The 142,019-nt window shown below is 44.7% G+C and overlaps 4 protein-coding genes across 10 annotated transcripts; 2 read left to right on the forward strand and 2 right to left on the reverse strand.

The window, feature by feature from the left end:
• Positions 1-6,952: 6,952 nt before the first annotated feature.
• Positions 6,953-41,522, reverse strand: RHCG (Rh family C glycoprotein). Of its 4 annotated transcripts, none has more exons than XR_014519138.1 (11): positions 41,004-41,444; positions 26,059-26,245; positions 25,234-25,384; positions 22,281-22,428; positions 21,281-21,447; positions 15,858-15,995; positions 13,408-13,544; positions 11,661-12,344; positions 10,169-11,179; positions 9,029-9,122; positions 6,953-8,069 (listed from the first exon to the last, which is right to left on the reverse strand). XR_014519138.1 is itself a non-coding variant. In XM_083475353.1 (11 exons), the coding sequence occupies exons 1-10, from the start codon at positions 41,194-41,196 to the stop codon at positions 9,051-9,053; spliced, it is 1,392 nt and encodes a 463-aa protein (XP_083331479.1). In that variant the 5' UTR covers positions 41,197-41,522; the 3' UTR covers positions 6,953-8,069; positions 9,029-9,050. The 4 variants fall into 4 exon arrangements, 3 of the variants coding, with proteins under 3 accessions (XP_083331479.1, XP_083331481.1, XP_083331480.1); XM_083475353.1 differs by having other exon boundaries at positions 10,169-10,242; positions 12,220-12,344; positions 41,004-41,522; XM_083475355.1 differs by lacking the exon at positions 41,004-41,444 and adding an exon at positions 36,655-36,757 and having other exon boundaries at positions 10,169-10,242; positions 12,220-12,344; positions 26,059-26,370.
• Positions 41,466-87,142, forward strand: TICRR (TOPBP1 interacting checkpoint and replication regulator). Of its 3 annotated transcripts, XM_083475288.1 has the most exons (23): positions 41,466-41,581; positions 41,733-41,832; positions 63,562-63,847; positions 65,127-65,368; positions 65,905-66,130; positions 67,076-67,214; positions 68,478-68,620; positions 68,825-69,034; positions 70,220-70,353; positions 71,481-71,581; positions 72,101-72,194; positions 73,273-73,352; positions 77,707-77,946; positions 78,233-78,329; positions 78,611-78,674; positions 79,619-79,765; positions 80,872-80,962; positions 81,100-81,161; positions 81,585-81,725; positions 82,965-83,110; positions 83,321-85,448; positions 86,307-86,426; positions 86,751-87,142. In XM_083475288.1, the coding sequence occupies exons 3-23, from the start codon at positions 63,595-63,597 to the stop codon at positions 86,864-86,866; spliced, it is 4,974 nt and encodes a 1,657-aa protein (XP_083331414.1). In that variant the 5' UTR covers positions 41,466-41,581; positions 41,733-41,832; positions 63,562-63,594; the 3' UTR covers positions 86,867-87,142. The 3 variants fall into 3 exon arrangements, with proteins under 3 accessions (XP_083331414.1, XP_083331415.1, XP_083331413.1); XM_083475289.1 differs by lacking the exons at positions 41,466-41,581; positions 41,733-41,832 and adding an exon at positions 53,777-54,007; XM_083475287.1 differs by lacking the exons at positions 41,466-41,581; positions 41,733-41,832 and adding an exon at positions 60,964-62,775.
• Positions 87,143-87,413: 271 nt separating this feature from the next.
• On the reverse strand, positions 87,414-115,163 carry KIF7 (kinesin family member 7). 2 transcript variants are annotated; one of them, XM_083475305.1, is made up of 19 exons: positions 114,671-115,163; positions 112,944-113,332; positions 111,605-111,805; positions 110,673-111,090; positions 109,611-110,148; positions 108,968-109,111; positions 107,920-108,117; positions 101,555-101,748; positions 99,034-99,146; positions 97,926-98,078; positions 96,477-96,679; positions 96,142-96,339; positions 94,882-95,007; positions 94,069-94,245; positions 92,496-92,711; positions 91,604-91,810; positions 89,876-90,074; positions 89,615-89,761; positions 87,414-88,173 (listed from the first exon to the last, which is right to left on the reverse strand). In XM_083475305.1, the coding sequence occupies exons 2-19, from the start codon at positions 113,269-113,271 to the stop codon at positions 87,797-87,799; spliced, it is 4,137 nt and encodes a 1,378-aa protein (XP_083331431.1). In that variant the 5' UTR covers positions 113,272-113,332; positions 114,671-115,163; the 3' UTR covers positions 87,414-87,796. The 2 variants fall into 2 exon arrangements, with proteins under 2 accessions (XP_083331431.1, XP_083331432.1); XM_083475306.1 differs by having other exon boundaries at positions 114,614-114,672.
• A 4,570-nt stretch (positions 115,164-119,733) lies between these two features.
• LOC310693401 (ras-related and estrogen-regulated growth inhibitor-like protein) lies at positions 119,734-127,802 on the forward strand. Its single transcript, XM_083475377.1, has 4 exons — positions 119,734-119,971; positions 121,680-121,733; positions 123,353-123,429; positions 124,878-127,802. The coding sequence occupies exons 1-4, from the start codon at positions 119,833-119,835 to the stop codon at positions 125,301-125,303; spliced, it is 696 nt and encodes a 231-aa protein (XP_083331503.1). The 5' UTR covers positions 119,734-119,832; the 3' UTR covers positions 125,304-127,802.
• The last annotated feature ends 14,217 nt before the right edge of the window (positions 127,803-142,019 follow it).

Here is a 142,019-nt window from a genome sequence, read left to right on the forward strand (position 1 = left end):
TTCTTGGCCTGCCGCTCTCAGGGGATTAGCTGCTAGGCTGGGCCCGAGAGCCTCCTTGAACGTGGCTTGCTTCAGCCACCCTCCACACCCCCCCATGGGAACCTGTCTCAGGCCAGCTTCGGTCAATGGCTTCATCCCTTTGCATTCAATTTGTACCTCCTAATCCCCCACAAAGACTTAGGCCCCAAGGTTTCAATGGCTCCTTTTCCCACATGCCTTTGGTGTTCCCCCCGTCCCCTCCCCGCATGCACTTTGCCCTCCAAAACAGGATAGACTTTTGCTCTGTACAACCCTCAACGGGGAGGATACTTGCTATTCCACTTAGGCTCATGACTGGCATTTGCTAGGGAAGAGGGGGAAGGTTGATGGGGGAGCGCCAAAAGGAGACTGAAGCCTCAACAAATGGAACTCCACGGTCAGCTCGGCCCGAAAACACCTTGACTATTGAGGGATAAATTCCTTCCCTCACCAGGGTCAAGGGAACACCTTCATGGCAAGAACTAGCGGAGGCTGACTTCATAAGTACGCACATTCATCAAATGTTTCCTGTGACTTGAGAGCCTGGGCATTTCCCACCCTCGACGAAATATTAAAATGGCTTCTCTTAGACCCAGCGGCTCCCAAATTCTTTGCTGGGTCACACTGGTCAGTTATGCGAGGAGCTGCTGACAAAGCAGCCATGTGTCCAGCTTTACAGGGGACGGTCCTCTGGCAGCTTGGGATGGGTGCCTCTGTCACGCTTTACAACCTTAAGTTTAGCTCTCCACATTTGCACATCAGCTTGTGAATCACAGTCGTACCTTGGTTCTCAAACAGAATGCGTTCCAGAAGTCCGTTCGACTCCTGGAACCATTCAAAAACCAAGGCGTGGCTTCTGATTGGTTGCAGGAGCATCCTGTAGCCAATCGGAAGCCGTGCTGGACATTCGGCATCTGAAAATTGTTCAAAAGCCGGAACACTCACTTCCAGTTTTCTATCATTCAGGAGCCAAAACATACGAGTAATAAGGCATTTTGGCAACCAAGGTATGACTGTATTTAAAAACAAGTCCTTGTGAAAATGGATCAACCTTTTAGTACAAATTTCTCCCGACATACACATTTTTGTATGTTATTTTCACTAATCTATGCATTTCTATGCACACTTTACCCCCAACATACCTTTTTTTGTGCACATCACAGTGGTACCCTGGTTTTTTAACTTAATCCACTCTGGGAGTCCATTTGACTCCCAAAACCATTCAAAAACCAAGACACGGCTTCCGATTGGCTGCAGGAGCTTCCTGCAATCAAGCGGAAGCTGTGTTGGGTGTTCGGCTTCCGAAGAACATTCGCAAACCGTAACACTTACTTCCAGGTTTGTGGCATTTGGGAGCTGATTTGTTTGGTGACTAAGCCATTCGGGAAGAAAGGTTTGACTGTACTTTGCCAGAGACCTGCATTGCAGAATTTGTAGAAATACAAAAATGTATGGGTGGCCGTGTTTTGGTTTGTGTATTGTTTTGTAAAGTGCAAATTAGGTGATTTGCCTTTAAATGTAAAACTGAAATATATTTCTACCTTACTGGCATGGCCACCTAGTTCAGGGATGGGCAGAAGGTAGATCAGGATCTGCAAGCAGATCTCAGAGTGATTTGAAGTTGATCAGCAAGGATTTGTGAATCCCCCTTGTTGAACAACAGCAAGAATGACGCGTGTCTTGTATTGGAAGTTCAAGTCAAGTTTCAGGATAGAAACCAGAAGAAGGGAGGGTGACCAGCTGGGAACAGGGCTTAAAGTTGCCCTTTAGCAGGGAGCAGACTGGATTGCAGACCGAGCAGGTATAAAGGTCCATTGGTTGCAATCTTCCCCACTAAGGTGTGATGTGCTGCAGCTTTATTTGAATTATCATTATTACTTCTATATGGATGCATATAAATTAGCATGTGCAAATTATAAATCTGTGCCCTCCTTTGTTTCTAATACACATTCTTCAATGCTGTTATCACAACTATGTACATTTAAAAGCACACTTTCCCCTCTCGTACACATTTTTGTACACATCATTTGGTTGAAGAACTGCATTGTGAAAAGTGAGAACTTCAAAGGATAGGGTCACCTCGGCTCATGCATTGTTTGAGGACGTGTGAGTTAGGGAGTTTTGCATTAAAATGCAAGCTGAACCAAATTGCTCCCCCATTCCTAGCTGGGAATTATATTTTTGAATGCTTTCTTCTTTCAAAAATAATAATAATACTTCCATGTAAGCCTGAAAATTAGCACAGCAGAACCTTCTCCCTACCCCCCCCCTTTTTTTTTTACTTCCAGGAAATTTTACACATCAAAAATGGCATTTTGCACCTGCCATCTGAATTAGCACACAGTCCCCTCTGTTCCCTCAGGATTCTGCAGCCTCGTTTGACGGCACTTGCAGGCTAGATAAGAGACTCTTCATTAGCGTCTTGTCTGTGTCTGATCTCACTTTGCCCAGGTCTGACATGCAGCTGCCCAGATTGTGGATCAGAACAGAAAATAGTAGTGCTTTTTTGTCTTTCTCTCTCTCTTACACACACACACACGAGCGAGAGAGAGAGAGAGAGAGAGAGAGAGAGAGAGAGAGAGAGCATGTGCAAAGGCATGATGGGTTCATAATAAACCTCTGCTCTAATGTCTCCCCTTTGGTGAGAAACAACTCAGCAACATTGTTAAACCAACGTGGCTTGTCCAACCTTTTGACCACTGACCTCTCCTGGCCTTTGAGTAGGCCAGCTGATAAAATCCTTTAAAAGCAAACAGGGCATAATGTTGTTCGTGTGGGGACAGGAAGCAGAGGAGAGGCAGGTTTGAACCAAATTTACATTCTAAACCCTGTAAAGGGCGGCGGTCAAATTACAGATGGAAATGAGGCAGAAAGAGCGGAAAGGGAAATAGAGTTCATTGTGAAAACAGCACTGCTGTATTAGGAAGATGTTGGGAACCTGTGGCCTTCAGGATGTTGCTGGACTACCACTCCCATCATCTCTGACCTTTGGCCATGCTAGCCAGGGCTGATGGGAGTTGGAGTTCAACAATATTCTGGAGCGCAAGTCCCCCGTCATTGCTTTGTTGGAGCCACTGTCAAAGAAACAGCGACATGTGAAAAAAAATGGGATGTCCCAGTTATCCTGAACAGTTGAGGGGTATGCAGTAAGTGCTAGTAAACACCAGTCCTACTCAGAGTAGACCCATTGAAATTAAAGGCCCCGGTAGCACTATATATCCCAAGCAGTATCATACCACTTTAAACAGTCATGGCTTCCCCCAAAGAATCTTGGGAACTGTATTTTGTAAAGAGTGCTGAAATTTGTTAAGAAGACCCTATTCTATGGGGAAAGGGATTGGTTGTTAAACCTCTCTGATAACTGTAGCTCTCTGAGGGGAACAGGGGTCTCTTAACAAATCTCAGCACCATTAACACACTGCAGTTCCTGGAATATTGGGGGGGGGGTGCCCTGACTGCTAAAAGTGGTATAATAGGGCTTTAAATATGTGCATATATGGCTTAACACTCTATTTTCTCTGTGTTAGTTTCCTCGCTGATACAGTGGTACCTCGGGTTACATGCGCTTCAGGTTACATACGCTTCAGGTTACAGACTCCGCTAACCCAGAAATATTACCTCGGGTTAAGAACTTTGCTTCAGGAGGAGAACAGAACAGAAATCGTGCATGGGCGGCACGGTGGCAGCAGGAGGCCCCATTAGCTAAAGTGGCACCTCAGGTTAAGAAAAGTTTCAGGTTAAGAACGGACATCCGGAATGAATTAAGTACTTAACATGAGGTACCACTGTAGTGAGCACGCACAGGGGTTCATGAGCTCCCTGGTGTGGAGGGGCATTCATCCTCCAGAGATGACAGAAGTAAAGTCCCCAATTAGCCGGAGGCACATTTCCTAACTGAAAAAATCACTAGGCACTGATTTTCTCCTCAATTCAGTAAGCAAAGCTGAGAACTCATCCACACATCCCTTTCTAGGCACAGATCTGCGCTTAAAAGCTCAGTGTCCTGTCCAAGCCCCAGAGCTTTCGCCATGAAAACCTGCTCTTTAGCGCTCAATCGGAGCAAATGTCAACTCGGGTTTTTGCTGTTTGCTCCAACTGAGCTTTAAAGAGCAGGTTTTTCATGGAGAAAGTTCTGGAGGAAACAAAAAGGCACCTGGACACAGAACTTTAAAGCACTGACCATACCGGGAAAGAGTGGAGGAAAGATACCCTTTTGTGTAAGGTTGAGCCAATATTCCCTCTCCAGTTACCCAAAGTATGGTCCCCACCTGCAAAAGAAACAGGAACCAACTTTTGTTCCTGGGGAAGTGGAGGCATTCATTTTGATCTGTGTGGAGAAGGTGGTTGCTTCTTCTGAGGAAGTCCAGCCTGTGTAAATAGTCTCACTCTGCTTCCCACTGTCCACACTTCCCAGAATGCCTCTGGGAAAGATGTGACATTGCTTTTTTATTGCGCAGCTTTGGCCAATGCACACTTTCTTTTTGCAAGCGGCTTCTCCTGATAAATGCACTCTTGTAAACATCACTTGGTTGGAGAACAGCATCGCAAAATTCAGGTAAGACTTAGGAGCCAAGCGACCAACTTTGATACCTGAGGGCAAGCAGTTCAGCAAGCAAACCATCCCTTGATTCTATTCCCTTATAACTACACTTCCCAGGAGTCTTTGGGGGAAGCTATGACTTTCTAAGGGGTCGCAGGTGGCGCTGTGGGTTAAACCACAGAGACTAGGGCTTGCCGATCAGGTCGGCGGTTCGAATCCCCATGACAGGGTGAGCTCCCGTTGCTCGGTCCCTGCTCCTGCCAAGCTAGCAGTTCGAAAGCATGTCAAAGTGCAAGTAGATAAATAGCTACTGCTCCTGTGGGAAGGTAAACGGCATTTCCATGCGCTGCTCTGGTTCGCCAGAAGCGGCTTAGTCATGCTGGCCACATGACCCGGAAGCTGTACACTGGCTCCCTCAGCCAATAAAATCAGATGAGCGCCGCAACCCCAGAGTCAGTCACGACTGGACCTAATGGTCAGGGGTCCCTTTACCTTTACAACTTTCTAAAGTGGCATGATATGGCTTTTAAATGTATAGTGCAGACAGGGCCTTACGGCATCTCGTCCATGCTATAGCTGCCATGCAGCCAAAATTAACTGCGAGCCAGGGATGTAGGCAGTTTCTTGACTGTTGCACCCTTAAAGAAAAGTTACCTCAGATCAACTAAAGCCAGACCGTCCTGGCTGATCACAGCATGCCGGATCACCTTCATCTCCAATTCCCATGCCGTGCGGTGGGAACTTGTCGCCTTTGCCGCCACCTCCCCTCCCCATCCTCACAAAGCAAACTGTCCAATTAGAACAGGGTCTCTTTGCTTCCATCTTTGCCGACAGTTAATTAAGATGCGGTTGCTGGCAGCAGTTGACAAATCCCAGGACCGTGTTGTAAAGAGAGGTGTGTGTGTGTGTGTGTGTGTGGCTTTATCCAGCAGGAGAAATGAGGGTGTTGTATCCTAAGGGGACATGCACAGCTGACGTTCAACTCCCTCTCTCTCCCCTCAGGTGTGAGAAGTACATGCGGACGCAGCAAAGAACAGCCACTTTCCCCTCTCTCTTTTGCATCTGGTCTCCTTTCCCACTCCACTTCTTATAAGCATCGCCTCCCGTGCCTGTTTCCTTGCTCCAAACACTCCCTTGTCTGTTGCCCCAAATCCACCTTACTGGAAACAGCCTGTGAAATAAGTCTATGTAGCGATAACTGAAGTCGCATTACTAAAACACTTCTGATTCCTCTATCTCAAGATCATCCTCACTATTTTGCCAGGACGGCAACAGTTTCTCTCAAGTATAACGTATACTTTGCAGGCTTGTGATCACCTACCACCAAGGTGTTGTTAGGGCTGGACTAGTGGGTGCCAGTCTGGGGCCCCGTCCATCCCAGAGGGACCCACCCAGGCCAGGGAGCTCCCAAAATCCAAGCAGCACCATGGCCAAGTGGCCTTTATTTTTCTTTTGAGTGTTATGCTTCCTTCAGCAGCACAGAGCTCTGGTGCTGGCTTCCAACTCGGCAGCCGTTCCTGAGACACCTGGCATTGTTTAGTCATCAATGATTTTCCTCCTCCCTCCCAATCCCTTTTCCTTTTGTGTTATGTCTGTTATATTTAAACCTGATGGAAGGAGCTGTCTTAAAAGAATCATCTCTGCAAGCTGCTCTGGGTGCCTCTTTTTGTAGCTAAAGAGCAGGGTAGCAATGTGTGATATCCAATACAGACCCATTGAAATTAGGAACTTGCATTCATTAATTTCAGTGGGAACACTCTGAATAGGACTAGCATTGGCTTAGAAACAAATATAGTTCAATGAACTCCATGCTCTCTCTAACATACTGTGCTAAAGTTTCCCCAGTGTGACACTCCCTGCCTTTCTATAGAGCTTGGAACCAGGAAAAAACATTCCAGTGGTTCTCTCCATGCCATCAGGTTTCTCCTGTGTCCACTACATCTATGTTCTTAGTTTACAGTAAAGCACTCCATTTCCCCCCATCTTGGCTCAGAGGCTTCAAGAATTAGTAAATAAACAGCTATACATTGTCCCCTTTTCCAAAGGTCTCTGGCAGATGAATTCCATCCTGCGGCTCTATGCAGGGATTCAAGCAAGGTTCTCTCCCAACCATAAGGACATAAGGAGAACCCGCTGGATCAGGCCAATGGCCTATCTAGTTCAGCATCCTAGCAGGACCCAAGCGCATAAAAACCTCTCTGCTCCTGTGGCTTCCAGCAACTGGCATTCAGAAGCATTTATGCCTCTGACTGCGCGTTGGCAGCCCTATTTGGAGAAGCCATTGGGAACTGAACCTGCAACCATCTGCGCGCAAGGCAGATGCTGTGCCACCGAGCTAAAGGTAGTGCCTTTGCTGGTTATTAGAAGGAAAAGAAGGAAAAACAAATTTGAGGGTACAGTCTAGCATTAAGCGCTTTTAATATCCACTGATTCCAACAGGAGGGATTTCGACAGCACGCGTTTCAAGTCTCCCCTTCTCCAGCTGCGTTATCACAGATCTTTCAGCACGCTAATCACATGCTGGCTTTCGGAGCCTTGAGCATTTTGGTCTTCCTGACCCTAGACGCTGCCACCATGAGTGGGTCCACCGCGCACTTAGAGATGAGAGGGCATTCGAAAGCTCTCTTCCAGATTGCCTCTGGCTCAAAAGCTTCCTAGGGGGCGGGGGATGGAAGCAGAGAATCTCAGACCAATCTGAGGAATATGAAGGGGCCGAAACACAGCATTGCAAGCTCTTCTCAGATCAGCTCCAGCTTGGGAATTTCCCAGAAAAAGGGGCGGGGGGGGGAATCAGAGGGGACATTCCCAAACCCATCTGATAGTTCGGGAAAATGCATTATTTTTAGGATAGCTACATATTCCATTCATTTTTCAAGCTTTGCTGCATGACGATGCAGAATGCCTGGATGATGAGGGAGGGAGAGAAGGAAAGGGCAATCTTCTTCCCCTCTTCTTTCTTCTGCTCATACCATTTCAGCTCTAGGTACCTTTAGATGGGGCTAGTCAGGGGAGCTGTTGTGGAAAAGCAGGGGAGGCCAGTAATTCTCCGGCTAAGATTTCAAACTGAGACGGTGAATACATTTGGGGCTTGCAAAGCTGACTTCTTCTTTTTAGGTGATCTTTCACATTGCTCTGCAGCTCGTATCCAAGTCCTGAACTTGGGGGAACTTTGCTGCCACTTCTAGCCACATGATATTATAGATTTCCACTTGTCTTTGCATGGTAGCAGGAGGATGTAAACACTCTTTCTTCCAGGCTAACCTCACGATGGTGCAAGATGCAGGAAGAGAAATAATAATAATAATAAGGGCACAATCTATTCCATGAAGAATCTTTGCATCCAGACAAATGATGGTAGCAAATGTTACAGCTTCCAGAAAACCACAACCTTCTTGTGTACTTGAGAGTGTAGGAGATTAAACAAAACAAAACAAAACAAAACAAAACAAAAACCACTCAAGGAATTCCAAAAGGAGAAGCTGATTATACTGATCTGGTTGTCTGCATTGTCCTATAAGAAAAGAAAATGAGAGGCTCATGTGTAAAGACAGGGGAGAAATTCCATTAAGTTTGCATTTATCATTCTCTCTTTCCAAAACAATACAAAAACAGAAACACAGCCATCCTTTGAAATTATCTGAATTTTTCAAGGTAGATCTCAAAGTAATGTGTACAGAAAGGCATAAAAATGCTGGTCATTGGCAACAAGGGTTTAATTTGATTTGCATATACTAGGGTGAAGTATGCATGGAAATGCATTATATTAGGAAAAACTAGTGGGTTTTTTCTGGGGGGACACAGGTGTACGCATACCCCTAAACATTTTGTGAATCGAAAGTTTGGCCTCATTGAGGGGCAGTATTTCAATATGACTAGGAAAATGAGAGTACCCCCAAACTTTTTTTTTTAAGGAAAAAAGCACTGTGGGAAACTGATTTGCAAAAATGAGTCCATTAGGCAAAAAAAGTGTGCATTAGGAGAAATTCATGCAGTTATAAAGAACTAATTAAAACCTTTTTAAAACAATTAAAACCAACGATAAGCTAAAAAGTCAGACTAGAACACACGTCAATGTTCTCCATGCCTGGACACACTTGCCTAAAGAAAAATGGTTTTTAGCAGTCACCAAAGACAGCACGTTGAAGGCACTTCCGAAGTGCAGGTTCTGTCACACTAAAATATCAGTTTACTACAAATGAGGGGAAAGCATTATGTGGCATTTGTAATGGTGTCAGTTCTGCAGATTGAAGGGGCTGAGTGAATATATATGGGTAAGGTGAACTTTCATGTAAACTGGCCCCAAACTGTTAGGCGAGATCCTAGTTGAGATTGTGTGTGCAAGGTGGAACTAGGTGAGATTGTGTACAGGTTATGTATACTAGGAGAGACCTGGATGAAAACACACTCAAGTCTCGAAAAATCTGAAATTGTCAAGATTCATTTGTCCCAAAAACAGGGGTCCCATTTTACCATTGGCATCGACTCCAGTGGATTAAGGGTCTGTCACAGGCTTCGCGTTTGAGTCGTTCATACAATACAGGCTGCTCTCTTCATCCCCAGGTACCTGATAAGGTGAAAACATCTGTTAGGTCCCAACTTATTTATTTATCATGGTTATCTGTAGCTTTTATGGCCCTGGAGAAAGGAGAGACCCGGAAGACGCACAAAGAGGGAAAACAAAACAAAACTGTTACACAATGAAGCCCTCATGTGACAGGGAACAGCACCATCTTGTGGCTTAAAGAGGCTTGCTTTACTTTCCTCACCATAGAGTCCACACAAGCCTTAGATGTCTTGGACTACAACTCCCATCAGTCCCACTCAGCATAACCGAGGGTGATGGGAGTTGTAGTCCTAAAAATATCTGGAGGGCAAAAGCTTGTCAAAAGTCTGGTCCAAACCAATGTGGTCGGCCTAGAACTGTAGTTGTTATTAGTATGGATAAGAATGGATAATATGAACAACAATCTACATATTTATTCAGTTTTGTTTACTGGATAACCTGCAATATGGACTGAGTTTGGTCATATTTTTGGTAAAGGGAGAATTTTGTATCGGAGCAAATTTATTTAGTTCTTATCCCACTGTTTAACCACAAATGGCTCCCAGAGTGGCTTACATATAATGAAAGCAAGACAGTCCCTACCACAACACACAAAGAAAAAGGAACAGGGAGGGAAGAGGAAAATTAAAATTAAAATTCAGGCACCAATTTCCAAACAGTTGTTCTTATAATAACCAGCGGGCCCAGTTTAGGGGCAGTGGTTTAGCAGGAGCACGTGCTAAATCTGCCTGTTGCATAATCTAGCATGGCTCCAGATAAGATTTGACTTGCATTACATCAAAGACGGGCCTCCAGATTTTGTTGGACTACAAATTCCATTATCCCTGGTTACTGGCCAGGTTGGCTGGGACTGATGGGCGTTTGAATCCAGCAACATCTGGAGAGTTACAGCTTTCCCCAGCCTGGGCTAGATGCCCTATGTTCCAAATACTCAGCAAGACAAAAGATTATTCCATACTTTAGAGTTGTGGATCAAGTCAGCTGAATCAAACTCTGCAAAGACAGGATCCTTCAGGTGCCTGAACCTAGAGGTCTAAATCACTTACTTCCCAGTAAACATTATCCTCAAAGCAGTTTTCATCTGTGGGGTCTCCAAAGAAAGGCAGTTTCAAAATGCCACCTGAACGAAAGATAACAGAGTACGGAGTTTATTCTATTATGTTTATTTTTTATTTAATTTATTTACCGCTTAGGTGCCAAAATGGCTTCTAAGTGGTTAACAACTGTGTAATTAAAACACACAGATTGTGAAAACAGCTTTAATTAAAAAATAAAAGAAAGCCCCAGTTAAAAAGCATGGCAATGGAAGCAGTTAGAAATAATTAAAGCAATATGACACGCACCTCAGGGCAATATGGTTTTTCATTAGGCCCCTGGCTGCAGTTTAGTGGGGCAGGCCAACTAGGAACGCTTCAGGATTTGCAGTTACCTGGATTTGGTGGTGTAGTTTTTCAATTAATGTTTAAAAACATAGAAAACATACTAGGGGGATAGATAGAACTGAATATATGAGTGGAAATAAAATGTATTTTATTAGGGGATATATTGCTTGCCAAATGTGTCTATCTGTCAAAACTGCAAAAAAAAAGTGATCATGAGATGAGAAACTCCTCAAGAAACTGATTTTGGGCCCAAGACTGTTTGGTGTGTGACAGGTAACAGTAAACTAAATTATTGGAAACATTGCAAATAGGTTTTTTTAATAAAAAAATCATACCCCAACATGCCACAAGATGGCAGTAGTGAAACACCACAAAGAACCATGAGGCTAAAATTGTAGGCAGTTGCTGGGGAAAAACGGCAAAGAACTCACTCAGGATGATGGCGCGGGCTGGACTTTCAATACCAAGAAAGCAGAAGGACATTTGTCATTGTAGGCCCAGATCAAAGCCTGATCTGACTTAACACAACCTGGGCTCCTTGGGTCAGTCATATAAAACAAAGACCATAAAACACCGGTCCTGAAAGGCCTACATTGGCTCCCAATACTTTTCTGAGCACAATTCAAAGTGTTGGTGCTGACCTTTAAAGCCCTAAATGCCCTCGGCTCAGTATGCCTGAAGAAACTGTTAGGATATTTCCGTTCCACCTTAAAAGGGAGCAGGATGTTTGTGTCACAGCCTGCGTATTTCCTGTTCACAGGATGTTTATGTTTGCTATTGCTTTCGTTTTCTCTCTCTGTCGAAGACACTGACGCAGAACAGTCATGTCTTTCTTTGTTCTGATCAACGCTGAATAAAAGCTTGTAAATAATGCTCTCCTGGGTGCAACTTTTGCTGTGCATTATCTGCTGATAAGAGTGTGCATGAGCCCTGGAATGTGGCAAGGTATTTCCAGGAAACTTGTGTCGCTAATAGCTCATACTGCGTGACTACGGGAGGTCGATGGATCGTCCGGCAGCCGGCTTGGGGGCCATGATAGACTTTGTATTAACTGTGTATTGACAATTGTACTTTTTTCTGACTGACGGTCGAATAAAAGGTTGATGATGATGATGACTTTATCTCCCTGGCAGTATCCCAACAAAAACGTCTCCACCCCCATCATCCAGCCTGGACATTGAGGAGGTCCAGCTCTGAGGGCCTTTTGGCGGTTCCCTCATTGCGAGAAGTGAAGCTACAGGGAACCAGGCAGAGGGCCTTCTCGGTAGTGGCACCCACCCTGTGGAACACCCTCCCATCAGATGTCAAGGAAATAAACAACTATCTGACTTTTATAAGACATCTGAAGGCAGCCCTGTTTAGGGAGGTTTTTAATGTTTGGTGTTTTATTGTGTTTTTAATATTCTGCTGGGAGCCGCCCAGGGTGGCTGGGGAGTAAATAATAATAATAATAATAATAATAATAATAATAATAATAATACAGGTGGCATTCCTGTTTGGCAGGTCAGAAAGGGCCAAAAAGACTAATGCGACACACAGCCTGAATTCTGAGTCAAAATGGAAAGGCATATTTGGACTCAGTCATGACTGGCATTCTCCAGAGTCTTAGGCAGAGACGTCCTTCCCATCTTTCGCTTCCTGATTCTTCTCACTGGAGATGTCAAGAATTGAACCCTGGGGCCGTCAGCATGCAAAACTGTGGTTCTACCACGCACCTACGATGGCCCCTCCTGCTAAGGCCATGCCCAACGATACAGCGATGCCAGCTGCCTGGAAGCCGCCTTGGACGCTGGGCGTTCTGTGGCTGAAGTCTCCCGTGAAGTCAAAAGCACGGATGAGCCTGTGTGGAAGGAAAGCAACAGGGGAAAGAAAGGGGGGTCAGGCTTTCCCACGTGTTCAGTGAGAGCAACCCAAAGTCCTTTCAGAAGCGTCACTGTTTTGCCAAAGCAAAGGCCATACTTTCCTCAGAATTGTGCGCTTTTCTTTAATACACAACGATACGGTTACACTTCAATCAGGGCTTGGAAATCCCAGGCCCGGGGCCAAATGTGGGCCCTTTGGCCTTTTTGCCTGGCCCTTGTGCCACGCCCCATTCCAGCCCTGTTTTGCGCCCAGAATGTTTTGACTTGGCTGAAATGCACCCTTGAACTCTGATAATAATAATAATAATAATAATAATAATAATAATAATAATAATAATATAATAATAATAATAATAATAATAATAATAATAATAATAATAATAATAATAATAATAATTTTTATACCCCGCCCTCCCCAGACAAGACTGGGCTCAGGGCGGCTAACACCAGGCATAAAAACAATTGATTAAAATACAACTTTAAAACAAGATTAAAATACAACATTAAAATGCAGCCTCATTTCAGTAGAAACTCAAATCAAAAACTTTTGGGGGGATGAAAACGTCAAGTCTTCACCAAGGCCAACTATCCAAACCGGTCCTGTGTGAGCCAGAAAAAAGCCAGGGAAGTCGCCAAATAGGAGTTCCATCACAGAAGGAGAAAGGAAAAGGGAAAGAGGTGGAGGGATCAAGTTGATTCCAAGTCAAAGGCCAGGCGGAACAACTGAACAATAATGCCTCTTTGCATCTAAGGAGGGGGGAATAGGAGAGGTGAGTGTGCGTCGAAAAGTAACCTGCTGTACTAGGGTGAAATTTGCATTTGTTACCCCGCCCACATTTGCCTCTGGCCCCGCCCACCACTAGGAAGATTACCCTGAATAGAATGTGGCTCTTGAGTTGAAAAAGGTCTTCCAGCTTCTGCTAAGTAACAGGCATTAAAATAAAAATTAAAATGCAGGTGAATTGCCGCCATAGAGTCAAGTTCTATATCTCCTTCATCCCCCACCCCAAACAAAACTCACCACCCTTCAGAGATGCTCACCCTTCCTTCCCGTAGACTCCTTCAGTCGCAGCGGCAGCCGTAACGGCCCCCACAATTCCTCCAATCAGTCCTGGCATCCCGTGTAGGTTGTGGATACCGCATGTGTCTTGAATTCGCAGCTTGGACTCCAGGAAAGGCTGGCAGGCATGAGGGGAGAACAAGGCATTTAGAAGCAGAACCCGAAACACAGTGTTGCAATGCGGGGTGCTACTGTTCAGCCATGACCCACTTCTAGAATACTCCATTCCATGGCCACCGCCACACACTGGTTTTCTGTTCCCAAATAGTCAGCCAGTCACTGCTCAGTCAGCTGTTTCAAGGTTCCCTCTCCCTCAGGATGCTTGTCTTTTTTTAAAAAATAATAATAATACAGTGGTACCTCGGGTTACAGACGCTTCAGGTTACAGACTCCACTAACCCAGAAATAGGAACGCGGGTGGTTAAACCACAGACCCTAGGACTTGGCAATCAGAAGGTCGGCGGTTCAAATCCCTGTGATGGGGTGAGCTCCGGTTGCTCGGTCCCTGCTCCTGCCCACCTATTAGTTCGAAAGCACGGCAAAGTGCAAGTAGATAAATAGGTACCGCTCTGACGGGAAGGTAAACGGTGTTTCCATGCACTGCTCTGGTTCGCCAGAAGCGGCTTAGTCATGCTGGCCACATGACCCGGAAGATGTACGCCGGCTCCCTTGACCAATAAAGCAAGATGAGCGCCGCAACCCCATAGTCGGTCACGACTGGACCTAATGGTCAGGGGTCCCTTTACCTTTACCTTAACCCAGAAACAGTACCTCGGGTTAAGAACTTTGCTTCAGGATGAGAACAGAAATTGCACTGTGGTGGCATAGCAGCAGTGGGAGGCCCCATTAGTTAAAGTGGTGCTTCAGGTTAAGAACAGACCTCCGGAAAAAATTAAGTACGTAACCAGAGGTACCACTGTAATGTTGTGCTTCAGCAAACCTCAAGGGTCCCTCAAGCCTACCAGTACCACCTGCTTGTGGTGAAGATGCTGTTCTGGCTACATAGGGAGCCGTACCTGTCGTTCCCCCCCCCCCAGCTGTTATTGGACTGCAGCTCCCATCATCCTTCACCATTGGTCATTCTGGCCAGGACTGATGGGAGATGTAGTCCAACGACATCTGGGTTCTCCGTGCCTAGTGCAGGGTAGAGGTTAGGCACAAGGAAACCCAGCTTCAGATCTCCACTTGGCGAAGTAGCTCACCGCGGGACTTGGGATCTCTCAGCCTAACCAACTTCGCAGGCTTGTTGTGAGAATCAAATAGGGCGGGGGGAGATCCATGTATTCTGCCTTGAGCTCCAAGAAAGGAAGCCAAGATATAAACATAGTGGAGGGAGAAATAGGCCCCATCTGATTGGTCCTAGAACAATAGGATTCAGAATGCAGGAGTCTGATTGGTCCTAGAACAATGCAGCAGTATGATTGGTCCTCAGGAGCCACCCAATCCAGCTCCAGATGGAAGTGAATCCACAACCTGATTGACCTATAGGAGAATCCCGGAATTAGCCAATCACGTGCAGCCCATTGTGTAAATAATGTATATAAAGCAGATATTTTGGGGGAACTTTCATTCCTCCTCACCACTATGAGCTGAATAAAGAGCATGAAATTCACTCTCGATTCCGAGTATATTTCACATGCATTGCCGAGGACTCTGGTACATATTATAGATCTACGGAGGGCAGAATATTGGAGATTCCCAATCCACAAGTACAGTTGAAAAGCTGCCATAAATCATGTAGGACCAAAGGATCGTGTCACTTGTGGGACATTTCACAATATAGTGGCATATTCGGAAGTGCAGGGTCCTTTCATGATAGTCACAGCTATGCCCCTCAATGCCACACCCCTTCTACAATTAATATTTGAAATTTGAAATACTTTATTGTCACTTGTACAACTTGTATACAGCGAGATTACACGAGCACCCCCCCCCTCAGCTCTCTTAGTCTTAATTCCCCTTGTTTACTGACACCCACCCACCAAACCCGAAAGTCAGTTGCCCTGTTGTTATCTTTTCATTCAGCAGCCTAACAGCCCATGGATAGAAGCTGTTCTTTACCCTGTTGGTGCGACTAATCATGCTTCTATATCTTCTGCCTGAAGGCAGGAGATCAAGAAAGTGCCGGCCACACAAGCTTCTAAACATATAAAATAATCTGAAAATTGTGCAATAATAATAAGGGGTGCATTGCAACATTGGAGCCGATTTGTAGGGGCCGAGGTAGTTTTCCCCCAATGCATTTTTGAGGGGGCCAGGCCCCCTCAATTTTCAGAGGACATTTGGCTCCGCCTTAGCTATTCGAGAAATTGTATTGCACCCCCTCAACCAGCTGGAGAAGCTGGCGCTTCCTCATTGCAATGATCAATGCAGATCTCCATGTGCTGCCTTGAAGCTAGATCTAATATTTTCTAAAAAGAGGTGCCCTTACCGTGAAGTAGACAAACCCAATGGTAGACACAATGCCACAGATAAACCCAACAATGAGGGAGCCATATGCGGTGAGCATCATTTCTGCTGCAGTGCCCACAGCAACACCCCCTGCCAGGGTGGCATTCTGGATGTGGACCTGCACAAAACAGCAAATTCAGAATTCAACAACAACAACAACAGTTTTATTATTTATACCCTGACCGTCTAGCTGTGTTCATGGAAGAACCTTAAGGACCACCATTTACAGCACAAGGCTTCCTGTTTACTGAGGTGCAGTTAGGCCAGGGGTGGTGCCCTTCACACATTTTGGACTCCAACTCCCACCATCCCTGAAGGTTGTCCACTGCTGGCTGGGGCTGATGGGAGCTGGAGTCCAGCGACATCTGGAAGACCATGGGTTCCCCATCCCTGTTTTACAAAGGATGGAAGTGAAACTCACATCCCTTGTCTCTCACATGCTGGTCCATACAATCTTAGGCTGTGTACATTTATACTTCTGAAGTACAATCAGAGCACCTTTTACCCCTCAGCGAATCCTGGGCCCTTTACTTTACCCCTAGCAGCTACAATTCCTGGCAATTGCTAAAAGGCCCGGAATTCTTTGAGGGAAGGAACGTGCTTTAAAATAGGCATAGCCAAACTCGGCCCTCCAGATGTTTTGGGACTACAACTCCCATCACCCCTAGCTAACAGGCCCAGTGGTCAGGGATGATGGGAATTGTAGTCCCAAAACATCTGGAGGGCCAAGTTTGGCTTTAAAGTGTGCGTACTTTGCCTTATTCTCCTTCTGTCGTCACCCTTTCTGGAGTCCTGTGGTGATGTCCTCTTCCATCACTCTTCTATAAACTGTTGGAAGCCAACCAAACCTTTCCAGCTCATTTGTCAGGCCTCTGCCCTTCTCCTTTCATGGCATCTACCTCCTCTTGTCAGTTGCCCCTGCTGTTTGCTAGCACTTTGCTCCTGGACATTTGCAGGTTATCTTCAACTCATTTTGACTCAAAACAGACCCCCCTTAAATTAATGGGCCTACGTTAGGCCATTAATTTCAATGGGTCTACCCTGACTAAAATTTAATTAGCTATTACCCTATGTTTACCTATGATTGCACATATTGTTTGTTTTGCACTCATTGCAGCTGAGACTGGAGCCTTCGCAGTCCATGGATCTTTGACAGGTGTTCAGACTAGATGATCCTCAGGGTCCCTTCTATCTTTACAAGTCTATGATAACGGTTTCATTTTATATTTTAATTTCTTTTATATAACTTGATTTCTTACGTTTGTTTTTATGTTTTTAAAAATCGCCACTTTAGATCGCATTTTGTAAATCCCTGGGAGGTATCCCTGTTCTAGTAAGTGACACATAAATCTTGTTAAATAGAATAAATAAATAAGCTGAGGTGTGCCCAGACTGTCAGTAGGAGGTGGGTTCAAGTGCACACTGAGAAACTGAGCTTTGTGCAGTTAAAGTGGATTAAAGTGCTTTGGTGACCTCAAGAAAATCACTTAACGGCAACAACAACAACTTTTGTGGTTAGGAAAGTGTTGGGGGAATGCGTTGAAAAGTGTATGATGAACCAATGATTCACAGGATGTAAACACTGCAGAAGCAAATCAGGATGAATGGTCATTGTCATATATAGCCTACCAGGAAATGAATAAGAATGAAAGCTCAGTCAGCACCAGATATGATAATCTAACCCCATGAGCTTTCTTCAAGCAAATCAGGATGGCTGCTCAATGAGCATGTCATGCAGATAAGTAGCAGAATTCCAAGCCTTGCATCAGGGCTAGCCAACTCCCATCAGACCCAGCCAGTATAGTCAAGGATTGGGGATGATGGAGGTTGCAGTTGGAACAATATCTGGAGGGGTACCTCCTTGGCTACCCAAGGAAGGTGAGAAGGGCTGTAGCTCAAAGGCAGAGCACATGTTGGTTCTCCAACTTTGTAGAGTTCAGTTCCCTATCAGGCATTAGAATCAAAGTCACAGAATCAAATAATTGTAGAGTTGGAAGGGACCAATATGCTGCCCCTACCGCTTATGGCTGTGGGATGTAGTCCATTGGAGCAGTCAAATACAACATCCCTTGTTTGCCTAGAGTGGACACAGACAGGAGGATGTTGAACCAGCCAGCTGAACTTCCTGTCCCACCTAGTCTGGAGCATCCTCTCCCTGCATGTTACCAGGTAGGTGGGTGTGACCCTGGCAGACCCCACAAAAGGTCCAGTCATGCAGCTATCCTCCTCTTTTGATGCCTTTTCTTCTCTTGGACTGCCAGCAGCACATGGTCCCATCCTTACAAGGATGTAAGCCACACTGTATCTGTAACTATAAGCTAAAGCCTGCCTTCAGGGATCCAACTGTGAACTGAATGTGAGTAAACCTCTTATTACTTTTAAAAGAAGCTTCTTCTGTCTTTATTCTTTTTAGGAGGGATAAAAGGGGACTCACCAGGAACAGAACCCAAACTGAACAATGCCAGATTGGATTGCTTAAGTAAAGAGGTTCAAACGACTCTGCCAACTAACTTCCTGCTATATATTGGGGAATGTCGCTCTGCTGCTGACTCACAAGCATGCGTTAGGAAGGATACTATGAAATCAATAAATCCTCTTGTAATAATAATAATAATAATAATAATAATAATAATAATAAATTTTATTTATATCCCGCCCTCCCCAGCCGAAGCCGGGCTCAGGGCGGCTAACAACACTAAAATAGTGCAACATTATAAAAACATTATAAAAATTAATTAAAATCAAAATTGATGGCAACCATAAACTAAAGTTTTGTAAAGATTGCCAAAGGAGGGAGTCAGGCTGCGCCCTGACCAAAGGCCTGGTGGAACAGCTCTGCTTGCAGGCCCTGCAGAAAGATGTCAAGTCCTGCAGGGCCCTTGTCACTTGTGACAGAGCGTTCCACCAGGTTGGAGCCGCAGCCGAAAAAGCCCTGGCTCTAGTTGAGGCCAGCCTAACCTCTCTGTGGCCTGGGACCTTCAAGATGTTTTTATTTGAAGACCGTAAGTTCCTCTGTGGGGCATACCAGGAAAGACGGTCCCGTAGGTACGAGGGTCCTAGGCCGTATAGGGCTTTGAAGGTTAAAACCAGCACCTTAAACCTGATCCTGTACTCCACCGGGAGCCAGTGCAGCTGGTATAGCACTGGATGAATGTGATCTCGCAGCGAAGACCCCGTAAGGAGTCTCGCTGCGCCATTCTGCACCCGCTGAAGTTTCTGGGTCAGTCTCAAGGGCAGCCCCACGTAGAGCGAGTTACAATGATCCAGTCTGGAGGTGACCGTCGCATGGATCACAGTGGCTAGGTCAGGGCGAGAGAGGTAAGGAGCCAACTGCTTAGCTTGGCGGAGATGAAAAAATGCCGCCTTTGTTATAGCTGCAATCTGCGCCTCCATGGAGAGGGAGGTATCAAAGATTACACCCAAACTCTTAATGGACAGTGCTGGCACTAATTGCACCCCCACAAGAGATGGGAGTTGCCCCCCCAATCCCATATTGTCCCGTCCCAGCCAGAGGACCTCTGTCTTCGAAGGATTTAATTTCAACCGGCTCCCACGTAACCATCCAGCCACAGCTTCCAAGCATCTGATCAGTGTGTCTGGGGCCGAGTCAGGATGGCCATCCATCAACAGATAGAGTTGGGTGTCATCAGCATACTGATGGCAGCCCAGCCCAAAACTCCGGACAAGCTGGGCGGGGGGGGGGGGCGCATAAAGATGTTAAAAAGCATCAGGGAGAGTATCGCACCCTGGGGCACTCCACACACCAAGGAGTGGTGGGATGACAATTCCCCCCCAAGTGCCACCCTCTGTCCCCAACCAGAGAGAAACGAGCGCAGCCATTGAAGGACTGTGCCCTGGATCCCCACGTCGGCAAGGCGGTGGTCCAGGAGTTCGTGATCGACCATGTCGAAGGCTCCTGACAGGTCTAGAAGAATCAGCAGCCCCGACCCGCTTCGATCCAGCTGCCTGCGGAGATCATCTGTTAGGGCGACCAGAGCCGTCTCGGTCCCATGACCAGCACGGAAGCCAGACTGGAATGGATCCAGAGCCACTGTTTCATCCAGAAACCTACCAAGCTGTTCAGCAACCGCTCTCTCAATCACCTTACCCAGGAATGGAAGATTCGAAACCGGGCAGTAATTGGATAGATCTAAGGGATCTAATGATGTTTTCTTTAAAAGCGGGTGCACCACTGCCTCCTTCAGTTCCCCTGGGAATGTCCCGGTGCCAAGGGACAAATTGATGATGTCCCCCAGGGGGGCCCGCACCTCGTCTGGACACGCTCTAATCAGCCAGGACGGGCACGGGTCGAGAGGACGAGTGGTGGGCTTTCCAGCTCGGAGGAGTCTGTCCACATCGGCTGGGGATATCCGGTCGAAGTGGTCCAATACTGGACCCGAGAACAGTCGAGGGGCCTCCAGTTCCTTTATTGTATCCAGATTGGCAGGGAGGTCATGGCGGAGCAACAGGACCTTCTCCGCAAAAGCTCGCAAATGCCTCACAGCTGTGTGTCATAGCATCTACAACATTCCCACAATAGCATCCATGAAAGGTCTCAATAAATATTTTTCAATAAATATGAGAGGTTGTTTGCTCTTCCTGCTCAGTTCCTGCTCAGCCCCTCCTAGGCTGAACACACCTCCTCAGACATATCCAGATTTCATTGGATACCAGAATTAGGCACCTACCTGCCCTCACTTCCTTTCTGAAAAGAGGAGACATGCAAAGAGGTTCTCTCTGTGTACAAACGTGGTAGTGACTGGTGCCCATGGGATTTGTTCCACCAGCTTCAAAAGCTTGGTGATCTTGCCCTACATCTGCACTCAAATAATTTCAGGATTAGAAAGACCTCTCTCTGAATCCTGGGAGAGTTGTTGACAGTCTGAGCAGACAATAGTGGACTATAGACAGTCTCAGTATAATGGTGTTTCCTGCATTCAGTAGGCTATACTCTTATCAAGGGAAAGTGACACTCCTCCTCTTGCTCTCCAGAACCCAATTCTGTCTACTTGGTTCCACTGATTATCCTTCCGTTCTTTATTTTCCACTGGTGCCAGCTGCACGGCTGAAGAGATAAGCCTTCTCAGTTAAAAGGCACACTGAATAGTGGCTTGCCTCTTCAACATTTAGCGGAAAACGTTAACATTTTTTCCTCCCTTGCTCTTCCATAATGTCCATTGGCGGTCCTTGGAAAAGTGGTTTGAAACCACTACACCCAAGAATTTTGGAAACCTTTAATTTCTCTGCAACTCCCCCCAAAATAAATGCTTGCTAGAGGCGTGTGTGGATGTGTATCTCCCTACAGTTCCTATGAGCCCACAAAACACAAGGAGCAAAGAAGGGAGTGTGCTTATGTACCCCATGCTAGTGGTGGCAATGTGAAGATCGTCAGTCTTTGCTCACCATGTTCAGCTTGCCTTTCTTCTGCAACAAGCTCGAGAAGGCCACAGTCGTGAGGACACAGGCTGCCAGAGAGCAATAGGTGTTGATGGCAGCTCGGTGTTGGGCATCTCCATGATCAGAAATGGCAGAGTTGAAACTGGGCCAGTACATCCATAGAAATAAGGTGCCTGGAGGAGGAGGAGGAGGGAAGAACTAACTTGCAACATCAGATCAACAGAAGCATCTAGATCAGTGGTTCTCAACCTTTTCAGTATGTCAACCCACAAATCCAATTTTACTTGGGTTCATGACCCATTCATTCATTGTAACATGAATTTGGGGCTGTAGTTCTTCTTTGCCACCAGCGAGTGGTCCCCAAGAGTTAAAATATAAGGCTCAAGCCCTGCCAGTAACCATTATCAGGAAACCTGGCAGACAGGATTTCTGCTGTAGACCGATTCCTGTGATGTACGGTATTTCTGCTGTAGACCACCTCCTTTTATGATGTACGTATGATGTTTTGGGGGTTGGTCTTGGGCTACAGGGTGGGAAATTTCAAAAGTCTATATAAGGGCTTGCACACCATTGTTCAAGGTTCTCCCTCCAGCATGTGGGGAGTGGGGACCCTGTTGCAACAGTTAATAAAAATCAGGCTTACTAGCTGCTTTGCTTCTCAATACCCTCTGGTTGGCCTCTGTTATTTTCTCCTACTGATAGGGAACCCACTTAAGGACTCTATACGGGCTCTTGGATACCCCATAAGGGAAAAGGAGCAGGTTTTTTTTCTATAACACACCGCTGATGTAGAACAGGCTGACACTGAGCCTTGTGAGCTGACAAAGAAGCACGCTGTCATCTGCAGACCATTTCATTGTTCAATCTGTCTCTGAGCTACTTTGGCAGGATTAAGGATGGAGAGAAGGGACATTCTTCTCATTAGCAACTGGGGCCGATCTTCCCTAAGCCTGGCCACCCTGCAAGCTGAAGGCGGAAAGCATCAAAAACCAAAGGCAAATCTTACCAATCATAGAGAAGAGATCTGAGTGGTAGACAGAACCCTGCTTATCTTTGGTCTGCTCCAAGTTGGGCCGATACAAAATGGCAGTCACCACTAGTCCAAAGTAAGCGCCAAATGTGTGAATGGTCATGGATCCACCAGCATCTTTAACCTGCAGTGATGGGAGAGAACAGGGGTCAGTCTTGGGAAGGAACGGGAGAGTCTCCATGACTGTCCCACAAGCAGCTAGACCACAATGAGAAAATCCCCTCACAGAGCAACAATTCTCAGAGCGGTTTTACAATCCAATCCCTCTTCACAGAGAACTCTGGGAATTATAGTTCTGTGAGGGGAATAAGGGCCCCCTAACAACTCTCAGAACCCTTACCAAACTACAGCTCCCAGGATTATTTGGGAGAATCCACGACTGTTAAAAGTGTTTTAAATGTGTGGTGTTTTAAATGCATGCCCTCCAACTTGTTCCGGTCGAAAACTGGGGTGTGCATCTTCCAGGCTGTGCTCCCAGACCAGTCATGTGACCAGTGCAAGAGTACACAGCCAAAAAAACCTTACAATTTGGGGCTCCGTGATCTCATGAGATACCGCGATCTCACGTGTTTTCAGGTGCCATGCTCTCACGCGAGAGCATAGAGCCCCAAAATGGGATGTTCCCATTTAATCGGGGCAGTTGAGTGGTATGTAAAACATATGGTGTGAATGTGGCGAATCTTGGCAACAGTGGAAGCTTTCCTCCAATGTAGTCAAGGCACCCTTCCAAAGCTCAGGACCACAGGCTTAAAGCTCCCCAACACCCCCCTTTTCATGCCAGAGTCCAGATCTAGATTGAGGGAGGCCTGTGCTCACTCACCCTTTAAAACAGGGGTAGGCAACTTAAGGCCTGGGGGCTGGATCTCGCCCAATAGCCTTCTAAATCCAGCCCGCAGACGGTCCGGGAATCAGTGTGTTTTTACATGAGTAGAATGTGTCCTTTTATTTAAAATGCATCTCTGGGTTGTGGGAACTGCCTGGTGTTTTTACATGAGTAGAATGTGTGCTTTTATTTAAAATGCACCTCTGGGTTAGTTGTGGGGCATAGGAATTTGTTCATCCCCCCCTCCAAATATAGTCCGGCCCACCACATGGTCTGAGGGAAGGTGGAAAAGGTTGCTGGCTCCTGCTTTAAAACAACTACTATTTGTGCAATTGCTAATCCCATGAGTGGTGTTCTGTCCAGTTTGGTTCTGAGCTTGGCACACCAAAACAGCGTTTTCGAACTGATAAAAGAAGAATGCTATGCGGGAAAATATAGGAAACTAATCTGGCTTTCCGTTTATGGAGTGAATTCATTGTAATATTATTTGGTGCAACTGACATGAATTTGGCAAACAAGTAATATTTCCCAGCGTTTGCAACATTGGTGAGTGAAGCCCAAGGCTGTCCTTGCATCCCACACAGTGACAAAAAAAATATCTATTTTTGAGCTTGCCTCCCTCAGGGCACAGTCCAATTCCTCTATCTGATGGTCTGAGGAATGTCTTCCTCTGGGGGCCTTTACACACCATTGCCCTACTTGTGCAATCACATTCCACAAGGCCAGGACTAACTCCAGGTTTTTGTGTGCTTTGGATAAGAGACCTGCGCTGGGCAGGTCTTAAAGCTTAAAGCTCCCCAACACCCCCCCCTTTTTTTGCCAGAGTCCTGATTTAGATTGGGGAAGGCCTGTGCCGACTCACCCTTTAAAACAACTGCTATTTGGGCAATTGCTAATCCCATGAGTGCCGTTCTGTTCAGTTTGGTTCTGTCCCTCAAGCAGTTTTCCTTTCATCCCTCCCCTTCCCACACAGGTAGGAATTCACTCTGCACTATACATTTAAAGCAGTATCATACACAGTCATAGCTTCCCCCAAAGAATCCTGGGAAATGTTGCTGGTTAAGAGGGCTGAGAGTTGGAAGGAAATCCCCTATTGTCAGGATGCTGTCAGTGGCTCCCGGCTGGTTGCCCAGGAAAGTATAAAAACAAGGAAACGTTTCAGACAGTCCTTTTTTATTCCATACTTTACAGAACCCAGCCTCTTGGATAACGGCGTGGTCCTGAGTAAATCTCCACTCCCCTTCTCTCCCACTTCTTCATTCGTCATCTCTTCTACGGGTGCTGATAAATTCCCTCTGTCTTTGAGCTCTTTGCTCTCCTACTTCTAAGTCTCGCCAGGTTCTGGGAGATGGTGGGTCTGGAATGCTTTCCAGTGATAACATGTCAGCCAGCTGCTGCTCCGGCCCTGCCTGCTCCTCCACTCCCCTGATTTCCCAACTTTCTCCTTCATTTGCCTCTGAGCAGCAACCTCCCTCACCCGCTTGTTGTAAAGCTGTACTGTCTTCCTCTTCCTCCTCCCTGGAAGGGTCAGGATGGGGAGGCAGTCTCCACCATTCATCCTCTGCCCAGACCCTGACACCTATTCTCCTTACAGAGCAGCAGAGGACTTTGGGCTTTCAGATTTCAGGGGCGCCCTATGCAATACCAAAATTTGGTGCCTCCCCCCTGGCCTCTCACCTTCCTTTGTTTGTCATTGTTACAATGTCCCTGCAGCACCCTCTAGGCTTGGCGCCCAGTGTGGGCAAACCAGTCGCACTGCCCTAAATCCACTTGTGTGTAGAGCTATATTTCCCAAAGTTTCCTGGGAAGGAGAATTAATTGTGAAACCACTTGGGCACTAGTAAGTATCTGTGGACTCAGCTACATTGGCAAAGAAAAAGTGCCTCGTATGTGCTATATATGCATTATAACACTGTGACACCAGGTGGCGCTGTGGAGTTCCATTTTTGCCAACCCGATTTCTTATACAAAGTTTACGGCGCGTTTAACTGAAACACTTCTTGGATGTGTCTAGATCCAGCCTGTGTGTGTGTGTGTGTGTGTGTGTGAGAGAGAGAGAGAGAGAGAGAGAGAGAGAGAGAGAGAGAGAAAGTTAAATAGCCTTACATGGAGCAGGTCCAGTAGGATGTATTCATTAACGGAGAAGAGAGTCACTTGAAACAATGTCATGATCAGCAGCTGCACAGGACTGATTTTGCCCAGGACGGCGCCAAAGGCGATGCAGACAGAACCCACACAGAAATCTGCACCAATCATGCTGAGAGGAAGAGGAAGAGGAAGGTTAGAAATGAAGCACATTTATGTATATACAGTGGTACCTCAGGTATTTCTGACATAACTGACCCAGAGATATAGTAAACAACAACTGGGCTATTGTCTTGATCCAACTGGCTCATCTTATATTCTTCTGCCTATTCAGACTCTTAATGCCATATTTTAATGCTCTACGCATTCATTTTGTCCTATTAACAATTCTGTGAAACTCAAAAGTTTCCATATCTTTCTGATTCCCTATAGGGCAAATGGATTCTGTCTCACTCGCCAGCCCTCCTTCCCTGTTCGTATCTTTACATTTAAATACAGTGGTACCTTGGGTTGAGAACTTAATTCGTTCTGGAGGTCTGTTCTTAACCTGAAACTGTTCTTAACCTGAGGTACCACTTTAGCTAATGGGGCCTCCTGCTGCTGCCGTGCCTCCGCTGCTGATTACTGTTCTCATCTTGAAGCAAAGTTCTTAACCCGAGGTACTATTTCTGGGTTAGTGGAGTCTGTAACCTGAAGCGTCTATAACCTGAAGCGTCTGTAACCCGAGGTACCACTGTACAACAAACTGGTTCTTTTCACCAGTGTATCACACTAACCTTATAGTCCAACCAAGAAATATGGGTTCCCCACCCTCACCCCAGCCAGGTTCCATATGGGCAGACTTACCTTTCCACTCCAATGAGTATCTTCCCGTTCTCAAAGGTATGAAACCAGCCCTGAACTAGGAGAGCCCACTGGATCCCAAAGGCGGCAAGGAGGAAGTTGAATGCGACAGCCCCAAAACCATAGCGTTGAAGAAATGTCATGAGGAACCCAAAGCCCACGAAAATCATCACATGAACATCTTGGAAAGCTGCATTAAAGAAAGAAATTTCATTGACGTTGGTTCAAAAACGTGTGTTCAATAGAATAAGAAAACAAGAAGAACATAATGTTTAGAGAAGATTGGAAAACGTTTATTGAATACATGGGAAATAACTGTGTACAGCTGAAAACGCTGTCAGCGTTAAGATAAATTCAACAGTGTAAATAAATTATGATGGATGTAATAATGGAATACTGAATGGTATAGTTTCTGTAAAATATGCAGGGATTGTAACATGAACCATGGAATGAGAAGAAGGGAAGTTAGTGATATCTTAAGGATGTAAAAGAGACACAGTGGTGCTGTGGGTTACACCACAGAGCCTAGGACTTGCTGATCAGAAGGTCGGTAGTTCGAATCCCTGTGATGGGGTGAGCTCCCGTTGCTTGGTCCCTGCTCCTGCCAACCTAGCAGTTTGAAAGCACATCAAAGTGCAAGTAGATAAATAGGTACCGCTCTGGTGGGAAGGTAAACGGTGTTTCCGTGTGCTGCTCTGGTTTGCCAGAAGCAGCTTAGTCATACTGGCCACATGACCCAGAAGCTGTACGCCAGCTCCCTCGGCCAATAAAATGAGATGAGCGCCACAACCCCAGAGTCGGCCACGACTGGACCTAATGGTCAGGGGTCCCTTTACCCTATACCTTTAAGGATGAAAAATGAGTAAATTGTAAAACAGAAAAATTAATAAAAATTATATATAAAAACAAAAATGTGTGCTCACCCCAACCCTCATCTCACTTTATCTGCATATCTAGCAACCACACTCGCTTCCTGTTTCATTTCAATTCACTTTTAATTCCCACACCACCTTTCAATATTACTATGCACAAGGCGCTTTACAGCAACAGAATATGCAACAAAGAACACACACCAGATGATAATCTGATCCAATACAAAAAGTCATTATAAAACATAACTTTAAAATGGAACGGCTTAAATCAAACTAAGTAATATTCAATAATCTATTAGAATATAACAGTACACAATAAAATCAATTCTCAAAATACCTGCAAAAAATAATTAAACAGAAATTCACTCTTAACAATCACAGTAAATAATTGCTAAACTATGATCAATAAAAATAACTGCAAGTCGTGATGCATAAAATACCACAGTACCTACAAAACCATGTAAAAGGATCAAGTTGAGTAACAAAGATGCACAACTTATAAAACTATTTAAAAAAAATAATCCCAAAACCTAAAAATCCCTAAAAATCCCTAAATGCTGCTGAGGACTATCACACATAAGTGGCATCGAATGATGCCTTAAGAATACAAAAACATAAGTAGAGCTCTGGTGGATCAATGGAATATACTTAGGAAACTGCATCATACAAAGTCAGATCATTGGCCAATCTAGCATACTATTGTCCAATGACAATGACTTTCAGGAAGGAGCCTTTTCCTAGTCTACCTGGAGATGCTGGGGACTGAACCTAGGACCTCCTGCAAGCAAAACAGATGCTCAACCACTGAATTATAGCCTTTCCTGATTAGTATCAGACCAGGGGACCATCTAATTCTGTTGGTTTTAAAATTTTGTTTGTTGTTTCGGTTAGAGGGGAAATACTTTAGATATATTAAAAAGGAGGATTCCCTGGGTGCCTAAATCAAGGTTTGGGGCAAGTACTCTTTGATGAGAGAGCACCAGCAGAGATTTAAAAGCACAAACATGCAGCAAAGTAAAGCAAGGAAATATAGGCTATTAGACTTTTAAAATATCCCCTTCTAAGTTGCCTCCAAAGCCCCCCATTTCCCTTAGCATAGAAAGAGACCACAAGTTTGGGAAGTTAAAAAATGATTTACTTACCAACTTTTCAAAGGTCAGATTCATGTGTTTTTCCATACAGCAGCAAGAAAAGACAGGCGGTATAACTTAGGCTGCTGAATGGTAAATGTTTCTAAATTATTTGTATAGAAACACAAAGATGGCTTGCTTAAGCCATGCGGTCTAAGCTTGGACCTCCTCACTAGTCAGATTTACAGAGTGGAAGAGAGAGAACAGAGTTTGGTAACCTTTTCTCCCAAGGTGAAGGGGTTTGACCCAGTTAAGCTGGGCAGGACAGCTTATCCTATGGTAATCTTATAATTATACAATAATAATAACTAGCAATGTATTGCAATGACCAATGCAGACCCCATGTGTTGCTTTGCAGCTAGATCTATTGCTGTGCACATATGCGGCAAATGATTTGGTATGCTCCAGCATCTTCTTTCAGAATGACTTAAGTTGGGTTTTCCATGAAATTCCATTGTATGTAGCAGAACTTGCATATCATTCTCTTGAAACTGAAGCAGCTGGAGTTTCGTTCCTAAATGCTTAGGTTTGGGACATACAGAACAACTTTGGGCTCATCAAGACTTCGTTCAGCTCCGAGGGCCTTCTGGCGGTTGCCTCACTGCGAGAAGTAAAATTACAGTGAACCAGGCAGAGGGTCTTCTCAGTGGTGGCACCTGCCGTGTGGAACACTCTCCCACCAGATGTCAAAGAAATAAACAACTATCTGACTTTTAGAAGACATCTGAAGGCAGCCCTGTTTAGGGAAGCTTTTAATGTTCAATGTTTTATCGTGTTTTTAATATTCTGTTTAAAAAACACCACGTTTTTAATATTCTGATGGGACGCGGGTGGCGCTGTGGGTTAAACCACAGAGCCTAGGACTTGCCGATCAGAAAGTCGGCGGTTCGAATCCCTGCGACGGGGTGAGCTCCCGTCACTCGGTCCCTGCTCCTGTCAACCTAGCAGTTCGAAAGCATGTCAAAGTGCAAGTAGATAAATAGGTACCGCTCACGGTGTTTCCGTGCTCTGCTCTGGTTCACTAGAAGTGGCTTAGTCATGCTGGCCACATGACCCGGAAGCTGTACGCCGGCTCCCTCGGCCAATAAAGCGAGATGAGCGCCGCAATCCCAGAGTTGGCCACGACTAGACCTAATGGTCAGGGGTCCCTTTATCTTTATCTTAATAGTCTGTTGGGAGCTGCCCAGAGTGGCTGGGGAAACCCAGTCAGATGGGTGGGGTATAAATTATTATTATTATTATTATTATTATTATTATTATTATGTGAAAGCCAGCAGATTTGTGAAACCCCAAACTATGGACTTCTCATTCAGAAACCACTAGAAGAGACCGGAAACATCCTGTTATTTGATGTTGCCACTGACATATTCTTTTTTCGTGTTTGTGTGTGACAAAATTATTAAAACGTATCACACACTGATATACTGGCCATTTGCACTACACAAGGTACACAGCGCACAGCAATTTCCCACCCACCCCCTTGGGCTTCTGCAACTCTGTCTGCATTGCAAAACAAGTCTATACATTTCCAGCCACTTGCCATCCATCATGTCCTCGAGATAGAAATCAGCTCCAGTGATGTAAAATGACACTCAGCAATTATCAGTGGTCCAGGAGGTCCTTAGGCTGCTGAATAAGACCAAGATGAGGGTTATGTTTCCTCCATCATTTGGCCTGGGAATTCCCACTATACACAAACAAGTAAACTTGCATGAATCAGCCCATATTCTGCCCTCATGCATTTAAAGGGCATATGCACTGTGGCGTATATACAGTGGTAACTCGGATTACGGTAAGTACCGGTACTTAATTCATTCCAGAGGTCCGTTCTTAACCTGAAACTGTTCTTAACCTGAAGCACCACTTTAGCTAATGGGGCCTCCTGCTGCTGCCGCGCCGCTGGAGCGCGATTTCTGTTCTCATCCTGAAGCAAAGTTCTTAACCTGAAACACTATTTCTGGGTTAGTGGAGTCTGTAACCTGAAGCGTACGTAACCCGAGGTACCACTGTACTAGCATTTCGAATCTGGCCCATCCCTAAGAAATGGAACATGAATCACTGGGCTAAGCATACAGTGGTGCCCCGCAAGACGAATGCCTCGCAAGACGGAAAACTCGCTAGACGAAAGAGTTTTCCGTTTTGGAGGTGCTTCGCAAAACGAATCTCCTATGGGCTTGCTTCACAAGACGACAATGTATTGCGAGTTCCTGCTGGTTTTTCCCCCCTTTCCCCCCCTTTTTCTAAGCCGCTAAGCCGCTTATCAGCTGATCCGGTCAGCAGATAAGCCGCTAAAAGCCGCTAAAAGCCGCTAATAGCGCTAATAGCGCTAATCCGCTAATCCTTCAATGGGCTTGCTTCGCAAGACGAAAAAAACTGCTAGACGAAGAGAATCTCAGAACGGATTCTTTTCATCTTGCGAGGCACCACTGTATTCCTGTTCAGAATGGAAAGAAGCAGAAGTCCCAGCAAAGGAAGAATGGATACAAAAACTTATGGAATATTCAGAAATGGCGAAACTCACCAGAAGAATAAGAAATCAAGATAGCAAACTTTTTTAAATAAAAGAATGGAAATGGTTTATTGATTATTTACAGATGAACTGCAAACAGATAAAAGTATTGGCAGTAATCCTGTAATAGCCTGCAGTTTCGTAAGAATTTATATTTAAAGTAGATAATTAAATGAGCAAATTAAACGAATTTGGATATGCAGAAGATATTAAAAAAAATAATTTAAGGAACCGCAGAAAGAGCAGGGAGGAAGTCAAACTTTGAAATGTTAAAATGATTGTAAAATTTATGAAATGTATAAATTTGAAAGGTATAAATAATTTTTTTTAAAAAGGGAATGGGTGCACAGCTGGCAAACCAACTGAAAAAGGTAAAAAGCACACACTCTGTGCCCCCAAGATCATCTGTGCTTCCTCTTCCATGAAGGATTTAATGGTGGGAATTGGTAAGAGGATATATTAATCATATTTAATCCTCTAGAGACCTGATACCAGACAGGCTGGATCTACCAATGTATTTAGAGAAGCCTGGTCAAAGTTAACCTGCAGAGGTGAAAAGGATGGTAGCAGGACTGAGCAAGATTGAATTCCCCAAGAGCATGGGTAGGCAAACTAAGGCCCGGGGGCCGGATCCAGCCCAGTCGCCTTCTAAATCCGGCCCGTGGATGGTCCAGGAATCAGCATGTTTTTACATGAGTAGAATGTGTCCTTTTATTTAAAATGCATCTCTGGGTTATTTGTGGGGCATAGGAATTCATTTTGTTGGTTTTTTTTTCAAAATATAGTCTGGTCCTCCACAAGGTCTGAGGGACATTGAACCGGCCCCCTGCTGAAAAAGTTTGCTGACCCCTGCTCAAGAGGATAAAAACTTTCTAAAAGAATGGGGAAAATTTACAAGTTATCTAGGAGACCACTTTAAGCTGATGGAAGCAAGAGCAGGATTTTGACACACTTGTAGTGTAAAAAATATTATGGACAATATGGTTCGATATAAAAACTGGACTACAGACTAATGTGCAGTTGTAGATGTTTTAAAACAAGACCCCATGGACAGGATGGGGGAAAGAAGTGAGATTCGGAGAATCTCCACATATTGTACTACTTTATTGATGTGTGTTTATTTGTATTTTTTATTTGTAAAATTAATAAAATGTTTTGTTTTGTTTTTTTAAAAAGAATTCCCCATTCATGAGCTGATGGGCAGTGGGCGCCAACCAGCTTTCTTCAGGTCAGTGGTGTAGCGTGGGTTGTCAGCACCCGGGGCAAGGCAAGTAATTTGCGCCCCCTAACCCATGGATTTGCACCCCCTAACCCTAACCCCCAGATGTTGCGCCCGGTGCGGCCGGCCCCCCCTGCACCCCCCACGCCACGCCACTGCTTCAGGTACATGAAAGGTTTCCACACAGGGAGCTCTCTCATACACCCAGACCCAACAGCACTGGACTCCCTACAGGGTGGTACAGTCCTTTCTGAAGGGATTGGCTGTTACTTGATGTAACATTTGAAGCCAACATCTGGGATAGTTCCCTCAACAGAGCTTGAGACTCTTAATCTCAGGGTTGTGGGTTCAAGCCCACGTTGGGCAAAAGATTCCTGCATAACAAGGGGTTGGATTAGATGACCCTGGTGTTCGCTTCCAACTCTACAATCCTATGAATCTATGAACAGTCATGGCACCCCCTCTTCCTGGAGAGTGGAAAACATCCTGGGATTGCTTTGGAAACTCGTGTGATTTAGAGGCAAAGTTAAAATGTGTCAGTTAAATTACAAGTTAGTACAATAAGTACAGAAAGAATAAAGTAAGCGTTGTCTGGTTTCCTAGTAGAATACAAAGGAATGTTAATCCTATGCAAAAGTGGAGGAGGAAAAAGATAAAATTGCACGTCAAAGGGAAACAGGATTGTCCAGTTCGGATTGTATCCCTTAACCGACACAAATGAAGAAGTTTGGCAGCTGAGTCAATCATAACCAACATGTTCTATCCCTAATATAATATATTCATGTCGACTCCCAGAAGGAGAAAATGTTGTAACGCTACTACTGCCACCAGTAGAGGAAGTTTAATGATTAAACAGTGTCTGGCTTAATCCAGGCTTTCTACTGATGTGAGGGTGAGACTGAGCAGCTAAGCTTTCCAGGGACTGAGGGAACTAGCCGAGATTCTCATCTCAAACTCGTGTTTAATGAAGTGAGGTGTTTTGTTTATGAAACCCAAGTGAAGAGCGTGTGATTTTCCCCAAGCACATCGCGTCAGAACTCTGTTAATATCAATGCCACTGTAAAAGTCTTGGGTGAGTGGGAGCATTTGGGAGAGGCTGCATAATAGAGAAGAAACAAAACACCCAGGCTTTGCCATACTCCCAAAGTGGTGGCAGTTCGTGAATGAGGAAGACATCCAGTGACATCACACCCAGCTGAAATTAAGTAAGGTTACCATCTGCACCATACGTTTAAAGCAGTAGTATACCACTTTAAGCAGTCATAGCTTCTCACAGGGAATCCTGGGAAAGGTAGTTTGTTCAAGGGTGCTGAGAGTTGCAGTCCTCGAGAGTGGTTTAACAATCACTCCCCCTTCCCAGGGAACTCTGGGAAATGTAGGCCATTTCCTTCAAGGGTACAGTACTTGGAACTGCAGCTCTTTGAAGGGTAATCCACAGTTCCCAGGGTTCTTTAGGGGAAGCTATGTGTTTTCAGTGCATGGTGTGGAATGCGTGTGACCTCGAAAAACAGCGTGCCTCTGAGCAGATGCTTAGACTTGCAATTTGTTTTCACTACCAGAACTGAAGTAAGCTTACGGTCCATTCACACAAAATTCCACTCCTGGTTACAGTGGTACCTCGGGTTACGTACACTTCAGGTTACATTCGCTTCAGGTTACAGACTCCGCTAACCCAGAAATATTACCTCGGGTTAAGAACTTTGCTTCAGGATGAGAACAGAAATCGTGCTCTAGTGGCGCAGCGGCAGCGGGAGGCCCCATTAGCTAAAGTGGTGCTTCAGGTTAAGTACAATTTCAGGTTAAGAACGGACCTCTGGAACAAATTAAGTACTTAACGCGAGGTACCACTGTGTCTTTCTTCCGTTCAGCAGCCTACTTTAGGTGGAAAAAGTCAGCTTGTTGTTGCTACTGTTAAACAACTGGGAGTCAGAAATCCTGGCTCAGGAAAAGCTAACATGCTGCTCTACAGATGTTGTGTGGACTATAATTCCCATCAGACACAGCCAGCATGGTGAATGATCAGGGGTGATGGGAGTTCCAGTCCACAACAGCTCGAAGGCGCCACATTGCCCACCACTGTCTTTGCCAATCTCCTTCAAATTAGCCAGGGATCCCAGTTGACTTTAAAGCCAACTAGTTGGCCCAACCAAAAGATCTAATGACTCCTTTTCAGTCCCTTCATATTCTGTGGAATCCACAGGGTTGCAAAGACCAACAACAATACTAGTCAGTGCTATAAAAAAGAGGTACCATGAACTACTGCATATAATGCATGTTTGCATGTATTTGAGAAAGGGTGGTAGTAATTCTTTCCTTGAAACCTGAGAAACAGCGCACAGTTTCTCCCCAATCCTGTGACTGCTTTTCTCCTCCAGCCTATACTGCTTGAAGTGAGTCAGGCTTCACCATCTCTCTGTTTGGCACCTATCCAAATCGGGCAAAACAACACACATCCTGATACACCCATTAACCTCCATCCCCACATGGTTGTATACAGGGAAGAACCAGGCACAAGAACCAAGACAGGTAAGATGAGAAGGAATAGAGAGGATGGGCTGCTCAGGGGCAATGGGCACAGAATGGGGAAAGCGCTCCAAACATTACAAAGAGGGATGGGAGAGGAATTTGCTTTCCTTTGCAATTTAAGGTGAAACTACCCAATTCATGGTGGGACGCGGGTGGCCTAGGGCTTGCTGATCAGAAGGTCGGCGGTTCGAATCCCCACGACGGGGTGAGATCCCATTGCTTGGTCCCTGCTCCTGCCAACCTAGCAGTTTGAAAGCACAAAGTGCAAGTAGCACAGTGTTTCCGTGCACTTCTCTAGTTCGCCAGAAGCGACTTAGTCATGCTGGCCACATGACCCGGAAGCTGTATGCTGGCTCCCTCAGCCAATAAAGCGAGATGAGCGCCACGACCCCCAGAGTCATCTGTGATTGGACCTAATGGTCAGGGGTCCCTTTACCTTTACCCAATTCACACCTCTTGAACCGATAAAGGTAAAGGTAAAGGGACCCCTGACCATTAGGTCCAGTTGTGGCCGACTCTGGGGTTGCGGCGCTCATCTCGCTTTATTGGCTGAGGGAGCCGGCGTTTGTCCGCAGACAGCTTCCAGGTCATGTGGCCAGCATGACTATGCCACTTCTGGTGAACCAGAGCAGCACACGGAAATGCCGTTTACCTTCCCGCCGGAGCGGTGCTTTCGAACTGCTAGGTTGGCAGGAGCAGGGACCGAGCAAAGGGAGCTCACCCTGTCGTGGGGATTCGAACTGCCGACCTTCTGATCAGCAAGTCCTAGGCTCTGTGGTTTAACCCACAGCGCCACCGCGTCCCTCCTTGAACTGATACATGAATGTAAAAGACATTTATCCTTTGTAAGGTCCACTTTTCAGAATTCTGCAGTGCAATTCTCCAACCAAGCTGCATATATTAGAGAGAGGTGTGCATACAAATGCATATATTAGTAAAAAAAACAAAAACCATGCACATTCTGCTTGCCCAAATGAGTATGTTAGTCAAAACTGCCTGCAAAAACATATCATTAGGAGAAATTAGTGCTAGAACGTTGACAAATTTTCATTAGCATTTCTTAATAATTGCAAACTGCTATGGAAATGTAGATAACTTGAGTTTAAGATTTGAAAAAATTGAGAAACTTAAATGGACAGTTTCTCCGATAATGGAGTTGTTCAACACATGTGGAGAATAGCTGCATTGCCTAAGATTTATCTTGAGGCTTGCTAATGGTGGCCAGTTTTTCTCTGCTCTTTTCTTCACTATTCTCCCAAGGGACCAGGGTATTCCTTTTGGCATTGGCAAAAGAAACAAAGACTTGCTGACATTTAGGTTTGACATTTCCTTTCCCCCATAGCCTTTGGTTCAAGTGGAAATCTTGTTTTGCTGACCCCAGTCTGATCAAATTCAGTATTCATTTCCATGTACATTTACCTGAAGGGAAGCCCCTTGAACTCAGTGAGCCTGACAGTGCAATCCTATTCATGTCAAAGCAAGACCCATTGATTTACTCTCTGGTAAGAGATTCAGAGTTCTGTGGAACTCAGAAGCTTACTCATTTGTTGATCACTTATTGAAATTTTTCTTCGCACAAGTATTGCACTGTTGTGGATTTCTACCCCACCCAGCCTCTTACCCATTACATATGGCAATGTTAAGGCACCCAGGCTGTAGTACATGAATAGGAAACCTGTGGCCTTTCAGATGTTGTTGGACTTCAACTCCCAGCATCCTTGGCCAGCGTGACCAATGGCCAGGTAATGATGGGAGTTGTAGTTCATCAACATCTGAAAAACCACCCTGGTCTTTCCTCTTAGTGCTTAAACTGGTGAAACCATCATTCTCTCCCCACATGGATTTCTAAGAGCTGTGGTCCTGTGTGAGTTGCATACAGATTTATAAGAGAATTCTCAGCATCCCCACCAAGCTACAGTTCACAGGATTTATTTTTATTTTTTTAGAGCCATGCCTGCTAAGCTGATACAAAACCAATATAAATTACTTAATCTGGTCTGTGACCATTTAATAAAATTTGATTTGAATATAAATTAGAAATGCAGATGTTCCTGAATTCTCCATTAGAGTGTAATCAATACAGATCACAAATTTAAAGCCCAAGGCTGGCCCCAAAAAAATCTTGGGAACTGTAGTTTACCCCACACAGAGCTATAGTCTACAGTTTCCAGGGAACTACAGTTCCCAGGATTCTTTGGGGAGAGTCACATGCTTTAAATTTATGGCATGGATGTGTCGATTGCACATTAAACCAATTCACACATTTGGCGGCTGCTGAAGCAGAGATCTGGATCCCACTCCAAACTCCTAGCTTGTCCATTTTCCAATTTGCGTGAAACTTACTTAATAAGTGGCTGTTGGAAGATTTCTGCCTTAGGCTGCTACTGTTTTAGCTCTCTCGAGGTGGGTTGTTAGTCTTTTGCAGCAATAGACAACAAAGACCTGGGGCACCTTAAAAGATGAACCAATTTATTATCGCATAAGCTTTCGTGGACTCAAGGCCACTTTGTAAGATGTGCAAAGTGAAATCTTAGTTGGCAGGGAGAAAACTGGGAGTTGGGCGACAATGAGATACAACCCCACTTCAACAAATCAGTTGTAACTAAAGCACAAATCTATGTTGAAAAGGCACACCCTTCAGTGTAGCAGATTGGTGATCACATACTCAGCATTGCTAAGATGATTGTATCAACACCTGTATTGCGGCAGGAACCAATACAGATAACCATTGATAACAACAGATATCCTGGCATTGGTCAACTAATTAGGCTCACAAAGACAATCAAGAACGCATCTTTCCTTAACAGTTAGCTGATTTCTGATTTTAAAAATTTTATATGGTTCTATCGTATGATTTTATGCATAATTGTTGTAACCCACTCTGCTATTTTTTTTTTATGAACCGTGGGATACAATTTTTAAATACAAATAACAATGCAAAGGAGTATACGTAGGGTGGTTTTTAAAAACCTTTACCTCAATGAATTGTAATTCTGTTTATAGGTAGGTAGCTATGTTGGTTTGCTGTAGTCAAAACAAAATAAAAAAATCCTTCCAGTAGCACCTTAGAGACCAACTAAGTTTGTTATTGGCATGAGCTTTCGTGTACTGGAAGGAATTTTTGTAATTCTGTTGTTTCACATTGAAACAATATTCGCACTGAACACAGGTACATGCCGGTTCTACACATGTGCAAGTGTTTGTGAGAAAGAGTGTACATTTATTGATTTGCACAGCTTGTGTACACAGGTACTCAGACCATATACTTTGTGAATATTACATGTGAATAACTGCGCATGTGTACAGCTCAGGGTCGGTGTACCCAGGCAGAGGGATTGCAACCCATTGAATATGAACACCCCTATTGTATTCTTGCTTTGTGATCCTTTTATTTCTGAATAGCAACCTTGACGTCAGTTACAGAGTGTCCTGGGAGTTTGAAAGATTCTCCCACTGGTTCATGAATAGTGCAATCTCATTACATGAATGTAACATTTTTTCCTTTGTTTCAGCTTGTTAGCTGTTTTCACATTTTGGCTGGGGGGATGGGGAGGAATGTCGAGATTTGTGCCCGCTGATTCTTCTACATAGAGACTGGCACATCTGTCCTATGTAGAATACTGATGGGCATTGCTACTAGATGACGGCACAAGGGAGAGAAAGAAATCAGCATCCCAAAACCCCTTTGCCAGGGAAGTTTTTAATGTTTGACATTTTATCATGTTTTAATATTCCGTTGGAAGCTGCCCAGATTACTACTACTACTACTATTATTATTATTATTATTATTATTATTATTATTACAGTTGCCACTAGGATTGTTTAAGCAGAAGAACTTGTGGAGGCCCATTGTGGTGTCCTAAACAGAGTATTCACTTGAACTGAGAAGGAAGCGTGTTTTGCCATGAAAGGTCATTGCATAACCTTTGGACAGAAACTGCCACCTCAGCTCAACATTCCTCATAGGATTCCCATTTAGACATAATGGTAAAGCCAGTGAATGGTACAATCAGTGAGGGGTCTGAATGAGGAGAGTTTTGAGGGCCATAGATAAAGGCCTAGAGGTCCACATCTGGTCCTCAGGCTTGAGGTTCTTCACTGTTGTCCATAGAGGTTCTTACTTGGCTCAGGCTCCATCCACACTCAACATTGAAAGCCCATGACTTCCCCCAAAGAATAATAACTGAATTTTTAAAGGGGGCTGGGAAATGGTAAGCAAACCACAGTTCCCAGGATTCTCAGGGGGCAGCCATGACTGTTGAAGTGCTATAAATGTGCTTTAAATGTAGTGTGGATGTGACCTCATCCTCTTAACTTGGTTTTATTTAGTTAGTTGGTTGCATTTATATCTGAGGGAACGTCTCCACCCCCATTGTTCAGCCTGGACACTGAGGTCCAGCTCCGAGGGCCTTCTGATGGTTCCCTCATTGCAAGAAGTGAGGTTACAGGGAACCAGGCAGAGGGCCTTCTCAGTAGTGGTGCCCACCCTGTGGAACGCCCTTCTACCAGATGTCAAGGAAATAAACAACTATCTGACTTTTAGAAGACATCTGAAGGCAGCCCTGTTTAGGGAAGTTTTTAATGTTTGATGTTTGATCGTGTTTTTAATACTCTGTTGGGAGCCTCCCAGAGTGGCTGGGGAAACCCTACCACATGAGCAGGGTATAAATAATAAATTATTATTATTATTATTATTATTATTATTATTATTATTATTATTATCATTATCATTATCATTATCATTATCATTATCATTATCATTATCATCATCATCAGTGCTTTTTTCTGGGGGTACGCAGGGGTACACAAACCCCTAAACATTTTGTGAATCTAACTTTGTCCTCATTGAGAGACAGTATTTCAATATGAGTAGGAAAAGGAGAGTACCCCTAAACATTTTTTAAGGGGAAAAAAAAGCACTGATGATGATGATGATATCCCACTTTTTTCTCCCAGAAGCTCACAAGGTGGGGTACATGGTTTTCCCCTTCCTCACTGAATCCACACAACAACCCTGTTAAGTAAGTTAAGCTGAGAGGCAAGGTGAGCTTCCTGGCAAAGTTAGGCTTTGAATCCTGGTCTCTCAGGTCTGGTCCTAGTTCAACATCTCTTCCCTAAGCAGGGTCATCTATTCCTTTCTCAAGCTGCCCTTGCCCTCCAATATGCACACTTAGCTGCAGTGATGCCTGTAGGGCAGGAGTCTAGCCCCCACTTCAGCAGAAGGAGCAGAAGGACCCTCAAAAGTCAGTTGGGTGGGCTTACCATGGTCTCCCATCCAAAGAGCACTATCCCATAAGAACACCAAGTCCACAGTTCTACCTAACCTAACCATACCAATTGTTCAACCGAATAAGCTCAAGGATGGTCACTGGCTCAGAATGCTTCCGTAAATCAGGTGTGAGGGTAGCTCAGTCTGTAAAGCATGAGGCTCTTAATTTCAAGGTTGTTGGTTTGAGCCCCACGTTAGGCAAAAAGAGTCCTACATTGCAGGGGGTTGGACTAGATGCCCCACGTGGCCCCTTCCAACTCTACAATTCTGTGAACCTTTGGCCCTCCAGATGTTGCTGAACTACATCTCCCATCAGCCCCAGCAAGCATGGCCAATGCCCAAGGGATGATGGGAGTTGCAGTTCAGCAACATCAGAGGGAGAGAACTAAAGGTTCCTCACACCTGCAGGAAAGGCTTTGCTCTCTGCATTTCACTATATCAATACTCCTTTGTGCAAAACTGCATTAAAGTTACGTTTTTGCTGCTAGAAATAGTTTATTTCTGTATCAGAATGCCCGAGCACACTGCCCACCACTTCCCCTAAGTGAGGAGGAAACTAGTCTTGTCTAAAGCTAGGACTGGCCCAGAATTCTTTTTGGCCTGAAGCAGAACAGAAAACAGAAAACCTCTCCCCAAGTCACGGTATACAGTATTTTGGCACCTGAGGAAAACCCCTGCCTCAAAATAGAATAAAAAATAGATACTTGATCATTGTTGCCCTTTCACAGCATCTAAGATCAGCTGCCTGAAACAGCCACGGCACTTTGTCCAATGGTAGGGCTGGCTGTATATGACCAGAACACTGAAATTAAACTGATCTGGGACTGAAATCATTCCTCTGTGATAACTTGCCTCACCAATGCAGGATCATGATTCCCGATTAACCCCTTTCCTTTGGGTGCTTGCCAACACCCAGTGTGCAGTGGTTGGGGTCCCAAGGTCTACATATAGATGGTGCCCCACGGATGGGGTCCAATGGCAGAAATAAAGAACCACTGGGCTCCTCTGGATCACCTGTTTACTGAGCAGCTATCCTGATTCCCTTGCGCAAAGCTTACACAGAGGCTAGTTTATACCTGGTGTTTCTTGTGCATTGATTTTGATTTGTTTGCAGGAATTTTATACAACAATGAGCATTCATCCTGATTTTCTTGCAAGGGTTTTATGCAGCTTTCTGCTAAACCATTTGTGCACCCCTCACTTTCGAACACTGTCAACTCTCCCGTCACTTTCCTAACTGCAAACAGTCTGTTTCTTTTCTTTAAAAAGTGCCTTTGTTGCACCAGAGTGACAGAATGCTTTGATCCTCATCAGTCACCCAAACCTAAATTTCCTGGTATGCAGTAAGAACCCATCCTTCAAAATTCCCGACAATCTGGAAAGGCCCCCGTAACGTTAATGGCCAAATGTCAACATTACTTACACGGGTATCTGAAGTAGAAGTCATTCTCGGCGTCGCTCGTGATGTTCTTCTCCTGCTTCGCCTTCTCCCAGCCAGCTATATCGGATTCTGCGTTGAAGCGCACGAAGACGCCAAAAAGGATGATCATGGCAAGCTCCCAGAGGAGGCAAACCAGCGGCAGACGCCAGCGCATGTCGGTGTTCCTCGCCATCATAGTCCTCACAATCAGTTTGTCATTTGCCTGCTTGTTTGGTGAAGGGGGAAGAGGAGCTGTGTGTGAGCTGGCAAGTGCGAAGTTACAGTCCCAACTGCTGGAGGAAGTTCATTCATTTTATGTCATCTGGGGAGATGTGGGTGTGACCGTGCGGCTGTCAGTCATCACTTCAGACACTCAAGGACACTGGCAACCAGTCCCATTTCAGAGCTTCCTTAATAGATCAGGGCACTCTCTCATATAACCAGCCACAAACAAAGGGGCGAGGCACATGTGTCGGGCCGCCTTAAGAAACTGAGTGCATTCTGTGTGCTCAGCATCACAGATGAATAGATTCAGCATCACGGCTGGATGGATTCCATGATTAGCATCACAGCATCCTAAGGTGGGAGCGGCTAGAGGTTGATAAGCCAGGGTTATCTGTGGGGTACACACAGTGGCTGAGTTTGTGCTGGTGTGGGGAGGCAGCCGCAGTGCCATCACAGCTAAGAAAATGACCACTCTATGTATCTCATCTACATTTGCACTCTGCTTAGGAACCTGTTGCACTGCGTTCTCATGTGGACTCACTGTTTCAGTTTGCGAGTTGGATCAAGACCGTGAGTGTAGGAGGAGTGACAATCTTTCCCTCCCCAGGTGAGCGATGGGGAAGAGACTTAGCAGGTGAGAGAGTCGGGAGGGAAGGCTGACATTCAAGGGATGTAAGTTAACTGTGGTGAATCTATGCGGACTGGTTTTTTGAAACGGAGATCCCCCCCCCCTTTTGGCCTTATATACTGCTGTTTTATTTCTGCGCTAAGCTTGATCCTCGCACCTGTTTAGTTTCAAGCTGTTAAAACAGTCTATTGATTTGTACAAAGTTGCTTGCACAGGTTGATTTTTTAATGATATATTTAAAGACTGACATTATGAGTAATGGGTTATTTGTAATGGTTCCTAATTAAATAATTATGGGTTATTTGTAATGGTTCCTAACATGGTTTCTGAATTGTGGTTGTCCTTTGTGCGGTGTAGTGTGAGCTGCTTCGGGCACACGTGTGTGCGTGTGTGTTTGTGTGCGTGTGTATTGACAGCATACATTTAAAGCACTACGACACCACTTTAAATGTATGGTGTGAAAGAACCAAGGCCAGAGCAGGGAATGATTTAGAGAAGCAGTGGGTAGCCTCCCCTGTGTATCTGTATTTTGGGTCCACAGGATCCTTCATTGATTTCATTCTTTCATCTCCTGCGCTACACTAAGAGCTATTTACTTATTACATTTCTGACCTTTCAAGATGGTGTACATGGTTTCCCCCTCCCCTACCAGTCATCAGCACAACGACCCTGTGAGGTAGGCTAGGTTAAAGAAAAGTGTTCAGTTCAAATATCCCCCAATGATTTTATGGCTGGGTATGGAGATATGGATTTTGCTTTCTCCCGGGCCTAGTCTGAAACTCTAGCTGTTACACAGGAGTTTTCTTGTGGCATATAAAATGCAGAACTAGCACCTTATTATATATTACTCTCTAATTCTAGATGGGTGGAAGCTGGCTGTAGTTGTTAAGTGTAGCATGGGGAAATATACTCTGCATATGCTCAGAGGAATTCTCTTCTAATGCAGCTTTTAAACTCCTAGGACTTGATCCTGTCATTAAAAGCCACCATTTTATTTTATTTTATTTTATTTTATATATATAATTTTTATTAATGTTTTTTGTTTTACAATATAGAATACTCATTTAAACATCAAAATATCAATGACTTCTTCTCTTTCCATAGTTCATTTTACATATCATAAATCCCTGCATATTTTACATAAACTAAACCATTCAGTATTCCATTACAGTGGTACCTCGGGTTACATACGCTTCAGGTTACAGACTCCGCTAACCCAGAAATAGTACCTCGGGTTAAGAACTTTGCTTCAGGATGAGAACAGAAATCATGCTCCGGTGGTGCGGAAGCAGCAGGAGGCCCCATTACCTAAAGTGGTGCTTCAGGTTAAGAACAGTTTCAGGTTAAGAACGGACCTCCGGAACAAACCTCCAAGTACTTAACCCGAAGTACCACTGTATTATGTCCATCAAAACTTATTTACACTGTTGAATTTATCTTAATGCCGCCAGCGTTTTCAAGTGTACACAATCCCCCCCCCCAATATTCAATAAACATTTTCCAATCTTCTCTAAATGTATGTTCTTCTTCTTCTCTTATTCTATATGTTAAGTCCACAAGCTGTGCATATTCCATCATTTTAAAACCTTACCTCTTGCTGCTCTCAGCAACGAAGCTGAACGTTTGAAGATTCAGGACAGATTAGAGAAAGTACTTCTTCATGCAGTGCATAGTTGAACTGTGGAACTCTGTCCCACTGGAGGCAGTGATGACCACTAACTTAAAGGTAAAGGGACCCCTGACCATTAGGTCCAGTCACAGACGACTCTGGGGTTGTGGCGCTCATCTCGCTTTATTGGCCGAGGGAGCCGGCGTTTGTCTGCAGACAGCTTCCAGGTCATGTGCCCTGCATGACTAAGTCGCTTCTGGCGAACCAGAGCAGCGCCTGGAAATGCTGTTTACCTTCCCGCCAGAGCGGTACCTATTTATCTACTTGAACTTTTGACGTGCTTTCGAACTGCTAGGGTGGCAAGAGCTGGGACCGAGCAATGGGAGCTCACCCCGTCGCGGGGATTCGAACCGCCAACCTTCTGATCGGCAAGTCCTAGGCTCTGTGGTTCAACCCACAGCGCCACCCGCATCCCCACCACTAACTTAGATGGCTTTAAAAGAGAATGAGTCAGATTCATGAAGGTCATGACCCATGATGGCTATGCTTGGTCTTCCCCAGGAGGGGAGCTTGAGTCCTCCATGCTGGTTTCCCACAGGCATCTGGTTAGCGTCTATGAGAACAAGATGCTGGACTAGATGGGCCATTCAGCAGGCTCTTCTTATCTTCTTCTGGCCTCTTGGTTTTCCTCCAACTCACAGCAGGCCTTGCTGCCCTTCCCTTTCACCTCTTCCCTCCTCCCGTTTTCTTTCCTAACCTCCTAAGGAACACAGAAGGCTATTCCAGAATTGCCTGCAGCTGTCTCTATGGGGATGGCATGTAAACCGTCTGGCTTGGTCACTGGGTGTAAAAAAAACCCCCACTGCCACTGGGGCACTGCGGTGTACATTGTTAGCCGTTATCTAACTTATACTCATCATTAGAACTGCTAATGCAGGTTTTTAAGTTGCCGTTCACCTGGGGCCAAGTTGTAATTGACTCCTGGGCAGTCGTTCTCAAGTAGCAAGTTGCACAGTGCTGTTTTGCTTTATATTTTTGTTACTTATTTTATTTTATTTTAAATGCATTATCTGCCCTTTACCACCAGGTCCCAGGGCAAGTTACAACAGTTTAAGATTAAGAACAGTTAAAACAAATTACAGTAACAGGGAAAAGTGCACCCCAACCCCCCCACATCTCAGGTATCAAAGGCCAAAGTAAAGAGATATGCCCTCAGCATTTGCCAAAAGCAGCAAAAAAGGTAAAAATGTAAAGGACCTCTTGACAGTTAAGTCCAGTCAAAGCCGACTGTGGGGTGCGGAGCTCGTCTCGCTTTCAGGCCGAGGTAGCTGGTGTTTGTCCACAGACAGCTTTCTGGGTCATGTGGCCAGCATGACTAAACTGCTTCTGGCACAATGGGATACTGTGACGGAAACCAGAGTGCACAGAAATGCCGTTTACCTTCCCACCAGAGCGGTACCTATTTATCTACTTGCATTGGTGTGCTTTCAAACTGTTAGGTTGTCAGGAGCTGGGACTAAGCAACGGGAGCTCACCCCGTCGTGGGATTCAAACCGCCGACCTTCTGATCGGCAAGCCCAAGAGGCTCGGTGGTTTAGACCACAGCGCCACCCCTGCAAGTGTCCTGGAAAAACTGGGACAGCCCCCCCCCCCTTGAGAGCACGGTGGCCCCAAAGAAAGTGCTTTTTCAGGGCCACAATCCTGTACTTTTTCGGGGCCGCCTGTCTCCTTACTTACATCCAGTCCAGGGATCCAGTCCTCTTTAGACATAGCATTGCCAATGTCATTCTAGATCTCTGCAGAGGCTAAAGTAGAAGTATTTGCCTCTTCCTGTCATTGGCTCTGACTCTACCCTTGGGGTTTTTGTCTCTCTCCCCCCACCCCATGAGTCTCTATGGGCACCAGACTTCATTCATCCCATTTGGGACTTATGTAGCTCTGGGAGTGATCTTGCTCTGCCTCTGTTTTGCATCGGTCACCATCCAGCGGTGGCCGATCAGAATTGTAACCCAAAACATCTGTAGGGTGGCAGAGATTGAGTTAAGCAAATACTTTTTTTCCACTGGAAAGAAAGCAAAGAGTCTTTCTTTCCTTGTTTGCACCCATTCTGGGAACCAAATAACGTCTTTTCCACTGCAGCAATAGACTCTCTCACCTTGCCTTATTTTCCACCATTTCTCACCTTATCGGTCTTTGGGATCAGAACTTTGTGGGCAGTCTTCCAAACCATGAAGTTGCCTGCATGGTCCAGTGGTTCTCCTCTAGTCTAAACACAACCTCTCTCCCATTTCTCACCCCACTGTGAGGATCACAGTTGGCTGCTAAAAATCATGGCCCAACTGCACTGGCTGCCAATTAGTTTCCGGGTCCAATTCACAGGGCTGGTTTTCACCTACAAAGCCTTAAATGGCTATACTTCAAGGACTGCCTCTCCTCATGTGAACAGACCTGGACCCTGCAATCATCATTCACATGTGCCCTCTCCACAAGAGGTCTGGAGGGTGGCAACACGAGAACAGGCTTTTCCGCAGCAACTCCCCGTTTGTGGAATGCTCTCCCCAAGGAGGTTCGGCTGGCGCCTTCATTATACACCTTATGTGCCAGACAAAAATGCACCTCTTATTTTAAATGTGTTTATGGGAGTGGGTGGAGGGAGAGGGTTATTGGTCTGTGGTTGCTGTTGTTTTGTTCTTTTTATCATCTTTTAATTTTATGTTGTGAATTGCCCTGAGATCTGCGGAGGATGGGTGGTATACACATTTAATAAATAATAATATTTCCGGTCATCAGCTAAGGCACAGAAGGGGAACCCATCTGGATATTTGTCGGACTACAACTCCCATCGTCCCAGGCCATTGGTCATGATGGGAGTTGGAGTCCAACAATGTCTGGAGGGCCACAGGTTCACCGCCATTACTTGCAACACTATCTTCAGATGCTTTGTTTTCTTCCCAACAACCTATGGGGAAACCCAGCCAGATGGGAGGAGGAGGAGGAGGAGGAGGAGAAGGAGGAGGAGGAGGAGGAGGAGGAGGAGGAGGAGAAGGAGGAGGAGGAGGAGGAGGAGGAGGAGGAGGAGGAGGAGGAGGAGAAGAAGAAGAAGAAGAAGAAGAAGAAGAAGAAGAAGAAGAAGAAGAAGAAGAAGAAGAAGTAGTAGTCACAATATGTTTGCACAGGCTTGCGGGGTGGTTAGACAATGTCAGCCATTTTATCAAGCATTCCCTCTTGTTTCCTTACAGGGTAGTTATACAATGCCGTGTCAAGCAGGTGTATCCCACATTTCCCCTGTCACTTTCCTTATTGCAAAAAGTCTTGATGTGTGGAGTGGGGGAAAGCATGTTTGCTGTGCATGTTGTGGAAGCATCCTACAACCCCCTATCTTTCCCGGTTGTCAGCCATTGTCAGCTAGCGTTGATGAGAGTTGGATTACAACAACATCCAGAAGGCCACAGGGTCCTCCATCCCTAATCTAAGGGAACAACAAATGCTGCTGGAAATGGTTGAAACAGAACAGCTGAAATTTGAAATGGTTACAAGGAGATCCTGGTAGAATGAATGGAAGTCTGGGCAACATGAAAGGACAGTCATCTAAGGGACAAGTGGTTTGTTTTTCCTGTACGCCGTGTTTTGAAACACATCTTGACATTGTTTTCATTTGAAAGCATTGTATCACCAAGGAATGGGACAATGCAAATGCCAATCAAGGTGTGGTTAAAGGAAAAGATGTTGCTCACTGCTTCACTTGTAAGGAAGAGGAAAAAACCCAGGGCTGTCTCTAGACCACATGGTGCCCCGGGCAAGGATAGCCTTTGGCACTCCCTTCTCTTTGTTCAACTTTTGAATAGCTTCTTTTTCATTTCCTTGGCATCCCAGTTCATCTGCTTTTGCAGATGATTGGCGTGCAGGACTTTCCCCTGTCATCAACCACTATCAAGTTCAGGGCCGGATTTAGGTTTGATGAGGCCCTAAGCCAGGGGTCAGCAAACTTTTTCAGCAGGGGGCCAGTCCACTATCCCTCAGACCTTGTGGGGGGCCGGATTATATTTGGGGCGGGGGGATGAATGAATTCCTATGCCCCACAAATAACCCAGAGATGCATTTTAAATAAAAGCACACATTCTACTCATGTAAAAACACCAGGCAGGCCCCACAAATAACCCAGAGATGCATTTTAAATAAAAGGGCACATTCTATTCATGTAAAAACATGCTAATTCCCAGACCGTCCGCGGGTTGGATCTAGAAGGCGATTTAGAAGCCCCCCCCCCCCCCCCCGGGGCCTTAATTTGCCTACCCATGCCCTAAACTACTGAAGGTTATGGGGCCCTTTATATGTCCAGCTGTCCTTTGTCAACAACAAATTGTCACTGTTATTTGTGTTGAATATATGCTATATGGTAATTTATGGACCTAATAGCTATCTAAAGCCATTTGCACATAACAAATAGGAGCCTACACAACACAAAACACTGTTGCTGTATGTAGATTTTATTTTATTTGTTTTTTATCTTATATTTTGGAAATGTGCATCCAGGTTTTTCTTCCTTTAAATTTTTTGGGGGCCCCCAAGAGAGTGGGGCCCTAAGCTATAGCTTGTTTAGCTTATACGTAAATCTGGCACTGATCAAGTTGTATCCCTGGATATGAGTATAATCTCTCTCTCTCTCTCTCTCTCTCTCTCTCACTCTCACTCTCACTCACTCTCTCACACACATACACCTTTATTCTTGAATGGACACATGTCAACCTTTCCACGAATTAAAAGCAAGTTTGTGGGCAGCAGGTCATAAAAGGATCTTCTCTGTGGTGGCCCCTGAAATGTGGAATGATCTCCTTTCCAAGGTTTTTCCTCACCCTGTTGTACACGTTCCATTGCGTACCCTCCAACATTCCTCAGATGAAAATAGGGACATTTCTCAGTCTCCCCCAACTGACACTTCTCAACCGTCTCCCCATTTTTCCTATCTGAAGAAGGGTAAGTGTCACCACCGCAACACCAATGGGGCGAAACACACAGGCCCTCCACCGTCCTGAGAAATCCCATTTTAAAAAATATTTTATTCTTCAGTAGATTTGCAAAAAGAAAAGCATACACCAATAAATATTTTTTTTAGAAAGGGGCAATAATATTTTTTTAAGAAAGATTAGACACAGAGACACAAAGCACTTTTTCAAAAAATCAAGACTCCTTGAGCGCCACTCCACTCCCCCTTTCTTCCTGCCCTCTGCCTGTCCCTCAGAGCTGGTGTATTACATGGGGCTGGGTCTCAGTGACCACTGTTAGAATTCCTGCTCCATGACTGCAGTCATGGGATTTTTGTCTATCACATGACGGTATATGTTTTGAAGTGACAGAGACAGAATGTTTGTGTTACTGTGTTCCATGAAGTGGGACTAATGTCCTTTGTTCTTTTCTTTTTGCTGTCTGATGCTAGAGAGAGAGGGAGCCATGTTGCAGTGCTCCGTGTGTGTTTATATGTAAATAAAGTAGATTAGCCAAAATGCTGAGTTGCTGAGGTCTGTTACACATGATGTGCATACTCTGCGGATCCCTAAGTGTGCCGGTGTCGGTTGGCATCGGCCACTGTGCTGTTCGGGCGGAAGAAAGCTTTTGAAGCTCCCAAATGATTAACCAGGAGGGACCATGCCAGTCGGGCATGTGTCTCTGCCAGGGTCCTACTCAAGTGTAGGCCGAACTCCTGACAACCACAGCCTCTCCTCTGCCTCTCCTGCTCTCCAGCAACAACTACAAGCTGCCCAAGGAAGCAGGCCGGCAGCAGCAGCCATGGAGAGGCAATGGGATGTTTTTTCACAGTTGGCACTGCCACCACCGCCATTGCTCGGGAGAAGCGCCGGCTCATCCTCCCCCCGAGCTCGGCAGCGGTGGAACTGGCAGGGGATAAAATCAGAAGCTGGGGTGGCTTTCATAATTCCGGAACTGTCCCTGGAAAATCTGGACACTTGGAGGGTATGGCAGGGCACCTCACACCCAGGAGTGAACTGCATCTGTCTACCAGCTCCATCTGGTATGCAGGTTGAGACCCTACCTGCCCATGGACTGTCTCGCCAGAGTGGTGCATGCTCTAGTTATCTCCTGCTTGGACTACTGCAATGCACTCTATGTGGGGCTACCTTTGAAGGTGACCTGGAAACTACAATTAACCCAGAGTGCAGCAGCTAGACTGGTGAGTGTGAGTGGCCGCTGAGACCATATAACACCAGTCCTGAAAGACCTACATTGGCTCCCAGTATGTTTCCAAGCACAATTCAAAGTGTTGGTGCTGACTTTTAAATCCCTAAACCACCTCAGCCCTGTATACCTGGAGGAGCATCTCCACCCCCATTGTTCAGCCCAGACACTGAGGTCCAGTGCCGAGGGCCTTCTGGTGGTTCCCTTCCTGCGAGAAGTGAGGTTACAGGGAACCAGGCAGCAGGCCTTCTTGGTAGTGGTGCCCGCCCTGTGGAACGCCCTCCCACCAGATGTCAAGGAAATAAACAACTACCTGACTTTTAGAAGACATCTGAAGGCAGCCCTGTTTAGGGAAGTTTTTAATGTTTGAAGTTTTATTCTGTTTTCAGTCCTCTGTTGGGAGCTGCCCAGAGTGGCTGGGGAAACCCAGCCAGATGGGCGGGGTAATAATAATAATAATAATAATAATAATAATAATAATAAGGCCCTCAGACTAGGCAAAACTCCTCACTGCCACAGCTTCTCACCCTCCTCAAGTGTTTTTGTCTGACTGGAACACGTCCTTGAACTCTCGCTTGCCTGGGTGGAGACTATTGAAGGGCTTGGTGTGGTGTGGTGGTTAGCAGCGGTAGCCAGTGTGGTGTAGTGGTTAAGAGCGGTGGACTCGTAATCTGGTGAACCGGGTTCGCTTCCCCGCTCCTCCACATGCAGCTGCTGGGTGACCTTGGGCCAGTCACACTTCTCTGAAGCCTCTCAGCCCCACTCACCTCACAGAGTGTTTGTTGCGGGGGAGGAAGGGAAAGGAGAATGTTAGCCGCTTAGGATAGTGATAAAGTGGGATATCAAATCCAAACTCTTCTTCTTCTTGGGAGTGTGTGTAGAAAGCAGCCTACTGCACAAGGGTAAGATGGACATTCGTTGCTCCACCCAACACTGGCATGAAGCCCTCAGGCTGAAAAAGATCCCCCATTCCTGGGTTAAGCTAAAGTCTCCTCGGTCAAGGTGGGTTTTGAGCTGAAGTCTGAAGGAAGGGTGAGTTGACAGGTCAGGGCTGGGCAACATCTTGCCCTCCAGATGTTCCTGAACTCCAACTCCAACCATTCCTGGTGATTGGCCATGTTTGCTGGGGCTGATGGGAGTTGTGGTTCAGGAACATCTGGAGGGCCAATGGTTCCCGCACCTGGCGTAGGTGTTCTGGAAGGGACAAAAGGGAAAAATAAACACTGCCCTATCAAGAGAGCAAAGTAGCAACTCATGGGGGTAGAGTGAAGAGCTTTTGACATGGGATCTGTTCATAGAGTTGGAAGGGGCTATGAGGGTCATCTAGTCCAACCCCCTGCAATGCAGAATCTTTTGCCCAATGTGGGGCTTGAACCCTCAACCCTGAGATTAAGACTCAACCCTGAGATTAAGACTAAGAACCCTCAACCCTGAGATTACCGACTAAGCTATCCTTTAATGGTTTTGACTTCTGCTTCTTAATCTGAACTGTTTTCAGTCTGCTCTTAGCCTTATGATGGTGCTTTTAGTAATTTTGGGTCATTTGTTCTGGGTTATTTGGTTATTTGTTTCAATGTTTGCTAGTAAAGCTGCATTTGCTTATAAAGAAAGCAAGGAGGAAACGTGCAAAGTAAAATGATAGGCTTCATAGTGTTTGTGCAGTCTTTAAACAAAACTTAGAAATGTGACTTCTATTAAAAAAACAAACAACCATGCTTATAAATGATAACTTCCAGAGTTCTTCCCACTGTGTAAAAATGATATAAAAAGTAGAGTATAAAAAGTAGCAACAGTGCAAGGGAGATATGACCATTTCCACCCACCTCTGTCCTCTGATAAGGCAAGTAAAGGAGGTCACTCTGGTATCAATTTCAGTTTCAGGAGAATGGGATGTTGTTTGATGGTTTGAATACAATGGCACATCAGTTCAGGGAGCGCAAATGTTGCAGGTTTCCATTCGCTTCAGGCAATGCCAAGAAAGGTTTCAAGAGCATATCAGTCTTACAGCTTGTAGCATTACATTCTCGATTGCCAGCCTTTGGCAAACCCCCCGAAATTAAATGTACGATTTTGATTTTTCTCCATGGCAAAATGATGCTCCATCACTGACATCCTCAACAAGGAGTTTTTCTGCAGAAAGAATACTTTTCATTGTGTTTATATCCTACATTTTCCTCCAAGGAGCTGAAGGTATTGTACATGGTTCCTTATGCATTTTATTTAATGAGACTCAGCTAATTCAATGAGACATAACACAGCCTGAGGACTAAGCTTCATGAATGATAACAGTCTGAGAAATCACACTCCCTGTTCTCTAGACTTCCCAGCATAATTGTGCTTATTGGGGAAGATGGCCTACAAAAAAATGTGTATGTTATGTGTTATTCACAATAAAGTGCTGATGAATTTTCAGAAAGTGTTAAAAACAACACAAGGGAACATTCTTTCATATGTGGTGGACCTGTAAAAGGGTAAAAGAGCATTGGGGGGAAATCCATAATGAATTGAAAAAAATGTTTTAAAGTACTTTCTCCCCCAAAAACGGAGTCCATTGGGTTGGGTATAATTCAGATGGAAATTCCCAGGTGTCAAAAAAGGTTATTTGTGTACGCCACTACTGCCGCTTGTGTTTTGTTAGCCCCAAAATGGAAAATGAGTGAGGTCCCAACTAAAAAAGAATGGCAACTTAAATTGATGGAATATCTGCAGCTTGCGGACCTAACGTATAGAATAAGAGAACAAGAAAGACATACGTTTAAAGAAGACTGGAAAACATTTGTTGAATATATGGGGGGAAATCGTGTACACATGGAAACACTGGCAGCATTAAGATAAATTCAACAGTGTAAATAGGTTTTGATGGATGTAATAATGGAATACTGAATGGTTTAGTTTATGTAAAATATGCAGGAATTTATGATATGTAAAATGAAACATGGAAAGAGAAGAAGGGACGTCACTGATATTTTAAGATTGTTTAATTGAATATTTTAAATTGTAAAACAGAAAACACACACACACGTAAACTGCAAACTGATGTGGAAATGCAGAGAACTGAACTTAAGATTGGAAAAATGAGAAACCGTAATTTAGAGCTGATAACGTCAAAGCCTTGGGGTTGGAAGCTGATCTGATTGGGTCACCCATCCCTACTTGACAGCTTAGATACTTGCTAATGCTGGACTCCTTGGTGACAAGAGCGCTCAAAAAGGTGACGCTGGCAGTAAGCTGCATTGCTGACGAAGGAGTGAAGGAAGGAGACTGCAAAGAGCAAGGGAGGAACGAAAGAGCCACAGCAACTTGCCTGGAGCAGGACAACCCAGTTGGATCAGCTTCCAACCCCAAGGCTTTGACGTTATCAGCTCTTAACCTGGCGGTTGTCAACCAACAGATTTTTATGGATCCTATCTTTCCATCAGAAGTCAGTTAGAAAACTCCGCTAGGCTCTTTGTTGTTTTCTGTTCTCTTGCCACTGCTGATAAGGCAGGTTGTGACTTCACCTTTCCTACATGTCCCTTTCAGGTCGCTTCAACAGGTACATTCTGGCATGGGCCATTCAAACACCTATAAGAACACAGGAAGTCTTGCACCATGGCTGCCCATTGGTCCATCTAAGTCAATCAACCAAATATTTATTACGGTCATAGAACAGCATAAGTAGGGTGGGGTACAATCATGTGTAAAATGTTTTGGAAAGCTAAAAAGTATTAAAACAGAAGGTATATCTAAAAGGAGAGATGCGGGTGGCGCTGTGGGTTAAACCACAGAGCCTAGGGCTTGCCGATCAGAAGGTCGGCGGTTTGAATCCCCGTGACCAGGTGAGCTCCCATTGTTCGGTCCCTGCTCCTGCCAACCTAGCAGTTCAAAAGCACGTCAAAGTGCAAGTAGATAAATAGGTACCACTCCGGTGGGAAGGTAAACAGTGTTTCCGTGCGCTGTTCTGGTTTGCCAGAAGCGGCTTAGTCATGCTGGCCACATGACCCGGAAGCTGTACGCTGGCTCCCTCAGCCAATAAAGCGAGATGAGCACTGCAACCCCAGAGTCAGTCACAACTGGACCTAATGGTCAGGGGTCCCTTTACCTTTACCTATATCTAAAAGACTATAGGAAGAATCTAAAAGAAACTAAAAGAATCTAAAAGAAGGGTTAGGAAGAAGAAGAAGAGTTTGGATTTGATATCCCGCTTTATCACTACCCGAAGGAGTCTCAAAGCGGCTAACAATCTCCTTTCCCTTCCTCCCCCACAACAAACATTCTGTGAGGTGAGTGGGGCTGAGAGACTTCAAAGAAGTGTGACTAGCCCAAGGTCACCCAGTAGCTCTTGCCACATTAAATGGATATGAAAGAGCATAAAATGTTAGTATATATAAGACTACAACTATCTGTGCAGAGAGCACTCTGATGTGAGTGTTCATTCAATCTAGTTTGTGGCACAGGTCATCATCTGACAAATTTTGAATGCTGCTGTGCAGAATCTGGCAGCAGTGTATGTTGTAGCAGGATTGGTATCTGACAGCAGCTGGGAGGTATAAAATAAAATTGTCCTGTGTGCCCTGGGTACAGTGGTACCTCAGGTTAAGTACTTAATTCGTTCCAGAGGTCTGTTCTTAACCTGAAACTGTTCTTAACCTGAAGCACCACTTTAGCTAATGGGGCCTCCTGCTGCTTCCGCACCGCCGCTGCACGATTTCTGTTCTCATCCTGAAGCAAAGTTCTTAACCTGAAGCACTATTTCTGGGTTAGCGGAGTCTGTAACCTGAAGCGTATGTAACCTGAGGTACCACTGTACTTATGGAGTAGTGGGGAGATGAGGCTAATATGAGTGTCTCTATAGTATAGGCACTGGAGAAGCACGTGCTCTATTGTTTCTATCTGACCAGAGTCACAGGGGCATTGTCTCTCCGAGTAAGCAATCTTCCTGTCACGACCTACAATGACAGCCGAGGGGAGGGTGTGACATCGTGCCAGGGTAAAAGCCCTCCGGAGCTTAGGGACTTTGAGTTTAGCTAGATATGCTATGGGGGAGGCAGAGTACCTGGTGGATTCATTGGCAATTAAAGTTGGCATCCTGGCTAAATCCAATCAGTGCTCTGTGTCTGCTCCATGTTGTTCAATGAGTCCATCTATCTCAGTATTACCTGCACTGACTGGCAGAGGCTCTTCAGGGTTTCAGGCTGGATTCTCTCCCCAGCCCTACCAAGAGCCAGTGTGGTGTAGTGGTTAAGAGCAGTGGACTCGTAATTTGGTGAACCGGGTTCGCTTCCCTGCTCCTCCACATGCAGCTGCTGGGTGACCTTGGGCCAGTCACACTTCTTTGAAGTCTCTCAGCCCCACTCACCTCACAGAGTGTTTGTTGTGGGGAAGGAAGGGGAAGGAGAATGTTAGCCGTTTTGAGACTCCCTAGGGTAGTGATAAAGCGGGATATCAAATCCAAACTCTTCTTCTACCAGGAGATTGAACCTTGGACTGTCTGTATGCAGAGCATGTGCTCTCTCGCTGAACTACGGCTCTTTCTGAGTCATCAAGTGGCCATCAAGTAAGCATCCTTCTGAAAACAGATAGTCTAATGCTTGAGGCCCGTGCTTTCATTCTGGTTTTCTCTTATCTGTTAGTACCAGCTTCTGAAGGCCACTGGCTATTGCTGTTTTCATGTTACATTTCAGCTTCATTGGATTTCTGTGTTATAAACTCATTTGGTTATCTGCCATAAGGAAAGCCAGTGTAGTAATTTAAAAATAAATAAATGTGCATGAATGATCCAGGAAGAGTTCTACAGTGGAACCTTGGTTGTCAAACAGCTTGGCTCCTGAACAAATTGCCTCCCAAATGTCGCAAACCCAGAAGTGTTCTGGTTTTCTGAAAGCCAAACGTCCGACGCAGCTTCTAATTGAGTGCAAGAAGCTCCGGCACCCAATCAGAAGTCACACCTTGGTTTTCAAATGGTTCTGGGAGTCGAATGGACTCCCGGAACGGATTAAGTTCGACATCCAATGTACCACTGTATTTATCTTTGACATAATCAAGAGGGTATAGGATGAAAGTTGCCTTCTAATAATAATATAAATAGTCCACCTTTCCAGCCATGCACAGCTATACTCACCTCTATCCAGAAGTCTGTTTCCAAAACTTCTCTCATTCGTTGCTCTGAATATACAGCTTCCTCCCTTAAACCTCATCTCTTCACCAGCTCCCTGTCTATTCGGAGATCATTGCAAAACTCCTTATCCTGACCTTTAATACAGTGGTACCTCGGGTTACATATGCTTCAGGTTACATATGCTTCAGGTTACAGACTCCGCTAACCCAGAAATAGTACCTCGGGTTAAGAACTTTGCTTCAGGATGAGAACAGAAATTGTGCAGTGGCAGCGGGAGGCCCCATTAGCTAAAGTGGTGCTTCAGGTTAGGAACAGTTTTAGGTTAAGAACGGACCTCCGGAACGAAGTACAGTGGTGCCTCGCAAGACGAAATTAATCCGTTCCGCGAGTCTCTTCGTCTTGCGGTTTTTTCGTCTTGCGAAGCACGGCTATTAGCGGCTTAGCGGCTATTAACGGCTTAGCGGCTTTAAGAAAAAGGAAACAAACTCGCAAGAACTCGCAAGACATTTCGTCTTGCGAAGCAAGCCCATAGGGAAATTCGTCTTGCGGAACGACTCAAAAAACTGAAAACTCTTTCGTCTTGCGCGTTTTTCATCTTGCGAGGCATTCGTCTTGCGAGGTACCACTGTAAGTACATAACCAGAGGTACCACTGTATTCCCCTCCCTGTTTTATCTCTGGTCCCATATCATGATAAATGATATGTATATCATGATATATATATCAGCAGGAAATGCAGCCCCACCTACCTCTGATCTACATGGTGACTAAGGGCTCTCCCCTTAGTCACTACCCATCCCATTCCTCTATCACATATGTAGAATCCGCTACCCCACTATGGCTACTAACTTTAGGTGGCTTCAACCATTCCTGAGAAAACAGCCATTCATAAGAACTTACGGTACATGTTTCATCTCCCATTAACTGAGACAACTTTGTGGCAGGGTTACCTCCATTCATCAACATGATCTCTGTGGACGCTATCAGTTGTGCTGATATATTCCTTTCCCTTATATTAATCTGTAATTGGCAGACAGGGTTTTTTTTGTTTTTAATGATTATGCCTTGTTTCTTATTGACAACACAATTATGAAAACTCAATAAGCACTTTATTAAGTGCAATAGGTTATCTTTCAGAAAGGAGAGGGCAGCTGATAGGGTGAAAGTTTTATTTGTCAAGACAAGGGGCTCCAGGTATTGCTTTTCTTCATCTCTGGCCATTGGCTATGTTGGCTGGGGCTGATGAGAGTTGGAGTCCAACAACATCTAGGCAGCCACAGATTCCCCACTCCAAAGCTCTAAGAAGAAGAAGAAGAAGAGTTTGGATTTGATATCCCGCTTTATCACTACCCGAAGGAGTCTCAAAGTGGCTAACATTCTCCTTTCCCTTCCTCCCCCACAACAAACACTGTGAGGTGAGTGGGGCTGAGAGACTTCAAAGAAGTGTGACTAGCCCAAGGTCACCCAGCAGCTGCATGTGAAGGAGCAGGGAAGCGAACCCAGTTCACCAGATTACGAGTCCACCGCTCTTATCCACTACACCACACTGGCTCTCTAAGGAAGAAACTGTACCAGTATTTCTAATTTGCTAAACAATTAACAAAAATCAACATCAAAAATAGATACTTATAAATTGCCTTTGCATCCCAGGAGCACAGAACTGCATAGCTGACCCCACCCCACCCCATTTTACCCTCACAACAATCCTTTAGGCTAAGAGGTAGTGATTGCTCCAAGATCACCCAGGAGCTCCATGGCTGAGTGAAAAATTTAAGCCAGATCTTCCCAGCCTTAGTCCACAAGTCTAAACGCTACATGTGTAATTGCGGTGATTTAAAAAATAAATAAACCAGTGACTTGTTTTAAGAAAATGCAACTCTAAAAGGTTTAAAGGTTCAATTTCCAGTCATGAAACTCCCATTTCATGTGTTGCTGGACTTATGTCCCACTAAGTTCAATGGGACTGTCAGTCTCACGCAAGTGTTGAAAGCCAGTGTTATAAGAAAAAACTGCTCCTTTTCGCTTATCGGGTATCCAAGGGCCCGTATAGTCCTTAATTGGGTTCCCTATCGGCAGGAGAAAATAACAGAGGCCAACCAGAGTATATTGAGAAGCAAAGCAGCTAGTAAGCCTGATCTTTATTGCAATAAAAAAGTACTGTTGCAACAGGGTCCCCACTCCCCACACAAAGGAGGGAGGAAAGAATCCAGAACAATGGTGCACAAGCCCTTATATAGACTTTTGAAATTGCCCACCCTGTAGCTCAAGACCACCCCCCAAAACATCATATATACCGTATTTTTCGCCCCATAAGACGCACTTTTTCCCCTCCAAAAATGAAGGGGAAATCGGGGTGCGTCTTATGGGGCGAATGCCTGCAAGCCTCGCGCGCCCGGCAGGAGGTCCCACCGGGTGCGCGAGGCTTGGGGTGGCAGCCTGTCGCCCGAAGCACGGGGAGCCCTCTGGAGGGCTCCCCCTGCTTCGGGCGAGTGTCTGCAAGCCTCGCGCACCCGGCAGGAGGTCCCACTGGGTGCGCGAGGCTTGGGGCGGCAGCGGACTGCTTGCGCGCACCTAGAAGCTTGGGGCGCGCTGAGCTCAGCACGCCCCAAGCTTCTAGGTGCGCGCAAGCAGTCCGCTGCCACCCCAAGCCTCGCGCAGCCGGCGGGACCTCCTGCCAGGTGCGGGAGGCTTGGGGCGGCAGCGGACTGCTTGCCGGCATGCAGAAGCTTGGGGCGCGCTGAGCTCAGCACGCCCCAGGCTTCTAGGTGTGCGCAAGCAGTCCGCTGCCGCCCCAAGCCTCGCGCACCCGGCGGGACCTTCTGCCGGGTGCGGGAGGCTTGGGGCGGCAGCGGACTGCTTGCCGGCATGCAGAAGCTTGGGGCGCGCTGAGCTCAGCACGCCCCAGGCTTCTAGGTGCGCGCAAGCAGTCCGCTGCCGCCCCAAGCCTCGCGCACCCGGCGGGACCTCCTGCCGGGTGCGGGAGGCTTGGGGCGGCAGCGGACTGCTTGCAGGCATGCAGAAGCTTGGGGCGCGCTGAGCTCAGCACGCCCCAAGCTTCTAGGTGCGCGCAAGCAGTCCGCTGCCGCCCCAAGCCTCGCGCACCCAGCGGGACCTCCTGCCGGGTGCGGGAGGCTTGGGGAGGCAGCGGACTGCTTGCCGGCACGCAGAAGCTTGGGGCGCGCTGACCTCAGCTTGCCCCAAGCTTCTGGATTAGCGCAGGGGTCCGCTAGCCCTGGGAGAGGCGCCCGGCTCTCCCACGCTAGCGGAGACCTTGCCGGCACGCAGAAGCTTGGGGCGCGCTGAGCTCCGCACGCCCCAAGCTCCTGCTGTAGCGCAGCGCACCTGGGGGGGAAATAACATTTTTTTCCTTTATTTCCCCCCCTAAAATCTAGGTGCGTCTTATGGGCCGGTGCGTCTTATGGGGCGAAAAATACGGTACATCACAGAAGGAGGCTGTCTACAGCAGAAATCCTGTCAGCCAGGATACCTGATAATGGTCACTGATTGCTTTACCTGGGCAGCCTAGCCATTCTTTTGTGATGGTAAATACTTTAGTTCCTGAATTCAGGTCACAGGCTCACCCTATTAATACACAAATACACCCTTTACGACAGGATTTGCAAGCAAAAGACAATGTGAAGGCTTTCCCCATTTTCCTCCCTTACTGCAGAGGAATATTTGAGGTCAAAATGGCTTCAGGATGGTTCTCCTGTACTATTTCAGACACGTGGTTTATATACTTATGTATGTGTTTGCGTCGTACATTTCTGAACATTTAATTTATGTTTGAGACCTTAGAATTCTTATAACACCAGTGTGGCATAGTGGTTGGAGTGTTGAACTAGGACCTAGGTGACCAGGGTTCAAATGCCCACTCGGCCATGAAGCTCACCTGGGTGAGCTTAGGCAAATATCTCACCCTCAGCCTAGCCTACCTCACAGGGATGTTCCAGTTACAGATAGGTAGCCGTGTTGGTCTGCCATAGTCAAAATAAAAAGGTTCCTTCCAGTAGCACCTTAAAGACCAACTAAGTTAGTTCTTGGTATGAGCTTTCGTGTGCGTGCACACTTATCTGAAGAAGTGTGCATGCACACAAAAGCTCATACCAAGAACTAACTTAGTTGGTCTTTAAGGTGCTACTGGAAGGAACTTTTTTATTTTCACAGGGATGTTGTTGAGGATAAAAATGGCAAAGAGAAGTAGAAGTATGTAAGCTACCTTGAGCTCCTTAGAAGAAAGGTGGGATATAAATCAAATAAATAATTTATTACAATTAGCATGCAGCCTTACTTGGGTGGAAAATAACCTAGCTCTATCCAAACAAGCAATCATTTCCTTATAAGTGAGCCTATATTGACATCTAGTGGTAAAAAAGAGAAAGAAACAGTAAGGCTTATTATCTCAAGGCTTATTTGCCTGACAAACTTGTATCGGTTTCATAACCGTCTTAACAGTTCTGGCATTGCTGTTCCCCCGAGATTCCTGGAAATTGATGAGAGATTAGTGAACTGACTGACCAGGACCAAGAAATCGGTTTCACAATAGGAAACACCATCATTTAACTTTAAAACAAAAACAAAACAAAAAACATATTCAGGACGATTATTATTATTATTATTATTATTATTATTATTATTATTATTTTACTAAGAGAAGGGAGAGGGACCCAAAAAGTGGAAGATTGTAGAAGACAGGAAGAGATGAATATGCACTATCCAAAAAATAAAATTTGCTATTATGTTGTAGGTTCAGGTTATAGGCGAGTCTCTGGTCCAAACAGACAGAAAACTACTGCATCCAGTCCATCAAAGCTTATCCTACAATGCAACCCCTCCCAGAATTACAATACTAAGCACACTTGTCTAAACGTAAGTCCAATGAAACTCGGTGGGGCTTTCTCCTGAGTAAACATTTTACAAGATTGCACTGTAATCTGCCAAGGTGGTGCAAGACCCTGTTTGTCCATTGCACACAGCTCTGAAGATTACAGCACTTTATCTTGGCTTTACTGCCTTATAGGCTAACAGAGATGCTCCTTTGAATACCAGTAATTGTGTGTTCTGTTTAACAAACTATCACTGTCCTTATTAGGTCAGGGTTCCTTTTCGAGAGCTTATTATTAACAGACTCTGCTATTACTCCCCACCCACCAGTCACCTCCTTTCCCCTCCAATGCAAACTCTTTAACATTTAAATTCAAAATAACTCCGCCCACAGTCCAATCTGTGCCTCCCAATTGCCAGCCAATGGGATCTCGCGTCCCGGAGCTACTGGCCAATGAAAGTGAAGCAGGAAGCTGGCCTGGGGGAGAAAAACCAAAGAAATATAATGACTAGAACAGCCTAGAGGCAAAACATAGCTAAGCAAACCGACGACCCAGTAATCTGGAGGGCCAATAACAGGGATAGAAAATTATACAGATCTTCAGTGAGGTTTGCTCCTGCAACTGGCACAGGCAAAAACCCCTGGACACTTCCGGCCTAAGAACTGATTTTCCATAGAGAGAAGTCCAGAGCGGCAGGATTATTTTTTAGCCGGAAGTTCAGCCTCCACGTCTTCCTAGATGAAGGGGAGAGGGAATCCGCTCTTCCGCCACTCAAGCAGTTAGCCAATCAGAAGAAGCCCAGCGCTGCTTTGTAAAAGGAACAGGAGTCCGAAGGAGCTCGCGAGAGCGGAGCGGAGCCTAGGGAGCCACCCGGGCCAATGGCGAGGGCGGCTGCGAGGCGCCTTGAAGCCAATCAGAAGAGCGAAGAGGGGAGCGCGCCAGCAGTTCGACTGAGGGATGCGCGCAGGAGATAATGGCGGCGGCGACATAAGAAACGGGGGCCTGTTTTTATTCTGAAGTTGTGGTGCGGTTGACCCCGAGGGGGCTTAGAGAAGCTAGTGGGGCCCTTTTAAGACTTGAAAATAGCAGTTAACCGGGTGCTCCCTTAGTATTAAGCTGTTACTCTTATTAAGAGCCCCCTTTTAGGGAGGGTTGGGGGGAGAAGGTGGCAGTGAGGGGCGTGAGAGGAATTCGCTGGGGAGGTTTGTTAATGCAGGGGGTGGGGGAGGGGCAATAGGACTTAAATCTTAAGGGAAACGTATTTTTGGCGTCCCAGGCAGAATAGAAAATTCAGTTTGTTTACAAGCCTGGCCCTAAGAATGCTTGCTTGGAAGTAAGTTCCCCCAGTTGCCACTTCAGTGGGGCTAATCTTTCTTAAGGAAGTGTATCCAGGAGCAGCCTTGGGATGCTAAGGCAAGAAGGCTGAGCTGGGTTTGTCCTTAGATTGCCGGCTGGTTTATGTAATCTGCATTTTCGTGAGCGCCGCCCTGGACTGCCGGACCGCAGGCACCATACAAAAAAAAAAGCACTTTCTGTAGCGTCATGACTTGCTCCTACAATGTGGTTTTCCTGTTGGACACTGCCAGTTCTGAGCGGAAGATTCACCTTCACCTGGGCACCTTGAGGATCTTGAACTACTTGGGCTGCAAGTTTGGCCTAGCTAAAATCCGGTGGGGCTTCAAGTTCTTTGACTCCTCAGGCGCCCGGGGCAGAACTTCGCGAGTGGGCAATTTCCGTGAGCTTGGATCCCGCAGTTGGGAAGAATTTGAGGAGGAGCTGGATGCAAAGTTTGGAAACCAGGACTGCAACCCAAAGTCATCTGGCTCGGTACCCCGAGCCACACTCACTCAGAACATACTGAAAGAATCGTTACTTGACTATCAGTGGGACCGGCCTGAAATTGCTTCGCCATCCAAACCAGTGTTGAGGAACCAGAAAAGCAAGTTAACTGTGACCCTGAACAAACCTCCAGGGAGTTATATTCCTTCTGAGGGCTTCGTGAATGCTATTTTCCTCTTCTCTCCTTGCCCTCATTCCCAGAGGGAGCTGCTGCAATTTGTTTCTGGAAGTCCTACTCATTTCTCTGATGAACTGCTTGCTTCATGTGATCTGACAGAAAAGTTCATCCCTAAGAGAATCCGGGAAATGATGGCTAGCCAGAAAATCTCATTGTATTGGGTGGACACTGCTGACTGGATCAAGGTAATATGAGAGAATTAATCATTATGGATGCTGCATCACAAATGATTACCCTGCCATCTTATGTGGCATGTTGCTAGTTGTGTTTGTTTCCCTCTCTTCCCCAAAGAAGCACATGGTGTCAAATGCTGGGCTTGCCATTTTATCCTCCCCCAAACTTGTTAATGTAGGTTAGGCAGAGAGAGAGATTGGTGGTGCCATGGTGATGTTGTGGGCTTTATGCCTCAATTACTATTTGAACCCAGATCTCACTGGTCAGGGTCCAATACTATCTTCTACAACCCATTACGCTCCTCTGGTTTTCACAGATAGTGACACTGCAAGGGTATGTTTGTATAAGTGTGCAGTCCACATTATGAGATGTGCATAGAACTTCTGTGCATGTGGACTACCTGTTCTCTTCAACAGAGATGACAGCACTTAGCTACATACACAAATACACATGCACAGAGTTACCTCCTGCTGAACCTCAGACCCATTAGGGTGTGTAGGGAAGCAGGTGGTCTTTCAGATGCTTCCCCCGATTGCCTGGAGGTTACTTTTTAGAAGCCTGCTTTTAGTATATATGCCTTGGTTCTTTGCTAAAAACAAAAACAAACCACCAAACGTTCAACCAGCACTGAACAGTTGTTTTCATAGCAATATTTAATAACAAAAATTGCATAATTGAAATCTCTCAGACCATAATATTTCTTTTCCCTCTGCTTGTAGGCAGAATACATTGTATCATTAGCCTTTGGTCATCCTACTAATATCACTAACATGAGCCATTCTGTTGCCTTGTTTCAGCTTCTTGGAACGTCAGACCACATTGGCTACTGGATGTTGGTTGAACTGATGCGCTTATTGGGGGGCAACATCTTGCCATCTGAGACTTTAATTCAGTGTTTGAGTCACCAATGTACAGGGGCTACCCCTGACTTTCCTATGGAGCCTGTGTCCTCCGGGCAACCATTCACACCATGGACTACAACCCTGCCTTTTGATTCAACTTTGAACTGCCTGTTTACCTCGCCTTCTTCATTGCAAGCGTCCTTCCCTCATGTAGAAGGAGTGTTGTACCTCAAATCTGATGGTAATGAAAGTCTGTTTTGGCAATCACTCGTAGCCGAGTACGATTGTCTTCCATAAACACGGTTTTAACAGTGAGGCCATAAGTGACGGTGGAGGCCAATTCTGGATCCACACGTCCTTCCACAGTGGGTAGATAGGTTTCCGGGCGGGTGTTGATCATGGTGAGGGTTTGCCAAACGTGCCTTCCTCTTAGCATGTTTTTCCCTTTCGTCCTGAGTTTGAGCGTCTTCAAAGCCCATGACACCTTTGGTAAAGGCTGTTCTCCAGTTGGAGTGCTCACAGGTCTGTGTTTCCCAGTTGTTGACCACCAGCATGACACTTTCCATTTTTAAGTTCAGAATAGAGTAGTTGCTTTGGAAGACGATAAAAATCAATAATGATGGTAATGAAAGTAATGCCTGGTTATAGCCAGCAAGTACTTCTTTTCCCTCAAGTGCTGTGAAAAGGATACATTATTCCAGCGCTGGGTAACTTGTGGTCCTCCAGAAGTTGTTGGATTCCAGCTTGCAACAGCCCCAACCAGCATGACAAGTGGCCAGAGATGAACTGTAGGATCTCCACCCCTGCTTTATTCTTTTAAGTAGTTGTACAGTTGTACCTCGGGTTACATACGCTTCAGGTTACAGACTTTGCTAACCCAGAAATAGTACCTTGGGTTAAGAACTTTGCTTCAGGGTGAGAACAGAAATCGTGCTCCGGTGGCGTAGCAGCAATGGGAGGCCCCATTAGCTAAAGTGATGCTTCAGGTTAAGAACAGTTTCAGGTTAAGAACAGACCTCCAGAACGAATTAAGTACTTAACCTGAGGTACCGCTGTACTTTCAAACAGACCAATTAAATCGTTTCCCAATTGCAGATGTTTATAAATTCTTCAGCAAACAATTAGGGTAACAATGAAGTTGTACTCTGGAAAGCTGCTGTCTTGAGTTTTAACTTAAACGTGAGATTGTTAATCTTTTAGCTAAAACATGTAGCTTGTTGCTGAGAGCATCCTTATAAGAAGACTGAGAGACAGCAAATGTGATACCTGCATTAGTATTATTTTTGAAAGGGGCCTGGTGTGTTAAACGAACATCTGTCTCAACTAAACTTGTAAGAAGCTATTCCTAGGTATAAGGCTCAGTTCTGTGCTTCTCAACCTAGTAAATAAAGTGTAAATCTATTTTTTCCATAGTCGCTGAGTTCTCAGTTAATTAATAATTTATTTCCTGCTTTAATTAACTATTTCTTTTCCATTTTAAAAGCTCTTAAACCTTAACGCTTGTGTTTCCCCTTAAACAGGAGTTGAAGAGGCACAAAGCTGTAGTGTGGTCTTGGAGCCTCTAACTCTAAGCCAGAGGCACCTCAAAAGTCCAGTCAATATTACTCTGAAATGCACTATGACCAGCTGGAATGCAGTGCATGCTGGGAGCTTTCACACACAGAGCTGGATACTGCGAAGCACATTGTCAGGACTGTCAGTCCAAGAGACTTCATTGTTTCAGCAGTTTGTAACATCCCTCCAAGCACAAGGGCTACACATGGTAAGGATTGTGTCTGTTCAAAATAGCAACTCTCATTTAGCTGTGAAGAGCTAACTAGTTTTCAATATTTATTTGTCACATTTATGACTCATTCTACTTGTTGAGCGTTCAGTAGTACATGTATCACTTTTTCCAAGGGATATCTTATATTAGCCAGGGTTGCACCTTGCAAAACCTCAGATATAGAGCTGAATCAGATATTTTGGCACCATTCTCTAGTCCAGGGGTTACCATACTGTGGTCTGTGAACTGCTAGTGGTCCAGTACCTTCATTCAGGTGTATCTATAAAAATACATTTACATAGCCTACAGCATCTAGCACAGAGTGCATTACCCTTTCCACAACAGGCAGAAAAGTCATTAAATGATTTACCAAGATTCTGAGCAGTTTTCAAGTGGTCCATGTTTTCTGGTCTATGCACTACACACACAGAGGGTTGCCCTGAATACTGAATAGTGTTTCCTTTCTGAGCAAAGGTAGAGCTGCTATATGATATATATATATATATTTTTTTCTTCCTTATCTTTTTTAAAAGGTTGCTGAAGTGTCTCCCTCCGGGGCCTATTGTCCCTGTACTGGGATTTTCTCTCCCACCTCGAATAGCACTGCAGTTCTTTCTTTACTCTGTGCTGAGAGAGCACCAGAAGTTGAGAGAGCCTTCCTTCACACAGCTCTAGAAGAGAATCTTTCAAAAGAAGAGTCTAGCCTTCCAGAAATCGTGAGCAGCGTGGTAAATCAAGTTGGTGATCTGGCAAGTTCTGGTACGTTTACATGCTTGCTTGCTTAGAACTTTCCAGCGAACCTCACCCATATTGTTTCATCGGCGGAGGAATCTTCAGGCCTCTTATTTTGTTTTATTTATTTAGAAGATTTGTAGCCTACTTTTCAATCAACTGGTTTACAATGGATTATAACCACACATAACAGACACACAACTTTTCAGCCGTGAATTCTCTTTGGTTGGAGCCAAGGCACACTTTCAGCTGTTCAGTTGGAGCTAAGTGATTTCCAGGAGAGTGTGGGTGGGGAGAGAGCAAGCCCCCTACAGCTGCTCCTTCTCTGGTCAGTGGATGGGGCCAGAGTGGTCTTCCCCTTGCCATGATATTCTTCCTGGGTGAAAGGGGATGCAGTTTCCCAATGGCCCTTGGTTCCATCATTCCAACAGAAATCAACCAGAGTTGCTTCCCTTCAGTTCTCCACTACCAGTGCCCTACTTGAATTGAGAAACATAACCCACCTTCTCTTGCAGCTGCACATTGCAGGGGAAGGTTGGTAACAAGGAGAAAGGCATCTTTAATCAGAACGTCTCATTGAGAAACCCCAGATAAGCACCCAAGAAACTCCAGTGTTCGCTGGAATATAGCTTTAAAGCCACTGATCTAAAACAACGATGCCCTGCCTGTTTAAAGCAGTTTAGTGGGCAAAATGTATGGATGTGTCTATGCTATAGACTCATCTATGTTGTTGGAAAGTAGAATTGTATGCAGATGACTTGGAAAATGAGGTCTTTTGAACTGTGGGGGATTAATTTCTTAGTAAATGAAATAAAATACCACCTTGAAGTATTGTATTTAAAGAAAAGTATGGTATAATAAATAGTTAAATAACTAAATAAACATGCATAACATTTGCAGCAACTTCATTCCTAACTGTGGGATAGCCTGTGGCCGTTATAATTCTTGGATGCTTTTATTCTGTCTTTGCAGACCCAGCAGAAACTCTGATTCCAGAGTGGGCACAGCAGGAGCTGTCCTGCACCCACCCCTGGAGTCCTGCCGTGATTGAAGGCTGGTACTCTTTCTCAAACCTCTGTGGAGCAAGTTCTCACTTGATGGAATCATTCAGGTGATTCTTTTTTGCTTTGCCTTCAAAGCCAGTTTAATTTCGGGAAGAGCAGATCTGTGATGTGGAGGATTCTATAATCAGCCTTGCAAAATATACAGTTGTACCTTGGAAGCTGAATGGAATCCATTCCAGAAGTCTTGTTCGACTTCCAAAACGTTCGGCTTCCAAGGTGCAGCTTCCAATTGGCTGCAGGAAGCACTGCCGGATGTTCAGCTTCCAAAAGAACGTTCACAAACCAGAACACTCACTTCCGGGTTTGCGGTGTTCGGGAGCCAAAACGTTCAACTGCTAAGGCGTTTGTCAACCAACGTATGACTGTATTTGTATTGGCTATGCCTTATCAGTTTTTTTTTCTTCTTCACATGGTATTTCCATGTTATTTCCATGGTATTTCCATGTTAAATAAATGCAAAATTAGAATTATATAATCCTAAGCATCTATTAAAGCTTGGGCGACGGACAACATGAAGGCTACTTAGTGAGGATCAAAACACATAGACTATTCTCTGTGTTACAGTTGTTATAGCTTGTCTTATTGGTTTTGAAATGAATGCCTAGTTTTGAGTGGTGAAATAGACATACTCAGTAAACAGTCCCTTTACTGCCTGGTTAGATGGGTGAGGGTACAGATATCTGAGGGAGGTTCTGGTGACCACTTCTTCAGACTAAGGGAGGGTTCTTATGAGAAATGGTCCCATCCCATTCTTGCCTTGGGTTATGGCATCAAGATGTCAGGGAGTTGGAGTGGGGGGGGGGGAAACATAAGGCTTTTATTGTGCTTGCTTCCTGGCAAAAGCTCTTCAAAGTTCCCCAGTGGCACTTGACTGATAAGAATGGAGCTTGGGTACCTGGGTACGGGTGTCCGGTTAATTTTTTCAAAGTCTAACATGAGCTTAATAAATGGCAATGCAGCAGTTTAGACTGAATCAGCAAGCATTCCGTGAAGGTGGTCCCAACCTCGTCACAGAGATTGAACTATGAAGTAATGAGCAAAAATAATATTTACTCAGTAATACAGACCAAATTTAAAATTGAATAAAAAAGATACGGTTTTCAGAGCTTCACATTTCAAGATGAATGAATATGTCCTATTCGGACAAGAGTTTGGCCTCAGGTCTAGGATGACTAGGAAGACTTGCAGAGTTCAGCGGAGCTGGTTAGGCATGCTACATATTGCAAGCTTTCAACTGTAGTGGAAAGGAAAATCTTTGCTTTTGCTGTCAAAATAAGATTTATAAACAGAAGCAATCTTTCCCTACACAGGTTGCTGCAGGCAGGGTCTTCTACTGAGGAAAAGGAGGCTCCAAAGCATGAAAGGGAACTTACCCACTGTCTGTCTGAATTTTACCAGAAGAAAGCCTCTGGCATCTCTGCTACATCCCAACAGCGGGATCACAGGAAGAGACGTATGCACATTCCACTGTCACTTGTCTACCCTCTTCCATTCTTCAAGATAACTGCCTCTCTTGTGCTTTAATAAACACCCTGCTTCTACTTTCATTTTTTAAAAAGCTACTTTATATGCATGTGGTATTCTTTTCTTCTGTTGGATGTGGTTCACTATGATTTCTCTAACTCCAAGTTATGCCTATGTCTATTGATTTGAGCAGGCGGAGTTCCTCGGACTCCTGTTAGGCAAAAAATGAAGACCATGCCTCGCTCCCTTCAAATGCTAAACGCTGCAAGGCTGAATGTAAAGGCTCAAAAGTTCCAACCAGATGGAGAGCTGCCAGTCAGTGAGAATGTTTCCGAAAAGTTATTACCGAGAAGATTGAATGATAAAGTGGAAGAAAGGGGGGAAGCAAAGAAAACCAAGATAGGTATGTACAAGATGAAGTCCTCTGCCCATCCTGTTTTTTGGAGAGTGCAAGAGAGAGGCTTTGTAGGAGAAGCAAAGGGTTTTGCAATGGCTTCGGAAGTAGAGGGGGAAGGAAAATGTTTAGGATATTCTAGCTATAAGAGCATGAGTAGAAGGCACTGTGCTAAATGTAGTAGAATTGTGGAGTATTTCTTGCTACTGTTTGCACCAGTATGGGGCCTAGTGCAATCTGTGAGCCAAGGTATGAGAAATCTGCAATGGTAGAATTGCTTTTTTATTGCTCCCTCACTGGAAAAAGCATTTATGAAAGAACGCTCTTTCATGTGTGGTGGACCTGTAAAAGGGTAAAAGAGTATTGGGAAATCATTTATAATGAATTGGAAAAAAATGTTTAAAAGCACCTTTCCAAAAAAACCCAGAGTCATTTTTGTTGGGGATAATTCAGACTGAAATTCCCAAATGTCAAAAAATGTTTTGTTAGCCCCAAAATGGAAAACGAGCGAGGTGCCAACCAAAGAAGAATGGCAGCTTAAACTGATGGAATATGTGCAGCTTGCGGACCTAACATACAGAATAAGAGAACAAGAAGAACATGAATTTAGAAAAGATTGGAAAATGTTTATTGAATATATGGGGGGAAATTGTGTACACTTGAAAACACTGGCAGCAATAAGAAATATTCAACAGTGTAAACAAGTTTTGATGGAAGTAATAATTGAATACTGAATGGTTTAGTTTATATAAAATCTGCAGGGATTTATGCTGTGTAAAATGAACCATGGAAAGAGAAGGGAAGTCACTTATATTTTAAGGTTGTATAAATGAATATTCCAAATTGTAAAACAGAAACTTTAATAATATTTTTTTTTAAAGGAAAAAGCATTTATGGTTGCCTACCTCGTGGGTAGTCAACACGGTGTCATCCCGCTGTGGTCATACTTGAATTCCCTTAGCCCCAGCCAGCATGGCCCAGTGGTTGGGGTAATGGAAGTTGAAGTCCCGTCTACACCTGGGGGACACCATGTGGCTACCCCTGGCCGTTCCTTTCTTTTACCTACTAAAGATATGTGTTTCAAATAATCCTTTAGCACTATTCCTTAAGTGTTTGATTGCATGAACTGTTCATGGCAAGTTCTTGATTCCCCCCTCCCACTTTGGTTTACCTATGTGTGCATTTGTTTTGTAGGCTTCACGACTGCGGAGGAGATGCTTTCTTTTATATCTACAAACTACCAGAAGGCGGTGACAAGCAGAGAGAATTTGTTTGCGTATGCCCAGGAGACGGTGGCAGCTGTTAATGCGCTGCAGAAATCAAATGAGGTAGGGTAGCTAGACATGCCTGCTTTTCCATTTAAATATAAACATATAGGAAGGTGTTTGGGGGTAGGAAGAATGTACAACAGGTTCTTAAAACAGGAGGCGATTTCATGCCATTTTAGAGTTGGAATGGAAATGGAAGAAAATGCTGGATATTCAGGCAGCGGCACCAATGGGGCCTTTCTTTACAGATCTCTGTCTGCCTGCAATGAGCACAACTTTGTGGGACACAGATGTCTTTTGCTGTAAAACATACCATCCATTGACCTCTTTTGGCAACATGCTTTGGGGAAATTTCGCTGGTTTTTTTTTTTTTCTTTTTTGCCGGTTTGCATTCCTCCCTCCAACCCCTCTAATAATCAAAACAAGGATTCTGTTTTTGCACTTCATCACAAAAAGGAGGTCCCTTTCAGCTCAGTCCTAGATTATTCATCCAGAGCAGAGTTTTGGAACCTGTTGCTGGACTACAACTCACATCAGCACCAACCAGTATGGCTCGCGGTTGGGGGTGATGGGATCTGTGATCCGCCGACATCTGCAGGTTCAAAGGTTCCCCACCCTAATCCAGAGCAATAAATTGCAGGAATTGTGCCCCAAGCACAGTAGCAACATTCCCAGTGTTGGGATATATTTCCTGGTGAGAATCAGTGTGTTTGCTAAGGTCAAATTAGATGGCATGTTACATGCATGGTTGTGCTTAATGTCTCATCTGGTTTGGTGCTAAATCTTGCCGGCAGTGGCAAATACACATTTTTGTGTTGTACATGCCCTTTTCTTAATAAATCAATTAAAAACCTTTAATCCTTGAACCTAGTTGTTTGTCCATTGCTATTTGAGTTTACATGCTGGGTGTAACTGCACTGAACCTAGGAAATACTTAAAAAAACTGAAGTTGGTAGGAAGCCTGAAGGTAAAGCTCCAGTGTTAACATTTTATATCCTAACACAAAACCCCCTAGAAGTCTTAACCCTGTTGCTCCTGAATGTCTCCTTGACACTGATCATTCTGTCCGCTCAAATATTTCATTTTGCCCTTGCAATTAAACAGTTCAGCTATTATTTCATTGCATTGCTTCTAAAGTTGCTGTCTGTCCTCGGAGCGTTACATGCTTTCTGATTTTAAATCTACAGGCAGCTGGTGTGGATACAATCCGAAGCAATCTCCTGAAAACCAGCAAAGCCCTCCGTCAGCAGCTTGGCAACGATCCTGATAAGGAAATCAAAGTCAGAGAGTACGAGACGCTATTACTTTCCCAGATAGGTTGTTCTGATAATTGTGGAATAGATTGCTGTAGTGCTGAAGAGATTGCCTTACCAAATTCTCTTGTGCAGTAGTGGAGGAATTCACTAGTGAACGCTACAAAAATAACAATTGCCCTTTGTTTTAATTTTCAAGGGTATCTTTGTGTAGTGGTGTGTATCTAGATAATATGCTGAATGTGTAAACAACCTTGCAAAAATCACTTTATGTTAATCTGTTTTACAATGTTTGTATACTGCTTTTGATAGGCCGATATCACCCTTGCACTAACAAACCAAAATACCAGTCAATATCCATGGTATCTTAACAATAACGTGTGGCTCCTTGCTCAGCTTTTTGGAAGATGGTGGCAGCAAGGAAGGCACTGGGTGGAAACATTTGTAGCTCTTCCTGCTGCTAATGTCGCTACTACTCTCAGCAGGTGATATAAAATTGGCAGCAGGGCATACCTTCTCTTCCATTCATATTTCCCTCTCCCTCTCTTTAACAGGTGTCAGCTTCAGGTCTATCTGCGCCTTGAAATGTGCCTGCAGTGCCCTTCTTTGCAAAATAGCACAGATGAGATGGAACAGCTTGTGGAAGAGGTAGATAAACAAGCCTTGCCTCTGGGTTCCAGAAGTTGAAAACAGCAATTCTCAGCCAGCATGTGGAATCTTCACATCTCAATTGCTGTTGAGCAGCAACTATGGTCTTGGTGACCCGGCCAGCATATAATGTGGAACCAAACAATAACTTTGCACAAATGAACAAACATGCTACTTCCTGGTGTGAAGATCACTGCCCTTGCACTCTTCCCCTGGTCTTGCTACTGATGGACTATGCAGGGCTAAGCTATTGTTTGTCTCAGGGTTAATGTCCAAACCCGGGTTTGTGGTTTATCTCATTCCAGACAAGTCACAAGCTTGTAACCAAAGTTTGTTCTTAGTGTACCACTCCTTGTTTGTCTGCTAGGTTTGAGATGCACTGCTAATTTAAACATTGACGTAACCATGCCAATCAATTAAACATGTCAGTTGACATGTTTAATCGAAAAAAGTCATTGTTAACATTTGTTAAAGACTTTTTTGCATGAAAAAGAAAATGAATTACCGGTAATTAAATTTGGATTTGAGGAATGAAGATAAGGTTTGTTTTTTAGAAAGTGGCTTTGTTGGGTGTTATATTGGAGTAGATGAAGTGAATATTGTTTATATATAGCTGACAGACAAAATCCCCTACCTTCTGATTTATTTCTTTTCCTTTATTTCTCTCTTTCTCTTTATTCCTTTCTCCTCTTCCCTCGCCATTTCTCTTTATGTTTTTTATTGTAAGATTAAAGTCTTAGTTTGGATAAAAGAAAAAAAAATGATACTAAGTTTTCTATTTTTCTCCATAAGCCTCGATAAAATGTATTCAAACAAACATTGACTTAACCCTGGATTGCATGGGTCTAGGAAAGGAGCATAGCAGCCCTAGTGTTCACCCCAGGAACCTGCATGTTTGCTCATGTGCGCTTAAGTCGAGGTTTGGCTTTATGTTATATCTGAACAAAGGTCAATGAGGCCATAGTGGAAACAGTAGAACTTCACATTTGTCTGTTCATACTTTGGCCTGACATTACATGTGAACTGGCCTGCTATCATTAACCCTTGACCAATTTTTTGCCGCTCAACTTGCTTGCAGATGACAGAGATGCTGCGGATTTTGTGTTTGACTGAAGACCCAGGATACCTTGCCAGGTTTTTGGAAGAAGTTGTAGAAACGTAAGTGCTCTTGTGTGCTGGCTAATTTTATTCATTCATTTACAAAACGATGAGTGGAGCAGGGAAGGCTGAACAAATTCTGTTATGCAGAGGACTTGAGAGCTGCATGACTATTAATGCAGAACGTGAGCTAAAGAGCTGGTTATCTGAATTGCCAGTATTTTATATTTACCATTCTTTCCCCCCCTTTTTTATAATAATTTTTATTCATTTTTCCATTATACAAATCATTTTCATAAATTTCAACTTTTTGACTTCCATCAGCTTCTCTGTCAATTATCCATATTTAAGTTTTTGTTACGCATTCCCTAAATTTAATATTGCCTTTTAGTATACCCCTCCTAACCTGTTTTCCTTTTTTACAATACTCCTCTAACTTTCACAGAGCTTCTTTAAATCTCACTAGCGTTGTTTGTTCATCACATATACTTTCCAGATATTCTGTGAATTTTCCCCAGTCCTCAGTGAACTTGTGCTCTCGTTGATATCTAATCTTCCCAGTTAGTTTGTCCAGTTCTGCATAGTCCATAAGTTTCATTCTCCATTCTTCCACAGTTGGTAAATCCTCCTGCTACCATTTTTGGGCCATTAATATTCTTGCCGCTGTTACAGCATATTGGAAAAGTTGACAGTCCCTTCTATTTATCTCTCTTCCTGTTATTCCTAGAAGAAAAGCTGGTTTCTTTACAAATGTATATCTCAACACCTTCTTCAATTCATTATAAATCATCTCCCAGAAACCCTTCACTTTCTTACACTCCCACCACATATGATAAAATGACCCTTCTTTTTCTTTACATTTCCAACACTTATTACATGTTTTAAACATTTTTGCTAATTTAACCGGTGTAATATACCATCTATATAGCATTTTCATAACATTTTCCTTTAACGTAATACATGCTGTAAATTTTATATTTTCTTTCCATATTTTTCCCCAATCTTCCAATTGTATATTATATCCAAAATCTCTGGCCCAATGTATCATAACCGATTTGACTTCCTCATCCATCGTATGCCATTCCAACAGTATTTTGTACATTTTTGACAGTATCTTATAATCATTATTTATTATTTCAGTTTGGAATTTCGATTCTTTTTCTAAATATCCACTCTCTTTAAGATCTTTTTTAAACATTTCATTTACTTGGAAATAATGCAACCAGCCAAACACGTATTCATTTACTTGTTCATATGGTTTCATTTTCCATTTTCCTCCTTCTTTAATTATCAGTTCTCTATATGTAACCCAACTCCCTCTCATATTAATTTTCTTTATATACATAACCTCTAATGGTGACAGCCAGTGTGGAACTTTGGTTCTACAGTGGTACCCTGCAAGACGAACGCCTCGCAAGACGGAAAACCCGCTAGACGAAAGGGTTTTCCGTTTTGGAGGCGCTTCGCAAAACGAATTTCCCTATGGGCAGGCTTCGCAAGACGAAAGCCCATAGGGAAATCTCCGGGGACCTCTTTTAAATGCTAGCGGTGGGGAGCAAAGCCTTTCCCCCCCCCCTCCGGCCTTCAGAAGAGGTCCATGAAGGCTGGCGGGGGCCGAAAGGCTTTGCTCCCCACCGCCAGCATTTTAAAAGCAGTCCGGGATAGCAGGGAAGCGCTTCCCGCTATCCCGGACGGCTTTTGAAGGCAGGAGAGGTCCGCGAAGCCTGGGCGCGCTGATCTCAGCGCGCGCAGGCTTCGGCATGCCAGCAACTCTCCGCAAGCAGCGGCAGCGCTGCCGCTGCTCGCGGAGAGGTCCGCGAAGCCTGGGCGCGCTGATCTCAGCGCGCGCAGGCTTCGGCATGCCGGCAACTCTCCGCAAACAGCGGCAGCGCTGCCACTGCTCGCGGAGAGGTCCGCGAAGCCTGGGCGCGCTGATCTCAGCGCGCGCAGGCTTCGGCATGCCAGCAACTCTCCGCAAACAGTGGCAGCGCTGCCGCTGCTCGCGGAGAGGTCCGCGAAGCCTGGGCGTGCTGATCTCAGCGCGCGCAGGCTTCGGCATGCCGGCAACTCTCCGCAAGCAGCGGCAGTGCTGCCGCTGCTTGCGGAGAGGTCCGCGAAGCCTTGGCCAGACAGCTTTTGAAGGCAGGCGGGGGGGACAAAGACTTTCGCCCCCCGCCAGCCTTCAGAAGAGGTCCAGGACCTCTTCTGAAGGCTGGCGGGGGGCAAAAGTCTTTGTTCCCCCTGCCTGCCTTCCCAGGGGCTTTTAAATCGCCCCGGACAGCGGAGAAGTCCTCCGCTGTCCCGGGGCGATTTTAAAATGCCGCCCGCCAGCATTTTAAGATCGCCCCGGACAGCGGAGAAGCCCTCCGCTGTCCCGGGGTTTTTTAAAATGCTGGGGTGGGTGGGAAGAAAAGCCCTTGTCCCCCCCCCCCAAGCCTTCAGAAGAGGTCGGGGGACAGACTGTCCCCGGACCTGGTCTGAAGTCGGTTTCCCTAGGAACGCATTAATTGATTTTCAATGCATTCCTATGGGAAACCGTGCATCGCAAGACGAAAAACTTGCAAGAAGAAAAAACTTGCGGAACGAATTAATTTCGTCTTGCGAGGCACCACTGTAATAGATTTCTATACCTATCCCATATTTCTATTAAAGATCTCCTGAAGATATGGTTCTCAAATCCTTTGACTTTTCTTCTTTTCTAACCATAAATACGCATGCCATCCAAATCTGTTATCAAATCCTTCTAAATCTAGCAATTTTGTATTTTAAAATTTTATCCATTCTTTTAACCAACAGAGACACGATGCTTCGTGATATAATTTCAAGTCTGGCAGGGCAAAGCCTCCTCTTTCCTTCGCATCTGTTAATAACTTGAATTTTATTCTCGGCTTTTTGCCCTGCCATATATACCTTGAAATTACTCTTTGCCGTTCTTTAAAGATCGTTGTCCGTTTAATTATTGGAATCATTTGGAATAAAAATAACATCTTTGGAAGCACACTCATTTTAATTGTTGAAATTCTACCCCAAAAGGAAAATTTCATCCTTCCCCACACCTCCAGATATATTTACCATTCTTAGGCTCCTTGCAGCCTTCCTGAACCAGAATTAAAACAAAATTGACTGTATTTCAACTTATCACTATTTAAATAGTTGGGGATGTTTCAAATTAAGTCTAGGGTGTTTTTTTCTTCTCTAGCTGCTACAAATTTATTTGGGGTTGCATCTAACGTGAGTCTTACTCAGAGTGGGTCCACTGAAATTAAGAGACAAGACCAACTTAGGTCCATGAATTTCACCGAGTTTAATCTAAATAACACTTTGGTTTCTTTTGGTTGATGTTTGTTTGTTTAAAGTTTCCAAATATAGACCGGAGTACTTGGGTAGTACTGTTGCTTGATGGAGTGTAGTAAATTTATTTATTCACTTGTGAGCATACTTAAGGTAAAGGTAAAGGGACCCCTGACCATTAGGTCCAGTCGTGGCCGACTCTGGGGTTGTGGCGCTCATCTCGCTTTATTGGCCAAGGGAGCCGGTGTACAGCTTCCAGGTCATGTGGCCAGCATGACTAAGCCGCTTCTGGCGAACCAGAGCAGCGCATGGAAACGCTGTTTACCTTCCCACCGGAGCGGTACTTACCTTCCCACCGGAGCGGTACTTGCACTTTGACGTGCTTTCGAACTGCTAGGTTGGCAGGAGCACGAACCGAGCAACGGGAGCTCACCCCATCGCGGGGATCCACCCGCCAACCTTCTGATTGGCAAGTCCTAGGCTCTGTGGTTTAACCCACAGCGCCACCCGTGTCCCTTTGTAAGCATACTTATATACCATCAATTCATTAGAGATATCAGAACAGTGTGTAACAAATCTGTAGGTGGTATATTGCTTTATTTCACTGGTTAAGATTTCTACCCATCGATTTCAATTGGCCCTACTTTTGAGCAAACATACAGAAGATCTCAGGTGGCACAATGGGTCAGTGATTCTGGCTCTTAGCCAGAAGGTTGGTGGTTCGAGCCCACCCAGGGGGTTGGACTTGCACTGTGAATCCACTGAAGACACAGCAAGTCTTTTGGTTGCTCAGCTGGATACCTGGTTGTGTGAAAACTTTCTGGCTGGGCTAAATCATCAAATGAAGGAAACATAACTCAGTTGGGAAAGAGGGATAATTGGGCTAGTAGTGAGTGAACATGCCTTCTGATTGATTTATTTTTATGGCAGATTTGTATGCTTTCCATTATTGCCACAACCGCCCCTCTTCTTCAGCTGAAACCATAGGCATACTCTTAAAAGCAAGAGCTTGCAAGTTTAATAATAAAGTCGGGTGCAGAATCAGGTAACAAAATCTCACAAAGGTTAGAGTCCTTGGTAAGTAGCATGTCTGATGCATGCTTGTGTTACGATGTCTCTGTAGGTATCTGGAATCTATGCCAAAGACCCTTGGGGATTTGTACTACAGTCTGGGGACACAGATTCCCCCAAAGCTGGCCTCTGTCCTGCCAGCAGACTTCTTCAGTGACGATTCCCTCAGTCAGGAGAGCCAAACCCCATCCCTGCCTGCTTCTGCATCCTCAGTTCCTGTTTCCAGAACAGCTTCCTTAAGTACCGATGCAGAACAACTGGAAGAACTACGCACCAGATCTGCCAAGAAAAGGTGACTGCAAGGCGTAAATGGCATTGAATTAAAATTAGACTGGGTTGCAATTTCTTTCCTTCCTTCTGAAGTTTATCAAAGGATATTGCAAACATTTCAAAGGTGTGTCCATGTGGGCTTCCTGTTGGTGTTAGATTACCTTGAGGGCAGCATGGGAGAATGTCACTTTGTGTTGAAAACAATGAACCTTATTTCAAGGTGGCTGCATGAAAAGCCCCTACTTTTTTTAAAAAAATGTTGAAATGTAATTGTGCGCCTTGCTCAAGATTTTACTTTGTACTTCTAGAAAGAACACGCTGGCCAGACACCGGAGTGTAACAGAAGCATCGCAGAACTTGCGCCAAATAGAGATTCCTCAAGTACCCAGAAACCGTACTAGGAAGGTAACGTTTCCTCCCCCCCCCCCCCGCAATATCTTTCTGGAAAACCAGAAAATGCATGTAGCAGCTGTAAAACTCCTGTGTCTCTATGCCTGTTTGAATAGTCTTTCTGATGTTAAAACACCTTTATATGGAAAGCTGTTACACTGATTTAGTTTTCACTGGAACAAAGGGAAGTCCTTTTCCAAATAAATGGATTTCAGTTTCCGGCATTATTTTTTCCAAATTACCTATAAATAGATGTAATTCTGAAATCATTCTAATACTATATTCTAATAATTCAGGACAGCTCTCATGTGTGCCTTGATGTGAAATCAGTACCATCTGTACAGAAAGTGGCAGTGCAAGGTAAACTTCTTCTTCTTCCTTATTAGAGAACTAGATGGTAGGACTGTGATCTGATTCAGATTAATCCCTTGGAGGGATTTTGGGGCTTGTCAAGAGGTGAAGCAAGAGGTCTGTATAAAGTGGCATTTATCCACCTACTAGTGGACCTATTAGTTTGCAATTTGGCGAGTTTCTTCCCCAGGGGCATCTCTCCTGTCCTCAATTTTCAGACCAATTGCCCACAATACACTAGGAGAAATTCAATAATTCCTTTTTTTTATCCATCCCAAAACTGTAACCACTGCAGCTGACTTTCTCAAATTTGGCACAGTGCTTGGTTTATTTAAAGAATATCCATATATATGTTTTAAAAGCTTTGTCCGGGCTTATGAGGATGGAAATAATTTTATATTTACCAAACTTTTCTCTTTTGATCCAACAATAAGTGCCATGAAATGTGCATTTATTGCCAGAGTCCCTAGTGTCTATCGATAGTAATCCAGAATGTATCACTGAATTCAGGTTGTGCATTGTGGAGAGAAGCAATTCGTATCTCCACTGCGTTCAACAGGATACGTGATTCAGTTCAGCAGCAATGCATTTGGGCTCTGTGATTCATATTCTGGATCTTCTTAATTTCTTGAGAGTTAGATCCAGTGGTAATCCTACTCAGAGTAGAGCCACTGAAATTGATGGACATGACTAACTAAGCCCATTAATTTCAATGGGTCTACTTGGGATAGAAATTAGTTGGATACAACCCAGTGTCTTCCTTTTGGTTCTCTGTGTGTCCAGGATTTAAAACAAAGAAAAAAATACTCAATTATGAAAAAAATTAATCTGACACTTTATATTAATTCTCGGATTTTGAACTGCACAGAAAGATAATATTTTCTCCAGAGTGCTTTGTCTTGTGAACAGCAGTCAAAACTCAGTTCCTTCTTTTGGCTTTTTGATGCTTCCAGAAGTGACAAAGGTACGAAGGAACCTCTTCAATGAAGAAATGCTTCCTCCAGGCAAAAGATTCCTATCAAAGATTCCTCGAAGCCAGTCAGTATCAGCTGTAGAAGGCTTAAAAAACAGGCGGAACCGAGCTAAGGAGTGTGCAAGAGGTGAGAGGTTAGATAGATAATTTATTACGGTCGGAGACCAGCTTATAAAAACACACTTGGGGTACAGTCACAAAAGGAAAACAAGCAATTGAAACAATGTACAACAATAAATTTAAAAACAATGTACAACAATAAACTACCGCAGGGAGCTGACCCAGAGTCACCCATAGAACCAAGTTTGGGGATTTTCTTAAACTAGTTTGAGATAGGAGATGGTCTCCACCTAGAGATCTGTACACAGAATCTGGTGACCACCTGGGTCGTCTTCTGATCTTTGCCTAACAGGAGAAGGTCGCATTTTTGCTTTTCCGGGAGGTCAGGGAGCCTCACCAGTAGGAGATCAGTGGTCTTACTACGTGCCTCTTCATAAAAGGGACATCTAAAGAACAGGTTCTCTGGGCTTCCTATCTCCCCCAATGAACAGGCGCAAAGTCTCTGAGCATATGGGACTTTTTTAAAGGCTCCTTCCAGGAACGGCGAGCTATATATCTCTCGATTTCTCCAATTTTATAATCGGGGCACCTTAAGCAGTCCCGTTGTCTCTCGGTGTCAATGATTCTTTAGGTGAGAGGTTACTTAAATGAGTGCTTTGCTGTACAGGCAGCGACTGTTGTCCGTGCGTCCGATCTGTGCGCAACACATGCATTGCTCCAAACCCAGAAGTGACCCAAAAACATCACAAAAGGGGATGAGGCGGGGGCAGAACAGGGTGTTTGCAGGCTTTTTCAATAGTGTTTCAGATATACACAATTTCACTTAAATGTGTGGTGCCTTGGAACGTAACTCCCACTGCTTGTTTTGGCTTATGTAGGATGGCTGGGGCAAAAGCAGTAAGTGGGAAAATATGGAACACCAGGGAAGGTGTCTACTATGGAAGGGATTAAGTGAGTGTGGAGCCAGGAGGACTTCCCACCCCAGAGAGTCAAAGGGTATTTTGGAAGGGAAGGGAAAAACTCAGATGCGGGGGCTGAAGCTGTTTGCAATCTGAAAAAGTACTTGCTTCTAAACTTCAAAACGCCAAATATGTTATCCTCACCTGGCTTACACAATGCAAGTCATTGTGCAGACTTGCTACCTTGCGATAATTATTCTTTGGTCCTTTTCAGATAATCTCAAACTGCTGACCAAGAGTGTGGCAGAAACACCGTTGCACAAGCAGATCTCCAGGCGGCTGCTGCACAAGCAGATTAAAGGCCGGTGAGTGAAGGCACCAGATTCACTGATCAAGCAACTTACTGTTTTTGGTAGAAAGTGGAACTTTTCTGGATACCTTTCTGCACTTGGATGTCCTTTGCCATTGTGCTTGAACTTCTAAAGCAGTGTTTCCTTCATAGGAATTCAGACCCTGGATCTGAAGTTGGCATTGTAGAAGAATCTCCTGAAAAAGCCATACCATGTAGGTGTTGATTTTATGTGACCTTTTTATTTGCATGTTTGGGGAGCTCCAGCTCTTTGGCTATAGCTTAAATTCATTTGTTAACAGAGCAGAAGGTGGCAAAAATTCCAATTTTTATCCTACTTTTCGTTCAAGGAGTTCCGGACAGTGTACAGTGGGTATGGGGAACATGTTGGATTCCAACATCAGTCACGGCCATCCAGCATGGTCAATGGTAGTCCAGCAATATCTGGGAAGATCACAGGTTCTCCCTCCATTTTATCATCTCAACACTCGGACACGACTAAATGACTAAACAACAACAACAAAATGCTGAGTTGCAGCACCAGTTCTTAGATTCCCCTTTATTGGTGGCACTGACTTGGTACTATATGGCTGTGAGTTTAAAGACAAACCTTGTTTCTTCCACATACAAACCCAAAGGTGGATTAAGAAGAAGTCCACGGATCAAGCAACTTTTACAGGATAGAGCAGTCTCTGGTTCCTTCTACTGCTCTCAACCCAGCAAGAAGAGTGTACAGCAAATGCAGTCGGAAGCACCTGATGTACAAGACAGTTTAACAGGTATGGAAGCAAGCAACGGATTGCTTTTGGTTCCAGGGATTGATTACAAGATTGGCTTGAACACATGAGAGTTCAGTCAGAGGCAAAGTAGATGCTGCCTTATTTTACCTGGGTGTTCCTACTGTGCTATTTGCTCCACCTGCAACTTTTCTATTGTTTATTTGCTTGGGAGATTTTGTACTTTTCTTCTAATGTTTGTTTGATGTTGTACTGTCATGAAAAACTCTATAAATGAAAGGTATTTTTTTTAGGCAAAGTAGACATTAATCTACATCTGCTGGATGTTCAAGCTCCCTTATCTTTCCCCATCAAAACAAATTGATTAGCCAATAATAATAAAAAATGATAGATACTCGTTTCTCAAACAGACTGATTTTCACACAAAATCAGCAACACACGACGACGTGTGGTGAGCTTGCTGCATCCTTTCTTTCAGAACATTGAAGGGAGAGGTAAGCAAGCCTCCTTGGGTAGGGTATTCCACAGGTACGGTACCACAACCTAAAACTACTCGGCCCTATATTTCCTTGGAGGTGGACAGCCCCACTTCTCAGTGGTAGATGGATTGGTACAGAAAACTACTGTCTATCTAACAATCACCTGGGTCCTACTCCTACTTTCATTCATTCCTTCTACAGGCCTCATAGTCCGCTAGTGATATTCATATATCTGCCATAAGTAAAGTTGTACCTTGGGTTAAGAACTTAATTCGTTCTGGAGGTCCGTTCTTAACCTGAAACTGTTCTTAACCTGAGGTACCACTTTAGCTAATGGGGCCTCCTGCCGCTGCGCAGTTTCTGTTCTCATCCTAAAGCAAAGTTCTTAACCTGAGGTACTATTTTTGGGTTAGCGGAGTCTGTAACCTGAAGCGTCTGTAACCTGAGGTACCACTGTACATGATAGAGGGCAATTTGAAGCAGATAGTAAAAGGGAGGTCTAACCTGTCCCTGCATGCTAACTTGTCCCTCCAGTTGCAGTTGTAGGCGATACCTGCCACTTGTTGCTGCTGAAAGTAATTTTTCCACTTTGTCACTGCAGAGACCAAGGTTTGTATGGCACGGTCTCTCAGCGTAGCAAGTCAGTCATACATTTAGTCAGACATCTACAAGTTGGAAATGTTTGGTTTGTAGTTACTAACTAGTTCATGCCAACGTGGGTAGCCAGGAACATGCTGCCTTAAAATCTTGAGCCTACAGCAGCTGACACTTGTGGACTGTTTGCTATCTTTTTGTTTTACAGGCTTAGCATCTCCTCTTGTGAAAAAAGCCATCCAGTCCCCAAAGAGCCTTCTCTTTGGAGCAGTTCTTGATGTGTTTGGTTCTGAAGGGATGGACTCACCCAGAACAAGAAGAAAAATGTTAGCCTCCAGTGAGCTTGTTTATCAGGTAAAATTGCTGTCTCATTTTTCTTTCCATACCTAATTATCTAGTCTACATGCCACCTTAATTTCCCACTTCTAGTGTACAGCCTTAATATGTAATGTCAATAGTCAAGTGATTCTGTAAGTAGAAATGATATTAAGCTCCATATGTAGTCTGTTCTGTTGCTGTAGTCCTAGACAAAAGCAGTTACCCATTTTCACTTTCCTTCCACAGACACCGAGGAAAGCATCCCTTCGGTCTTCCCCGAAGCTCTTAAGTCCCCCTAATAACACACCAGGAAGAACTATTCTGGAGAAGCTACAGCAGACCCCCCAAAAGAGCCGAGCCCCAAAGCATAGTGCAGCCAAAAGTTTGGGAAATCTCTTCTCACCTTGTAGACAGAAGAGCAAGTCCTTGCCTGAAGCCACTGAAAAGAAGGGGGATTGTTTTGCACGCACGGCTCTGATGAAGGAAATATTTTCTTCCCCGCACAAGGCAGCACAGCTGCAAACATCTGGAATGCAGGCAGGGGATGAGGTGCCCGATGATGTATTTGCTTCGCCTGCAAGTGGTTCCTGTTCGGCAGCTGCTCTGCTCTCTCCAGTCCCATCAAATTCACCAGGAACGTGGCTCTCACAACTGCAGTCCCCAAGGCGCTCCTTGAGAGTTGCCTGGAGAATTGCCTCTCCAGCTTCTGCTCAGAAACAGCCTCTTGAGGCAGAACAACCTACAAAGCCACTTTCAGCATTGGAGCTGGACTCTCCGGTGTCAGAAGTGACACCTACAGTATCCAGAGGCAGACTTTCAGAACCGTCAAGTCCAAAGAATACCAAGCTTAGTGAAGCCTTTTCCCCACCTGGTGATCCTGTTTTGATGCCCGATGTTAACTCATTGCCATATAGCCCACCCCCAAATGCCATAGCCACATCCACACTTTCTCCTACTGGGACTTGGGATCTGCGCAGGAAGTCTTGTACTCCCCAAAAGACTCCTTTGAAACACCAGAGGGTCACAAGCATGTACCCAGCCAAAGCCCTCCAGTCGCCTGCCTGCCTGCCTGCCGAGCAGCACCCGTGCTATACCGACGTGAATCTTTCTGCTAAAACCAAAGCAGAGAGCACCCCCTCCGTGAAGAGACGTGGAGTGAGGACTCCAAGTAAGAGGAGGGGGTTAGAAAGACACCTGCCTCCTGAACTCTCCACAAAGGACCACATGCATCTCCCAGATGCTGTGGTTCTGTGCGAGCGCCTAGATGCTTCCTCTCTAACCAATGTGTTTGCCACTGGCAGTTCTGAAGCAGGTGGTGGTCCAGGTACAGTTTTGCCAGGGGAGAAGGCAGTAAGTCTGCAGCCTCTGCTCCTCCAGAGCCCTCCTGCGTGTGACCAGGCCTCCTTGCCCGAAACCCCAAAGTCTGGCTCAAGTGCCTATTCACTGCGTCACACCCCAGACAGAAGGCAGCGGGAGGCCGCAGCGCGGCTGGGGAAGCCCGAGAAGGGGGCAACATTCAGCACACCTAGGACTGCTCACACTCTGCCTCTGGCAACGAGCCCACGAACGTACGAGATTGAGCTCGAGATGCAAGCTTCTGGCCTGCCCAAGCTCCGAATTAAAAGGGTTGGCTCTGGGCCAGCTTTGGATCCTCAGTCTCATTTGCAGGCTGGAAAGCCCAAAGGAGATGAAAGCGATCTTGCTGCAGGGGATCTTTCCGTGACCTGGTGCGGCAGGCACTCTGGGAAACTGGAAACCCTCTCCATCTCGCCATCTTGTAATCGATCTGCTCACAGTACCCCTGCGAAGTTTGGGGGTGGGGGGCAGACCTATATATGTCAGTCGTACACTCCAACTCATTGCACCCCCAACTCCACTTCCCCATCCCAGGGCAATGTTGGCCTTGCCTGGACACCTTCTCCAAAGCATAAAGGGAAAGTGACCCCTGAAGCAATCAAGGACTGGCCGCGAAGGAAAAGGGCCACTGTGGGCTGCAGCAAAAGCGAGAGGCACATGGAGGTGGCTGGGGAAACTAGAGCTTCCGACCTTGGCGTCAATAAAGCACTGCCTTTGGGGGACTTTGAACTTGAAGGCATCTGTAGGCTTCAGGACCAGTCGCCTTGCAGTGATGCAGAGCCCAGTGGAGACGAGAGCACCTGCAGAGGGACCCCTGGCCTAAAGTTCAGAAAAAGGCCCTTTGGCCACATGTCTCCTGAGGAGGAAGTCAGCCAGGAAGTGAAAAAAAGGCACTGCGCAAAGAGAGGCAACCCAAACGCGGCAGTGTATGCAGCCGAACTGCTGAGTACAGGAAAAGGTGTAGCGTCCTTAAACAAGACAATACTGGAAGAGGAAGAGGAGGTCTTCAGCATTTCAGGTAATTTTGGACTGAAATTCAGCTACAGTGAAAAGGAACAGAGTAGAGGATACAAACAGAGAAAAGGCTCCTTTGCATCTTTCCACACATACCTTTATTGCTCTAGAATTGCCCTCTAGCCAGCCCAACCAACACACCAAGCAAGGCTCAGTCTTTAAAAAATCCCAGCTGCAGGAACCATTCAACAGTGTACCTGCTTGACTGTGGCATGGTAGATCCAAAGGTCATGCCTTTGAGAAGGGCCTTGAATCACTTAATCTCTTCCAGCTCTGCTTTTATGAACTTTCAATTTACTACTGTCTTTTTAAAATTAATGCTCCCACTATTATGCCAAGTTTATACAGCACCATTAATCTGCATTGCAATTTACAGGGTTAACAAACAAGTCTAATTGCTTCCCTAATGAGCTAGTGGTATTTCTTTCCCCCCAGCAGTTTTGGGGCAACACACATCTTGTGTCAAGGGCTATCAGTGGATCAGATGTTTTTAAGATGCAGTCCTATGCACACCATTGGAAGTAGACTCCATTGAGCATAGTGGGACTTATGAGTAAATTTGCATAGGATTGTTCTGTTAATTTATTAAAGGCAGATATCTAAACAGTCAATTTGCATATTACCAAAATGTCGACCAGTCGTTTAGATATGTCTTAACTTTCCTTCAGTATTTTAGAATTTAGTAAACAGAAGGTTGCACTTGCATGCTCAAAGGAAGGATCAAGCTGTAGTTGATTAATCTATTCACCTTAACCCAAGCCCTATTTTTGCCATTTTGCACATATGAATACTACATAGCTACCAGAAGTGTTGGAACCTCCAACCAGGGTTTGTGTCTGATATCTTTTGTCACGTCTCCTAGGTATGACTCCACCAACGTCTTCAGGGAAGAGCACAATCTCTGCTACTGGACTTCGGGCACTGACGCAGTCCCCGCTGCTCTATCCAGGCCACACCACATCCCTGAGGAAATGGCCCACAGGTAAAAAATGCAGTTTATTTGAACCCGAGTGGTGTTCAAAAGAAGCCTGAACTGCAAAGAGCCAAATTGCCCACACATATATAGTCCAATGGTTCTTGTAAGACCGTCCTGTAGCAATAAAATACCCAGTTCCCTTTAGGTTCTCGCAGAACAGGACATGAAGGCTATATTCTTAAACTGCTTTGGGTTCTTTCACCAGCTATTCAATATTTTGCTCTCTCACGGAAAGTTGCTGTTCCACGGAGGGAAATAGCTGACTTACAAGTGCTTGCCTCTCCTGTCTATGCCTGCCAGTATTTATCATATTATTGCTTTCCTACACAGGAGACAACAATGATGCATTTGGAGCTGCAGATGAAGACCTCTCCCCCTTTCACAGTACAACCATGAGACAACATTCCATCAGGAGGACCTACTCACGGAAAAGGCTGCTCAGCTGAACCTGGGAAAAAGATGCCTGATGACAAAGCCATTTTGGATGACTTTAAAACCAAAATGAAGATAACATTGCCAGCCACAATGGAAGCACCTCTTGCTCATGAACTCACAGTTGTGTTCTGTGAGGAAAAGCTGTAGTGTCTCCATATAAATTTAAGCTATGAGCATGTCATCATAGGGCTCCTCTCAGGGTTTCAGCACTAAAGGGTATAAATGATGGGTGAAACTGACTGCTTTTAAAAAGTACTTTTGTAAAATAAATTAATATGGTAAGTTGCTCTTATGGTACTGAAAGAATGTTCTTTATTTGTGCTAGCTAAATACTAGGGAACTGGGCATCTCTTACGTACCATGCAAAAAACAATTTCACATCTTCCTTGCCAAGAAACGAAGGAAACTAATATTTATTGTTAGGTTTTAAAGCTCATAAATTAACTGAAATTAGCATCAGTTTACCCTCCAAAGCTGTATGGTACTTGAATACTGCTAGGAAGGGAGTATAAATAGTAATACTTTTGGTTAAATTGTGAACAGGAAGGAAACAATGTATTTCAAGCCCTTATAAAAGTTACTCGTTTATTAGAAGCTACAGTATAAAAGGCTAGTTAAACTATTTACATGTCTCTAGGCCTACAGCAGAAAATATTTCTGACTTTCCTATCTCTCCAGAGACAGGCGTTTTGCCAGAGGTAGTGGTCTTCCCTCTGGGAGGTACTGCAGCTAAATACAAAGGTCACTGCTGTAGAGGAAAAAGTCTGACATACTGCTTTTCTGCCCTCCGAAAAAAATCCTCTCTAGTGTATGACAGAAGGCTAATTTGCACCTTAAGTTAAGCATAGCCATTACTACTTGTAGCAACTTGTAACAATACACTTGTTCTGTAGGCAATACCCCTCAAGCTTTGAGCAAGAGTAGCAGGGAGAAGTTGGGACCTAGAATGGGTTTTTCCTGACATCAATTATTTCTGGATATGACAGCCCAGTCCTGTACAGCTCCATGTGAGACTTCAGCAGAGGAGCTAGGCTCAGTGGCAGAGATACTTCCTTGATCTGGCCACCTCTGGATGAGAAGTCTGTCTCTTTCTGGCAAAAGTCTTCCGCTACTAAGGTGTTGGCACTGGATAATGAAGACCGCCTCCAGGTGGATGGCAAGGCTGCATGCACCAGGTCCCGGGCTTCATCCCCGCTTCTGTGGGTTCTTTCAGAGAGCTCTATCTGCACGGGATCCAACATGCTACTTGCACTAAAGTCACCATGTATTCTAATCGAACCAGGTCTGTCCTCGGCTGCACAAGTGATTCTTTCCATACCTATATGAGAAGAGAAGAACATTTTAGACAGTAATTTCCTAGGGTCTGTGCTGTGTAATGAACAAAAATGGCCCGAAAAATTGGCAATTCCCTGTACAGAGAAAACCAACAGTATAGTAAAATTAAGCCATTTGGTCATTGAGCTCAACACTGCCTGCTTTCTGCCCAATTTTGGTACTGCAGGAGAGACCTCTGGGTGATTTGAAGTAGATCAGCAAGGGTTTCCAAATCCCACTTGTTTTGTTATTACCATTAAACAACATACCTAAATTATACTACTTAAGCGAAGAAAGCTTGACCTAACCAGGGACAATTATCGTGCCAGGGAATGGGGGACCTGGGCTTAGAATTCTTTTGATTTTTAGTGCATGTCTTTTTGCATTTGCCTCTGGATTGTGGAACTTGGGAGCTAATAAAAGACCCAAAGTAAGCCTGAAGTCTGTCCACCTCTGCAATCTCTGTTCACGTGCTCAGAGAAAAAGCTGTGGAGCAGTCAAGAGCATACATATATTTTTTTCTGATGGCAGAGATTGATAATGTAGCGCTGGTCAATATGGCTTCAGAGAGACTGGGCCCTATCTCTTTCATAAATACAGTGCTGGTAAGCTCAACTAGTTTTCCCCTGCAAATGGCTTTCATAACAGTGCTGGTTTTAAGAATGCCAGGGCTTTAGGAGAAAAAATATATTAAAATGGGTTGTGTTGATTTCACCTTTTACCTACCTGGAGATTAAAGCTGAGCATTTTTCCATGTTGGGCATATGTGCTACAGCCCTTCCAACATCAGTGTACATCTCTCCACAAAGCAGGTTCCAAAATATTTTAAGACTGATGGCCCACAACAACCACATAGAGCCACTGTCTGAACACCTTCCCTTCAAATGCTGCTCCAGTCCACAACTCCCTTGTTCGCCAAAGCCTAATTATCATTTCCAACTGTAACCAAGTAGGTGTAACAACAATGGTCCCCATTCATTCACCTCTACTTCCCTGTTTTCAGGTTTAAATTTTTTTTGGCAGCAAGCACCAGTCTATTTTGGCCTCTGTTACTTTTAAGGCACAGGTAGGTCTAAGGTTCAAATACAGCCCTCCCAAGCCACACCACTCCCAATGCCCGGCTGGCGTGTGTCCTTGAATTCTGATAATGTATATCATTTGGATGGAGAGCAGAAAATGCCTGCAAAAACTAGTTTACAGTGTTAAGGTGAAATTTACTCCAAATGCCCTGCCCACTTTTGCCTGACCCCACTCAGCACGGGAATTTGGACCTCTGAATGAAAAAGGTTGCTCATCCCTGTTCTAAGGAATTCAGTCCACCGCTTTGCCTTTCAAAACATGGTTGGGACTATGTGCTTGGTTTGCTGTGTAGAATAGTCACATCTGAACCGTCGTCAGTGGCAGTGATAAAAAGACTAAACCTCCAGAGCCGAGGTTATCCTCACCTTTGCCTTGTCCCTCCAAATCGCTTGCACTCAGCTTCTGAGTCAGCTCGTGGTTGGCCCACTTGTAATGCGCCAATTCTTTTTCCAATGCCTGGATCCTTCCTTGGTACTGAAGCCTGCTGTTTGCCTGCCCCTCTTCCATGTGCTCTGTGTGAGAGAAGGGAATTAAATACGCAGTCTGCTGAGGACCGGCAAACTTTGTCCAACTGGAGATTTAACATGCCAAGTGATCCGCCAATGACTACAAAGGCCCTTTGTTACCCCGGCTCTGCTGGAGCAGAAGCTGAATGTTCTGCTCATGCTCCTTCTGCTGCAAGGTGAGCTGGCGGTCCATCTCCAAGCACTGGCGCTCCAGTGCTACTTCCAGCCAAAATACCAGCTGCAGCTGCTCCTCCAGTTGCATCTCCAGTTCGGAATAGGCAATGTGCTGCCTGTGTTGATCTTCTCGCAGGGTCACCACCTGGCCAAAAACACAAACTTTCTGCATGGTCTTCTCGCAACTAAGGCATCATCTTGTTAATAGAACTGAAACAATGTATGCGTATGACACTGACAGATTCATGAAGTGAGAGATTCCCAGTGATAATGTGGGAAGCCATTGCTTGGGTCTGGATTGGACCGCCACTGCAGATGGAGGCTGGGAGCTCCTCTGTGCAAAACATAAATGAAAAATCCCCTCACACAGAGAATGGGTATTTCAGGGAGAAAGGTTCCAGTCTAACCCCCGACACCCTAGTTTTCTATGTGTAGAGATGCCTTCTTGCTCCCTTCCTACGCAACCTACTGCCCAAAATGGTGGCAGTCCAAATGCGGGTTTAAGGTATTGTGCTTGTTTTTACTTCTACCTCCCTGAAGCTCAGCACTGGCACCCCACAGGGATGTGTGCTGAGTCCCTACCTGTACTCATTGTAGACATATGACTATTTCATCTGATCCATCTACTGCAATTATTAAGTCTGCAGATGATACTACCACAATGGGTCTAATTACAGGGGGAGATGAATCAGCGTACAGAGGGGAGGTTCAGAAAGTATTTATATGGTGCCTAGAGAATAACTTGCACCTAAATATTAGCAAGACAAAGGAGACAGTGTTGGACTTTCGGAGGAAGAGAGGGGAACTAGCCCTGTTATATATTGGGGGAGTTGTATGGAGAGAGTCTCTTCCTTTAAAGTCCTTGGAGTTTACCTTAGTGAAGACCTCACTTGGAAAATCAACATAACTCAGGTGGTTAGGAAGGCCCAACAGACCCTGAGGCCCAACAGAGACTCCATTTGCTCAGGGTCTTGCGAAAGAGCAATGTTAAACAACAATTGATGACCTCCTTCTACCAGTCCACAATAGAAAGTGTCCTCTCATACTGTATCACATTGTGGTACGTTGGCTTGACAGCCACGGATAGAAAGTCATTACAGAGGGTGGTGAATACAGCACATGATATCATGGGCTGTCCCCTGACTCTGCTAGATAACATCGCAAGGGACTGTTGCCTTAGGAGAGCGAGAAAAATTCTCAGGGGCGATTCACACCCCAGCCAGCACCTCTTTAATCTTCTACCCTCGGGCAGGAGATATAGAAGTATAATCAGTCGTACCAACAGGCTAAAAAACAGTTTCTATCCTTGGGGCTGTTAGGCTGCTGAACGGAAAATAATATAGTGCAACTGACTTTTGGGGTTGGTGTGTTGTGCAACAAGCACACAGAGTGCAATGAGATTGAGTGTTTGTGGGGGGGGGAGGCTCGGTTAATTTCATTGTACACAGGTTGTACATTGACAATAAAGGCATTATATTTATTATATTTTAAGAACCAGGAAAACCATTGAGGAAGCTTTGCTCTGAAAGCTGCAGGGAGGAGCTGGTTTGGAGGGAAAAAGAGAGACCAAACTTGACTAAAAGTTTTGCACCCCTGGGTAAGGCCTGGGCCTCTGATGTGCTCATACTGGACAGTGAATTGCTCCATGGAGCAGAGCCACAATTCAACACCTGCCTTATCAAAATACTTGCAAAGCAGTGCCCGGGTCTCGGAGGATGAGAGGTAGCTGAGTTTGGCCATCAGGTTCATTTCGCATTGGGATAGGAGACTGGCTGAGGACCGCAAAACACGTTGCCGGCAAGTGATTGACTCGTTTTTGTATTCAATGGCAGCATCTAGAGCCTCAATGGCTTCATCTAGCTGGAAAAGGATCCGTTCCTCCTAAATGGAGAGGAAGAAAGCAAGAAAACTACTGAGAGGGAAAGGATAACTTTAGTTGTTTTGCAACTAATAACATTTAGTTCTGCTGAGCAGAGAGGTTCCCAGTCCTTACATTTAGCTGCTCTCATAAACCTGAAATATAGTTTAGTGTGACTCCCACTTGGCGTACAAAGGCTGATCATAATTTACTCGAAGCCTTTTTGCTCAAGTCCTTGGCCAGGCAGGGACCTGAGTTTAAAATTTTGCATCTAGGAAAGAAATAGGATGCTACTCATGGACACAGTGCCCCAAGAGTCAAGACATCAGATATATTTTCATTTTATTAAACTTACATCCCACACTTCCTTCCAAATGAACCCAGGATGTCGTGTCCCAGTTCCACTAATGACCTAGTTTTAAGATTCCCGCACTCCACGGTGGCTCATTTGTTCCACCTTATCGAGCAGTTGTGTTCTGCACTCATGGCAATCGCACCCTTATTTAAAAATGAGAGGAACTGTACATCATAAATTAATGAATAAATGAAGATGCACATAGGTTGTTTTCAAAGCACTTTCAGAGCACGTTCCCCCTGAAATATACCTGTGTAGACTGTTTATAGTAAGAACCAAAAATCACAGGGGGAAAAACAAAACATCTCTAGTACATCAACTATACTTGCAACAAGAAAAAATTGCCAATTAACCTCTGGGGACAGCAAGGTGCCCTGACGTAGCTTGTTGTCTATCTCCAGCCTTTGTTTGAGCAACTGGTCCTTCTCTTGCCGCAAGTTGTTAATTTCTTGCCGGATCTGTTGTTGATCATGCGTGCTGCTGTGGCAAAGCTGCCCATTCTTCTGCGTCAGTTCCTTTTCCAGGTACTCCAGGCGGCTGGACACCCGCATGATGTCATCATTCAGGGCCTAAGCCAGAAAAAATCAAGGGACGGGGAGGGGGGGGGAGATCCTTAGGATGGCAAGTCCACCGGTTGCAGCTTATGTCCTTGCGGTTTACCAAACATTGCTTAGTTTTAATTCCTCAGGGGAGGGAGCTAACAGAGCTAATTCTATTCAAAGAAGGAATAGCATAGCAACTATAAGGGAAAAGAGGGGACACATCTTGGCATAGCATAAAACAATTATAGTGGTACCTCAGTTTACGAACTTAATCCGTTCCGGAAGTCCGTTCTTAAACCGTAACTGTTCTTAAACTGAAGCGTGCTTTCCCTAATGAGGCCTCCTGCCACCGGTGCCCTTCCACTGTTCAGATTCCGTTCTTAGAGGTAAAGTTCGCAAACTGGGACACTACTTCCGGTTTTGCAGAGTTCATAAACCAAATCATTTGTAAACAGTACTGTTCTTAAACCGAGGTCCCCCTCTATATTTTTGAAGGGAGGATGGCAGCTAGCCTTGATAGAGTCCCCTGTTCATGAAGGAGGACCTTATTCATTTATCCTAAGGGGGAGGGGCACCTCCCTTCAACCCTCAGGCAACTTTCTGCCTTCATGAAGATTTCAGCGGAGAATTCTGTGTCGTCGTCGTCGTCCCCACCGCAAGTGGAATGAGTTGTGAAAGGCGAAAACCAAGAAGGAACTCTCTCCTCAGGTCTCGTCCCCAGCAGCCACTATACACTGTATAGTGGTACCTCGGGTTACATACTCTTCAGGTTACAGACTCCACTAACCCAAAAATATTACCTCAGGTTAAGAACTTTGCTTCAGGATAGGAACAGAAATTGTGCTCTGGTGGCACAGCAGCAGTGGGAGGCCCCATTAGCTAAAGTGGTGCTTCAGTTTAAGAACAGTTTCAGGTTAAGAACGGACCTCCGGAATGAATTAAGTACTTAACCCGAGGTTCCACTGTAATGGGGAGGAGTCTCTGCACAGGCCACATTCTCCTAGGTGGGCACCAAACAATGAACAAGGGAGTGAACTGGGCTGCTGCCACCACATAGCCACCTTTCCCCACTGCACCTCTCCTAAGCAGCAACCCCCACCCCTCTCTTCCTTCAGTTTCCTTCTGCCATCAGCATATTTTGGTCATTACGGCCAAATCCTATATATATTTACTTGTAAATTAAGCCCAAAAAAATTCAATGAAGTGTTTCTTCCTCATTTTCGTTTACACCTTCTCCATGAACAAATTCATTAATGTAAGCTTCGTTTTTGTACTCCCCCACCCCAGGTTTACTAAAAAAACACCATTCAGAATGGATTACGTTATACTTGCCACAAAGAAAATAATGGCAACGAGCAGCTCACCTTCCACACCCAAGGCTCACCTGGCTAGAGCGGAGTCTCTTGTTTTCAAGGCCATTCTTCTCCTGAAGGAGCGCTTCCTTTTTGGCCACTATGGCTTCCCGTTTGGTCAGCTCGTCTTCCAGCTCATCCAAGGCACGGCGTTGCTCAAGGACTTTTTCCATCTCAAGGTCCAGCCACTTCTTCTGCTCTTCGATTTTCTGATGGGAAGGCAAGGCAGAGGGAGAGACTGTCAGAGGGACTCAAGCTGTCAGAGGGTCCAATCCCTGGCATCAAAAGGGCTGGGAAAAGGGGACTCCTGCCTGAAGCCCTAAACAGCCACTGCCAGCCAGAGTAGACAATACTAAATGAAGCTATGCTCTGACTCAGTGTAATGCAGCTTCCTATGTTCCCCCAATTTCAGGACATAACACAACTGAATAAAATAAAGACAAGACTTGTAAACCCAGGAAACGATTTAACTATTATACAGTCGTACCTTGGAAGTCGAAGGGAATCCATTGTGGAAGTATGTTCGACTTCCAAAACGTTTGAAAACCAAAGCGGGGCTTCTTCATTGGCTGCAGGAAGCTCCTGAAGCCAATCGGAAGCCACGGAAGCCCAGTTGGACGTTCAGCTTCCAAAAATAGTTCGCAAACCGGAGCAGTCACTTCCGGGGTTTGCGGCGTTTGGGAGCCAAACCGTTCAACTCGCAAGCTGTTCGTCAACCAAGGTACAACTGTATTAACCCTTCAAAAAGCACTTATTGCTCCCAATCCTGCCCTTTTGCAGGGGCATTTCACACTCCAACCTCGAGCTGTTGAAGATGAAAGGCACACCAGCCCTTGCCCCATTACCTGCTGCTGTTCTAAACTGATCATGGAGTCGTTGCTGCCACTCCTGCGCTTCCTTTGGAATGCTGCTATCTCCTCAGTCTTGATGCGCAAGATCTTCTGGTGCTGCTCATGCTGCAGCTCCAACTCCTGAAGATGAGTGGAGGGGAAAGTGTCAGACCCGCAAGGTATCATTTATTAAAAGGCATTTCTATGCACAACCCTTCATAGCGACATATCCCAGGGTGGCTCATGGCACAAAATGAGACTATGCAATTAAGATGCAACAACAAACAACAGACCACCTTCTAAAGACTCCAAAACATCAAAACATATTCAGAAAGCCAAATGGGTAACTCAGTTCCAGGTAGTTATATTTATTATGTATATTGTTCTCCAGTGCTGTTTTTCTGGAAAAGGGGTGCCAGAAAAAGCCCTGTTCTTCTCCATTAAAACTAGAACTTCAATTCATTTAAAATGCCCCAGAAAATAAAAAAAGTCTTAACCTGGTGACAAAGATAATACGGGTACCAAATTGTAATTGGGTACCAAATGGGAAGCAGGTGGAGCTGTGGTCTAGACCACTGAGCCTCTTGGGTTTGCCAATTGGAAGGTCAGCGGTTCAAATTTGCGTGACAGGGTGAGCTCCCATTGCTCTGCCCCAGCTTCTGCCAACCTAGCAGTTTGAAAGCATACCAGTGCAGGTAGATAAATAAGTACCACTGCAGCAGGAAGGTAAACAGCGTTTCTGTGCCCTCGAACTCATCACGGTCCTCCGTGTGCCACTAGCGGTTTCGTCATGCTGGCCACATGACCTGGAAAGCTGTCTGTGGACAAACACCGGCTCCCTCAGCCTGAAGCGAGACAAGCGCTGCACCCCACAGTTGCCTTTGACTGGACATAACCGTCCAGGGGGTCCTTTACCTCACCTTTATATTACCCTTTTATGGCTACCAAATGAATGGATTACATAGCAAGAGTGTCGCCAATGAAGGAGCCTTCTCTTGTTTCCACCTGCTTGATTACTGATTGTGGCAGTCAGAGGAGCCTCAGTGGAAAATGTTATTTTCTCACAAGTTGATACAAGGGGTCCCTGGATCCCAAAGCCTTGAAGGGCTTTCAAGGTTAAAACTAGCCTCTTTAACCCAAGGTCAGAATATGCCAGCAACCAGTGTAGTTCTCTTTAAAACGGTCCCTTCCGACTCTACAATTCTGTGAACAGCTAGGGCCATCGCTGCTCCTGAATACTCTCTGGCCTTGGCACTGAAGCACAGCCGCCCCTACCTTGACACGGTGCTGCCCTTTGTGCATCTCTGTCTCCAGGCGCCGCTTCTGGTCCACCTCCTCCCGCAGCCGCCTCTGCAGCTGCCCCTGTTGCTGCCGCATCAGCTGCACGTTCCTCTCCAGCTCCTGCAAGCGCTTCTCGTTCTGAGCGGAGAGAGAGGCCAGCTTCTCAGTCGCTCGCTTCTTCTCTTGCAGGATCTGTTGCAGGACGGACAATAAGGCAGGACAGCTAATGCCAGGGACCGAAAGGAGGCTCTCAAAATGAAAGAGGCCTTTTTGAAACACCCTAGCACTCTGCCACCCCCCACCCAATATAGTAGTGCTCCGGGGCTCACCTTTGCCTTGCTCTGAGCTGCTGCCACTTTGGTACGGTATTCCTGGAGCTTCCGCTTCTCTGCGGGGTTTCGGGACTCCTTGCCCTCCAGCTCCCAAAGCTGCCTCTGGCCGTCGTTTAATTCCACTCGCACCAGCTCTGCTTCCTGCTCTAAGTCGCGGATTTTCTGACAATATTGCTTGTTCATCGTCTGCGCATGCTTCCCTGAAAGACACAGACACTTGGCATCACCACAAAAGGCCAGTCTGGCACCTGGGGTGGTCTTTGGGGGGGGAGTCAGTAGTGGGGGGAGTGGAGCAGCAAAAAGAACATCATTTTAAGGAGGGGGGGACTTCATGGAGATCAACTGCAGGTCAAAATCAAGACACTCCAAGACAGACTTCAGTCTCTTCTTCCACTAGCAATTAGGAAGAGGAAGACATGACAGCAGCAGTCTTATCAGCTCAGTGTTTGGTAAGGATGTAATAGTAACTGTAAGCCAGGATGGGAATAAGAGAGAAGGAATAACTCTTGCAATGTTATAAAGACTTTGGATACTTTGGAGGATTGTAATTTGGATGAACTATAATATGCAGTTGATTAAGCTATACAAAGGACCCATGGAGTGGAGGAGGGAAGTCCTACAATTCGGAAGAATCTTATTTGATTTTATAATCTAATTTTGTTAAACCAATAAAAATCATTTTTTTAAAAAAAGGGAATAGAGAAGGAAAGTTAGACCAGGAAAAAGAGAGGACAAGCAGAAGTTGTGATGGGGAACAGGAATGGAAAGAAAAGGAATAAGAAGGCTGAATGGCAGTAAATATTTGTTATTACAGCATGACACAGATAAGAATTAATTATCCCTTTACCACAGGGGGTTGGCAACCTTTTTTTCTTATGGGGGCTACATGCTGGAAGGGGCAGAGCTAGAGACAATGACTGGCAGAGCCAGAGACAAAAGTGTTCTGGATAAAACCAGAGTATTTTAAAAACTTGCGCACCATTTTTCACGTATAAAATATTGACACACACACAAAATAACACCCTTTTGCTTCAAGCCTGTTCAGAAGTTAGTCCCTCTGGGTTTGATGGGGAGGCTCTCAAGTAAGTATACAGAGGCTGCATTTATTTTGGGAACGCAAAACAATACAGCTACTACTCTTGAAAGAAAACCAAAGTAATTCCTTTCTGGCTTTATGTGCTGTACACATACACACGGCAGAAGACTGCCAAATGGCTCTCATTCAGCTTGGAGAGAGGTGAATGCTTTTCCTCAAGTCATACAACCAAGATATTATATATATATATACACACACACACACACACACACCCCTTCCAGTTGTTCTGAGAATATATAAAGGGGGAAACTCTTCATATATAAGTTGTTCTGAGAATATATAAAGGGGGAAACTCCCCTATCCTCAAGTCAATCACCCAAGCTACATCTCTACTTAAGCGTGCTCCTCACCTGTCTTGATGAGTTCCACAATCAGGTCTTCCTTCATGCGGATGTTGATTGCCAGTTCACGGATCTTCTGGTGGGCTTGAAGCAGCCGCCACTCTGAATCCTTCCCTGAAAAGCCTTCTCCAAGGCTGCTCAGCTCTGGTCTCCTGCAGTCCTCTGCGGAAAAAAGAAGCAAAATATAGAAGTGCCCTGGCAAGAATCCAATCCAAATAGGTGAAGGGACAGAAGGCACCAAGGCAAGAGTTGCCTAAAAGAGATATTGGGCATAATATTCAATTTTCATATTGGGAAAAGTTATGAAAGAAGGACTTAAAATTTTCGTTGAAAGAGAACTATATTAAAATGATGTATCGTTAGTATTTAATTTATGCTGGAGAAGGAAGGCACGTTCTGCCTTATGCAGTGGATGTGCAAAATTACAAAGCTTTCTGGAAAATGATATATAATGAGTTGAAAGAAATGTTTAAAATAACGTGGGGGGGGGGGGAGAGAAGAAGCATTTTTTACTAGGAATTTTAGATGCAGAGATACCAAAGGGGCAGAAACTATTATTTATGCATGCGACGACAGCAGCGCTGATACTACTGGCCAGAGATGGAAAGAAGATAAAGTCCCGACCAGAGATGAATGGTTGATGAAGATGATGGACCATGCCGAAATGGCAAAAATTGCCGGGGAAATCAGAAATCAGGTAGAAACTTTAATAAGGATTGGGAAAAATTTAGAATTTACTTAAGAGAAGACTGTAAACAACTAAAAACTTTGGCAGGATTTGAGTAACACTTGTAATGTATTGAAAACTAAGGTAAATACGGATTATTTTAAGAAAAATGGAGAAAATATATGATGCAACAGAAAAAGTTTCATATTGGAAACCATGAAAGGGTGGAGGGAAGTCTAAGGATTCGGGGAATCCTAAATGTTGATGATTTTGATTAAGGCTTGAAGTCAAATGTATAGTGTAAAATTGAATATAATAATAAATAATAAAAATATTTTTTTTTTAAAAAAAGAGTTGCCTAGTCCAGGTATAGCTTGAGGCATTCAGGGTGTCCTGGTTTTATATTGCTGTCATTAGAGTTCTGAGAGGGGCAACTCAATCTCCTCTTACCTCTAGAGGGTTCTGGAGGCTCCTCCTGGATCTGTACTGGATTGCTCTTATTCCATTGTCTGCTGCTCCTCTTATCCGAAACCTCCTCCTGGCTGCAGCTGTAGATCCCATTTCTAGAACGGCAACCAAATTGGTCACTTTATCCAGAGAGCTTGCATAAACAATGCAGGAGAGAAAAGTTGAAATTATAAAGCACACACCCCACCCTGAGTCCAGACAGAAGTAAAGCTGGTGGCATCTCAGTCAGTTTCCCCTTCGTTGTACGGAATTCATCACCTTTGATGAATTAAAGTTAAGGGATCACACAAGAAATAGAATCAGGTAGGTAGCTGTGTTGGTCCGACACAGTCGATACACACACACACACACACACACACAGCCCCGTGGCACCTTAGAGACCAACTAAGTTTGTTCTTGGTACAGTGGTGCCCCGCAAGACGAATGCCTCGCAAGACGGAACACTCGCTAGATGAAAGGGTTTTCCGTTTTTGAGCTGCTTCGCAAGACGAATTTCCCTATGGGCTTGCTTCGCAAGCCGAAAACGTCTTGCAAGTTTGTTTCCTTTTTCTTAACATCGTTAATACAGTTGCGACTTGACTTCGAGGAGCAACTCATAGAACGCAGTGTACATAGTAGCCTTTTTTGAGGTTTTTAAAGACTTTGGTGATTTTTGAAGCTTTTCCAAAACTTCTTTTGCAGCCATTTGGTAAGTTAAGCTTTTAAAACTTTTTTTTGGGGGGGGGGGTTGGATTTTGGGTTGGGGTGTTTGGAATTCAAGGACTTGGTGTTGGGAAGGGGTTTGCAAGAATCTGGAAGCTTGTGTGTTTTTTTCTGCATTTTTATGATTTTCTGTGACCATTGGGCCACTCTGCTGTTTTTAAAAGAAAATTCTGGATTTGAATTTCTGTGTGCTGGGTGGCTGGGGGAACAGTTGGGGAGGGGTTTGCAAGAATCTGGAAGCTTGTGGGTTTTTTCCTGCATTTTTATGATTTTCTGTGACCATTGGGCCACTCTGCTGTTTTTTTAAAAAAATTCTGGGTTTGAATTTTGAAATGCTCTTTACAGTATGTGTGACTTTAAAGAGCACTTAATAAACTCTTGTTGTACCAAATTTGGCTTTGTTTGGACTTTTTTTGACCATAGGAACGCATTAATTGATTTTCAATGCATTCCTATGGGAAACCGTGCTTCGCAAGACGAAAAATTCGCTAGACGGAAAAATTCGCGGAATGAATTAATTTCGTCTTGTGAGGCACCACTGTATAAGCTTCCGTGTGCATGGACACAAAAGCTTATAACAAGAACAAACTTAGTTGGTCTCTAAGGTGCCACTGGACATTTTTTATATATATTTCAACAATAGAAGATTTTGTGCACAGAGCAACATCCTTTCTGCAACAGGGCTAATGTTCTATTTTATTATCTGAACTGCCCTGTTCCAAGCTGGCAGCATCTGCATGCCTGCTCAGCCAGTCAGTAACATTCCCCTATATTGTTAAGGGCAGTTCATGCATAAAATGTTCTCCCACTTGTGTTAGCTGGGTGTTTGCAAGAGGGGGGCCTCAGACATTCCAATTTCAGACACTGACAATTTCAGACCTGACAAGGAAGTCGCTGAGTCTGGCAGAAAGGCAAGGTATTTCACACAATCAGTATCCCTCCAAAACAGTGTTTCCCAAACTTAGGTCTCCAGCTTTTTGAACTACATTTCCTTTACATATATTTATTAAATTCTGTTTTACAATTTAGAATACCCATTTAAACATCCTTAAAATATCAATGACTTCCCTTCGTCTCTTTCCATAGTTCATTTTGCATATCATAGATCCCTGCATATTTTACAAACTAAACCATTCAGTAGTCCATTATCACATCCATCATAACAAATTTACACGGTTGAATTTATCTTAATGCTGCCAACATTTTCAAGTGTACACAATTTCCCCGCATATAGTCAAGAAACATTTTTCAATCTTCTCTAAATGTATGTTCTTTTTGTTCTCTTATTCTATATGTTAAGTCTGCAAGCTGTGCATATCCCAAGTTGCCATTCTTCTTTAGTTGGGACCTCGCTCGTTTTCCATTTAGGGGCTGCAGTAGTGGCATAACCTTTTTTGACACCTGGGAATTTCCATCTGGAAAAAAGGACTCGTTTTTTTTTATTAAAAAAGTACTTTTAAACATTCCCCCCCCCCCAATTCATTATGGATTATTTCCAATTCATTATGGATTATTTCCCAAAACTCTTTTACCCTTTTACAGGTACAACACATATGAAAGAAGCTTCCCTCAACCTCATCGCATCTCCTAGCAATGAACTACAATTCCCATCATCCCTGACCACTGGTCCTGCTAGCTAGGGATGATGGGAGTTGGTAGTCCAAAAACCACTGGGGACCCAAGTTTGGGAAACACTGCTCCAAAGTCTCAGGAAGAGATAGCCAGGTGGAGTGCTAGAGACTGAACCAGAGTTATGCGAAGTAGGTGGGTCTGTAAGCCCAGCATCAGGCTCTTCACTCACCTGCGTCGGTAAAGGGACCTTATCTGTTTACGGTCTCCCTTCTCTACAGATGGCTCCACTGCCTGCTCTGAAATCCTCTCAATCTCCTGTGTTTGTATTGTACTGCTAGCCTCCAAGCTGCTCGTCAAGCCACAAGGCAGTCTTTGGCGGTACACCAACAAGTTCTTCCCATTGAGGGTTGGGGCACTGCACAGCTGTTTAGAGGGAGAGAAAGGGATAATAAGTGAAATGTCCCTGAAATTATTTGTCCTCTGAAGGGGAAACTTCAGATCCTTAGCTCTAACTCCTTCAAGGAAGTCTGAAAGAGTAACAGGTTCACCAGATTATCTAACCCGTTTTCTACCCCGACACTCCCTTACCTGAAAATGTAATTGTGGCAGATATATCCAGTAAAAGCACACACAAGATACCTGTGATCCGCAAATAGCTTCTTAATATTTCTTTTTTTTTTTTATAAAATTTTTATTGGTTTTACAAAATTTTTAAGAAGACAAACAAACATTAAAAATGACAAACATACACGTATAGTTTCAAACATATTTTCATAAACCTCTTTTCTTGGACTTCCCCATACCCCCCCTCTCTGCATCCCAATGTCCATACTTCAACTAGCAACTCCCAATTATTGCTTTCAAATCTCTGTCCTCTTAGTCCTCTTTTATATTCTAACCTTATATCCCTGTACCCCTTTGTTTCTGGAAACCGCAGCATTTTAACATTCATTAAGTTTGTAGTAGTCCTTAAGATAACTTTTAAATTTTCTCCATTCTTCTTCCACCGTCTCTTTTCGTTGGTCACGGATTCTGCCTGTCATCTCGGCCAATGTCATATAGTCCATCACTTTCCTCTGCCATTCTTCCAGAGTGGGTAAGTCTTGTGTCTTCCAATACTTTGCGATGAGTATTCTTGCTGCTGTTGTAGCGTACATGAAAAAAGTTCTATCCTTCTTTGTCACCAATTGGCCGACAATGCCCAAAAGGAAGGCCTCTGGCTTTTTAGAGAAGGTACATTTAAGTACCTTTTTCATTTCATTATAGATCATTTCCCAGAAGGCCTTAATCTTCGGGCATGTCCACCAAAGGTGGTAGAAGGTACCTTCAGTCTCCTTACACTTCCAACATTTGTTGTCGGGCAAATGATAGATTTTTGCCAGCTTGACTGGGGTCATGTACCACCTATAAACCATTTTCATGGTGTTTTCCTTTAAGGCATTACATGCCGTAAACTTAATGCCGGTGTTCCATAACCATTCCCAGTCAGCTGACATAATGTTATGTCCAACATCCTGTGCCCACTTAATCATAGCCGATTTGACTGTTTCATCCTGTGTATTCCACATCAACAACAAGTTATACATTCTAGATAAATTCTTAGTATTGGGTTCTAACAGTTCGGTTTCTAATTTTGATTTTTCCACTTGGAAACCAATTTTCCTGTCCTGTTTAAAAAATTCCATTATTTGGCGATATTGAAACCAATTTTCTACTTTGTGTTTCAATTTCTCCTGACTTTGTAGTTTGAACTTATCTCCATCCTGTTCTAAAATTTCCCAATACTTCGGCCATCCGACCTCCATATTGAGTTTCTTCACTGCTTTAGCCTCCACTGGTGACACCCATCTAGGGGTTTTATTTTCCAATAGATCTTTATATCTTATCCAAACATTAATCAATGCTTTTCTGACAATGTGATTTTTAAAGGCACTGTTGACTTTATCATACCAAAGATATGCATGCCAACCAAAAGCGTTATTGAAACCTTCCAGATCCAAGATGTCCGTGTTCTCGAGGAGCATCCATTCTTTCAGCCAGCAAAAAGCTGCTGCCTCATAATACAATTTTAAGTCCGGCAGGGCAAAACCCCCTCTTTCCTTAGCATCTGTCAGTATCTTAAATTTAATTCTGGGCTTTTTGCCCTGCCAGACAAATTTCGAGATGTCTTTGTGCCACCTCTTAAAACATTCCATCTTGTCAAGAATCTGCAAGGTCTGAAACAGAAATAACATTCTAGGCAATACATTCATTTTAATCACTGCAATTCGGCCTAACATTGACAATTTCAACTTTGACCATATTTCTAGATCTTTTTTAATTTCTGACCAACATTTTTCGTAGTTATCCTTGTACAAATTCACATTCTTAGATGTTAAGTAAACCCCTAGGTATTTCACCTTCTTGACCACAGTCAAACCTGTCTCCTCTTGAAATTTCTCCTTTTCCATATCTGTTAAGTTCTTCCCTAAAACTTTAGTTTTTTGCTTATTCAACTTAAATCCAGCTACCTGGCCAAACTGTTGTATTATTTCTAAAACCTTTTTCGTACTAGTGTTTGGCTCTTGCAAAGTCAATACTAAGTCATCTGCAAACGCTCTTAACTTATAATGTTTAGCTCCGACCTGCACACCTTTGACCTGCTGGTCATTTCTTATCATATTCAGCAACACCTCCAGAACTGAGATAAAAAGTAATGGGGAGATCGGGCACCCCTGTCGTGTTCCTTTTTCTATCTTAAGTTCCTCAGTCACAACATTGTTTACAATCAGTTTAGCTTTTTGTTCAGAATATATTGCAGCCATACCATTCTCAAAACCCTGGCCTACCCCCATCCCATGAAGATTCTTCCTCATAAAACTCCAAGAAATATTATCAAAGGCTTTCTCCGCGTCCACAAAGATCAATACTGCTTTAGTGTTTATGTTCACCTCTAGCTTTTCTAGAATGTCTATTACATTCCTTACATTATCTGCCAGGTGTCTTTTAGGGAGAAAGCCTGCTTGGTCCCTATGAATCTTCTCCATCAACACTCTTTTAAATCTTTTTGCCAAAATGTCTGCAAAAATTTTGTAATCCACATTGAGCAATGATATTGGGCGGTAGTTCTTAAGTTGGGTCTTTTCAGTCTCTGACTTTGGTATGAGTGAAATATATGCCTCTTTCCACGATTCAGGTGCCCTTTTTCCCTCAAGTATCTCATTACAAACTTCTCTTAATGGTTGAGTCAACCATTCCTTCAGCGATTTGTAGTATCTGGAAGTCAGTCCATCTGGTCCCGGAGATTTGCCCAGTTGCATATTCTGAATGGCAGCCTCTATCTCTTGTTCTGAGATTCTCTGGTTCAAATCCATCTTACTTTGATGAGAGATGTTTTGTAATCCATATTTTCCAAGGAATTTGTCTATGTCCTCTTCATTTTGCGGGCCTTGAGTGTAGAGTTTTTTGAAATAACTTAAAAAGCAGTTTCTAATTTCATTGGGTTTAGATATATTCTTTCCATCGACTTCTAGGCTTGTGACTGTATTTAATTTCTGCCTTTTCTTCAGTTGCCAAGCCAAAAGTTTGCCACATTTATTTGCTGATTCAAAAGTCTTTTGCTTCATTTGCTTTATCTTCCATTCAATCTCTTGGTTCATCAATTCCATATATTGTGTTTGGTATAACTTAATCTCTCTTAAAATGTCCTGAGACTTTGGTTTTGTTCTTAATTTTCTCTCTCCTTCCTTTATCTTCTCCAGAATCTTTTCTTTTTTCTCATTTTGTTTTTTCCTCTTTATTGAATTTTGTTGAATCAAAAATCCTCTCATCACCGCTTTACTTGCATCCCAGATCACTCTTTTCTCCACGTCGGTCCTCAAATTTATTTCAAAATAGTCTTTTAGGGTCTTTTGGGCCTTCGTGAGGATCTCCTTATCTCGGAAGAGGGTGTCATTCATTCTCCATCTAAATTGACCAGTTTTTGTGAGTTTCATCTCCATCTTCACGGCGTTATGGTCGGAGCAAGTTTTTGGGCAGATTTCCACTTTCTTGATCTTTGGGGCCATTCCACTAGTAATCCAAATTTGATCGATTCTGGTCCAGGTCATCATTGCTTGGGAGAAGAAAGTTCCCTCTCTCTCCAGAGGGTTCCTTGTTCTCCATATGTCTATCAAGTCCATATTTTCTGTCATTTCGAAAAAAGTCTTAGGGAGTCTCCCTTCCTTGCTAACTGTTAATCTTTGCGCCTTGTCCATATTAGTGGAGACTACGCCATTCATGTCTCCCATGATTATCATATTGTAATCCAAATAGTCGGTGAGGGTTTCATGAAGTCTCTTAAAGAAGTCAGATTTGCCTTCATTTGGTGCATAAATTCCGACCACTAAGAATTTTTCTCCTTGTATTTGTATCTCCACTGCCAAGTATCTCCCTTGTTCGTCCTTAAATATCATTTTTGGGGCCCATTTCTCTTTCACGTATATTACAACTCCTCTTTTCTTGACTTTATCTGATGAAATAAATTCTTGTCCTAGCCTTTTATTTATAAGTAGTCTCCTGTGGGCTCTGGTTATGTGAGTTTCTTGCAGACATATCAGATCCAATTGTTGTCTGTTCAATATATGAAATACCTGTCTTCTCTTCAAAGGCCCATTGAGCCCATTACAATTCCAACTAAGGAATTGCAAAGCCATCTTGTTATTTTTCTAAACTCCTCCCACAGCTCCGAGTTGTTGCTCTTCCTCTGATGGTGGTAGTTTTTGTCCAGTCGAGAGATTCAGAATCTCTAGTGCTCTCCTCTGTTCTGCAAGTGGGTCCACAGTCCCCTTCTGGAGGTCCTCCTGATTTCTTGCCAAAAATTTGTCCTTGTCTTGAATTGTCTTTATTTTCACCTTCTTTGCCTTGTAGTCAAATGACAGTCCTTGTGGGAACTCCCACCTGAAGCGGATAGAATTTTTCTTTAGCAAAAGAACCAAATCCTTGTAGAAATTTCTTAAATCCAGAATATATTTTGGGATGTCTTTAAAGATCTGTACAGCTGAGTTTCCGATCTGCAGGGCCTTTTCAAAGTGTAGTCCTAGTATTTTGTCTCTTTCCTCCTTGGATCTGAGTGTGATCAAGCAGTCTCTCGGAGTCTTTCTGTCTTGCTTTTTACCCAGTCTAAAAGCTGTCGTAATTTTAACTTCGTCTTCCTCAAGTTCCCAACAGTCCACAAACTCCCGTGTCAGATATTCCACAAGGTTGTCACTTTCATCCTCCGGGATCAGTCTTAATTTTAAATTCCTCTCTTTTCTCTGTAACTCCCACAAGGCCAGAGTTGCATCGTGCTCATAAACCTTCTTGGCAATCGGCTCTAATTTCTCCTGTGTCTCTCCAGCAGTAACTTTAGCTTCTTCAGCAATTTGGCGCGTGGTGGCGTTTTCCTCCACCAATTTATTTATAGATTCTGTATTCTGGTTTAATCTTACTGATATTTCTGTTAATTTTTGTGTGTTCTCTGAAGTCTGTTTTGTCAAAGACTCCAGAGTTTGGTTTATCTTGAGCAGAGCATCTGTCACAGCTTCCATAGAAGCGGCTGTACCTTTATCTTGTCCTGTTGTTCCTGCTGATCCGGCTGTTGCGCCTGAAATTGAGCCTCTTTTCTTTGTCTGTTGCTGCTGCAGCTGTTGTTGTTGTTGTTGCTTGGTCTTGGCTCTTGTAACTATCTCTTCTTGTGAGCCACTCATGTCAAGGTCAATTCCCACGGGATCTGTTCTCCGTTGGAAAATTCCACTGTCTTAGGCCGTGAGCTTCTTAATATTTCTAGGCAAAAAAGTAAAAGGTAAAGGACCCCTGGATGGTTAAGTCCAGTCAATGGCGACTATGGGGTTGCGGCGCTCATCTCGCTTTCAGGCTGAGGGAGCCGGCGTTTGTCCACAGACAGATTTCAGAGTCATGTGACCAGCATGACTAAACCGCTTCTGGCACAACGGGACACCGTGACGGAAACCAGAGTGCATGGAAACGACGTTTACCTTCCCGCCACAGAAGTACTTATTTATCTACTTGCACTGGCGTGCTTTCGAACTGCTAGGCTGCCAGGAGCTGGGATAGAGCAACGGGAGCTTAGCCCGTCGCGGGGATTTAAATCGCCAACCTTCAGATCAGCAAACCCAAGAGGCTCAGTGGTTTAGACTACAGCATGGTCTTGCATTAGACTTACTGTGCTGTTAATTCTTTTCAGTGGGTGGACAAATGATATACTGGGAGGCTCCTCCCACTCACTCCAGAGTTATGCTAAAACTGTGTGAGGAAGCACGTCCCAATTTTACACAAAAAGTTGTCGAGAGAAGAAAAGAAATGAAGGAAAAGCCCTCACAAAAACATTGCATCAGAAGTATTTTCTACACACAAAGTCTATGTTGTCTTCTCTGCCTCACCTCGAATAAAAGCAATGTGGTATTTACATCTCTCACCACTTTAAATTCAAATCTCCAGGACATCCAACACTACTGTTGCAGAATTTGCTTAAATTGATGGGCTGGTGGGAGGTGAAATAGGTTGTTCCTAGTCAACACTCAAGAGGAAGCAAAACTCAATGTATCATGATAGAATACCCCAAGGCAGCTCACAAACCTTGCTGTGCTTATCACGGGCAAGCCTAAGCCGGTGGTGAGACTGGGCAGCATCCACAGGAGCTGTGTGAGGCCTTTGGTCAAGCTGTACCAAGAAGACGTTCTGCAGCAATTCAGGAACACCAAGTCTGGGCATCTCCGTCTGCAGGTATGTTTGTAGTTTGCAGATGATGTCATGTTGTTCCTGCAGCTTGTCACTCTGTGGGGGAAGGGCGAAACAAGTTTTGGTGGCCTCACAGGGTAGTCAATGTGGTGCCCTCCAGAAGATGTTGAACTGCAGCTCTCATCATCCTGGACTGCTGGCTAGGCTGGATTCTAACAGCATCTGGATAGACCTACCTTAGAGTAAAGGGACCCCTGACCATTAGGTCCAATCATGGTCGACTCTGGGGTTGCGGTGCTCATCTTACTTTACTGGCCAAGGGAGCCAGCGTACAGCTTCTGGGTCATGTAGCCAGCATGACTAAGCCGCTTCTGGCGAACTAGAGAAGCACACAGAAACGCTGTTTACCTTCCCGCTGGAGCGGTACCTATTTATCTACTTGCACTTTGACATGCTTTCAAACTGCTAGGTTGGCAGGAGCAGGGACCGAGCAATGGGAGCTCACCCCATCGTGGGGTTTCGAACCGCCGATCTTCTGATCGGCAAGTCCTAGGCTCTGTGGTTTAACCCACAGTGCCACCCACGTCCCTTTACCTTAGAGTAACAATACGCAAGATGATAGAAGATGGACTCTTCCATGTATTAAGAGCCCAGCAGATACTGCTGGGTACCCCATCCAGTGACAGCTTAGCTGAACGAAGACTGCAAGCAAAAATCCCGAAACTCAAAGGTTGGAAAGGTGACCTGTAAAAATGCTGGTGTGGGCTCATTTTCAAAAGATGAACCAATTGTCTTCCTAGTGGAGTGAAGGAAAGAAGAGAACACGAAACCTTAATGAAAGTAAAAGGGAGGACAAGAAGAATCTGGCTGCAAATATGGATTTCTCTGTCTGAAGATCACCACTGTGCCCACAAGAGAGGAAGTCTGCACATGGCCTAAGTGATACCTGCAGCTTGTACTGTTCCATGGCATCCTCAAGGGCGGCTAGAAAATCCCGATTCTCCTCCTCTAAACGCTCCACCTGCCTCTCCAACCTTGCCATGTGTTCTTCTCTCACAGCTTCAGATCCTTCCATATGGTCTTCTTGCTTCTGCCAAAGAGAAAGGAGGGTGACACTTGCTACCTAAGGTACTGGAGTCCTGAGGTTTTATAGGTCAAAAACAGTACTTGGAATTGAACCAGGAAGTTAGAAGGCAGCCACCATAGTCGGGGTTATATGATTGTTGTTATACAGTGGTAACTCGGGTTAAGTACTTAATTCGTTCCGGAGGTCTGTACTTAACCTGAAACTGTTCTTAACCTGAAGCACCACTTTAGCTAATGGGGCCACCTGCTGCTGCTGCGCCGCCAGAGCACAATTTCTGTTCTCATCCTGAAGCAAAGTTCTTAACCTGAAGCACTATTTCTGGGTTAGTGGAGTCTGTAACCTGAAGCGTATGTAACCTGAAGCGTATGTAACCCGAGGTACCACTGTATTTTAAAGTGTGTGGGGGTTTTTTTGTTGTTTTTTAATGGGATTTTAAAAAATGGTTGTGGCTCACCCTTGTGGCTAAGAAATCTGAAAAAATAATAGCAGTGAATAATAGTACCTGAGACTTAGTTGGCTTGGAACTTGCTGCCTTATGGTTTTGATCTTCCACTGAAGTGCTCTCAATGCCACTGTCTAAGCCAGAGGCTGAGCTCAGCTCGCTCCTCTCACTCTCCACAGCACACAACCACTCCTTCACCCGCAGGATCTGGTCCACAGTCAGATTGCCTTCCCCTTGCAATTCCATGAAGAGCTGGTACGCGGCATCCGTACAGGTCCTGTAGCGGCTACACTCTGCATGCAACCGGGTGGCATTATCCTGCGAAGGCCGCTTGACGGGAGCTTCGGAACGGTTGATGATGCGTGTCTCGGAGCGGTGGCGCTGCTCTAGCGCCCTCTGCAGGCTCTTTATCTGCAGCTGCAGCTGCTCCATGTGCTCCGTCTCCTTGCAGCAGTTCACCACCGCCCTGTTCTTGATATTCTGCGCACGGTTGGCGTAATTCAGGGTGGTCAAGCTTTCGTCAAAGTCAGAGGAGGAAGGGCTGAGGCAGGCAATCATCACGGTCTTGGCATTCCCACCAAGAGAATCTTTCAGGATCCTGAGGAATATGACAGGAATCAGTACAGTGGTACCTTGGTTGTCAAACGGCTTGGCTCCCGAACAAATCGGCTCCCGAACGCTGTAATCCCGGAGGTAAGTGTTCCAGTTTGCAAACGTTTTTTGGAAGCCAAATGTCCGACGCACCTTCTGATTGAGTGCAGGAAGCTCCTGCAGCCAATCGGAAGCTGCACCTTGGTTTTCGAATGGTTTCGGGAGTCGAACAGACTCCCGGAATGGATTAAGTTTGAGAACCAAGGTACCACTGTACATCCATTAGTGAGGCTGAAGCTGAACAGACAAGGAGGACAATAAAATTGAACATTCCGACTGCTGAGCCTGCCTCAGAAGCAGCAATCAGGACAAAACTAGCAGAGATTCCAAGTGGCAAGTCCAAGTTAGGAAACACAGAAAGAGAAGAACCCCCCCCCCCCAAGTGGAACGACAGCACAGTCAAGACATGAGAAAACAGGACTGTGCCCTAATGCATGCCACTGTGGATAAAAAGAACAGCATACTACTTACCTGGTAATTTTGGAATCCCGGTAAGGAATGTGGCTGCCTTTCCGGCGGGGGTCTCCTAATGCGCTGATTACGTTGCCCAGAGCCAGAAGACTGCTGTTGATCTGGATGCTCTCCTTGAGCCTCTCCCCAGTGTTCCCCGTCTTCACTACCCGCTCAGAGCCTGCCAGATCCACAAAGTGAAATTTGGAGGAAAGAACCTGGCCAGAGGCTGGAACCAAGACCTTCTCTTGAAGGGTGAGGCGAGTAAGACGCCCGGCACTGCGGCGCTGCTCCATGGTCACGGTGAAGATGGAGTGCGAGCGGCTTGACTTTCTGTTGATGTGGGTGGCCCCAGTGTGCTTGGCCATGTTGCCCATTTCCAGTAGGCTCAGGACCTCATCCAGGCCTTCCACTTCGGTCTCCTTCACCCCATGCAGCACTGCAACAAGAGGGATAGCAAAGAGGGAAAATCAAGAGCTAAAGGGAGCTCCAGCTGATGAAGCTTTTCTGCCCCAGCTGATGAAAGCATCAAGGTGAGTTAAACGGCTGAGAAACAAGAGGGTAAGTAAAACCCATTTGATTAATTAAGTAATGAAAGCAATAACTCGGGCTAATAAAGGCACAGCAAGATCACTGTGTACAGGGAGCCAAATCCTGAAATAATGTATGATTCAATAGGCAAATCCTGGGGCAAGAAGCCTGTACAAGCCTAGTTTTCAGCCATGCCAGGGAAGCTGGAGGGAACTAAACTCCAGTTTTGGAGAAGAGGTAAAAAGGGAAGTGGTAGATTGTTAAATCCACAAAATACAGACCAGGCAAACCAAAGTGCTACCTGCTCAATTTGCCACCTAGCAATGGCAAGGAAAAGGAGCAATGCCAATTGAAACTACAACGAGAAGTCAGGCTTTTAAAGATGCAGGGAGCAATAGCAGCAACCGTTTGTTCGCTTTTACCAATATTGCCCTTGTCATCTTCCCGGATCTGTATGTCCTTGCTAGCTGTCTCCACCTGCAGCAGGTCCCGAAACTCCTCCTTATACACTTCTAGATAAGAAATGCGGACCGTGTAATCCAGCAAGTCATTCTCATCCATGATCTTGAAGGCTTCAGCCATGGCTCGTGGGATTATGCCCTGCTCATCCTCATTGATGGAAGCTGGAAGCAACAAAGAAAACACATTTGTTGGGAGGAAATTGCAGGCTGTAATGGATGTGTGGGGAACTAATTTAATCACCAGGAAGAAAGTTATTATACCGAAGGTGGTTATTGTTTGCTTTTAAACCAAACTGATTCAGAAGGCAACTTTGCTGGTAGAACACAGGTTTCAATAACAGTTCAGCATGAATTTAGCAATCCACTCCTTAAAGTGTGTCCCACACACTTTAAGGGGACACACATCTACTCAATAAACCAGACAGCCAAATCCCAGCAGATATTACACTGATTATCCAAGAGTCCCCAGTTGTCTCAAGTAAGGCAAGAAGCTGAAAAATGCTTCTGTCCCCACCTGAGAATGTACAACAGCCTTGCAAAAGGAATCCACAAAAGTACAGTCACACCTTGGATCTCAAACGCCTTGGCTCTAGAACAAATCGGCCCCTGAACAATCAAAACCCAGAAGTGAGTGTTTGCTTCTGAAAAAAATTCAGAAGCCAAAAGTCCAACAGGGCTTCCTGCAGCCAATCAGAAGCCACGTTTTGGTTTCCAAACATTTTGGAAGACAAACGGACTTCTGGAACTGATTCTGTTTGACTTCCAAGGTATGACTGTACTGTATTAGCCCACTTGCCACAAACACACATATGATAGCGCTAGTGGCACAGTGGTATGGGTGTTGAGGAACCAAGCTTCTTCCAAAGTTTACTCTCTTAGCTCGCTTGGAGTGATTCATTCTTACAAAAGCTTTTTTAGAAACCTGATTGAAAAATTTCCTCAAAACATTTAAATCGGCTTCACATTTTTGGAGAGAGCAAATCAGCTACACTGGGTGCTTTAAAGTCTCAACTTCATTACTTGAAAGCACACAATCACTTGCCATCACTGTGTCATCAAGTGATTGACAGATGGGCAGCTCCACCCACCTATGAAATCCTGCCCTTGAGGCTAGATCCTTTTGTGAACTACAGTCAACTTGCTCAGATGCAGGTTAGGATTTATCTTATTTGTTTAAAGAGTGGCTTACATATAATACAGTCCCTGCCTTTACAATAAAAAGTAATAGGACTACATGTATCCTGGGTAGAGAGGAGAGGAGAATGCAGGACATGCTATTCATGCAAAAGATGGAACTCACAGACACTAGCTTCTCCAATGGTGTAGGTCTTCCCTGAGCCTGTCTGGCCATAGGCAAACACAGTAACATTGAAACCTTCAAAGAAAGCTTCCACCAGCGGCTGTACACAAGCAGCATACACAGACTCCTGGTCTGAGGATTCGGTGAAGACTGTGTCAAAGTGGAAATGGCGGCTGCGCCCAAGAGTAACTTCCTTAGTCTCTGGGTCACCTTGTAGGCAAGTCTGGTGCCCATGCAGTCGTTCCTTGGGAAGTAAAGGTCGAATGCGTACAGCCACCCTGACAGGAACCTCCACTGTTGGTGGTTGGAGTTTGGCTTTCAGACCCATGGCTGGTAGCAAGTGAAGAGTCAGGACATCTGAAAACTAAGTAGGCGTGTCATCTCTATGCCTGACATGCTATGAGAAGAGGAAAAGCCAAGTTAGAGTAGACAGCACAAGCAAAAATAAAATAAAGTACTGGTTAAGGCATATGTTATGTATTTTTGGATATCTAGGTCACCTTTCAGCTAAAGTTTCCAAAGCAGTTAACAATACAAATACAATACAGAATATAAAATGAGCCCTGCTAGATCAGACCGAAGATTTAAATAGTCCAGAACCATGTTCTGAGTGGCCAATCAGATGCCTGTGAGAAGCCTGCAAGCAGGCCCCAAATGCAACAGAAATCTCCCCACTGGTTGAATAACAACCAGAAACTGGTTGAATAACATTGCACCAAAGCAAGTATTATCACCCCACACCTTCCAGTGCATCTTCCTGTCACTACAAAATGTCAAGACCTCTCAATCAACTAAAACTGCACAACCTAAATTGGCCGGTACATGACTGAATCCCACCTGAAAATAGTGACAGCTTGAAAGCACCCATAAACAGCAGCCAGTTTCAAAGAAATCTAACAGGTTTTTAAATAAATCTCATCATTTTAACCCTTCTCCCTTAACCCAGCTTTGCCCATCTGCAGCTCAGCACCTGTTTTTAAAGAAAGGCTAGACAACATTATAGTCAGTGTGATGAGCCCTAGGAGACCAGGGTTCAAATCCCCATGCGTTCGTGAAGCTCACAGTCTGAACTTGCCATCACAGTCAGCCTAACCTACCTCGCAGAGTTGTTGTAGGGACTAAATGAGGGGGCAGGAACAACGTATGTCTCATTTGGAGAGAAAAAGGTGGGACAGAAACACAATAAATGAATAATAAGCAGCAACTTTAATTGCCTTATAAAAAAAATTGCACTAGCAGAACACGTAGAAATTGCAACTTCCAAATGCGTAACTTTTTCGCAATAACTTGGCCCAAAAGTCCCAAAGACTTTCCTAAAGAGAAGCATCAGGCGCGTGGCTAGCTGAAGACACCCCACGAGAAAATGTGGGGTGGGCACAGGTCGCATAAGCAAAAAAAGGGGGGCGTTGAGGGGTGGGGTTTTTTGTTTGTTTTTTGAGGAGGAGACAGTCAGGGACCGAGAAATCCCCCTACAATGGGAGGGTCGAAGAAATTAAGAAGGGGGGACCTGCATAGGAGATGCGGCGGGACAAACGGCTCCATGCCCCCTGCAGGGAAATAAGCCTTGAGCACACCAAGCCCGAGGGAGCGGGACACCGCAAACTCCCTGCACATGCTCAGAGGCACCCTTCCCAGGGAAACCGCTGACGAAGCGCTGTGCACTTTCCCACCTCACCTCGCCGCCGCCGCCGCCGCCTCCTTTTGAGCCTTGGCGCGGCGATACCTACCCAGAGTTGAGGCGTCGGCGCTGGGCGGGCCCGACTAGGCCGGCGCGGGGAAATGGCGTCGGCAGGCGGCTCCGCCTCTTTCCTTGGCGAGGGAGCCGTCGAGTGAGGGAGGTTTTTGGAGAGGAGAAGGAGGCGGTGGCGGGGGGGAAATGTGGCTTTTAAAAATGAGGGGGGAGGAGCCGCCGCTGCCGCCTTCGCCTTCTTTCTCCTCAGGGCGCCGTCGAGGAGGCCTCGTTTCAGGCCCTGCCAAGGAAGCCGGTGCTCCCTGCGTGGCTTTGTTTTGTTCTCCATGTGATGCTGTGTTGTGTGGATGTCTGCAACCCACAGAAGCCCAACGACCCACGCACCAGAAATAGTTAAAAAAAATAAAATCAGTCAATACATGCTTTGCAGAAAAAGCGACATAACATTTTGCAAGCACAGGAAGAAACACCACAGACAGAATAAATGTCACACACAGGAAGAACAAGGATATACAGTTCGAGATCTTCACTCCTTAAATCATAAATCCATTCCTTTTTTCCTTTAAAAATGTGTTTAGAGATGCTTTCCTTTTGACTCAAGGAAATCACCATTTTATAGTTCAAATCGGAAATAAATAGTTAATGGATGGACAAAAGTACAAAGATTCACAAAATGTTTAGGGGTATGCGTACCCCTTGCATCCCCCCCCCCAAAAAGCCCTGCATAAATCACTTAATGTGTCAACACAAATAGAAGTTGTAAATATTGCAGCTGTTGTATAAGGGATTATGATGATGACTGGAACGTAATCAATAAAGGTTTTGGAATGCAGAAACAAAATCATCAATTATTGCACACGGATTTGGGCCACCTTATCTAAATTATATAATTTGGTTCCATGATTGATATTGGTAATTGTATTATAAATTGGTATTGTTATAATGAGGCTATTATTGGATTATAATTGAAAATAAAGATTATTATATTTTTAAAAATCCCATCATTTTGCACTCAGGGTGACGCCTGCTTCAACATCCCAAACAACGAAAGAGCCTTGTTCACCTCTTGAATGCATTTTCTTTTATTCTTTATGAATGGTAATCAAAGATCTGACATGCCAACCACATGTTTTCGGTTGCACCTTGAAGCCTTATTTTACAGAGATTTGTGGTTCCTTAAATACTGTTTTAGAGCCAAAAAAACAGCAAAGGGGGGGGGGAGTGGTACCACAAAAAATACTTTTATGTTTTAAAAAAGCAACTGGAAAGTGCTTGTTTTTATTGCATCGCATTTGCTTATGAAATAAAGCAACTGTCTTTCCAGTGACATGTTAAACAAAGCAAATCCAGCAGCAGCATGATTCCAAAATGAGAAAGCAACAATATAGCAGCAGCAGAGATGAAAATCATTGGTGTTTCCAGATAGGGGCTTAATACTGCAAATGGGTCATTCAGATATATTTGATGTTGCAAGCAGGTCATTTTAATGTGCCCCCCCCCCCCCAGTTTCCAGTCTAGAGGAGCTAGTACAACCAAAGGGGGACAAAAATAAATCAGAACATTTGTAGCATTAGAAGTTACGGGATTTCAGTGGGAAGTTCTGGAATATACACTAATTGGAAATGAAGCTGTGTGATTGCCCCCAAACTTTTGAGGATGCAAATGGTATTAAAAGCAGGATCATATATGGCTGCCCCAATAGCAAAATAGAAATATGTGACGCATGGAGTCAGGATTTTGAAAATGCACTAATATGTGGCCTGCAGCTCAAGATCCTAGAAATGCCAAAGTGGGGAAAAAATTGCACAATAACTTGAACTGTGGGGTCAGGATTCTGAACAATGCAGAAAAAATGGTCCATCGTTAAAGATTCTGAAAAACACATAAAACTGTGACTAACAAATTGGGTTTAAAAAAATATGCAAAAAAGGGTCAAGATTCAGAGTGGTACAGATTGTGAATACAAGATGGTCTGTTGGAATTGCATGCAGATGAGAAGAAACAGCACCACAAGAGAAACAAATTTGCTGTATTGCTAACAGCCTGCAAATAAATACTTGGTGGTGATAATGGGCAATAATTAACAGTAGCAGAACTGTAAGCAATGCTACCCATTGCACAAGGAGTTCTGGCAAGCCAGTCTAAAGAACCAGAATCAATTATGGGATTCTCACAAGTGCCGAGCTCAGATAGGTTTATGAACAATTTTACTTAACTAATTGATTTTGTGCTTGGGAATTGTGGAAAACAAGTGACTGGGTCAGTTACTGCAAAGCCCATTCCTAATCACCTGCTGAAGACTCATTTGCTTTCACAGGTCTTTGTAAAGGCAGGGATAAATAACCTTTATTCAGCCTGACGGTCACATTGTCCGATGTCCCCTTCTAGGGTTCGCATGCCAGGGTTGAGGCGATCATAAATGGAGCAACAGATGTGACTCCTACCTTTGTACATTAGATTACATTCCAGCCACACAAAAGCCAGAAGTTTCTGCACACCCCTCTCTCCAGTTGCTTTGAGACGACCTGTTTCATGAACATACATCTTGATTTGCTTGTGGGGAGATTAGTCAACATCGTGTCAAACAAATGTCATCTCACACTTTCTAGTTCACAACGCCATCTCTTTTCTTATCGCCCAAAGTCCTGTCTGTGCCGGGAAGTTGGTTTGTTTCGTAAGAGCTCTGCATTAGCTTGAATTGTGCAGCCCAAGTTTGCTGGGATGCAATTAAATCTCACCTGAAAATAATGATGGCATAGGAGTGCCCTCCATCCTGATGAGCGTGTGCTTCCAAATTGAATTCAAAATAAAGGCTACTGCAGCTATTTCAATCCATCCTTTTTCGATATAGTTTTCTGTATTGCTATGAGCAATTTTGCAAAGGCAATAGGTAACATTTTGTTAATAAGAAACTAACACCATAACCTTGTAGCTTCTGGGGCAGGTGCTATTCTGGATGCGAGTGGTGCTGTGGTCTGAACCACTGAGCCTCTTGGACTTGCCAATCAAAAGGTCGGCAATTCGAATCCCAGCGACAGGGTGAGCTCCTGTTGCTCTGTCCCTGCTCCTGCCAACCTAGCAGTTCGAAAGCATGCCGATGCAAGTAGATAAATAGGTACTGCTGCAGCAGGAAGGTAAATGGTGTTTCTGTCATGGTGTCCTGTTGCGCCAGAAATGGTATAGTCATGCTGGCCACATGACCAGGAAAGCTGTCTGTGGACACACACTGGCTCCTTCAGCCTGAAAGCAAGATGAGCGCTGCAACCCCATAGTCGCCTTTGACTGGACTCAACCATCCAGGGGTCATTTACCTTTACTTTTTTACCTATTCTGGAACATGCCATGCTTAAAGTGGCCTGCGACATGTTGTTGAAAAAGAGGACAAAAGAGGGCATAATTTGCAAATATTATAATTATAATTAATTATATTTATAATTATAAATTTGCATAGCCTAATTTATATGTTGAAATGCAGATTTAGAAATACAACTGATTATACCAGAGTGCAAAACAAGACTGTGCCCAGGTGACCTGGGTGCCGGCCTGCTCAGTCTACTGTTAGGTGCTGTTAACTGTTGATGGGCAACTTCAAGTCACCTGCTCTCCCTTCTTAAGATGCATTGGGTGGTGTCCAGTGCTGGTTCTACTCAGAGTAAACCCATTGGTGTTAACGAACACCATGGTTAGGTTCATTCATTTCAATAGGTCCACTCTGAGTAGAACTTAGCTGGACACACAACCCTAATTTTTTTTAAACCACAAGTGGTTCACAAACTTTCCCCGCCATGGACCACGTGAAAATGGTGGAAGACCCCAGAGGACCACTTTACAATTTTCCTGCCTGTTGCAACAACTGTAATTCACTGTGCTAGATGCTGTGCGATTTTTGATTGAAATGTTATTGGTTCTCTTATTCCTTGTATTGCAGTATGATTTGAATTCTGTAGAATTCATATTGTAAATGTTCTTCACAGGGGGTCACCTGAATGAAGTTTGTGAACCTCTGCTTGGAAACCCCTGGAACAGACAGCTCTTCAAACAGAAAACACCTTCAAACAGAGGCCTTCATATGCACTTTGTTTTTGTTTTTTATAATTTTTATTGGGTTTTTAATAATTTTATACATATAAAACATAACCATTTCAAACATTAAAATACAAGGTTCTTTTGAACCTTCGAACTCCCTTCCCTCCCTCCATGGGTTCCATGTTTAGGTTTAAAATTGCTGCATCTTTTACCATTACCCATCTATTTTATTATCATAATTACCATAAGTAATTCCACGTTACAAGTATCATTACATCCCTGCCAAAGATTTTAACTGTTTACAGTGGCCTTTTAAATAAATTACAAATTTACTCCAGTCTTTAGAAAATACTTGATCTTCCTGGTTTCGGATCTTCCCCTTCAGTTTCGCCATCTCTGCATACTCCAACCAGTTTCATCTGCCATTCTTCTTTTGTTGGTATTTCTCCTTCCTTCCATCTCTGGGCTAGTAGCATTCTCACTGCCGTCATTGCATACATAAAAAGTCTTTTATCCTCTCTTGGTATGTCTTCACCTATTATTCCTAACGGAAAGGCTTTTGTTTTTTTTTTAACGAATGTATTTTTAAACATTTTCTTTAGTTCATTATATATCATTTCCCAGAAAGCCTTTACCAATGTACATGTCCACCACATCTGGTAAAAAGTACCCTCCTTCTCTTTACATTTCCAACACAATTTTGAAGTTGTTTTGTACATTTTTACTCAATTTTACTCAGTGTTAGATACCAATCATATGCACTTTGAAGACATGATGGGGTTCATCTTATCCCATATTGGGTTGTGTGTATAATAAATGGAAAATACTGGAGGTGAAATCTATATAGAAAGAATGAGCCCCACCTGGATTCTCCCACTACTCCAATGCAGGGGGGTCAATCTCACCACTAGTTCCTCTTGACAATTTTATTGTGAATAAAATTAGCCTGCTACATTGCTGTCATGGTCTGTTTTTTAATAGCTGGGGATCTGTTCACCTAGCAGCTCCCCTGAGTGAAACCCCTCCCGTTCATTAGGAATGGTATGATCCATGCAAATCACTCCTCCAGCTGCAGTGAGAAAGGGAGTCATTCTCCTTCTGACTGAACAGAGAGAGGAAAGCAGCAAAGAGACAAGTCAGTGGTTGACAGATTGGGTGAGAACAGATCCACCAATGGTCCTCCGAATCCCTCTGCGTAGAAGTGCCAGCTTCACTCCAGACCACCAGTCTGGGGTGGAGGCACCCACTCCTTCGCCACTGAAAGTGGAAGCCAATGTGGTGGTCCTTGGAGCAGACAGCGTGGGAAAATCAGGTGAGTTCTGTCACTGGGAGAAAGTAAACGAAAGGTGAGCCAAACGATGGAAGCCTGGAAACTTGATGCTGGAAACACCCCCTCAAAGACAGAAACCCTCTATTTTGGGGACTTCTCAACTTGATCTTCATGCAAAACTTAAATTTAACGTGTGTCTCTTTTGCCTTTCACAAAAGGTAGCTAGGGTGGAAATCAACTCAGCAATGTTTTGTGAGTTCGATATTTACAATACACAAGAAAAGTTGCATGATCCACTATGATCCAGTTGTATGAGCCAATTGCTAACCTCTCATCAGATTTGCTAAATGATATGAAGTGCAGAGGGAAGATTGCAGTATTTCACAGCTCACTCAAATGCCTTTTTAAAAATTATTTTTTGTTTCTTAACTCTTTCGCAGTATATATTTCCAGTGGACTTCTGTGCATGTTTGCTCAGAAGTAGATCCTGCTGATTTCAATGGGACTTACTCTCAAGTAGAGGTACAAATGATTGCAGCCTTACTTTAAAGAAACTCTACAGTAATCTGAAGCATAATGATTGCATCCGTACATGAAATATATTCTATAATTTGTCAATAGCTGCATCTTTTTTTGTGTGAGTTTTTGCATACTAACTTGGATGTTAGGTCATTGAGGTATTGCTAGCAAATGGCCTGTAGGCAAACAAAGTCCCCATCTTGTCATAGCTAAGCAGGCTTGAGCCTGGTTAATGCCTGGATGGGTGACTGTGTGGGAACTATATTTATGTCACCGTGGGTTCTATGGTGGAAGAAAGGTGGAGCAGAAATGTAAGAAATAAAGAAAAAATAACAGCCCAGCCATATGCTCCCCAAGTGTTATGGAACTTGGTATGAAGGAAATTCCACAAAAATTCAATTGAACTTAGAAATAAGGCTTCTATCCTGAATACAATTATTATGGAGCAAGCTCCACAGAGTGCAGTAAGCTGGTGTGCATGTAACTCTAAACCAAACCATGGTTTAGTGCAAATGCACAAGTGTGAAGATTCCCAGAGAGAAGATCGTGTGTGTTCCTTGCCCAGTTCTCCTCCTGCTGCCTTTATGTGAGCGACGCCATAATTTGGCTTACTTACAAACCATGAACTGCGAACAAATGAACAAACCTTAGCTATAAATGGTCTGTCTAGAATGAGACAAACCACAGGCTCGGGTTCAAATGGAAAGCTAAACCAAACCATGGCTTAGGCCCAGGTCGTATGGTGGCAACAATACCAGGAGAGGAGTTCCGCAGCTTGCAATTCTCCTCAAGTGTTCATGCTAAGTCATGGTTTGGCACAGCATTACATGCAAACCAGCTCAGTGGAACTAAACATGATTGGGATTGTGCTATAATTATAGATGTTTACAGGGGTAGCGACCTACAACTGTGCAAACATCTTTAATTGGAAATGGCCATTAGCACTAGTTGGAAACGGCCATTAGCACATGGTTATAAACCATGTGCAAAATTATGCTTTTGGCTCTGTAAAACCTAAGATTTTCTCCTCGGGGGGGGGGGGGGGAATAGCTGTCAGATCAGCTACAAATCCAGCAAACTTAATTTTGATAACTTTCATATTTGCAGGTTTGAGTTTGTGTCTGGGGTGGTGTGGTTTTGTTTTGTTTTTCTGAGAATAGAACAAAGGTCCCCCCCTCCAATCTCAATATCTGTCCTACATAACAGTTACAACTCCCACTCTTTTTCACAGCTTTGACAGTGCGCTTTCTCACTAGAAGGTTCATCGGGGAATATGGAGACATGGGTGAGTGTCATAATTGCATCATTGCCGGGACAGATTTGTGCCTGTTAATTTCATGTCACCCTTGGGGGGCTGGATGGTTGAAAAAAAACAAGAAAAAATCCCAATTGCAAAAATGGATGCTGTGCAAAGGGCTGGGTTGTTTCCTTCTGCCGTGAAATGTGGAGCAGGAAGGGATGGGTAGATCGGAATACCACCCAGTGAGGGGATTCTAGGAAAAACAAGTGCCAGGATATGGGATTCTCAGGCAGCTGCCAGAGTCTGTCTCTGCGCTGATGCCTGCTTCTCCAAACCTGAAACCAGCCCTGGGACCTCCGTCCTGTAGTGGATCTGCTTTGCATGCAGAAAGTGCCAGATTCAATCTCCTGACATCTCTAGGTAGGGCTTGGACACCCTAGTCCAGGGGTCAGCAACCTTTTTCAGCTGTGGGCCAGTCCACCGTCCCTCGGACCATGTGGTGGGTCAGACTATATTTTGGGGAAAAAAATAGTGAACGAATTCCTGTGCCCCACAAATAACCCAGAGATGCTTTTTAAATAAAAGGACACATTCTACTCATGTAAAAACACCAGGCAGGCTCCACAAATAACCCAGAGATGCATTTTAAATAAAGGACACATTCTACTCATGTAAAAACACACTGATTTCTGGACCGTCCGCGGGCCGGATTTAGAAGGCGATTGGGCCGGATCTGGCCCACGGGCCTTAGGTTGCCTACCCGTGCCCTAGTCTGCCAGTCAGTGTGGGCAGTACTGAGCTAGGTGGGCCAATAAGGGAACTTTCTATGACCTCATTTTAACATCACGTGGTGGCTCCAACATAGCACTACTCCTGGGCACTATGGAAAATTAAAATGGCAGCTCTAAGCTATCTGGCACTGGTTGTAGCACCATCAACAAGGCCAGATAAGCCCATGCGGGCCCACCAGGACCTGGAGGCTGCTTTCCCCGGGGCCTTCTCAGTCCTCCAGCTGGTCAAGATTCTTAGCCTGCTGCACAGCTGCCACAAGGAGGCCACTTATAACTAACACTGCATAGTAGCTGCCTCCACACAGTGTGCCATTTTGTGTGTACAATCAAACCTTGGTTGTTGAACGTAATCCGTTCTGGAAGCCCATTCAGCTTCCGAAATGTTCGACAACCGAGGCACGGCTTCCGATTGGCTGCAAGAGCTTCCTGCACTGAAGCGGAAGCCGTGTCAGATGATCGGCTTCCGAAAAATGTTAGAAAAGCGGAACACTTACTTCCGGGTTTTTGTTGTTTGGGAGCTGAAACATTCCAAAATGGAGGTGTTTGGGAACTGAGGTTTGGCTGTATAAAGTTGTCATTAAGGAGGAAGGAGAAACCTTGATTCATAGAATTGTTGAGTTAGAAGGTACCCTGAGGATTATCTCGCCCAACCGCCTGCAGTGCAGGAATATTCTGCTGTCCCATACAGGGATCGAAACTGTATAAAACTTTTCAGTTCTCGTTTCTTGCTTTACGAGGCTGCCAGTTGCTAACACCTGGAGAGGTTGGAAAGGGAGTGGCAGAGGAGCAGACACAGAGAGGAGAAGCGAGAGAACAGAGCTATCGGGAGTGGCTTTTTGGCAAACATGAACTGTATGCTTTTCCCCCACCCAGAGTCTATCTACACCCACACTTTGGCAGCGGAAGGCAGAGAGATCCTCTTCCACATCTGGGATTTCCCTTGCTCGCAGGTGAGGGGGTTATCCTACGCTATCACTGATCAGAAGGTTGGTGTTTCAAATCCCTGCAACGGGGTGAGCTCCCGTTGCTCTGTCCCAGCTCCTGCCAACCTAGCAGTTTGAAAGCATGGCAGTGCAAGTAGATAAACAGGTACCGCTGTGGCGGGAAGGTAAACAGTGTTTCCATGCGCTCTGGTTTCTGTCACAGTGTTCCATTACACTGGAAGCAGTTTAGTCTTGCTGGCCACATGACCTGGAAAGCTGTCTGTGGACAAACGCTGGCTCCCTCGACCTGAAAGCAAGATGAGTGCTGCAATCCCATAGTCACCTTTGACTGGACTTAACCATCCACACTATCACCTTCATTTGACTTCCAGTACTTATACTCCGCCTTTGAACAGCTATGACAAAAGGTTGACAAGAGATTCATGGGCAGTGCTATGATTGTGGGGGGTGGGGATTTTTTTTTTAATAAGAAAGTAAACTATTTAAAACAAATGCAAAGCGAGCAACAGTTAAGTATATAAATATTCCCAGTTGATCTCAGTTAGTTCCCAAAGGTCTGGCAGACGATCAGTACCTTTAAATTACAAGCTTCGTGCCAAATTCCTCTCTCTGTGTGTGTAAAACTCCACTTTCTAAGGCCCCATCTGCCCTCTTATATCACTTTAAACAGCCGTGGCTTTTCACGATGAATTCTGGGAACTGTTGTTTGTTAAAGGTGCTGAGAGTTGTTCCCCTTCACGGAGCTACAATTCCCAGAGTGGTTTAGCAATCAATCCCTCTTCCCAGGGAGCTCAGGGAATTATTGCTCTACAAGGGAAATAGGAGTCTCCTCTTGACGAGAGTGCAGCAAGTTTAAAAGCTGTGTGTGAGACTGGTTTGCACAGGATTAGTCTCTTGAGAAGTACCTGACTACCGTAACTATGGGAATTCCGGCCAATGGCGTTTGTTTCTTGACTTGAGCTGATATGGGATCTCAACCAAACTGAGGATGTAGATGATATGATTCTATGGTGCTCCTCTGAAAGACCGGCCTTGTTAATGTTATTTTATTGCATCTCCTGGGTTCTCATTTGTCATCTGATTAGATTACATTTTAGTCACATGAGCTTCAGTCAATAAACTGAATAAATCTGCATATGTGAAAAACAATAATTGTGATGAAGAAGATATTATTATTACTTTCATATTGGGTTGGGAGGGCTCAATATATTGCTGCAACTCCCATCATTCCTGACCATTGGCAATCCTGCTTGAGGCTGAGTCCAGCAGCATTGCAGAACTGCAGGTTCTCCAATCCAGCTTAGAAGATACATCTTTCCTTCTCTCTCCCCGCCAAGGGAATGCTTTATATTTGCAGGCCAACTGTTTAATAAGGGCATTGCTTTTATCAATAAAAAAGAGCAACCAATCAATAGACTAAACATGGGAACCCTTACATTTCCCTTCCTTTTCAGGAGTGGACAGATGAGAGCTCTTCTGAGGACAAGCGCATCCAGTGGGCCGATGGCTTTGTCTTCGTCTACAGCATCTGTGACCGAGCCAGCTTTAACAGTGTGCAGCCCAAAATCCAGTTCATCAAGGCAGCCAAGGAAGGACCAGCCCAGGAGAAAGTGCCCATTGTCATTGTGGGCAACAAGCGAGACTTGCACCACCGGCGCACGGTCTCCAGCGAGGAGGGCAGGCTCCTGGCTCTCTCCTTAGACTGTGAGTTCTACGAGGTGTCAGCAGCAGAGGCCTACCACGGGGCCCTCGTGGTCTTCAACAGCCTGGCGGAACGCATCTGCGAGGCCAAACTGGCCGTGAAAAAAGGCACTGGGATTCGCAGCATCGTGAAGAGTGTGTCTGCTGTGTTTGCCCGGAAGAGAACAGACTCCATGTGAGACATGGTGGAAGCTGGTCCGCCAGGGCAAACAGGGCACTGCCCCACCAACCTCAGCCTGCCGTCAGCCAGCTCCCGCCTGCCTGCCTTCTTATGTACGACCCATCAGTACAGGCTCGGACTGTCAGTGGCTGTGCACCACCTACTGTTGGTCTCCTTGCCTTCTGCCCTACCAGTCCCAATGGGCACCCACCCCACTAGTGAGATGGACTGAGAATATGAGAAACACCATGGCATCCAGCCTTCACTGCCTGGAGTAGGGTATCTCATTCTTCTAACCCTACTCCATAGGCAGGAGTCTGCAGGGCAATGCGACTCAATAGGCAATAAAGTGATTCATTGTGGTGTTGAAATACAAGAGGTGCCAGGCTGCCCTTAAGGGGGGATGAACGTTCCCTTCCCCCTGAACTTTCACACAGTAGGAATTGGATCAGGGGCAGCTAGTTTCTTGCCCAAGACCCTTGATTTAAGCTGGGGGGGGTCTGCATTTCAATCTCCTATATTGATGCACGAGAGCTGCTATAAAACCTTGGTTTTTGCACAGGGCCATATCTCTAGACCAACCTTTCTCAATCTTGGATTCTTAGATGTTGTTGGACTACAACTCTTGTCATTCCTAGCCAGCATGGCCAGTGTTCAGGGATGATGGGGGAGGTAGTTCAAGAGCCCCTGAGAAACCAAGATTGAGAAAAGGCTGTTTCGGACCAATGGCTGAAAGAGACAACGGTTGCATCCACACCATATTTTAAATTCACATTTAAAGTGTGCTCTCGCCCTGCAAAGAATACTGGCAACTGTAGTTTGTTAGGGGTATTGGGAATTGTAGCTTTTTGAGAGGGGGCAACAGCAGTTCCCATGATTATTTGGGAGGGGGCCATAAAGATGCTTTAAATGTGTGGATGCAACCATCCTACATCTTCATTTTACACCCCATGGCACAGATGGGAATTTCACTCGATGCATGGGATTGCAAATCTCATTGTCAGCTCTGGAATAGGAATAACACTGTACAGAGCTATCTTACACTGAGTCATCCACCTGACCCAGTACATCCTAATTTGGCTTGCTGGCAACAACTCTTACAGAGGCTTCTCCAGGTCTGCTACCCAAGAGCCTTTAACTGGAGAGGCCAGGGATTCAGGTGACTTCAGCACGGTCACCTCTGGTGGTCCTTCCTCTGCACAGGTGGCCCCCAACAGACTTATCAGCACTGCTGCAGGCCCTGGGGCAGGGGTTGGGTGTGCCCCGACATTTTAATTTCCACTTGTGCCCCTGAGCAGCATTATGGGGCATTGTGGGAAATTAAAACCCAGCTGCGGTCTCCAACAGTGGTGGGGCTGCTTGGTGATGCTGGACCTGAACAGTAGAATCTGGGACTTTATTCATGCAAAGCATTCCCATCTCTTAAGCTCAGTGGAGGCCGAATGGGGCAAGCTTATATGGTATGATCTTAGCCTCTCCCTGTACATGTTGCTGTCGAGTCCTTGCTCCTCCCGCCTTGGTAACAGCCGCTTGGAAGAAGCATACTGTCAGCTGCGTGTTCTGAGCAAAGAGGCAAGAATCTTTGCCAAGTCTTCCTCCAGCCTCCGGTTCTGTCTTGCTTGCTTTCGACTTGACTGCTTTACTGCTAAGCTGCAGCGATGTGAGTAGGTGCCTGGAACTCCATGTCCTAATCAGCCACCCCTCCCTCCCGATCCGTTGGCTGGCAGCTGGCAGCAGTACATCTTAAGTGATGTACAGCACACGCCTGTGCAAAGGGAGACATGGCTTCCTTCCAGGGCCTTGTGTGGGTGTGGTAGGTCTTAAATAGCCCGATCCCAGAGAGGAGCTGGAGCTTGTCTTCTGCTGGAAAATTGTCCCTGGGGCCCCTAAGAAGCGATGGAAAGTGCAAGGAATTGGGAGCAGTCGACTCCTCTGGCAGAGAAAGGTTGCAAGGAGATGATTTACCCTTTCACCCCAGATGCACAGGTTGGGTTGGGCAGTAGCTGTTCAGTGCAGAGGGAGAAGCACTCGATATGTGCTGTTGAAATCATTCCTTTGCATGCAAAGGAAACCAATTCCCAGATAGCAGCCTAGTGGAGAGAAGTTACAAGGTCTACCCTGGAGTTGGTTTCTTTGGAATGAGATTGCTGCATACATGGTGCTGAACTTCAGCTCCCATCAGCTCCATGGCCAGTCATCAAGAATTGGAGCTTTTGTTCAGCAATACCTGGGTGGGGGCAGGATTCTCCACTTTTGCTCTAGTGTTGCAGCCTACAACTGAAAATGAGTCTTGGATCTGAACCCTTCACACTGCCATTTCTACAATGCATAGCCACTTCCTGAATATATGTGTGTAATTTCAAGTCACTACCATGTGCTCCTCTTTCTACGGTGCGATGAGAAGGCTGAGTGTGTAAATAAGATGGATGTGGCTGTTTCTAGACTCATTTCTATGCTGGTACTTTGCTTTTGTGCACAAGGGAGTAAAATAAAGACAAATGCACCTCTTGTTCAGGCAGTTTGGGGGTCATCTTTTGTTCTCAACAGGGTGAGGGAAAGGGAGCATTCCTGGAGCCAGGTGACAAGGGGCAGGGCAGCTGTCATACTGCCCAGAAAATGGGCAGAGAACAAGATGTTTATTTGTTTACTTGGATTTCTGTTTTTGTCCACGCTAGAAGGAATACGCTGTAGGGCAGGGATGGGGAACCCTCTTGGTGTCTCTATCTGGCCCTTGAGATTCTCCCCCTCCTAAGCCCACACTTGATCACACCCTTCCTGGATGTTTTTGTACTCTGGTACATGCCTGGATGAGGGACGCGGGTGGCGCTGTGAGTTAAACCACAGAGCCTAGGACTTGCCGATCAGAAGGTCAGCGGTTCGAATCCCTGCGACGGGGTGAGCTCCCGTTGCTCGGTCCCTGCTCCTGCCAACCTAACAGTTCGAAAGCATGCCAAAGTGCAAGTAGATAAATAGGTACTGCTCCGGCGGGAAGGTAAACGGCGTTTCCATGCGCTGCTCTGGTTCGCCAGAAGTGGCTTAGTCATGCTGGCCACATGACCAGGAAAGCTGTCTGCGGACAAACGCCAGCTCCCTCGGCCAGTAAAGCGAGATGAGCGCGCAACCCCAGAGTCGGTCACGACTGGACCTAATGGTCAGGGGCCCGTTTACCTTTACCTTTACATGCCTGGATGAAAGATAAGAGAGGGTTGTGTGTAGTAATCAGCCTCCTACGTAATGGTAAGATGGTAACACTGACATTTGGTGCTCCTGACACTTTTGCCTCTGGCCCTGCCCACCACTGGCATGAGGCCCCTGGAAGGTTGCATAAGAGCTAAGGTGGCCCCAGGCTGAAAAAAGCCTCCCTGCTGTAGAATTAACTACACGGGGGAGGGGAGCAGGAGGGGCTCTTCACCAGCCTGACTGCCTCTTGGCCCCACTCTTTCCCTGCTTCAGCTTCTGAGTCTGGACTGCTCTCTACCACAGACTCACCTCCGCTCACTAAGCCCTGTTGCCCCTTCAGCTTCTGACACCAACTCCTCCCAGTCTTCTCCCTCTTCTTCCTCTGACCACTCATCGTCATTCCACCACCCATCCCCAGGCTCTGAGCCTGCTTCCCTTGGGGGTTCCCCAGCTGGTTTCTCCCACCATGCCTCTGCATCCAAGCAGTCCATCACACTGGCTCATCCATGTCGCACAAGTATACTGTAGTCCATTGGGAGGTATTGCACAACAAACTTTCCTCCCAAAGCTAATTGCAGTAAGGAAAGTGACAGGAAAATGCACTGGAGCCTATAGGATAATGTGTGCTTTGACACAATGGCATCTAACCTCTCCACAATCGAATCAGAGTGAATGTTCGATATGTAGCCAACATTTGATCTCCCTCTGAGTGTATCAGGATGAATGCTCAATGACAACTCACCTAGAAGTGCCTCCCATCTTCAACTCTGTCCCCCTCCCTTGCTGCAGAACTCCCAGAGATATGAGGTCTGCTTCTGCTACTGTGATTCCAGGCAGGAATGTTCCCTGTTTTGCCCATTTGTTTTCATCAGCACCCGTCGCTTTGCTAAGGTGGCTGTTTATATAGCTTTCTGCTTCTCCCTGGATAAACTGTTCTTTCCAGTCACTGACCACATACTAGGTGAGCCCTGGCTTAGATCAGAGCAAAGAAGACCTGCCAAGCACGTGTACACAAACACAACACACGCTTTGGTGCTGTAACAGTAAGTTTGTGCCAGATGCTGAAGACCCCCTTATTCAGAAATTAAAAATGGTTTTAGATGCAACATCACTTGTAGGTGGTTTCCAAAGCAAAGCAGCGATATGCCGAGAGATCAAAACAACCCAAATTATGTGATGCATCATTCTGTCAGCCCTTTAAAAGATGGCCCAGCGCTCAAATCAATGTGAGTCAGAAGTAGGGATGGATGAAGCTATCCATTCCTTTTTTTTTTCATTTTTCCACATCATATTCCTGTATACAATCGTACCTTGGTTGACGAACGCCTTGCGGCTTGAATGTTTTGACTACCGAATGCCGCAAACTCGGAAGTGACTGTTCCGGTTTGCGAACGTTCTTTGGAACCTGAACACCTGACACGGCTTCTGCGGCTTCCGATTGGCTGCAGGAGCTTCCTGCAGCCAATTGGAAGCTGTGCCTTGGTTTCCGAACGTTTTGGAAGTAGAACGGACTTCCGGAACAGATTCCGTTCAACTTCCGAGGTGCCACTGTGTGTGCGTGTGTGTATTCTCTTGCATCTTTTGCTAATAACCTTTTTTCTTTTCTTTATCTCACTCTTCTCTCGTCCTCTTTTTCCTTTATTTCTAGCATCTTTTTCTCTTCTTTGTTTATCTCCAATTTTACTCTATAATTGGAAATATTTTAATAACAACAGCAACAAATACCGGCCGTTTGTCTTTCTTGGGCTGGGTGTGTGTGCTCACGATGCTCTCTTAGTGTCACATTTGTCCAGCTTTACAGGGGACAGTCTTCTGTTTGAAAGAGTCTTCTATTTGAAAGGCTGACCACATACTGAACCATCGGAAGGGAGAAGAGGCAGCGCCGGATTTAGGGCAGTGTGGGTGGTTCCCCCATACAGGGCACCGAGCTGAGGGGGCACAGAATGGAAGGCAAGAGGGAGGAGGGCATGAAAATAAATATATATATTTGAGGAGGGGTGCCAAATTTTGTCCTTGCTCAAAGCAACACATTACCAAAGTCCACCTGAAGGAGCATCTCCACCCCCCATTATTCAGCACAGACACTGAGGTCCAGCTCTGAGGGCCTTCTGGTGGTTCCCTCAGTGCAAGATGTGAGGTTACAGGGAACCAGGCAGAGGGCCTTCTCAGTGGTGGCGCCCGCCCTGTGGAACACCCTCCCATTGGGTGTCAAGGAAATAAACAACTATCTGATTTTTAGAAGACATCTGAAGGCAGCCCGGTTTAGGGAAGTTTTTAATGTTTGATGTTTCATTGTGTTTTTAATACTTTGTTGGGAGGCACCCAGAGTGGCTGGGGAAACCTAGCCAGATGGGCGGGGTATAAATAATAAAATATTATTATTATTACTGGAAGAGGGGCCCCAGAAGAGCCCATCAACTCTTATCACCACATGAATGACAGTCAGGCACAGAGGTGACCTGATCACATTATTTCACTTACACAGCTGCCCATCCAGATCCACTCTTGTTCAGAGTTAGAATTACAGGAGTTGGGGGAGTGGGGTGGTAGGTGGCCTCAATAGGCAGGAATTGAACAGGTGACTTTTCTTCCCAGGCACTGATGGGAAAAAGCTTTACCAGTCGGATTTCAATTTGTCACAAAGCCACAGAAGGCAGCAGCCTCTTACTAGGGGAAAGATTGGTAGCCCCAGTGGAGACAGCTTTCTGACTTATCTCATGAAATCTGGGAGAAGCCAATAATTAGACCAAGCAGAAACCTCACATAGATGTTGGCAGTTATTATTTATTCCAGTTCGAGTGTTCCTTCCTCGCTGCTGCTGTCATCAAGTGACCTGCTGGCTCCAAAGGCTTAGATGCTAATTTCTCTGCCAGGACCATGCAAAGCACAAATCAGCCCTATTTATAGGCATGGAGACAGGAAAGTGCAACAGAGCAACTCAGAGATTCAAAGGCTGTATAACAGACTGGACAGAATGCACAAAATGATAGAACGTGTTACTTAAGAGCGTCCACTTACACATAACTAAAAGAAATGAGAATGAAAGCAGTTTCGCGTACAATTTGCACGTGCTAAAGGGCATGATACAAACAGAAATAAATACTATAATTTAAATAGGATAAGCAATACATCTCACCGTAGTTGGAAAGGCAGCCACCAAGTAACTTCCTCCTTCAAAGCTCCCCTGATCCCTTCCTATGTTTTTTTTTATCCTTATTTGAATGTGTTCCCTATTTAAAGGGCAGTTTGGTCCAAGTCTAGGGATGCGGGTGGTACTGTGGGTTAAACCACGGAGCCTAGGACTTGCCGATCAGAAGGTCAGTGGTTCGAATCCCCGCGACGGGGTGAGCTCCTGTTGCTCGGTCCCTGCTCCTGCCAACCTAGCAGTTCGAAAGCACGTCAAAGTGCAAGTAGATAAATAGGTACCGCTCTGGCAGGAAGGTAAACGGCATTTCTGTGCACTGCTCTGGTTCACCAGAAGCGGCTTAGTCATGCTGGCTACATGACCCAGAAGCTGTACGCTGGCTCCCTCGGCCGATAAAGCGAGATGAGCGCCGCAACCCCAGAGTCGGTCATGACTGGACCTAATGGTCAGGGGTCCCTTTACCTTTACCTTGGTCCAAGTCTGGTCTAAAGTACTCTTTAAATAGGGACATTTTCAAATAAAGGATAGTGCTCTGAAAAATAGGATACCGTATTTTTCGCCCCATAAGACGCACTTTTTCCCCTCCAAAAATGAAGGGGAAATCGGGGTGCGTCTTATGGGGCGAATGCCTGCAAGCCTCGCGCGCCCAGCAGGAGGTCCCACCGGGTGCACGAGGCTTGGGGCAGCAGCCTGTCGCCCGAAGCACGGGGAGCCCTCCGGAGGGCTCCCCCTGCTTCAGGCGAGTGTCTGCAAGCCTCGCGCACCCAGCAGGAGGTCCCACCGGGTGCGCGAGGCTTGGGGCGGCAGCCTGTCGCCCGAAGCACGGGGAGCCCTCTGGAGGGCTCCCCCTGCTTCGGGCGAGTGTCTGCAAGCCTCACGCACCCGGCAGGAGGTCCGACCGGGTGCGCGAGGCTTGGGGCGGCAGCCTGTCGCCCGAAGCACGGGGAGCCCTCGGGAGGGCTCCCCCTGCTTCGGGCGAGAATCTGCAAGCCTCACGCACCCGGCAGGAGGTCCCACCGGGTGCGCGAGGCTTGGGGCGTCCCGGGACTGCAGGCAGGTCTGCGGCGCCATCCCGAGCAGGGCGCCAAGTCCCGCCCCGCTCGGGATGGCGGCACAGAGCTGCCTGCCCTCCCGGGACTGCAGGCAGGTCTGCGCCGCCACCCCGAGCGGGGCGCTAAGTCCCGCCCCGCTCGGGATGGCGGCACAGAGCTGCCTGCCCTCCCGGGACTGCAGGCAGGTCTGCGCCGCCATCCCGAGCGGGGCGCTAAGTCCTGCCCCGCTCGGGATGGCGGCGCAGAGCTGCCTGCCCTCCCGGGACTGGTGCACTTCTCCCCATCGCCAGCCCCACAAGCTTGGGGGACAGCGGGGAGGCAGAGCGTGCCTTCCCACTGTTCCCCGACCTGGTTCTTCCAGCCCCGCACCTGGGGGGGGGGGGAAATAATTTTTTTTTCTTTATTTCCCCCCAAAAAAACTAGGTGCGTCTTATGGGCCGGAGCGTCTTATGGGGCGCAAAATACGGTACATAGCTAGCATACTAACCTGTTTATATTCTTTCCTGGACTTTTGGGGAATGTACCACATAGTTCCCTGAGTCCAACCAAGAAATAATTTACCTGTACTAGACCATTTGCCTGGAAGTCTTGCATAGATTGAGACTGGCAATTCTATGGCTTTCCTGGCAGCTTGATGTGCTGCAAATTTCTGTTTGCCTGGGGGCTAATAGAAAGAGGGCAATTAATAGTTTCTTAAAAAAATGACAATCTTACTGGCTTTTAGATTTGTTCTCCCCCCCCCCCCCGCTTCTTCTCCTACTCCAAAGGGTTGCCAGAGTACAGCCCAGAGACATGCACTTTATTTACCTTGACATTCCCAAAGGCAGAGGCCACAGCATCTCCCACACATCAACCCTGTATCCTGCCTGTTGTGTGGCATCTCTGCATTTCTGCTCATTACAGCAAGTGTGTGCATGTAGGGGAGTGGCAGGATAACAGTTAAAGAGAAATTCCAGCTGGCAAGGATTCATAAAGCTGGAGAAGGACTTGTTGGCTTGGTGCAGAAAGTCTACAGCAGGAACCTGTGGCCTCCCAGATGTTGCTTAAGTACAGTTCTCTTTTATAAATATTTTTATTAAATTTTACATAACAAATTTCAGTTTAAACACATCATTCACCATCACATTTAGGATTCTCAGAATCCCTTGACTTCCCACTGCCCTTCCTTGGTTTCCATTGTCAATCCTCTTTTCCTTCAGCTTATCCCATTTTCTCTATCTTGTTATAAATATTGTTAACCATTTTTCCATTGTATTTTGTACCTTACAAGTATTATTCTAATCCTGCCAAAGTTTTTAGTTGTTTACAGTGTTCTCTTAAATACATTATAATGTCTTCCCATTCTTTCTTGAATTTCTTCTCTTCTTGGTCTATGATTTTCCCAGTCAATTCTGCCATTTCACCATAGTCCATCATCTCCATCAGCCACTCCTCTCTGGCAGTGTCGTAGCAAGGTCAGGTGGTACCCAGTGAGGAAAATTTCTTGTCCCGTCCCCCCACTGAAATTATTAAAAGAAGGAAAAATAAGATACTTACAGTTGCAAGTGTTATTTTCTGGTTTATTTACTTAACATTGTGAGCATAAACACTTAAAACCATTTTTTTGTGATGGGAATTTCTTATGAATGAATTTTTTTACTTAATTTCGCTATTTTGCAGCTTTGACTTGACGTACAAATACAAACAAATAGCATGTATTACAGTGGTACCTCAGGTTAAGTACTTAATTCATTCCGGAGGTCCGTTCTTAACCTGAAACTGTCCTTAAACTGAAGCACCACTTTAGCTAATGGGGCCTCCTGTTGCAAACAAAGTTCTTAACCTGAAGCACTATTTCTGGGTTAGCGGAGTCTGTAACCTGAAGCGTATGTAACCCGAGGTACCACTGTAAACAAATAAACATCTTGTTCGCTGCCCATTTTCTGTTGTTTTTTTTTAAAAGATATTTATTGGAAGTTTTTAAACAGAAAAAAGAAAAACACCAAACATGTACAATACCATCACCACAGTATAACAAACAAAGAAAGACAAAAGGCAACGAAAGATTATGCATAAAATAGAAAAGAATACATCAAAAACAACTGCTCATATATCAGATTTCCATAACTTTTGGACTTCCTCACATCTCCCTTTCCTGCGTTCTTAATAAAAAAATTATAAACAGCAATTTATTACCTTATTTCAATTCTTATTTTGTAGTTCCTAAATATTATGTCCCAAACTTTAAATATTTTTCCAAATGCTAAACTGCATAATTTAGACATAATATTACTTCGAATTTCCTCAGTTTCTTAACCACCATTTATTCTCATATATCTTTCAACTGAATTGCTGAATGCCGTGTTGTTTTCCATCGTGCATTTTCTTAACATTCATACAATTTATAATATTTTTGTAAATAGTCTTTAAACTTTTTTCAGTCCTCTTCCACCGTCTCTTCTCCCAGGTCTCGAATTCTGCCAGTCATTTCGGCCAGCTCCATATATTCTATCAGTTGCGTCTGCCATTCTTCCAGCGTGGGCAAATCTTGGGTCTTCCAATGTTTTGCAATGAGTATTCTTGCTGCTGTTGTTGCATACATAAAAAAGGTTCGATCTTTCTTTAACACTTTCTGGCCGACAATGCCCAAAAGGAAGGCCTCTGGTTTCTTAGGGAAGGTATACTTAAATACCTTTTTTAACTCATTATAGATCATTTCCCAAAAGGCCTTAACTCTCGGGCATGTCCACCAAAGTTGAAAGAATGTTCCTTCAGTCTCCTTACATTTCCAACATTTGTTATCATGCAAGTGATATATTTTTGCCAGCTTGACTGGGGTCATGTACCACCTGCATATCATTTTCATAATATTTTCTTTCAAGGCATTACATGCCGTGAACCTCACACCGGTGATCCATAACCTTTCCCAGTCAGCAAACATGATGTTGTACCCAATGTCCTGTGCCCATTTTATCATAGCTGATTTAACTGTTTCATCCTGAGTATTCCATTTTAACAGCAAGTTATACATTTTTGAAAGTACCTTTGACTTGGGTTCCAACAGTTCTGTTTCTAGTTTCGATTTTTCCACCTGGAAACCTATTTTTTTATCCAAATTAAAGATCTCCCTAATCTGAGCGTAATGTAACCAATCTTGCACTTTATCCTTTAATTTCTCAAAACTCTGCAACCTCCAAGTGTCTCCAACTTTTTCTAGTATTTCCCAATATTTCGGCCATTTGGCCTCCATATTGAGTCTTTTCCGGGCCTTAGCCTCCATTGGTCACAGCCACCTTGGGGTCTTGTTTTCTAGTAAGTCTTTGTATTTTATCCAGACATTAAATATTGCTTTCCTGACAATATGGTTCTTGAAAGTCTTATGAATTTTTACCTTGTCGTACCACAAATAAGCATGCCATCCAAAAGCATTGTTAAACCCTTCCAGATCCAGGACATCAGTGTTCTCAAGAAGAAACCAATCTTTCAACCAGCAGAAAGCTGCAGATTCATAGTACAACCCCAAGTCTGGCAGGGCAAACCGCCCTCTTTCCTTAGCATCGGTTAATATTTTAAATTTTATTCTGGGCTTTTTGCCCTGCCAGACAAATTTAGAGATGTCTCTCTGCCACTTTCTAAAACATTCCACCTTGTCCACAATCTGTAGGGTCTGAAACAAAAACAGCATTTTTGGCAATACATTCATCTTTATAGCAGCAATTCGGCCCAACAAGGAAAGTTTCAGTCTTGACCAACTTTCTAAATCCTGTTTAATTTCTGACCAACACTTTTCATAGTTGTCCTTAAATAGATTCAGATTTTTGGCAGTCATGTTCACCCCTAGGTATTTCACCTTCTTAACCACATTTAAATCTGTCTCTTTCTGAAACCTTTCTGATTCCAAAGATGTCAATTTTTTTTCCAAAACCTTGGTTTTTTGCTTGTTTAGTTTAAATCCCGCCACCCGACCAAACTCATAAATCAGTTCTAAAACCCTTTTCGTACTAGATTCTGGCTCCTGCAATGTCAAAACTAGGTCATCTGCATAAGCTTTAAGTTTGTACTGTTTGGCTCCGACCTGAATTCCTTCCACCAACCGGTTCCCTCTAATCATATTCAGGAGCACCTCCAGGACCGAAATAAATAGCAAAGGGGAAATAGGACAACCTTGTCGTGTTCCTTTCTCAATCTTAAACTCTTCTGTCACCACATTGTTAACTATCAATTTAGCTTTTTGTTCTGAATAAATTGCATCTATGCCATTTTCAAACCCCCGTCCCACTCCCATCCCTTCAAGATTTTTCTTCATGAACTTCCAAGAAATGTTGTCAAAGGCCTTCTCCGCGTCTATAAAAATCAACACTGCTTTCGTATTAATATTCATTTACAAAAGTTCCAAAATGTCAATAATGTTCCTAGTGTTGTCAGACAAATGTCTACCTGGGAGAAAACCTGCCTGGTCTTTATGAATTACTTCATTTAGCACTTTTTTGAGTCTACTTGCCAAAATGTCAGCAAAAAATTTGTAATCCACATTCAGGAGAGAGATGGGACGGTAGTTCTTAAGTTGTGTCTTTTCAGATTCCGATTTAGGTATCAATGTGATGAAAGCTTCTTTCCACGACTCCGGTGCCCTTTTCCCCTCCATAATCTCATTACAAACCTCCATTAATGGATGTATCAAATAGTCTTTCAATATCTTATAGTACTTGGAGGTAAGCCCATCTGGCCCTGGAGACTTGCCCAATTGCATATTCTGAATGGCACCTTCAATCTCTTGTTGTGTTATTTTATAATTCAGGATTGTCCTATTTTCTTGAGACAATTTTGGTAGTCCATTCCTTCTCAAAAATTGGTCTATCTCAATCTCATCTTGTGGCCCTTGAGTATAAAGTTGTTTAAAGTATCTCTGGAAGCACTTTCTAATCTCCACAGGATTCTGGATGTTTTTTCCTTCAATCTCTAGGTTAGTGACCGTGTTCAGTTTTTGTCTCTTTTTCAACTGCCATGCTAGCAGTTTTCCACATTTATTTGCCGATTCAAATGATCTTTGTTTCATTAACTTGATTTTCCATTCCACTTCCTGATTTATTAATTTGGAGTATTGTGCTTGATAAAGTTTAATTTCTCTCAGAATCTCCTGTGACTTCGGTTTCGATCTTAGCTTTTTCTCACATTCCTTAATTTTCTCCAAGATCTTGTCCTTTTTCTCATTCTGTGCTCTTTTCTTTAGAGTATTCTGTTGTATCAGAAACCCCCTCATAACAGCTTTGCTTGCGTCCCAGATTACTTTTTTTCCCACTGTAGTGTTCAAGTTTATTTCAAAATAGTCCTTCAAAGTTTTTTGGGCCTTTTTGATAATCTCCTGATCTCTAAGCAGGTTGTCATTCATCTCCATCTAAGGGAGCCGGTTGTAGTTAGTCTCATGTCCATCTTTACTGCGTTGTGGTCGGAGCAAGTCTTTGGGCAGATTTCCACTTTTCTAGTCTTAGGTGCCAGGCCTCTAGTTATCCATATTTGGTTGATTCTTGTCCATGTCAGTTGGGCTTCAGAAAAGAATGTTCCTTCTCTTCCTAGGGGGTTCTTTGTCCTCCAGATATCAATCAAGTCCATATTGTCAGTCAGTTCAAAAAAAGTTTTAGGTAGTCTGCCATCTTTTGAGACATTTTGGCTTTGTGAATTATCCATGTTTGTAGATACCACTCCATTCATGTCCCCCATCATAATGATGTTGCTATAGTCCAGATAGTCCATTTTGAGTATCTGATAGTCCATTAATGATGTTGCTATAGTCCAGATATAGTCCATTTTCTGGGCTGTATGACAGCTGCCCTTCCCCTTGTCACCTGGCTCCAGGAATGTTCCCTTTCCCTCACCCTGTTGAGAACAACAAGCTGTAGGGCAGCTGAGGCGGTGGGCAGACGCAAGCCCCGCGCTGCTCGAAAAAGTAGCGTGGAGCTTGCAGGCAGTCTGCCCGCTTCCCCCTCAGGAGAGATGCGTGGCTCAGGCACACTGCAGGCCCCGTGGTGTGACTCTCAGTACCCTCCCCCCCCCGCCTCACCTAGCTATGCCTCTGCCTTCATGCTCACCTGTGTGGATCTCCAAACTCTTTCCCCTCAGTTCCCTGAGCCCTCCCCCCATTGCTCTTGCTCCCTACCTGTTATGTACTGAGTTGAATAGGATCCAAACTGCAGCAGTCTGATTGGTCCTAGAACAATAGGATCCAAAATGCAGCAGTCTGATTGGTCCTAGAACAATGCAGCAGTATGATTGGTTGGCAGGAACCACCCAATCCTGCTCCAGATAGAAGTGAATCCACAACCTGATTGGCTTACAGTAGAATTCCGGAATTAGCCAATCATGTGCAGCCCATTGTGTAAATAATGTATATAAAGCAGATACTGTGAGGGGACATTCATTCATTCCTCCTCACCACTATGAGCTGAATAAAGAGCATGAAATCACTTTGCGACTCTGAGTATATTTCACTACCATAGGAGCCAGTGGCTGGACTGTGGCTGGACGTATGCTGATGGTGGCGAGAGGAATGCAGCCTGCTTATGGAGAAGGGAAGAAATGGGGCTGGATGGTGGGTTTATGGCTTTCTGCAACGAGCTTCCAAAGGCGGCTTCCACCATGCAGTCATAAAACCCAGAGCAACCCAGACCCAGCAAAAAGTATTAACTCACTCGAAGATGATGGATTTTTCAGAGCTAGCCAACCTAACCGGTAGAGTCCGTGACCAGAAGGAGGAGTAGTATCAGGAAGAATGGACAAAATTTAATGATTATTTAGTTAAATTTGTTAAGTTAAACTAATTGGAAATGCTTGCAGGTATCAGATTGGCTTAGGAATTTAAACAAGTTAAGTGATGTTTAATATGTTTAATTTTGAAATGAAAAGATATAAGGATGTTAAATGATTAAGTTAACTTTATAAGAACTCTGATGTGGAAAACCGTTAAAAGGATATGCATTGAAATTCAACCAAGGGGAAGCGAGGAAGTCATTTAACAATGTTAATAAGTGCAATTTTAATAAGGTTATGATTTATGTTTGTTTATTTGTTTGTCTGTTTGTTTATAATTTTGTGAAAATCAATTAAAAAATGGGGGGGGGGAGTATTAACTCACTCCCACACCGCCCTCGACAATACCAGAAAAGCAGCCCTCGTGGAGACCTGTCCCAAGCAGCCTCAGCCCATTTCAACCTGACCAAGCCTTTGAAACCTTCCAGGCAGCTGAAACCTGGCAAGAATATCCCCGCTGCCCCTCTTGACCTCCAGGGGGAGCCTCGCTCTCTTCCCAGCTGGCTGCACCGGGACTCTCCGGGTTCTGTGGAGATTTACTGTGCCAAAGAGAGCAGGTGAGGAAGATGGAGAGGAGAGGGCTGTCGAAGGCTGCTAGCCATAAAGGCTGTGCTCTGCCTGTAAAGTTGGAAGCAACAATGCTTCTGGAAATCACTCGAGGGGAGAGTGCTCCTGCTGTGGCGTAGGAAGGGGTGTGCGGTGGGTGCGGGAGTTATTTTTTGTCACCCCCCTCAGTGATGACACCCAGGGCTGCCCACACCTCTCTTCCTATGCCACTGCTCCAGAGCGTAGGACCTGACCCAAGTTACAAGAAAGGATGTTCTGACTAAACACCAGGAAGAACTTTCTGACTGAAAGAGCTGCTTGACAGTGGAACAGAATAAGAGAACAAGAAGAACACGTGTTTAGAGAAGATTGGAAAATGTTTATTGAATACATGGGAAATAACTGTGTACAGCTGAAAACGCTGGCAGCATGAAAATAAATTCAACAGTGTAAATAAGTTATGATGGATGTAATAATGGAACGCTGAATGGTATAGTTTCTGTAAAATATGCAGGGATTGTAAAATGAACCATAGAACGAGAAGAAGGGAAGTCATGGATATTTTAAGGATGTAAAAATGAGTACCTTAAATTGTAAAACAGAAAACTCTCTCTCTCTCTCTCTCTCTCTCTCTCTCTCTCTCTCTCTCTTTCTCTTTCTCTTTCTCTTTCTCTTTCTCTCTTTCCTTTTAGCCGCTCTGATAGGGTAGTGAAATGCTTAAAAGGGAATAATGTGTAGCAAATTACTGTATTTTTCGCTCTATAACACGCACCAGACCATAACACGCACGTAGTTTTTAGAGGAGGAAAACAAGAAAAAAATATTCTAAACGAAATAGTGGATATATGATTTTTGTGGTTCATGCTGTGGCCACACACATGTGATCTGACAGTGAGTTTGGAGTAGCCCAATGCAAAAATCCTGAGGATCCATGTGGATCCATGCTTTGTAACCACAGAGGAGGGAAGGAAGGGGAACCATGGATCCTCTGCTCACGACTGCAACAGATCCCCCCGCCACCCGCAGGCATTCGCTCCATAACACGCACAGACATTTCCCCTTACTTTCTAGGAGGAAAAAAGTGAGTGTTATGGTGCAAAAAATATGGTATTTTATTTATGGAAAGTAGATAAAAGCTTCCAAATATAAAATAACTGTTCATATTATACATTTCTGACACTAACAATTCATAGACACTAAAACACACACAGACACATGTGAGCTTGATGGTGGGGTTTTAGATGCTTGAAGGAGGCGTGTTTGCTGGCCAGGAATAGCTCAGTTTCGTAGAGAATGAGGCTCTTAATCTCAGGGTTGTAGCTTCGAGCCCCACATTGGGAAAATATCCCTGCATTGTAAGGGATTGGACTAAATGACCTTTGTGGTCCCTTCCAAGCCTACAATTCTATAGTTCTATGTTTCTGTCAGCTAGGAGGAAATCACTGATTTGCCATTCGTTTAAAGCCCCAACTGGGAATGTAAGTAGCCCAACCGAGTAAGGAAGGTTGTCTGTAGCTATGGTTCTTAAGGTCAAACAAGGCATTATGTTAAGCATGTCAATGCGTTTGGCAGGGCTGAGGAATGTGTGGCCCTCCAATGTTCATCATTCATGACCACTGACTGTGCTAGCTGGGGCTGATGGAACTTGGTGTACAACAAAACTCAAGAGGGTAAGAATGGGGAGAAATTAAATTCAGTTCGCATTTAAAGGTTTACATGCCTTATTCACACTTTCCTAAACAACACGTGAGCCAAAACTAAGCCGTCCCTTGAGATTTGCACATCTGCAAACTTTGCTGTGTCGTTCTCCAGCCAATTAGAGTGTTCAAAAATGCATGTGCTTGGGTAAAGCGTGTCTGGAAAAGCTATGTTAGTGAAATTAGCTTACAAAAATGCATTATATTTGGGGAAATTCCTTGGCAGAAATGTGCATATTAGGCAAACATCATGCATTTGTTAAGAGAAATTGGCCCTGAAATGCCGATTAATTTTCACAAGGTTTTTTTTAAAAAAAGAAAAATTGAAAACT

This window comes from Podarcis liolepis (assembly GCF_965112155.1).
Source record: "Podarcis liolepis genome assembly, chromosome: 14".
Classification (NCBI taxonomy): domain Eukaryota; kingdom Metazoa; phylum Chordata; class Lepidosauria; order Squamata; family Lacertidae; genus Podarcis; species Podarcis liolepis.

Bases quoted from the DNA above. Each gene is read 5' to 3' on its own strand.
- LOC310693401 (XM_083475377.1), top strand. From the start codon at position 119,833: ATGGTCCTCCGAATCCCTCTGCGTAGAAGTGCCAGCTTCACTCCAGAC. The intron at 119,972-121,679 runs GTGAGTTCTGTC...TCTTTTTCACAG, and splicing joins AGACAGCGTGGGAAAATCAG to CTTTGACAGTGCGCTTTCTC. The intron at 123,430-124,877 runs GTGAGGGGGTTA...CTTCCTTTTCAG, and splicing joins GGGATTTCCCTTGCTCGCAG to GAGTGGACAGATGAGAGCTC.
- KIF7 (XM_083475305.1), bottom strand. From the start codon at position 113,271: ATGGGTCTGAAAGCCAAACTCCAACCACCAACAGTGGAGGTTCCTGTC. The intron at 99,147-101,554 runs GTGAGTGAAGAG...TTGCCGTTCTAG, and splicing joins AGGTCCCTTTACCGACGCAG to AAATGGGATCTACAGCTGCA. The intron at 91,811-92,495 runs GTTAATTGGCAA...CTCTCCATTTAG, and splicing joins GCACCTTGCTGTCCCCAGAG to GAGGAACGGATCCTTTTCCA.
- RHCG (XM_083475353.1), bottom strand. From the start codon at position 41,196: ATGATGGCGAGGAACACCGACATGCGCTGGCGTCTGCCGCTGGTTTGC. The intron at 10,243-12,219 runs GTGCGTGGTAGA...TCTTTCGTTCAG, and splicing joins AGCAGGAGGGGCCATCGTAG to GTGGCATTTTGAAACTGCCT. The intron at 9,123-10,168 runs GTAAGTGATTTA...TCACCTTATCAG, and splicing joins AGGATAATGTTTACTGGGAA to GTACCTGGGGATGAAGAGAG.
- TICRR (XM_083475287.1), top strand. From the start codon at position 62,116: ATGACTTGCTCCTACAATGTGGTTTTCCTGTTGGACACTGCCAGTTCT. The intron at 66,131-67,075 runs GTACGTTTACAT...CTGTCTTTGCAG, and splicing joins TGGTGATCTGGCAAGTTCTG to ACCCAGCAGAAACTCTGATT. The intron at 81,162-81,584 runs GTAGGTGTTGAT...ACAAACCCAAAG, and splicing joins TCCTGAAAAAGCCATACCAT to GTGGATTAAGAAGAAGTCCA.